The sequence below is a fragment of the Pogona vitticeps genome, chromosome 3 (genome assembly GCF_051106095.1).
Source record: "Pogona vitticeps strain Pit_001003342236 chromosome 3, PviZW2.1, whole genome shotgun sequence".
Taxonomy (NCBI): Eukaryota; Metazoa; Chordata; class Lepidosauria; order Squamata; family Agamidae; genus Pogona; species Pogona vitticeps.
The window spans coordinates 184,175,351-184,319,529 of NC_135785.1; the positions used below are offsets into that span (position 1 = coordinate 184,175,351).

Consider the following 144,179-nt stretch of genomic DNA (forward strand, 5'->3'; position numbering starts at 1 on the left):
TTATAAGAACAATGGGTGTAAATTCATCATATGTAGAGACAGTCCAGAATGGCATGAACATCTTAGGAAATGTCAGCTCTACATGTCCTTATGCTCAGTCAGTTCCAAAGTGCTCCTGGGCCCATCATGAGCATGGATCACAAAAGCAGAGGCAGTTTGGATACTGCTGCCAACCCTTACAATGATGGGTCACTAGATCCTCATAAATGTTAATGCAATGTTTATGGCTAAGACTTCAGTGCCACATGGCCTGCAAGCTGTTTCATGATGACGGCAAGCTCTTCAGGGATGTTAAACCAAGCTGCTTGGGAAATCATGCAGTCCCTTGGTATATTACAGATTTTGCTCTGCCATACTGTAACATTTCTATTACACACAAATCAGATGGATGCTTGAGTCCTTCCATGATCTTGGGATGCAAGAAGAAATTATAAGAATGTTTGTCTAGAGTTGCAACCAGGAAGCCTCATCATCTGCGTATCTACTCACAAATAAACCCACCAAGTTCAAAGAATTTATTTCCAAGCCAGCACCCATAGAACTACAGAATTGTCCATACTTAACTGTTGCCAGGTTGTACCCTTTTTTAATATACTACTCTTCCCCTCCCTTTTCTTCCACCCGTCTATGGTAGTATAGTCACAACAGTAGACCACTAGAGATAATTCCTAACTGTATGTTCTGGTGAAATAGATTTCTTCTTTTGCAAATACTCTTCTGGGGGTTTTCTCTGCTACATTTATGCTTATACAGCAATTATGCAATATTCTTGGAATTGATGTGTCTGTTGCATGGGCTTTTCCACATCTTTCCTCATAGTGCTTCTACTTGGTGGATGCTACTTTGTTATTCAGCTCTCAAAAACCTCCTTCTTCCCTCCCTCCCTCCCTCCCTGTTGTAGTTTGGGCAATGTACAACAGAGAAAAGAAACATATATTAGGAAATTATTCTAAAACATTAGACTATCCCAGAAAGAAACATGCAAACCAAGATGGTGGCAAAATAAAAAATTCCAGGGCATACAATGCAGTATTTCTCTCCTCCTCCCTCCACTGTCCCAATTAATTGGGGAGAACCTCCCTCAAAGCTTTCCTAAACAGCTCTGTTTTTAGAAGCTTTTTCGGGACAGGAAAGGAGGGTGCTTGCTGTAACTCCTGCACGAGAGCATTCCACCAGTGGGGCACCATTGCAGAGAAAACTCAGTTCCTAGTTGACGTTCTCCAGCTTCTTGAGGTGTCAATAACTGCAGACATAAGGTCTCTGAGGCCTGAGTTAGATGGGTAGCAGAACTAGGCAGAAGACGTTCAGACAAGTAATGAGGTCTTAAACTATTTAGGGCTTTATATATTAGAACCAGAATATTGAACCTGGCACAGATTTTTTTTTTCACTAACAAAATCCAAAGCTTCTTTGTGGTGAGGTTATATGAAAGCTGCAAGTACCAATCTTTGGCTTGAGACTGTGAAGTTATTGCGCATTTGTAATGCTCTGATTTTCTCTTTGTATCCCTATGAAAATCTCTTCACATGGCACTTAAGTGCTACAAGGGACTTTGGAAACTAAAATATTTGAATTTCCAAATTTGCGAGCAACTGCCAGGCTATTGAATTGCATCACTATTGCCTAGATACCACTGGTTTTAATGACTTATTTGTACAATTTGGTTCTCTTTCAGCTGGAACAGTTGGTCAAGAAACTTTGCTGTTTATGGTAAAGAGCGCAACGGAGACTTAGTGGGTCATAGCATTTCATTTATGAGAGCTTGGATGTGTTTGGCATGGATGTGAAAAATCTATATATAAACTGTGCCAGAGAGGCGCATTGCTCTGCTATCTTATGTGCTTTTATGCCTGCTAATGAAAATGTTTTCTGCTTACCAACGTTATTTTGTTTTTTAAAAAATCATGACAGTCATTATTCCCTTGTGTTTTGCCATTGTAACATTTAATTTTCATTGTCAGTTTTAATGATGCTGCCCTAAGTATCTTTACTTGGAATGGCAACAGACGATTGCTGGGGAAAGTACTATTTTAGGACTACATGCTCAACTGTGAAGGTCACTGAGGGCCTTGGGTAAGTCAACATCTAGTTCAACCATTTCACAGGATTGCTTAGAAAGAGGGCAATGTGCTGCTCTGAGCTCACCATGGCACAGGCAGCTGGATGGCCGGTGATCAAAGGTAGTACTCCACTATTCATCTCTGGACAGCTCTCCCTACTAGCTACTGTGCTGCTTCCTCTACTTTGTCAGGATATTGTAATTTGTGTAGGCCTGAACCTGGATTAAATATGATATTAATCAGCTTCCATAATGAACAGATGTGTGACTGCTGAGTCACTGTGACAGAGAAGAGGATGATGCAATGTCTGAAGAAGAGATGACACCCAGGTGGAGAAGATGATGTAATGTGTCCAGTAATTGGACAGAAGAAGCTCTGTAAATGTATATAAGAGAACAGTGTGTACATAATGTATTCTTCTCCTTCTGTCACTTGCTGCTATCCTCTATGCCAGTTTGTCTGATGATTGCCTGCTACGCCGAAGTGCTGCCGGTCTGTATATTTGTATATTTTGTATAGTACACGTGTCTTGCTATAGAAGAAGAACGTGTCTGTGTCTTCAATCAATTAACTCTGCATATTTTCGCGGTGCGAAACAGACATACTTCCTGCACTGAGCACCATTCTTAAAATGTATGTTAATTTAGAAGGGACCATTCTGATCATTACCAGGGGAAAGATATGCTCAGAAAGGTCTTTACTCCAGATTTACTCATCACCACTTTGTTATGCAGGCTTTTCCCCTGCTGCTGACTGAGTGCCTTCTTACCTGGGAAATACTACCTCTTGCTTCATTTGGGATTATTTCATCACTCCAGAGTGTTCAAAATCTAATGTTCAGAAGCAGTTTACTATTGCCTTCTTCCATGCAGTACCATGAAGAATTAGTTACAGTGCCACTGATGTTGTCTATGAAAGACCCCTTGCCAGTGTTATTTTCCACTACTGCTACTGTTGCTCAGTAGGTGACCTATAATTTCTCCACCACCCCTTTAGAACTATCAGTCCTCTTCTGCTGATGCAGTTATTAATTCCTGAACAGGGTGGATGCTTCTTAATTTTGTCTCCCAACTAGAGATGGGGGTATTCCAGCCCTTGTTAAGTCCAGCTGCACAGGAGATATTCATATATCCCCCTGGGACCAGACACTCGTTAGTTTCAGCTGCAGTGGGATATTTGTATTTGTATACAAATATGAATACCCCCGTCTCTAGTCTCCATTATTCTATCAAGAGACTCTGCTAGACATCTAAACTTGCAATAGTGCCTAGCCTCCCAAAGGGACTGCTTTCAGCTTCTCTGACACACGCAAGGTCCATCAACAAGTTGTATACAATATGCAATGAAATTTTAAACATTTCAAATTCACTTGTTAGTCTCTCTATTCCTTTTTTTGGGGGGACGGATTACTTAATCTGCAGTCATTGCATCTTTTTTCACACAGAAGCATCTAGATTCCCATATTCCTAGCAAGACAAGGAGGAAAGGAGAAGGAATGAAAACCATCCAAACACATTTAAGGAAATCTGTCTAACGATTAGTCCCCATGGAAACACATTCACGTACTTTGGTCAGCTGTTGCTTCAGGGCATGTTACAGTGATCACTCAATTCACAGAAACTTGGCAGGAAATCCGTAGCAGTATTATAAACCAATAAAAAATTATTCAGTTCCAGCTCCCTGAAAATCAGAGCCAACATGGCGTAGTGGATGGTGCAACAAGGACTCAGGAGACCTGGGTTCAAATCCCCACTCATGGGTAGGGGTTGGTGGTAATGATAAAAATGCACTCCTTAGATATCTCACCTACCTTGAAAACTCTATTAAGCTCACCATAAATTAGATGTGATTTGACAGACCATAACGTACAAACAAAATCTTAGCAAATTATTTCTTTTATGCTGTCTAAGGAATTGTGTGTGTGTCATAACATCTTAGTGTCAGAAAAATGGGGGTGTCTGTTCAAGTGCATCAATATCATGACAAACAAGGATGAAGATGGATTTCTGCAGTATAGAAAAAAGCTGTTTAAATGTCAATTGCTTGGGAAGAAGTCAGATATAAATGTGTCTTAGTGAGAATGAAGTGACCTGAAGCCATGGCAATCTGTTCCTAGCAATTCTCTATGCTCAGCAGTTAAATGGAGAACTACAGAGGAGCAGATCTTCACTAAATTCAGGCACATCGTTTTTCATTTTGGATTCCCAGTTAGATACAATGCAAATGCGGAATGCTTGTTTGCTTATCATCGTCTCACCATTGCTTGTGCCAGTGTCAATTATCGCTTCCTGAGAATGCTGATATGTGCTTTGGAAGTTAAGTCTACTGTCTGCGCACTTGGCCTTTGCCTATCTTGGCCTTTAAATTCAAGCTGCAGGGAAGTGGTCAGCTAGCTAAGTCTAGGAGACAAGTTACTGCGTCCTTGCAAGAGACAGGATGATCCAAGCCAGTGGTTCTTAACCTTGGGTTACTCAGGTGTTTTTGAACTGCAACTCCCAGAAGCCTTCACCACCAGCTGTGCTGGCTGGGGTTTCTGGGAGTTGCAGTTCAAAAACACCTGAATAACCCAAGGTTAAGAACCACTGATCCAAGCCACTCTGAAGGCCTCATTTGAAGAAGCCTTCATCGCACCTTGCAGATGTTTGTTTACTGGTTTGGTCATTAAAACATACCCTATGTACAAATTCATACCTGGTCATGAAGCTCATGATGGCCACTCACACTATCAGTGTGATCTATGCCACAGGTTAGTTGTGAGGACAAAGGAGAAAAGCCATGTACAGTATACCTCCTTGATTTTGTTGGAGGAAAAGTGGGATATATATATATAACAATTCATCATAAATTATGTTTACTCAAATGAAAGTCCCGCTGTGTTTAGTAGGCCTTATTCCTCAGTGTATCCATGGGACTGTAATCTATTCAAAACAGTGGTATCTCTGTACTGATCATGTTTCCTTAATATTGTGGATTTTTTTAAATTCATTTGCATCTGTGTTTTAGCCAGTTTGGGAAATGAAACCATTTCAACATTCCTGTTTGAGTACCTTCTCAAACTGTTCTGGCTCTCCTTTACTGTTGGTTTTTTGGGTGGCTGGGTGGCTAACTGAATTACATGATTTCTCAATTTATTCATTTATATCCTGGCTTTCTCCCAAAAGAGGACCCTGCAGCTTTAAAATGACTGAAAAACAAATAGAATAAGTTATAATATTAAAATGCAATCATATACATAATAAAGTTAAGAGACTGCTAGGTTTGAAATAATTTAAAACATTTTAAGCACAAATTAGAATTTTTTTTTTAAAGGGTGGCATCCTCTATTGAAAGCTCCTTTCTCTGTAACCTGTTCAGTTGGCAAAATATTAGAAAGGTCTTTGTCTGCTGGCGGAAGGTCTAGTGCCTGAGATCAGTCACTGAAAAGACCTCTATCGTGTGCTCACCAGCCAAAGTCTGTGGTGACAGCGGGAACTCTAGGTTGTATTTTTGCATCTTAAAAATATGATTAATTGACTGTATTTACACACTGTTTTTCAAAACAATGCATTATAAAAGGTAGGCTATTTGAGGACTCATGGTACCCCATCTGTAAGATATCTGCTGTCTTCATGACTCTGTTTTTATGAGCGGGCACAAATATTTAAATATATACTGTATTTACACCACAAGGCAATTGTAACAACAACAGAAACTACATAAAATACAATTAAAAGCAGATCATACATATAAACATTTTATTTAGAATCCCTATGGTATATGAAAATTTTAGTCAGGACAGCAATTCCTCAACAGAAACAAAAGAGTAAAATTCTTTTCAAAGTCAATGAGTATATGGCTGATATGATTAAGTTTTCTTGCTGATTTTCTAAAAACAAACATATCGGAGATTGTCTAAAGTTAGAACCAAGACCCCAACAGAGATCAGACCAATGTCTGACACATAGCAATGTCTATTGAGTGAAGTTAGTAAGATCTGATCTCCATGAAAACAAAAGCATTCCACTCTGATTTGTGTCTCTCCTTCAGTTCTGCATATAGTCAAATTTGAATTGCACAGCAATGTATAATGCCTAGCAAGACTTTCTGTCTGGTTGCATAGAGCATAGTCTCAAGTGTTGTACAAGGTCCACAGGCTGAATATTTCTGAGTGAATGGACCTGAGTATAGTATTCTCAAACGTTTTAGAAAACGTGGGTCAAACAAATGACAACAGTATGTACGCCAGACTCTGTGTAATAGGGGCAAAAAATGGGCAAAAATGCTGCATTTTATTCCATGTAGCTTTTCTACATCATTTCCTCTTTTGTCACAATAATGCATGTGTAATTTTGTGGCTTGATGTCATGTTTTGCTTTCAGAAATATCAAGGATATGAATGATTTCCTCTCTTCCCATCCTTGCCTGCACCTCAAAAAAAATTGGAACACACAGTTCTCAGCTGCTGTTCTTCCAGTGCTTTAGGAAACAGAAGTCCTTATTTAGAGCAGACGTCACTCATCTCTCATTACTGTCAAAGTTTAGTCTAAACCATGCAGTTCCCCCCCCCCCCCCGCTTTGCATTTTGATGCTTCTGGTAAATTCTTCATTCTGTTACTGAATGAGAATACATACACATGTAATACCTAATGAGCCCTAATCCAGGGAATGGTAAATTCAGCAACCGGTTACTTTCAAAAATGATAGCAGAGCAAGCAGCAGCTGACTGAGGATTTTGGAATGTGCTGACACCAGTATGTACACCACACATAGCTCTATTTCTCCTTTTTATCCAGTAGTAATTGTTAAGGTCTTTAAGAGGGACCTAGAGGCAATAAAGGGCTGGATGAGCAGGAAAAGAACTGAAACTTAAAGATGGAGGGAATTCACATCAGGAGAGACAATCTCTGAGAAAGTATTGAAACTTAGTTGGATAGCGCAATATGCCTCACCCCAAAGCCTGGTTCATGGCTAAGGGATTCCCCTGGCTTGTTTGTTTTTGCATTTACATGATTATGTGACAGTTATGGGCAAGAATGCCTTTGCTCAGCTAAAGGTGATATGCTAGAGGTACCCATTTATGACATCAGACCTGGGCATGGGACTTCCTTGTATCTTGGACATCACCTCAGAATTCACTAGAAATTCTCCAAGCCAGAGTTCTGGTAGTTTTTTGAGAGATTGTAGAGAGGCTAAACCGCAGAAGCCTCTGTGCTGCAAGGTCAGAAGACCAGCAGTTGTAAAATTGAATCCACGCGACGGAGTGAGCTCCTGTCGCTTGTCCCAGCTCCTGCCAGCCTAGCAGTTCGAAAGCATGTAAATGCTAGTAGATAAATAGGTACAGTGGTGCCTTGCTTTACGATTGCCCCACATTACGACAAAACCGCACTACGACGATCTTTTTGCGATCGCAATTGCGATCGCGAAACGATGGTCTAAATGGGGTTTTTCCGCTTTGCGATGATCAGTTCCCTGCTTCGGGAACCGATTCTTCGCAAAACGATGATTTTAAAACAGCTGATTGGCAGTTTCAAAATGGCCGTCGGGTAAACAAAATAGTTCCCCGCTGTTTTCTGGGACGGATTCCTCGAAAGACAGGCAGCGAAAACAGCTGCCCTATGGAGGATCTTCGCTGGACGGTGAGTTTTGACCCCATTGGAACACATTGAAGGGGTTTCAATGGGTTTTTTCCGCTTTACGATGTTTTTAGCTTAACTGTGATTTTCCTGGAACAGATTATCGTTGTTGAGCGAAGCACCACTGTACCACCACAGTGGGAAAGTAATGGTGTTTCGTGTCTAGTCACATTGGCCATGTGACCATGGAAACTGTCTACGGACAAACGCTGGCTCTATGGCTCGGAGGCGGGGATGAGCACCGCACCCTAGAGTCGGATACAACTGGACTAAATGTCAAGGGGAACCTTTATCATTTTACAGAGGCTAATGTGCGGAGAGACTATCAATCCTCTAATCCCTTACAGCTCCCATGGAATTTAGCCACTCCCACCCATTTCATGTGTTTCATTCACAGGAACAAAATGGCTAAAGAAGGCTTTCTTCCCCACCTGTGTATAATTGAAAACTCCTGTGGGAGATTTAATTTCTTGGCTAAAATACCTAGAATTCTCACTGAGGGAGTTCTTGGTGAAATCTGGGGGCTGGAGTCAAAGAAATATGAATGTCCTATGCCTAGTCAGACTTGGTCTCAGCAACACATAATGCTTATATTCAGGTTTGTTTGTTTGTTTTTGCAATGTTTGGAGGGTTTACATAATCCAGTCTACACCTTCAAGCATGTTACTGGCCAAATTCCCTTTGGATTATATTACAGCCATTTAGCAACAACCAAACTCTTTTCCAGTTTGTTCCAGGCACAGTTCAAATTGGTGCTGATTATCTTCAAGGCCTAAATGGCTTAAGTCCAGGATACATTAATAATACTGTAATTGTGTTTCATTAAGTCAATTCCAACTTATGACAACCGTTTCCAGAATTTTTTTAGGTAGTGAATACGCAGAAGTAGAGATAGGCATAAACCAAACTACAAACTAGGCTGGTTTATTATTCCCTTCATGCATTCTGTTTTGCTGAAATGAAAAGAAACACAAAACTTTTTTTTCCCATCTGGCACTTTGTTCCGGCAAAACAGATGGCCCGGCCCCCTTTCCACTGCCCCGTCACCTCTCTACCTGATCCTGTTGGTGCCTCCTCTTCCACAGCCTTCTTCAGACAGTGGCCTGGCTTCCCTGCTGGATCTGCCATCCCTGCACATGCACCAGCTTATCAATCAGCACAGTGGCTGTGGCGGCGCAGCGGTTGTACAACCGGAGAAGTTAAACCCCCCCCCAACGATAAACTCAAAACTGAACCGATTCACCATTTGGTTTTCTGGCTGGTTCGTGGCCAACCATGAACCTTCACAAACCACCACAAAAAACCATTTTTCAGGTTTATACCCATCTCTCCTCAGAAGTGGTTTACCATTCCCTTCTTCTAGGGCATCCTGGGACCGTGCAGCTTGTCCATGGCTACATAGGCTGGCCCTTCTCTCATAAAGCACAGTGGGGAACTGAATTCCCAACCTCTGGCCCCAGTCAGCTCCTAAGTAACTGAGTTATCCAGCCAGCATCTGTTTATTCCAGTACTAGGGTGGGGGTGGAGCCAGCACTGTTAAAAAGACACCTTAAACACCTCACATATCTCAGATATCCTACAAGGGTCACCATAACTGGAATCCACTTGATGGCATGCTACAACTCACACAAGTGAACAATGCTGCTGTCAGAAGACTACCATGCTCTTTACAGACCACTAATTTTTTGGCTAGATTTCTTCACATTAATCAAGCCTACATCCTAAACAGCTTGAGTCTGCCTGCTTGACAGAGGAAATGCCACAAGCATGCTCGGAATAAGAACCAATTTGTTTTATGAAAAACAAACAAACAAAAACCATTCTGTTCCAAGGCACTGCCTGATGGAGATCAGTTAGTCCCCAGTGATCTGAATGCTAGAAACTTAAAACAAAAACTTTTATACAATCAGTGAAATGAGATGGTAAAACAGATTGTACCATTTCACTGTGGGTGGGTGAACTGCATTTTTAATACTCCTGCATGGGGGGGGGGAGGGTAAAAATAAAAAAAACACAATACTTTAACCAACCAACCCCCCCAACACATTACAGACCAGAATCTACTCCTTGTGATTTCTTTCCATTTTCAGTGTTGCCAGCCTGCAGCACAAATTGGTACAATCTATTTTATTATTTCTGCCTACCCAAGAGGAAATTAAAATCCTTGCTATGCTTCCAGAACAAGATTAAGTGGCAGCAAACTTCACAAACTAGCACTTTTCTCTTTTCTGTTTTTTGTTCACAGGAAACTACTTTAAAATAAATACTGTACTAACATATCCATTAGGCTTGTCGCTGTAGTACTAGAGTTTGAGAGTTCTATCACCCCACTGTGTCTCCTGAGAAAAGAGCCAGCCTGTGTGGCCTTGGGCAAGCTGCACATTCAAAGGTCAGCCCCAGAAGAAGGGAAGGGTAAACCACTTCTAAATACAGTGGTGCCTCGCTTAGCGAGGTTAATCCGTTCCGGATTAACCCTTGCCCAGCGAAACATCGCTAAGTGAACTTAAAAAGCCCATAGGAACGTATTAAAACTGATTTAATACATTCCTATGGGCTTAAAACTCACCGTTCTGTGAGGTTCCTCCATTGCGGCGGCATTTTGAATCCCTTGTTAGCGAGGCAAAACAGCGGTAGCCATTTTGTTTTAGCGGCGGCCATTTTGGAACCGCCGATCAGCTGTTCGCTATGCTTTGATTGCGTCCGCGCGATCATCGCATAGCGAAAAAAGCCCATAGGGGCCATTGCTGAGCGGACGCTCCGGCGATGGCCCTCAACCCCTCGCTGTGCGGTTTCACCGCATAGCGAGGCACTCGCTATGCAAAGCACCACTGTATTATATCCCCAAGAAACTCTGGAAAGGGTGGTCATAAATTGGAATTGACTTGACAGCACATAATTATTACAATTTTTGTCTCTATTCATTTAGCACCAACTTATATTACATACACTAATAGCTTTCTTGGTATGCCTAATGTGACAGAGTGATGGACTAGGACTCAGGAGGCCTGGGTTCAAATCTCTGCTCAGCTGTGGAAGTTCACTGTGGTTGTGGAACTGGCAAAACCACTCCATAAATATCTCACTTACCTTGTGAGCCCTATTATGGTCGCTGTAAGTAAATTCCAACTTGACAGCACACAATAACAATAGCTTTATTATTTTCTCTCTATGGGTCCATCAGCAATCTTAAGGGGAAAATATCTCCAATGCAGCATGATAATTAAGCATCTTATGTGGCCGAAGACCACTGGATGACTTGTTTTGCAAGTTGGCGGGGGGGGGGAAATGGACGCCCTGAGGTAGGAGGCATGAAGCATTCTGGAAGTGGGAATGGCTGGGTAGTGGGAACCCTAGAAAGAAGCACTTCACACTGCAAGGTTTTCTGGCAGATCCTACCTATAGTTTTTAATAAACATAAACATGTCACCAAATGGTTAAAGGTATTTGTTCCAGATGTAACCTGGAAACACTTTACACACATGCTTAGTTTTTTTTTAGCAATAATGATGTAAGCTGCCTTGGGTCCTTTTTAAGGAGAAAGGCAGGATAAAAATATTTTAAATACATAATAAATAAAAATAATTGATATTCAATAATTGAATAAATAGCAATAATTGATGAGATGACAACTCTCTTAATAACTGTGTGGAATCAGTTTAAGTTTTATGCAAATACATGGAATAAGGAACAACATAGTCTGAACACTGACAGTTGCCAAGGAACTCCAGTGATCAAGTCTCAGAAATACAGAAATGAGTACACCCCCTCACATTTCATAAATATTTTAGTATATCTTTTCATGTGACAACACTAATGACACTTGGCTACAATGTAAAGCAGTGAGTATACAGCTTGTATAACAGTGTAAATGTGCTGTCCCCTCAAAATAATGCAACACACAGCCATTAACATCTAAACCACTGGCAACAAAAGATATACTAAAATGTTTATGAAATGTGAGGGGGTGTACTCACTTCTGTGATATACTGTACATATAGTAAATGTATATTATATCATATGTTTCCCAAATAAAACCAGCAACATCACAGGAATAATGGGTTAGGAACAGCAAACACTCTTTTCGACCCACAGCACCGAGACAAAAGTTACATAATGGAAAAGTGCTGAATGAAGTTGTTGCAAAGAGTCAACACAGGGGGAAAAACATCAAACAGCAAATGCTGGGTTTGCATATTTGAAATGTGAGATGATCTTTGCCAAAGGATTAACTAACAGATTCATTTAGGATCCCGTGGCCTTCTTTATAGAGAAAATATTAAGGAAGGTTTAACATGTTTAGCAGAAATAACTAACCAAAGGATCTGCTAGGAATTTTTGGCCATGACACAAAAGTATTAAAACAAATTAACAGAAAGATGATGAACCTGTTGAGGCAGTTTTAAAAGAACAGAAATACTTCTGGCTAATTCAGTTTCAGTTAACTACTCTGGCTCAGCGCTACAGCTAAGAGCACTTAAACCCCTCTCCATTTTCACCATGCTGACCTCTTCACAATGATCATCCTCGGCTTTGATCCACTTTGGAGTTTTTGATAAGCTTTTAAGAATGTAAGAAACCTATTTCAATCTACAGGCCAATCTACACAAGCACTTTCTTCTTTGTATTTGTAGCATTTCAACAAGCATGGTGCTTTACAGAGTGCATTTATCCACAGAACATCATTATGAGCTAAGTGTAGCTAAAGGACATAGACTTATCTAACTCTACCCTCGCTTTGTGGTTGCTGGGTAATGCCACTTCTGAGTCATGATTAAAAGGACAAGGCACAATTTCTAGGCAATTTTTGGAGACATAATAGAGGAGGAAAATAAAATTCACACAAACTAATTTTAGGTAAAAAAAAGAATTAAATTTACATGGATCATATTGATAAGTAAGGGACATATTTATTATAGTTTTTAAGCAACACATGAACAGATGTGAAAACACAACTGTTAATGTTAATTAACAAATGTTAAGTTTTAATAAATATTTTAAAAACAGAAAACAAAAAGCATGAAACCAGTCATTTACAGTTCTTACAATAAATAAAAAAACAGCTACATGTCACATGATAATAAAAAAGTGTTATTCAACCATTCAGCAGTTTAAAACTATGGGCCATCCCACTCACACAATTCTTGCATAATCCCAGCAACCCCGTTTAGCATAAAATATTCAGTTCCACCTTCACAATGAAACTTTGCAGAAAAGTTTCACCAGGACTGGGTGTCTCCATTGCTTAAGGTAAGTAAGCCTGTATTAACAAATTGGAAGAATGGCTTATATTAAGCAGCCAATCTCATCAAACAAAAAATTAAACACACAAAGAGTGGTTGTCCTACAAATTAAACTACATAACACACTGGGCAAAATCTTATTACTCCTACATAAGTGTGCCAGCTGTTGTGCCCAAGAAGAAGGAATGGCACTATTCAATTGCACAATCAGTCACATATCCCTGGCAATACCATTTGTACCAGCTGGCAGAAGCACCTCATGGATAGCACTTCTGTCTCAGCATTATTACAGCTACTGACTTGGACATGCACAGTTACACAGCAGGATTTTGGCCCTGAAATATGTATTGTTTATGATCCTTTTATTTTATTTTCTACTTTAGTAGGTCCATATACCTCCAATCTAGACTCGAACTAGCACACACAGGTGGGGGACATTTTCCCCCCATTCCTGGGGGGTTTGATCTTACAACTGGGGTGCGGGAAGACATGGGTTAAAAACCCCACACACCTCCATTCATGACAATAGAAGCCCCCTTACCTTTTCATCCCTAAACAGAACAGAGACACTGAAATAATCAGCTTTGGGATGGGTACGGCCATTGAATCAATGGAACTTACATGGGTGTTGATTCAGCAAATCACCACTGATTCAATGGGTCAACTCTACTGGATTTTAACCTGTGTATACCAACAACCCTTTAGATTATCTTGTACTATGATACATAGTAGTGACTCTAACACGGCAACTGCTACAAAGATTTTTCTAGAGGCAATGCAGCCTTAGAAAAATCTGTCTTGGGTAGAAGAAACAGCAGCCTGCGATACTTCAAATACAATACTGTCTGATTCTTGAAAATGGCACAGAATCAGAGAGTTCAGAGTGTAATCCAATGTGCTGTCAGGAAAACTCATTTCCTTTACAGGGGCTGCCTTTTATGCTGTTTTAGGTGGAGATTTACTAGCATGGGTATGAATATAGGGTTATGACAGATGGCAGAGATATTGATGAGTATACTTCTGCACAGGCAAAGCAGTTATTCCTCCACAGCTATTTGAAAAACTGCAACATAATTTTCAATTACTTTCAAAATCACAATGACCAAACAGAAGCTTCCTTCATCCTAAAGAGGAATTAATTGCAACTATCATGTGACAGCTTCTGAGGAAAAAAATAATTCACGATGACATTAGAAGAATGAGCAGCACTGCCCTGAAATCATGTCAGACCTCAGCTGTAATTCAAGTACATTTAAAACAAGTCCTCTGTATAAGGCAATACTCATTGTTTGATTCATACAGAGTTTACTTTGCTTTTGTTCCTCTTCAAAAGTTTCTCTGAAGCGCTGAACTGCTGTGATACTGTTTGTTTCTTTGCTCTCACCATAATCCAGAGATATGTTTTCAGCCTGAAGACCTGAAGAGAAGGGATTTTGAAGAGTGGCCATTTCCTTTACCAAAGTTTGTGCAAGCTGTTCAGCAAATTCTTTCTTGCTGCCCCACCTTAGGAGTTTTATTTTGCAAGTGGGTGGCAACAATCCAATGAGGTTGTGTAGAAACTGGAGCAAGATAGTTTGATGTCTGTGAAGCAGATTTATGATAGGATTGGTAAAAATGGTGTCTTAACATTCCTGAGCAGACAGATTTAAATGCCGAAGAAAACACTGCTCATGACAAGGTAAAGGTATTGTAAGCTTTAAACTGAGGCAGAAAAGAAATAACAGTTTCTCTCTGGAAAAAAAAATTAAGGTGAAGAAATGCAAAAAAAGAAAAGAATGCTAAAAAGGCATCAGTACTGCTTCAGACTGCAGTAGTATCTTGCACTGTCAATAGCCTTGCCTAAGGAAGACTATATGAAGTTACAATTAAAATTTAAAGCAAAGCAAAGCGTGCTGCTTATATACCGCCTCATAGTGCTTCATGTACTCTCTGGGCGGTTTACAAGTTATGCAGAGTATATATTGCCCCCCCCCCCAGTGAGCTGGGTCCTCATTTTACCAACCTCGGAAGGATAGAAGGCTGAGTAAACCTCAAGCCGGCTACCTGGGATTGAACCCCAGGTCGTGAGCAGTTTTGGCTGCAGTACAGTGGTTTAACCACTGCGCCACGAGGAACTAGCCAAATTCTTATTGTCATTTTATGTACGCTTGTGTAACACAAATGGCCTAACTTCAGAGATTAATGCTCAAGCTTAAAAATCTTATTGGGAACTCACTGATTATCAAAAGAAGCAGCTGCAAGTTATGCCATTTGCCTAGAGTGGCCTTTTAGGTCAGATGGGCGGGGTATAAATCAAATAAATAAATCAAATAAATAAATTTGCCTTATACAGGTGTAACTATGTAACAGGATTTTAGCTATTATCTATAATGTAACAAAGGTGCACAACTCTGAATGCAACAATGTCTGCACTGATTGCTTAAATAACATGAATCTTTGACCTCTATATCTAAATACTGTACTCAAAATCAAAATGAATACACAATAAAAAGCCTAATACATTCTGTAGTAATAGAGATATGAAAAGGAAGGTATGTGAATATTCAGTTAACTGAATCCACAGAGCAGAACAGCACTGGTGGATCAGGATATAACAAAAGTGTGTTTCATAACTTGACATTTTCTTGCTTTTAAAAGCTAGTTACATTGACAGTGAACATCTGAATTGAACGATATGCTTTACCCAGACTGGTGAAAAATCTTCTGGAAGAAAACTGGACAAAAATTTAGAGGAAATCAGGTTTGTTATGCCCCCCAATTTTATTTGGTTGCGCCCACTAGTTTGGTGTGCTTTTCACCTGGTTTGCTGGACACATAAACCAGCTCTTCCCTCCCAGTTTCTTGAGAGTATGGGATTACACAACTGGACACTTCCCCACTCAATGTGGAGCACAGTCTGCTTTAAAAGGTAGACAGCAATGTCAGTTCTGAAAATTCTTTAATGTCTTTTATTTCAAGTTTAATATTAACTCCATTTCAAAGTTTGCTTTAAACATCGCTGCAAACCTTTTCTCTGTTCATGGATGAAGATCGGTGAAATGCCTACAAGAGAGAAGACAACTGCCTATTCATCTTACACTGTTCTACTAGCAAGGTATTTGAGAATACTATGCCCACAAGACTCATTTTATAAGCAGGACAAAGAATTCCCAGTCTTTCAACTGCTATTACCTGCAAAACACTGTTAAAATTGCTTCAAAAGGGGTATTTAGATTCCACTTGAAAAGAGTACCATTCAGATCTCCAGACCTACAACATATCATATGGTCAGGAAATTCCTTGATCGGTGCACACTCCATTTGATCCTGTAACCATGTGCTTATGGGATTCAGAGTGCAGTTGGGGGAAGTTATTTGCAGTGACAGCTTATGTGATACTGCACAAAGTGAAACAAGATCCGTCATCGAGCCTGAAGGAAGGATAGAAAATCATTAGGTATAAAAGTATTGCACAAACTATTTAAAGCATTCACACCTCTCTTTTGTCAATTAAGGAAGCCCATAATTAGACACTGTACTTATTTGAGCTTCTCTGTTTTCTGATAAGAGGACACTGGAGGTTTTTTGCTGGTCTTCCCCCCCCCCCAGACTTTTCTGTGCACTGAGAAAACATTTTAAAGCCAACAAACTACTTTGTAAAATTATTCATTACAGAGCATTGCTTGTCCAGAGATAAGATTCCTTTCCACATGCTACATACCATCTTGAGCGTCAGCAAAGAGAAAACACTTGGTGTTCTAAAGGCTGCTCCAGAATTCTGACGTCATTTTCCCTTATCAAAGTCAGAACATTTTTCCACAAACCCTAGACCCCCTTCCAAAAATGCAAAGTGGAGGTTGAGGAGCAGGTGAGAATACTGTTTTACTTCAACTTACTTTGGCTTTGTTCTAATGTAAATAACAGCTATCCAGTTTCTATGTAGCAGGATAAAAATCTAGAGACAGACTTCAAGAATTCTGTTTTACAAACAACACTCATTAATTTGAAGTTAACAATTTCTACTTGTAATGAATACTTCTGATAATATACTCGTAGCAAGGAGCACTACAACTATTAGTTCCTGATAACAGCAATAGTAATGGAAAAGATAGATTAATACAGTACTTGTATCACGTTTCAAATTACCTGTATATTTAAAATCTTTTAGATTTATTGAGTATTTTCCTCTGGAAATCTCTGCCAGACTTAAGAAAATATTACCACATAATAAAGTCAGTTTTTTGTTTTTCAGCAGATTTTCCTCTTTGCAACTTTTTGCATGCAGCAATACTGTACAGTGTACTCGGTGCAATGCTAAGAAACGGGAGAGGTGGGTGACTGCAGTGAAGGTTTTTATTCTCTCTGCGTTCACTTGAGAAGGTCCTCCATCGTGTTCTTTTCCATTATGGCAATCTAACTTGACCCTTTTAGGCAGCGGTTCCACTTGCCAATGTGATGTACATTCTACCAGTGCAGCTTTCGTCAAAGTAACAGCATTACATTTGCATTTAGTTGGAGAAAATGAAGTGCATTTCTGATGCATTATCAGCGATAAAGTGACATCACTGAGTAGCCTGTTTAAAAAATAAAAAGCACAATGCACACACCGAAACAACATTTTGGCACTGCAATATGACTTTGTATTTTATGTACCTATAATTTATCACCTCTTCAAATTAACTTTATACCAAATGCACAAAATATATTATGTACTTCACATTTTTATCATATATCAATAAGAAACCTATGGTCTTGTTTATTTTTAGAATAATTTTTAAATTCTATTCTTCCTTTTAAAAAATACTTAATTCAAACTACTTACAAATCAAGCGCTTCCTTTAGCTGTACTCCAACGACTAAGTTGTCCTCCACTACATGGTACCACAGCTTTTCTACCAGTTGCTCTTCACTGGCACATGGGGTTGATATGTCTTTATCAAACACCGTCTCTGTTTCATCCCAGAGAGAAACAAGGCCTTCCTTACATAAAAATATACATACAAATACAGCTGAAGAGGGGTGTGTTTTTTTTTGAAGAAGAATCCTAAGACTGGGAAAAACACTGTTTGCCGCATAATTTTTGGCTAAATGATGGTTTATACTTACTACATCATGACAAAAGTACAGCACAGGCATGGCAAGCCTAGTTTTGTTTCCTTTAGAAATGAGTTCCATAAACTAAAAGCAGCCAGCAAGAATGTCTTTCAGATCCCCAGCAAATATGACTCTCATCATAACAGGACGGGGGGGGGGGACTGCCTCCTTTTAAGTTTTTTTAAATGCAAAGGCAACCCTGGGCAGAGTATGTTACAGTAGCCCAGACAGGATGTATCTAAGGTATGTGACACCCCACAGCCAGATCCAACAACTTCAGGAATAGGTACAGTTGGTACACAAGACTAAGATGTCAGCAGACATGTCTGTTGAAATCGTGGACAAGTTTTAGAATTTAACCTATAAGTATTCCCAAACCAGAAATGGGTGTTCAAGAGAAAAACCACCTCATCCTCCCCTATTTCCTGGACAAGCAGAGGCCAAAGCCATATCTATTGGACCTTTACTTTAACAGAGAAAGAGAAACGCATCAAATCATTCTTATTGATTAGACCATTGTTTTTAAAAGCAGTTAAAACTATAGTGGAAATAATTTCTTACAATGACTACCACTGATTACCACTAAAGGCCTCTTGTGTACAGCATTGAGGAACTGTGGTGCTACCTGCTATAAAACAATGTGAACAAACTCCTAGAATGCTTGATATCTTTTAACCAAATACAATACCTTAATAAATGTTACCTTCATTGCACTTGGAAGTCTATGTGTCCGACCTTGAGCCATGTCGATTAATGCACTACAACTTTCCATCAGGACCTTTTCTTTGAGTTTTAAATGCTGCTGTAATTCTCGAAGGGAAGCAAAGCCAGCCTGTGCAGTATAGAAGAGAATAGGGAGTCCATGACAACAATAATGTAAGGGTTATAGGAGATTCATCTCTTATGAAAGGTGCTAAAGGCCCAATATGCAATTCTTGCAGATCTTGTTCTGTTAGAAAATTGATGCTTCTTTACTGGAGTTCGCTGGTTGCCATGAAATTGACTTGATCAAATTGACAGTACACAGAGAAAAATCACAATTAGTTTACAGCAGACTATGAAGGCTTTCAAAGGCTTTCAAACTACTGTGGATCTCCCCATCTACCAGTAAGATTGTTTTGCAAGGCTTCAGTGTAACCTTTTGCATGTACACTTGGAAATAAACTGTAATGAGCATGAAGAGGCTTCATTCCAAGTAAATATGCATGTATATCCACTGCAAATCCTCAAGCAACAATCACAAGAAAAATAATAAATGGATGGCAAAAAATTGTGGGGTTTTTTTGTGTTTAATAGCTTTAACAGCGGTTGAAACCTTATTTTAAAAAACTAAGCTGCTGACATTGTCTTAAAGTACTATACTGCTGTTTCTTTTTATGTAAAGGGTAATGCATTACTTTAATTTTTTTAAAGTAAATACAGATGGCCCAAAACTCCCCAGGACCACCATTTGTAATGTGTTATTTTCCAACTTCGAGTGTTAAAACATGCCATGAAAAGAAATGAGAACAGACACTATTAATTCCAAACAACATTCAAATTCCTTTAACTTGATAGCAGGCAATTCCATTCTGTCTTGGTTATAACAGTGGATAGTCAATAATACTTTGTTCTGCTTAAAACATCTATTGCATGAAAAAAGCACAGAATTCATAATACTTGAACATTCATTAAATGCAGAATACATCCTTTGCTGCCTACACATGTCAAGATATAGATACTGGACATAAACCTGCAATCTTGTTTCAAGTGCTTTGATAGTAAGGTAGCGATTCTCTTGTAGCTCTTCTGCAAAAGATGAGTCATCTTCAGAATGCATTTTAGTCTAAAGAAAGGCAACACACATTAATTCAATACCTAAAAGTAAATGATGTACAGTTACAGAGAACTCTAAGACAGAAAGTCACAGGGACATAAATATATAATTATAAACTTTCTATGGGAAAGTTTTGCAAACTGAAGGCTATGGCTTCCTTTAATGCATCAATCATCTAATGATAATTTTTCCTCTTTTCCTATTCCTTCAACTGCTCCTAGCATTATTGTCTTCTACAGCATGTCCTGTTTTCTCCTGATAAGAACGAAGTAAAATCTCCTCAGAATAATTATTTTAGTGTCTATTAAGAATTCAGGCTTGATTTGATCTACAGCCCAGCTATATTTACTGGCATTCTCTGGGTCCCCTATTGGGAGAAAAGCAGCATATAAATACTTTGAATAATTAAAGAATTTTTATGGAATCTGTAAAATTCTCCTTTAACACTGCATCTTGAATGTATCTCTTTTTTCTCTGCCAGCTTTCATTATTGTCCAGTTTTTACATCCATGAACAATTGGATATAACACATATGATCTTGGATGTGGTCTTCAATGACAGATATTTTTACAGTACATTTAAGGATTTCCATAGTTGTTTCATAATGTTCCTTTCAAGTCTCAGAATTCTTCTGATATTGGCTACCTTTTCTATTTGAATTGATGACTGAACCATGGTATAGATAAACTTCAACAATTTTGATTTCTTCTTTGTCAAGTTTAAAGTTAAATACCGTAGTTCTTCTGAAAGCTTTACCTCTCCCTCCTTAATTTTCACAATCCTATTTTTGTGCTTTCTTCTTTCACCATCAGCAGTTGTTTCATGTCACTGTTCTCTTCTGCCAGTAAAATGTCATCGATACATCTTAAATTTCTAATGTTTCTTCCACTAGTTTTCATCCCAACTTTATATGAATTTATTCTACTGTATTCTGTTTATGTTTTGCATGCAAATTGAAAAGCTTTGATATTTTGACTAAACAAGGTTACTAATGCCTCCTGAAGAAATTACATTACCATAGCAATATTAAGGGCACTTGATTTTGCAAGGGCTTGCTATACCTGCCCAGTGTCTGATGATTTGATCTACGTACTCATCAAAGGACCTAGCTAATATATGAACTATTAGCAGAAAAAGCAGAGTTAAGTATAAAATGCATTATTTGCCAAGTATCTTTCTTTCTAATGACGTAGTTCCCCAACATTTCTGTAATACATTTGAAAACCTTACCACATAGTTAACTTTTCCCAAATCTGTTATTTGGAAGTCATTCAAACTTTCTGAAGTACTATCACTTTCTGGAAGGATCAAGATTTGTTCAGTTCCAATGCCAGCAAAATCATCTACCAGAACAGATCTCACATTTGTCCAGCAAGAAGCCACCTGTAACATAATACAAGCATGAAACACGTTTTCATGCATTCATGGTTAAAACTATGCTATGGACCATTATGGAATGGTTGGTGTTGTTTGCAATGAATAAAAATACAGTACTTCATTAACAAATAGTGTGTTAGGTGCTTAAAATATTAGGGTAAATCAGCTGTCATTTTATCTTGGGACAATACTTTATTTATTTATTTATTTATTTAATTTATATGCCGCCCACTCTACCCAGAGGTCTCTTATCATGTTTACCTGCAATAGAGATGACAATGAAAAGCTGAAGCAATCAAAGTGAACAAAGTTGTGTAAATCCACTCTTCAGAGATGGAGTATAGGCATTTTATGAACTATGTACTGACTTAAATAATTTAAATAAATAGAAGATTTACTTCTCTAAGTATGGCTTTAAAAATGCTTGATGCTTTTCCAAAATGGTTAACATGACAGACTTACTTTGATGCAACAAATATTCAAGTATCTCATTTTGCATTTTTGGTCAGGATTTCATTTGTGCTGAGAATAAGCAGAATGCAGGCCCAACATCTATTTTCAGTGGCACCATTCAATTGTCAAAGAAGGAATTATTTCAAAAGTGCCTCTGAACCTGATCAGAAAGCCTCCCCCACTGAGTAACTCACATCAGCTTTGACAGAAATTGGATTAAAAGGAATACTTTTAATCAAGTCAAAAAGAATAATGCCTAGACTCATTTGCACCCCAGCACGATTTATTTAACATGTGCAGCACTGTTCCTAGTATGATTAACCAACACTGCTCTCATCCAAACAACAAATGGCATGGGAAGTTTTCCAACTTCTGCAAATATTATGTGCTTGGAATTGCTCCTAACACTGAAGCAGGAAAATCATGGGTGCATCAGAATTCTCATGCTTTGGACGACAACGCTACTTAATACATTATGGAAAGAACAGTACACAATCAGAGTCAGCACAATTCAAAGCAGAAAAATAGCAGAACATCAGTACCTGAAGATTATGTTTCCATAGAGCACAGACATCTCCTGAAGCAAAGGCCACAACCACCAACTGGCTGCTTCCTTCTACCACAACTATTTGTAGCGAACAAGGCTGCTCATATGGAAGCTGGTGAACATCTTTAGGTAGACCATCTTGGAAGACAACAAGCTGGCTTTTGCACGTGACTGCAATAACTGATGTCCTAAATTTATTCCTTGTGGCCTCAGCTTTGAAAACATGCATACAAGAGATGACACTGCTATAAGCATGAGGCAGAAAACTGGCACTAGTCAGCATTTTCTCTTTCTCTACTGCATAGGAAATAAATTCACTACTCCAGACAAGTGCATCTGATTGGAGAACACTTTGTCCATTCCTTTGATCTGGCAAACCAACAGCTCTTGTTCCAAAAACTACAATACCTTCGCCTTCAATCTCACCTGCCCATTTGATGGAAGAAAATTTAACAGGGGCACATAAAATAGTACCCGTTCGGGGAGAAATATAAAAAATGTTTTTTTCACAACTCCATAAAACTGTTGGACCAGCAAGTATTTTTATTGGTTCTCTGAGTTCATAATCCAGTGTAAAGTGAAGAACCACCTCAAATTGGTTAAAGTTGTAAAGGAAGAGTAAAATATATTTAATGTTCTTTCTTTTTCTCTTTTTCAATAGAATAGCGGGATAAAGAATTCCAGTCCTGAAGCAAGATGCACAGCTGCAATGAATAATTTCAATACCTTCCCCAGACATACTAAATGATGCAGTGGATATTTCAACAAACAATTTTCTATCAGTGTTAAAATTCATTCGTCTGACGTGTAATTTGTTCATTTCAGTATCATCACCCTGTGAGGATTTTCCTTTTGACATCCAGAAAATGAGAAGTTCCCCATTATAAGATAAAAATCTATCTTGTTTATCGCTTAACATGTTTTTCCTCAAAACATTTCCATCACACGAAGACTTGGCCTTTTTTTCCATTCAGAAGATTCGTCTGTTCAATTTAGCATTTGAATCAAAATGTATTTTCTCAATCTAAAAACAAAATGGTAATATTACAATATATTACTAATCATCTTCCTTCCAGCTCTCAAGTTAATAATGATAATGATGGCAATTAAGTAATTCCATAAAAAAGATCAGAGGCATATTGAGTTAAACTGATAATTCAGTTTAATAAGTACATTTTAAATCCTGAAGCCTTTTTCAGCATAATCCTAAACAGGTTTGTCCAAATGTAAGTAGCACACTTCTATAAATTTGCTAAAGACTGCAATCTTTTAGCCAGAGAATGAAACCTAAGTTCACCAACAAGGGATCAGAACCTAACCTGTCAAGGGCATTTCCAAAATCTTGGCCTACATTGAAGACAAAGAGGAGCTACAGCTATGTCCAGCCATTGATGAGAGATAAGAGGTGCTCCTTATCCCATCATCAGTCAATGCTTCCAAGAGCTGGGCAATTCTGGGCTCAGCTAGCTTGTTTGAACTGGCAAATATTACACAGCCTTCCCTCTCTTTACTTGCACGGTCAGGGAGGGAGACAGGATAGGGTGAAATGAAGTGCTCAGCTGCTCCCTAAAGTGCCAGCTAGGACTATTTTGCTCTTTGACTCCCCTCCCCATAAGAGAGAAAGATGGAAGTTGCTTGCCAGCAGAAGTGCTGGGTGAAAAAGGTCCAGATGGTGCTTCAGGCTTGGAACTTTATGATGCCAAGAAGCCTCAGGTATGGCCCAGCCCTCTGATGTATTCCACCAGTGAAGGGCTTGGAGCAGCAGAATCCAGCCCTCCAGTACAGTTCCCCACCCATGTTCTGCTCGAATGAAAAGAGCATTTAAGAACAAAATGTGTTGTATTTCATAGGCAAATTCTACGCAGCTCTACTAACTCCAGTACGGATTAATGCACAGTAGTAAAAAGAAAGTATTTGGAAGGAGAGTGGTAGCAAGGAGCCATAGTAATAAAATCTGTTTCATTGACTAAATATCAGCAGAATCACACATGCACAGATTTACAAACAGAGTAAAGAGGCGGAGCACTCATCCTTCTTCATTCTTCTGCTAATAAATAGCTTAGGGCTAAATCCAACTGTTAGTCCAAACTTGAACTGACTCAATGACTCAGTGGGACTTATGTAACAGTTGACTTAACAAGTCTTGCTCATTCATTTACTTTGCTTGATATTGACCATCATAGTTTAGTCAGATAAATGGAACTACTAAAGCAGAAAATCTTATCATCAATTACTGAATAAGAATGTGTTGCAAGTTATTATCTCCTATGAGAACTTGGCCAATATGTAGGGGAAAACATCCAATTTTAAAGCACGTATCAGTGTCCCTAGGACAAATCATCAAATGAAAAGAAGTGAAGCAGAAGGGAAGGAAACAGTAAAAGATGCTGGCCTTCTTTGTGGTGCTATTACCACTCAATTTCAGCAGCATCACCAATCTTACTAGTGGCCAATGATGGTTGTGGTAATTGAAGAAACAGCGTGCCAAAGGGTCTAGCAGTAGACTAGGTACTATACTTCCTGAGGTAACTTTAACTCTAGTTAGTGAGAAGAACATACTTCGACAATGGTTTGCCAAGTTGCATAAAAAGGTTCATTAGTCAAAACTCCTTTTAAGTGTATCAAACAAAAAAAAAATCCTTTCATCCTTGGTATTTGTATCAGTCTGAAAGTGCTACAGTACTATGTCTGAGCCAGCATTTTAGCTGTTTGTGTTCTGTGTACATGTTTTCAAGGATAGGCAGATGTTTAAATGATGTAGTCTTTGAATACTGGTTTGATCACATATGTGATCATATTTATTCACCATTAAAGAAAAGGAATTTTATTGCATCACTTTGATCCAAGCCCTAGTTTAGACTCGCAATCTAATTTAAACTCCTCTTTACAGCACCAGGATTGCCAACTATAACTAGCTTGTATAGCTTACAGTTCCATATACATTTTCACAAATGGTGAGTTCAGTCTAAATTCCAAGTCTGAGAAAACTAGATAAACCACAGGCAACATTACCACAATCAAACCTGAGCCATCTGGTGTGGCTTTTGACTTCCTTCGTTCATGCCAGAATCACCATAATACAATTAATAAATATATCAGGCAATTTTTGCCCAATGATGGGCAACCCTGAGATTTTCTGGCAGGTAACATCTTCCACGGCATGTCTTGAGGGGCACAGACTACACAGGCGTAGGTGCAAGGCTGCCTGCTCCTCTTTGTCTTCTCCTGAAGGGCTGTGTTGGTGTGAAAGCCCGATTTCCTTGAGTCCATTCTTGGCAAGCCACTACGTCCCAAAAATCCCACCTCATCTAAACCAGACCTCACTTTCCGCCTCCGATTCCCAAATTCCTCAAGAACCGTGATAGCTGCCAGAGCATCATTTGAAGTGTACAGTACTTACTTCGAAGCAAGTCTCATTTACAGAAATCACCACGTTAGCCTAACAACAGGACTTCTTCCTTATCCCCGAAAACTCCATTAAGAGAAACCCACAGCGGCGGCATTTCCTATCTCAAAACCTCCCGCCACGCAAGGGCTTCTGGGAACCCAAATGCCGACGGGCAAATGAGGGAGGTTCGGCTACGTTATGCAGCGAGCCGAACATCATTGGGCGATGGCAAGAGCAATAGGGCGGGACTAACTGAAGGGGGCGGGTATGAGGAGAGGATAGAAGTCCGTCGGGAAACAGGTGGGCGTGGCTTCGAGAGACAAGGAAGTGGAAGGTTGTGATTTGGGGCGGGCGCATGCGCGGCGGCAGCGGGCTGGGGGGAGAAGGAAACTGAGATAAGGGACGGGCGAGGCTGTTTGTTAAGGGGAACGAAGAGGATTGGTTCGCGGCAGCAATTGTGGTTAGGAGGGCTACTCCCTCTTCCCTGCGCGCGCGGCGCCCACTGGTGCCGGTCGGGGCTTACCTCAGCGAGCGTCACGCGCTCCCTCCCTTCTTCCTCTTTCGCTCTCTTCTTCTCATTCGTTGTTTCTCGCTCGCTCGCGCTGCCTCAAGTGTGTTAGTGCGGCGGGCAGGACCATGGCGGATGTGAGTAGCCGCGCGCCAGTCTGGGCTGTTAAAACGGTTGGGAGGGGAGCACCAAGGGGAGGGGGGAACCTCCCCTCCTTTTTTTGTCTCCATAGTAATTCTCTCTCTTCCCCCCCCCCGCCCACCTCCAGGGCTTGCTTAGGTTTGGGAAGAGAACGTGAGGTGCCGGCGAGGGACATTGTAGGGTGGGCAGGCGGCCCAAGGATAATTACCGAAGAGATGTTGACAGAAACACGTCTCTTACTGTGGGTTGGTGGGAGAGAAGTGGGGGATAGGCGCCATGGATCGTCTGGTTTATAGGCCAACTCATTGACCTGAGTCAGGATCTCCCCCTTCGGTGTTTGAAAAGTTGCGCCCTGTTGCCCATTTTGTGAAGCGTGTCAGGCCACAGGTGTCCCCCGCTTTCAAAGTAGTCGATATTCTTGGGAGTCCAAGGCCGATGGTTTTCAAGCGGCTGTTCAGCATTTTCCGTGAGGCGGAGAGAACCGAATTTCAACATCTAGGCCAGGACTTTTCATAAGAGTAAAAATAAAATTAAAAAATGTATTTCTGCTTCCCATCTTGCTTTTGGTATAAACGACAAAACTTCTTGTCTCTAAACTACTATTTAGGAAAGGGGATTTTCAAATTCTCTGTAGTTAAAAGTCTTGTATTGTTTCAGAAGTGGGTGTGTTTAAGATGTAAGTGAACATTGCTTTTGCATTAGAGAAAAACCGAAGTCATTCCACAATGTTCAGGATGATTGTAATGGTAACATCTGATAATGATAATAGTACTGATTTATGATATTCAGCATGTCTTTGTTACTTCTCTAAGACGGAAAATGAAGTTGCCACAAAGAGCAGGAGGGATGACTTGGCCTGGTAATTAATGCATGAGCTGGGTTCTTGTCTTTGATGGTAGCAAATTTTCCCTTGAAATTGTGTGTTGTTTAAAAGTATGTTTTAGAGAGCCTTCTGTGTCTGCTAAATAGGCCAAGGAGCCCTTTTGTTAACGTTTGGGAAAATTTGGCTAATCCCAGAAAGTGTCATCTAACAATAGTATAGCAAAATATGTGAAAAGACTTCCAAGTTCAGATTAGTTCTCATATTGATCTGAAAATAAGTTATTGGGCTCAGAATGTTTTCAAAGTGACCCTCTTGTTTTTCTGGTCTGGCTCTAAGTTGGTGTTCTAATGAAAGTGAAATAGATCTGCTAAATCTGAAGTCTGTCCCCACTTGAGAATAGGAAAAGTGATGGAAGTGGCATTTTTTGATGTTTGTCATGTCATACTGTTCTTTCAACAGGGCAACAGGGCTGCATTAATAAGTGAAACCAGACGACGTTTTGAGTCAGAATATGTATCAGGTGGGTAATGTTAAAAGGTTTTTATTTCTTTATATTCTGTAATTGTGTTGTGCACCCTTGGTACTATAGCATTCTCAGGATAGCAGATAATCTGGACGTCAAAGCTATGGGAAACTTTACACCAGTTTTCTCCTTACCATGAATCAGCTTATTGAAAGACTTTCTGCTTGCTTTGATTGTTTGGATGCAGAAGAACAGATAACTTAATTATGTGAACTACTATATTTTTATGTACCCTTACAACTTTCTTTTATCCTTTATCCTGCTATTTTGCTTATTGTCAGGATAGCTTTTAACCTAAAATTGTTCAGTAACCTACCATTTTGATGAGTTTGTAAAAGGAGTTTCCTTGATTGCTTTAACTTTTTCACCCTGTATATTTCTTCAGCCGATTTAAAAATAATTGTATGGGATTCTGAGACAGTTCCACCAACAGTTTTGATCAGACTTAGGCCTGTTTAGGCCATCAATGTACTTTTTAGATCTTGCTCAGGAGATAATGATGTGTTTTAGCTTCAGAAAGGATTGGAATTTTGCTGCCTAATGTTAATGTATGTATTGGAAGTTTTGGATTTGTACGCATTAGATAATGCCTCATGTTTCTTTGGATTTGATAGTTAATTTTGTCCATGTATCCTCCTTATTGCATTGTGTGGCTTCTGTATGAGCAATAGTTTAGACACAATTTAAAATATCAGTACAGTAGTGGAATAAAACTGCAGAAGCCTCTCTGCTGCAAGGTCAGAAGACCTGCAGTCATAAGATCGAATCCACGTGATGGAGTGAGCCTCCGTCGCTTCTCCCAGCTCCCGCCAACCTAGCGGTTCAAAAGCATGCAAAATGCAAGTAGATAAATAGGTACCACCACAGTGGGAAGGAAATGGCGATCCGTGTCTAGTCACGCTGGCCACGTGACCACGGAAGATTGTCTTCAGACAAAAGCTACCTCTGTGGGTTGGAACGGAGATGAGCACCGCCCCCTAGATTCGGACATGACTGGACAAATTGTCAAGGGGAACCTTTACCTTTATCTTACTGGGTGTCTGAGAAATGAAAATGTGTTTTGTAAGAAAGATATTAGTAAAATTCCTTTTAATTTTTTTGAAAAATCCTTTTTATTTTAAGTGTTTTAAATAAATAGCTAAATAAGTAGATAATATTCAGAATCCAATTTCATATTTATGATGGTGCAACTTTCAGAGGTGAATTCGAACAAGTTAAGAAGTCAGTGTGGGCACTTCAGTAGGAAATGCTGGTTTTCAGTAGGGAATAAAGATATTGACTTCTTGTGAAAACTTGTTGCTGAAAGTTGTATTGATGGAGTTAAGCATACAGGCATAACAAGATTCTGAGTAGCATATTCTTTTATATGCCATTGAAACTCCCTTGTTTACACTAATTAAATAGTTGATCTAAGAAACCAGTTATTTTCTGCAAGCTGGTGACATCTGTTTACTAGTTGTCAGCTATTTAGCTGTCACATTCCTCCATATGCTTAGTCCAGTTTACTGACTGCAGTGGCCTTCCTATTTCATCACTATTGCTGCCTGAACCAGCCCTGACTGCTCACAAGTTCTTAAGTTACTGATTTGTAGTCTAAAGAAAAGCCAGCTTAATAGCATGGATAGCATTAAGTCCAGACTGTGTATGTTTGTACTGTTACAATCAGATTGTCATACTTGGTTTCCAAAATGACTTTTAGTGTACACTTTGAGACAAGTGGCTATCTGCAAGGTTTTATGAACTTCTGACATTGTATACATTGATCAGGTATATAAAGAATGAGACCAGAAGATTTGTTAAAACTGAGGAACATGTTTCTTTCATTTCCATCCATTTCTTCCCTTTTCTCATGTGTAGAATTTTTTTAAAAAAAACAAGTAAACAGATACACACTGTCATACCTGAGCAATATAATTGAAACTTATTGAGCAATATAAATGAAACTTCAAGAATCTGCCTCCACCTTGGAAGTATTTTGCTCATCCAGTTATAACTTTGCACATTATGACTTCCTGTGTCTAGTTTGGTCACTTCCTCTACTAGGGCCGTTCTTACACTATCCCATCACCAAATGTTCTGTGGCATAAATATATATACCATAATCAGTGTAGTCTTGATTGGTTCATTTGGTAAGTTCACTTGAGGTTTGTGGAGTTTACTTTCCTGTGAGTGTGCTAAAATTACACTATAAATTTTTAGTCTTTAATGTAAAGTGAGAATCTGTTTGTCCTTATTGTTCACTTTCTGTGTGTTGTATAAATAATAATGAGCATAAATGTGAATCAGTTTACTTTTTTGTGGAAAGAAATGCAAAATTGTACCATTCATTGACCGGATTAGTAAACTGCATGTATTGGAAGTTTCAGATGAGTTTAGAAGGCTAGTACATTTCCTCACACATAGCTCATTTGCAAAATAGCATCTTCAGTGTCAGTTTTGCCATTGTTAATAAAATAAATAGGTGTTGAAAAACTGCATACTAAAAAGTACAGAGGTAAGGTGGAGATTGGTTTTCTACAGTTATAATTAATATTAAAGGTAAATGTCCTTACTCATATCAGATTATGCTTTGAAAACAAGTTTTTCCGTGTGTTGAGAAAATGTGTTTCTCAAGACACTGGTGTGTTTCTTGCTTAGTACATGCTGAAGTATTAAAAAAAGTTCTTTAGAAGTCTTAGAGAACTGGGTATAAGGTAGCTAAATGTCCTCTGATAAAGTAACCTAAAGGAGTGTGAATTGGGAAAATGACATCCTTAGAAGTACTGCATTTTTCTGAAATTCCTTCAAGTTTTAGTTTTCAGCTCTTACAATGGCAGCAGAAAGTAACAAAGAGTCCTGTGGAAACTTGAGAATTAAGTAATGTAACTTTCATGGACTATAGCCCACTTTTTCAGATTCATCTGAAGAAGTGAAGAGTATCTTAATTATTGTTGATGGTTTCATTAGTCTGATATGCTTTTCACAAAAACACTGTTTGGTTTGGAGATTTTACAAATTAAATACTAAGTTTTTACAAACTCTCCTCTTAGACTCACTTTCAAAGCTTGTTGCGTTACATCCAGTATAAGACACTGATAGTCTTGTACTTTGGGTGTCAGTGGTTTACATTTGTAGGAAGCCTGAATTAAAATCTGTTCCTCTTACTGTTACACTTTACAAATATGTTTGCACTTAGTTTGGAAATAAGATCTTTATGTATACAGTGGTGCCTCGCTAGACAGTTACCCCGCATGACAGTTTTTTCGCTAGACATTGACTTTTTCTGATCGCTATAGTGAATGGCAAAACAATGATTCCTATGGGGGAATTTCGCTAGACAATGTTTGGTCCCTGCTTCGCAAACTAATTTTCTCTAGATGACGATTTTGACAGCTCCCTCCCTGCTCGCAAAACAGGTGTTTTCGGGACCTAAGCTTCGCAAGACAGTGATTTAAACAGCTGATTGGCGGTTCACAGAGCACCTTTCCTATGGCCAATCTTCGCTAGACAGTGACGATTCTTCCCCATTGGAACACATTAAACAGGTTTCAATGCATTCCAATGGGGAAATGCTTTTCGCTAGACAATGATTTCGCTAAACACTGATTTCAGTGGAATGGATTATCATCGTCTAGCGAGGCACCACTGTAAATGTATGTGCCATTAAGCTCCCATTTTTTACTTGTGGCTCTGTATCTATACACTTGGCAATGTGAGAAAAGATGGACATCAGAAAGGTTACAGTGTGTTTTGTGTGCTTGAGTGTTCAAGACAAATTTTCAAATAATTATGAATCACTATAAAGTTGAAAAGGCTTTTCTACAATATTTCGTGAACGTTCTGGTAAAATTAAATTGTTGCTTTGACTGGTAGAAACATTGCCTTATGTCCCAGCTTCTAAATGATTTGATAATACTATTTTTATTTTGTGGCTCAGCAAAGACAGATAAATACGATTCCAGAGATTTAGAGAGACTACAGCAAGATGACACCTGGGTGGATAATTTCCTAATTTGGCGACACGATGTTATGGATGATACACTGAAGATGATTGATGAAAGTTTTCAGTGGAGGAAGGAATATGCTGTTCATGGTAAGATGTTCAATGTCCAATTGAAAAACTGTCATCTTTTAATATCTGAGTTCCATTATAAACAATATTGTGACAAACCTCTAAAACCAATTCTTGTCTGAACAAATTACATTGTAATGTTAAAGAGGATTAAATAAAAAACAGATAGTTGTTGTGGGTTTTTTGGGCTCTTTGGCCGTGTTCTTAAGGTTGTTCTTCCTGACGTTTCGCCAGTCTCTGTGGCCGCCATCTTCAGAAGAAAGCACTCTGAAGATGCCGGCCACAGAGACTGGCGAAACGTCAGGAAGAACAACCTTAAGAACACGGCCAAAGAGTCGGAAAAACCCACAACAAACATTAGATCCTGGCCGTGAAAGCCTTCGCGAAAACAAAAGGCAGATAGTTAATAGTCATTTGAGCAGGTACATGAGTAAACACCAGATTATGAGAAAGATAGTACTATAAATATTTGGGGCTGCTTCTAATCTATAGACTAAAATTCTCTGACTGAAATTAATTCTTATATCCACATTTCTTTCAATCTTCAGTGAAATCATCTTTATGTGTGTGTCTGTTTGGATCATACTGACTCCTTTATTGTTCAAGGCAGTTTTCATTATAATGTGTTAATTTCTTGAAAAGTAACTTTGTTAGTCTGTTTCAGAATGTTGGCAAAATTAAAGGGGGGAAAAAGAGAAAAGGTGAAATACTGTGGCAGTTTAACAGATTTATTTCAGTGTGAGCTTTCATGAATCAAAATCTACTTTTTCAGATACAAAGACTACAATGACATGTATTTGCATCCCCTCTGTGTGAAGAAGTGGGTTTTGATTCACAGAAACTCGTGCTGAAATAAATCCGACAATCTTTCAAGTGCTGTAATATTTTGGCTTTTTCTGTCTCTGTTGTCTGCTTTTTCCTTTAATTTTGCCAACATAATATTTGTGTTATTATTACCAATAGTGACTTTGTATTTTGGAGTTTTATTTTAGTATGATGTGTGTTTATTAATATAAATATCACACCAATGCCTTTTTTGCAGACTTGACTGAATCTTCTCTTCCCAAGTGGGTATTTGAAACAGGTGTCCTTTATCTACATGGCTATGATAAAGAAGGCTATAAACTGTGTAAGTCAGATCTACCATTATACTTCATTATCAAAAGGCAAATATAATCATGCTTTAGAAGAAAAAACAAACCTTCAAAGTATACAGAGAGTAACCAATTATTAGTAGGATTCTGACTTAGTCATATTTGCAATATGTCTCTTGGAATCAGTGAAATTAAATGTGAGTGTTTCTGTTTCTTGCTATCTGTATTGATATGACCTTAATAGTGAAGCAAGAAGAAACAATACAAGGACAACAAATCATAATGACTTATATAAGTTCCATTCATTTCAGTAGTTCTCTTACATATTACTAAGTACAAATCCAGCCCTTTGATATCTATGGACATTATCTTTTTGTGCTACATTATATTTTACGGGCAATGGTGCAAGTAATGTGACTTGTTTCCTGGACTGCCCATTATGCATCTGGTCTTAAGCAGATTGCTCAGTTGATTATGCATCTAATTATATGATTGATCAGGCAGGCTGAGAAATGGAAAAATGTTGCCCTTATGTGTACCATGGCATAAGGTCTTGGTATATATTTGTACAAAGATAATTTAAAAACCACTATGATACACAATGAATAGTACCTGGTAGTATGTAATATGAAGATTGGAAGGCCTTGCCTTTATTTCATTGAGAGAGCATGTTATAAACAGCTGATGTTTCTCCTGCTTTTAATTTTTTATTACTTTTAAATTTTTATTTTTATTGTTTTGATGTATTGTTCTTTTACTGTTCAGTTTTTAGTCTGTAAACCACCCTGAACAGTGCATTTCATTAATGAGGCAGTATAAAAATTAAATGGTGGCTCACATCACGACGTTAATTTGTTCCAGCAAAATCGCTGTAGAACGAAAACGTGATGCGATTTTAAAAAGCCCATAGAAATGCATTAAAGCCAGATTAATGCATTCCTAGGGGTTTCAAACTCACCGTCCAGCGAAGATCCTCCATAGCGTGGCCATTTTCACTGCCTGTGCAGCTAGGAATCCATGCGAAAACACAGTGGGCGGCCATTTTTTTTTACCCAGCAGCCATTTTGAAACCGCCGATCAGCTGTTAAAAAATCAGCGCTTTGCAATGATCGGTTCCCGAAGCAGGGAACCGATCATCGCAAAGCGAAATTCCCCCATAGGGAACATCGTTCTGCAATCGCTTTTGCGATCGCAAAAAGTTCGTCGTGATGCGCTTTCATCGTCAAACGGAGCACCCCTCTTGCGGGGCACCACTGTAGATAAATACTCTAATTTTTTTAAGATCAGGTATTTTTAGCATAATCTGAAACTTAACCACATCATATTAGAAAACATTTGGGGTGTGAGTTTTGTTCCTTTTTTCCTTGAGACTTGATTCTAATACAGTGATTACTGATTCTTCCATCCTTTGTATGTTCCTCTGTCTGCTAGTTCCAATCTTCCTGTTCAGTTTTTCATCACAGTAGTCATTATTCCTTAGGAAGGATGTTTGGTGTGATCCGGTTTTGTTAAAATAAATACATATATTCTGATTAATTTTGATGAGATTGATGCCTTAAATGTGCAGTCTTACTGGGTTTACTTGAGGAATTCATGGGGTTGGCATTTCAAAGTGACCTCACGTAACTGACAGCAATTCTGTTGATTATGGATGAGAATGTAGTCTACTCTGGAATCCATACTTGGAATTCATACTCTAGTTGACGTGAAATCAGCACAGATCATATTGTGTATAATCCATCTGTTCTTGAATCCTGTGTCTGGTTATCAGGGATTAAACCAGATTGGATGAGTAAGAATTACTTCTGAGTAGATTTGTACATACATGTGTTGTAGATTGCCTCTGACTCTCTAGGAAAGTGTTTGGCTGTTTTCTGCTAAAAAGAATAACTTGTTCATTGTGAAGAATTCATTCTACTTCAGCAGTATTTAAGTCTTGGGTCCATATTTCAGAAAATTAGGAACAGTTATATTTATAGTTCCATAATTTTTATATCAGATAATGTTTCACTTGTCATTTTTTACCCAAAAGTTTCAGGGAACAGAGGCATAGAGAATTGTCTTATATAACATGTACTAATTAAAAAAAAACGTTAAAAATGTTTCATCTCCAATTTGTTTAGCTGAATTTTGGATTTTTTTGGCATAAACATATATATGTTTGTTTTCTTAGTTTGGTTCAGGGTGAAACTTCATACGAAAGATCATAAAACTCAATTTGAAAGAAAGAAACTAGCAGCCTTTTGGTTAGAACGCTATGCGAAAAGGGAAAATGGGAAGCCTTTGACAGTGGTGTTTGACATGGCTGAAACTGGACTGAGTAACATCGTAAGCCTGCTTTTCTTTATTTTATTTTGATGATATTCCTTGAATGTTGCTTTTTTGTTATAAACAGCCTTATCTACAAATGCTTTAAATTAGCATACTTAGATTTAAATTAGTTCTTTAGCCTTTCGCAGAAATCTAAATATTCTAGATTAAGTAGTTCATAAATCACAACCCAAATTAGTATAGATGTAATATGTGCATAGTTTATAGTAGAAACTGATGCAGTTGTTCATGCTCTTTTGGAACAATGTTCCATTGAAATTAATGGGATTTAGCATTGTTCTCACAACTGATTCTATAATAATTTAGAAAAATAATACAGCTCTCTATATCTTTCATCTCTGCTAGTATTGTCACTAGGTTGGGCTATCAGCTAGCTGACAACAATTTACAGGACAAAAAGGACTTTATTGGTCAATATCTTCTTGAAGAATTCTACTAGGTCTGGAAGAGGATTCTGACCACCGTTTCACTAGAAATGATCTCTCAACCATCCTTGTCAAGCCTATTTGTACAGAATAACCTTATGAAGTGATTTTAATGTGTTGTTTTCATCTAATAGAATTATTTAAGAATCATGAGAGTTTAGAATTTTTTCAGATAAAAAGACATGTTTTTAAAATACAATAATAATGTTGCCCTTGATACACATAAAAAAACCTTGAAGCACTTATTGTTTTGTTGTTCAGCAATTCTTTTCCATATACCATCCTAATCTACTTCTTATACTTCAGAGGCAATTGGAGAAGCTAGAAGCTAGAACTTTCCTTTGAGGCAAAAGCTGTTGTATATAGGGTTCAGTATTATTGTTCATTGGTAATATGCTTTATTTTAGGACCTGGACTTCGTTCGATATATCATTAGCTGTTTTAAAGTGTATTATCCCAATTACCTCAGTAAGTATGATTGTATTATTTGTATTATACAGTGGTGCCTCGCTTAACGATTGCCTCGTTTAGCGATGAATTCGCATAACGATGTGTTTTTTAAGAAAATAATATGCACCGTATAACGATGTTTCCTATGGGCGATTTTCGCTTAGCGAAGTTTGGGACCATGCTTCGCATAACGAATGCGATTTTAGGTCCCCTGCTTCACTTAACGATGTTTCTTTTTTCAATTAAAAAAAGTGTCTTAGAAGGGTAAAAAACGGTTCTAAATGCTTGGATTCGTTAGAGGACCCCTTAAGTCATGTGCAAACCTGATTTGGCTTTGATCTGACTTTTCGTTAATTTTTTGTGAATTCTTTTTTTTTTTTTTTTTTGGCCCATAGGAACCAATGGACCTGTCAAAATCTGACAGCTCCATGCTTTCCTATGGGGGAGAAAACAATTCACCATAAATTAACGAAAGTTCAGATCAAAGCCAAATCAGGTTTGCACACGACCTAGGGGGTCCTCTAACGAACCCAAGCATTTAGAACAGTTGCTGAGTCTTCGTTAATTTTTTGTGAATTTTTTCTTCCCCCATAGGAAATAATGGAGCTGTCAGATTTTGACAGCTGTCAAAGTTGGGGGGAAAAAATTCAGAAAAAATTAACGAAAAGTCAGATCAAAGCCAAATTAACTTTTGCATCGGTTTTAGAGGGTGCAGAAGCTAATCCAAGCATTTAAAACCATTTTTGACCCTTTTATGGCACACTTAATTTTGCAAAAATTGACTTCGCAAAGCCGTTGAAATGTATTGAGTCAGCTTCAATACATTCCAATGGAGGAAACATTGTTTCGCTTAGCGATGTTTCCTATGGGTTTTTTCGCTTAACAACGGCAATCCGTTCCAATTGGAACGGATTAACCGGTTTCCAATGCATTCCTATGGGAAATGGTGTTTCGCATAGCGATGGTTTCACATAGCGATGGTTTTTTGGAACCAATTAACATCGCTATGCGAGGCACCACTGTATATCAGCTCAGCTGTAGAAAAGTCCAATGGACTGGTGATCTAGTGGTTATCAAATACAGTTTCTGAGAAGGGAAGCTTTGAAATAGCATAGTAGCAGTGTGAAGAATAATTATTAGCACTGGGTGTTTCTAAGAAGCAGATTAATGACATAAACTTTCAAGCTATCCATTCGCTTACCCCCCATAAATATTTTGTCTGTAAAGTGGAGGTGCACACTCACTGCAGTCAACATAAAAAGACCGAAAATTGTACTTTTTTTCCTTTTGCAGTAGAAATAATTATTCGCAGCAAGTATGCCCACACCGTAGTCTTTAAAGGTTATACCACAACTAGGAAGCTTCATCATTCAACCATTTAGATGGTTAATAAGCTATAGTTCTGTTCTGATTGAAGCTAACAAGTGGGCTTACCCCCCAGTATTTAAGTTCATGTGAAAGGTTGGGCAGTGAATTTGTTAAGGAGGAATACAGAAACTTGTTTAACTGTCGGATAGGCACTCTATAAATAAATAGAACCAGCAATCTGTATTTCACTTTGACTTTAGATAATTATATCTCAACTTACTAGTCAAAATGTAAATGAGCCTTTTTGCATAATTAACCCAGAAATCTTTTACTACATTTTCCTGTCTTGCCCAAACTGGAAAACATTGTGTCCTCCCAACTAGAAAACTAGTACAGTGGTACCTCAATTTACAAACTTAATCTGTTCCAGAAGATGGGCATAATGCAAAATAGTCATAAGTCGAAGCACCATTTCCCATTGAAATGCATTCAAATGCAATTAATCCGTTCTGGCTGAAGGAAAAAAAATCACCAAAAAAAATCACTGCAAGACCCATTGGAAACAGGATTAATCCATTCCAGCCGAAGGGGGGGGGGAAGCAAGCAGAGCATGCAAGACACATCAGAAATTGACACATCAGGAAAGCAAAGCAGAAAGCAAGTAAAGCATGCAAGACACATTGGAAAGGGGGGGAAAGCAAAGCAAAATGCAAGCGAAGCATGCAAGACACATCGGAAAGGGGGGAAAGCAAAGCAAAAAGCAAGCGAAGCATGCAAGACACATCGGAAATGGGAGGAAACCAAAGCACCAACCCCCCCCAAGACTCCTCAGAAATGGGGGGGGTTCCAAAAAAGCAAACAAACCCCCAAGGCCCATCAGAATTGGTGGGGGGAAACTCCAGAAAGCAAGCAGTCTCCCCAGAATCAGAAATGGGGCGGGAACCCAAAAACAAACAAACCTCCCAGGACCCATCAGCACAGAAACATAACCCCCCTAGCCCAAAGCCACACTGCAAAACCCACCTAGAACAGTTTTTAAAAAGCAGAAAGCAGCACCTTACCTTACCAACGCATACTCCCTAACTGCTGGAACAAAAGAGCTACAAAGAAGCAGTCACTTTGCCTACCAGAAGTTAGCAGTTTGAATTTCCCACCTTTTCCCCCCTGCCTTTTTCTTGTAACTCGAGGCTCTGGCCGCAAGTCGAAGCAAAACTTAGTGTCTGGAGCTGGTCGTAACTCGAAATGGTCGTAAGTCGGGACGTTCATAAGTTGAGGCACCATTGTATTATGAGCTTTGGAAGAAGCCAAGATCTTTAGCAAACCTTCAGAAGATAGTTTAAGATCCCAGATTGTTCCAAAGGTTGTTGCTGTAGTTTCCCAGCTCAGATAACACATATGGCTCCTTTCTGCTTTGCTTCAGTAGAAAAGTCAAGGAATTTCTTCAGTAGAAAAGTCAAGGAATGTGATGCTGGTGAGAAATGTCTCCCATATTTGAAGTGAATAGGAAAAAATTTTTGTGTAGAGCTGCTTGATTGGGGTAAGACTAGACTGGTTCCAGTTTAGTTATAGACACCTGAGTGTCATTCGAATGGAAGCTAAAAGCCTGTTCAGCTCACAGAAGTGTGGCTTTCTTTTGAGTACATGCATTACACATACACACCCTTTAGTAATTCATTTTGTCTTGTTAGTCCTTACGGTGTTAGTGCTTGTTTGGATGTTTCACATTAACACAAAAAATGGAGGAAAACATGCCATTTCTTTAAAACAAATGTGTTTGAAATGAGCTTCAGTTCAGCAGTCACTGAACACTAATAATTCAAAATGGCAATATTTAATAAGTTTTTTGTAACAAAACATTCTATATTTGCAGCAAAAATTGTGATCTTTGAACTACCCTGGATAATGAATGGTAAGTTACAGTTTTAAGCTATATTTAAGTTACAGAGTCTGAAAAGGTTGTTAGTGGGAGCTATACTTCAGATATCTTAGATTATTATATGGTGGCTTTCAGGGCAAGAGGTTTTGATGTTATCTTCCCTGTAGAGGTGAATGATTAATAATTTCTTTTCTTTTTGGTAACCACATAAGGTATGTGGTGACTTTTTTTTTAAAGGTTCCCCTTGACAATTTTTTGTCCAGTCGTGTTCGACTCTAGGGGGCGGTGCTCATCCCCCTTTCCAAGCCATAGAGCCAGCATTTTGTCCTAAGACAATCTTCCATGGTCACGACTTAGACACGGAACGCTGTTACCTTCCCACCGAGGTGGTCCCTATTTATCTACTTGCATTTGCATGCTTTCGAACCGCTAGGTTGGCGGGAGCTGGGACAAGCGATGGGCGCTCACTCCGTCATGTGGATTCGATCTTACGACTGCTGGTCTTCTGACCCTGCAGCACAGGCTTCTGCGGTTTAGCCCGCAATGCCACCACGTCCCATGTGGTGACTTATTACCATGAGGCAATTTGTCACCTTTACACTTGTAAGTGTATCTGACATATTTTTAATCAGTGTCACTAGAATGTATGGTATCATAAGAAACTCGTTTTTACTTTTAATGTGAACTAAATTTTCTTAAGTTTTTGTGTTCATTTTAAATTATAAATTGTTTTTGGTTAATTTTTATTTATTTATTTATTTATTAGATTTCTATCCCGCCCCCTAGACAAAGTCTACTCAGGGCAAGTTCCATTAAACATTATACACTAAAACAATTAAAACAATTCAAAACTATAATGTTAGTAATGCTCAAGATGGGAAAACAAAATTATAATAAGAATAAAGTCAAGTATTGACAGGAGGGAAGGCCTGCCTGAAGAGCCAAGTTTTTAACTGGCTCTTAAAAACACATTATATTTAATTGGTTAAAACACAGGTGAATGATGACAAACAGGTGAAGAAGTCTATGGGTTTCTTAATAATCGGAGAAGGGGCAATGAGACAAAATATCTGGGAAATAAATAAAACAAAGGGTTTGATAGCATTGACATCTACAGATGGCAAATTTAGCATTATAATCCTATCCATAGTTGCATAATCTTTACTAGTCTGATCCATATTTGGAGGAAAACAAGCCATGTTACGTGGGTTCAGTTCTGCATAAGCAGTTCTGCCTCTTTAGGGAATCAGAAAGTGAAGCTTTCTGCTTACATTGTCTTGGAATGGAAGATAAAGTACAAAAAAGATGTATCATTATGCATATACTTAGAGTGCATAGAGTTGATCAATGGTCTATGCTCGCTTTCGGAAGAGCTGTAGCTTCAACCATAACATTTTTATTTTAGACCAAAGAGTATTTCCTCTTTTGATGTTCTAACATATTTGTATTTTTATGCTTGATCTTAAGTTTTATTTTGTGTAGTCTCAAAAAAAGACAGGAAGCGTAAAATCCCCTTACTTGTTTGTTTCTACCCACCAGTTTTTAAGCCTGGTTGCATCTGTTTTAGATCATTCAAAACATAATCTAAATGTTTCACTCTAGATTTGATAGAGATATGAACAATATTCTTGACCAGGCTATTCTAGGACATTGGCACTGTAACTAGTGGATCTCTTCTAAAGGATCTTGTGCATTACTGTCTGCATGAATAAAAATAGACTTCTTTCAAATTTCTTTTAAACCTAGCTGCTTTTAAACTTGTGAAAAGTTGGCTGGGCCCAGAAGCAGTAACTCTGTTGAAGCTAACCAATAAGAATGAAATCCAGCAGTATATCAGTGCTGAGTATCTGCCACCTTATATGGGTGGTACTGTAAGTATATTAGTATATCATAAATGTGCTAGTACAATTGATACTAATGTTCTGTTTGGTATGAGAAGGGGAAGACAATATTTAATCATAATAGTATATAGATTTATTTCCTCTGCTGTTTTGTTTCAGGGTAGTTGGTTTAAAAGCAATTGTGGGCCACATGTGACTCATACACAATGTGACAAAGTCATATGTATCCCAGCATCACCAAAGGAAGCCTTTAGTGAACATCCATTTGTTACTGCTGATAACATCACCATTGCGCACATGGAGCTGTGCATCATGATTTCAGCTATTGTCTTACAAAGCAATTCACCCATTTGAAAAGAAAAAAAATCACATTCTTCAGGGTTTCCTGTTTTTCCAGTGGAAGAATTGAACATTTGTGTTGCAAGGAAAGTCTGAAGACTGAGGGTTTTTTTTAATTCTAATGCTTCCATTTCTAATGACTCCCCGTTCCACAAACGTCTCCCACACTCATCTCATACTGAATGATTTTCCCATTCACAATTTTCCATGGTGTAATATCTGTGACCAAAGCAGTAATACTGGTGAATTTTGAAAATGTGTCAAAAAGTATTTGCACATGTCTGTATTTTAACTCAGTGGTTCTTAACCTTTGTTACTCAGTTGTTTTTGAACTGCAACTCCCAGAAACCCCAGCCAGCAGAGCTGATGGTGAAGGCTTCTGGGAGTTGCAGTCCAAAAACATCTGAGTAACAAAGGTTAAGAACCAGTGTTTTAACTGATAAAGCATTGTAATAACTGTGTAAATAAATGCAGGAACTATGTTAAATGGTAGCCTGATAATAATTGGGCACTACATCTTGGCTGAAATCCTGTTGAGTAACTATGCATGTCTGAAGGCTAATGACATCAGCCATAGACATTAATTTTTAACATAAAGTTTCCTTCCCCTGCCCTTGATTCCAGAGCTCTATAGAGATCCCTTTCAAACTGGGGAAGTCTCTGAGAGCCTTGGGAAGAAGAAGCAGGGTGAGTCTTTAATGTTGTCAGTCCTGCTCTTTTGGTATGTATTGTTAGATGATGATTCTATGCTACTTCTTCCCCACACCTGTAATATACTAAATTCCTTATGTTACAGGATACCTTCAAGTACAGCTATCCTCCATTAGTTGATGATGATTTTCAAACTCCACTATGTGAAAATGGACCCATTACTTGTGAAGATGAAACTGAAAGCAAAGAAGAAATAGATACAGATAACAAAGAGAGTCCAGATCCTAATGAAGAGCAACCAACTAATTCAAAAAAGGTATCCCTGGACTGAAGTGCCCATAGGGAAAAAAATAACAGCAACAATTGTGTAGCAGATTTCAAAGTACTTACTGTTTATTAAAAACACCAAATAAAGCATGAGGGTTACTGGTTGGTTGTTATATCCTGCTTTTAAAATCATGAACTGAGGCCTAGACATGGATCTGTCCTTCTTTTGTAGTTCTGGGTCTTTGAAGCTGTTGCTGAACTGCTAGCACTTAGACACATTTTATCTTTGGTTTTAAAATGTGGACTTTTGCCTGAGAAGCGATACAGTTGAGATACCAAGAGGATACCTGCTCATATGTGGTTTTGTTATCTCATTTTCTTCCTTTCTGTGTGGTCTTGTGTTTTTTTTTCCCTTTGGCCGTTACTGAAACTGGCTTCCTTTTGTGAAGTATAACCAACAGAAGTTAAGTGTTTTGGGATCTTGTGTGGTTAGCTTTAGAACTCATTTATAAACAATATAATAAATACAAGCCCTTCCACCCTGTGCTTTGTCCGACTCAGATCTGAATCCAGCATCAGAGTTCACATCTGCACTTGAGGTCTGAAGGCTTGAATAGAGAACATCAGTGGTTACCTGTGTTTCTCCCACATTCCTACAAGCCAGTTTATATCCATAATTCTTCTAATTCCTCAATTCCTAGCTACTTACACAGACGTCATGTTTAATCCTCACATTTGGCAGCCAAAATGGTCTATATGTGTTATATGTAGCATATATCAAGCATTGTGATTGCTTTCACTTCTTTGTTTCAATTATTTGTCACTTCCATTCTCATGACTGTACATGTAGCATGTTGGTTCATGGATTACTGTCAGGGTTCCTTTTAATTTTTATCCGTGCTGCACAGGAGCTTTGCCTTTCTGTGCAGAAGTAAACAGGCATTGGCACTGGCTACCACTGCACAGCAATAGTGGAGCTGTATGCGTGTGCGGGCACACATACACACTCACAAACACACACCCCTCTCTTAGAGGGAACGTTGATTACTGTGGAAAATGACATATATTTGTTCTTGGATTCCCCCCCCCCCCATGGCACTTTTTGCTTTCCCTTTAGCATGTTTATATTTTACGTATTACAGTTTCCTGCATGATGTTCAGAAACATACTTAGAATGTATGGTGACTGCCTCTGTTTCAGAATTCAGTAGGCCAGAATAAGATAGCAATAATCCTGTTCAAAGCTCACTAGTGATATCACATGACTTTTTGAAAATTTTACTACAGTGTCATTTTAATAAAAAATAATGGCTGAAATCCTATTGCACAGTTACGCAAAAGGTGTAACTTCTAGTGGCAAATGGCTGCCAAGGTAAGAAATGCCTATAGGCATTATCTGTTGCATTCTGAGTTGTGCTGCCTACAGAGATTAATTTGTGGCACTTCACTAAAGGTTATACTTTTCATGTAAATATGACATAATTTCGGCCAAAATTTTATATCAATAATAAAATTGAATTTGGAGGAGAAACATTGAATTTAGGCACAACATTCCACTGGGTAGCAGTATTTTTCTATCGTTCATCATATTGGGTTGCTCAGCCTCTATAGACAATGTTTTTTCTTTTTACCTTTTATTGTATAATGTTCACTGACTATTTAATTTAATGTAGTGACTGAGGTAACCAAACATTAAGATTAATTGTCATTACTCGCAACTTGTAATTCTGACTTCCACTGTCTGTATGCTTCTGCCGGTGATGAAGAGCACAAAAATATGTCAGGAATTGTGAAAGTTTAGAAATATTCAACTGCAATAATTTTGTTTCTTTAATATCTGAAAAAGGTTTGTGGTATTTTGTGCCACCATATAGCAAGTTTGGAAGGCAGCTGACACAATTTTATTTATTTATTTAATTTATATGCCGCCCACGCTACCCAAAGGTCTCTGGGCAGCTTACAACAAGCTTATATAACAAGAAGATAAATAATGACCTCAAATTGAAAGTTCTTGGAAAATTCTAAGACATAATGATAAAGATTGCTCTGGAGAGGTAACAAAATAGGTGCCAAACATAAACCAGGAGAGTTGGGCGTTTCATAAGTGCAGTAGTACAACTGACAAGGTACTTGCAGCAACTTGCTGAATGTTACTTGGCATTCGTGGCCAATGGATGAATTCAAAAGATGTTTTAGGTTCCAAGCAGCCACATATGAGATAAAACATTCATCTTAGGTACTCTGTTCTCAAGTCATTTAGGTGGTTTAAAGTCAACATAATACTTTGAATTAAACCCTGGAAAGTACTGAGTGCCAATAAGCTTGGTGATGCTGTGGTTAAACTGCAGTACTGCAGTTAAGCCTCTGCTTATAGCCTGAGTTTGATCCTGACAGGTTCAGGTAGCCAGGGTTGACTCAGCCTTCCCCTGTCCGAAAGTTGGCAAAATAAGTGCCTGGCTCACTGGGGGGGAGGGAGTATTCTTTGCAGAATTGTAAACTGCCCAGAGAGTGCTCTGGCATAATGAGGTGGCATATAAGCCGAAACAATACATAAACCATTGGTATCACAAGATCATGAAGACCAGTCATTGGTGGGGATTTTTAAAATCTGTTACGGATCAACTGAAGTTTCCAAACCGTTTTCAGAGCCAATCCCACATACAGTACAGTGAACTAATCCATCTAGGATGTTACCAGAAGAAGCCAAATTACTGCCAGACTGTTCAGATACGGCTGTGTTTAATATATCAAACTAACCTGACTACTGTATATCACAAGAGTCCTACTGCATCAGACCAAAGATTTACCTAGTTCTGCACTTCAGTTTTCTCACTGGCCAACCTGTGGCCTATGGGAAGCCTATAAACCAAACTGAAGAATATCTTTCTTGCTGTTCCACAAAAAATGTTTTCAGGAGTGTGATGCTTCTGATACTAGGAGTGGTGTATGACTAGTAACTGCTAAGAGATATATTCTCTGTGAATTTTTCAAAGCCCCTGTTTAAACCATCCTACGTTTGTAGTCATTGCAGCATCCCGCAACACATTCTACAGACTAACCATGCACTTGTAATGCCCATTCAATAAGCTTCATGTATAGGAGGAGAAAGGTGCTCTGCCTTATTTCACCACACCATATACAATTTTATATTTATTCTAATTCTTTTTTTTTCTGAACTAAATGACCCCTGTTGTGACCTTGTAGGACAAGCACATAGAATGCAATGTGTGCTTCACAATCAGATCCAAAGTGATTTAGTTTTCAAACGGGAAAAGACCTTTAAAAATTCAGGTGCATTAATGTCTCTTTGATGGGTTTTTTTTTCCTTCCTGTTCTCTGCCCCAAAATTATGTAGAAATCGTTTGGCATCAATTTAAAATGATAAATTAGGTAATGTATGTGTAATTCATAGTATTGAGGATATTATTTGCATTTTAAACATTGATACCTGCTATGAGTGCTCATAATGTACCCGAATTACTATCCTATTGCCTACAGTAAATCTGGAATGGAAGGGAAGTTGTATATGTGTTCCTCCTACTCTGGCAGGCTCCCTATCATGTGCCCATTCTCGTACTGATCACAAGATCAGTCACACAACTGATCTCACAATAGAGAGCCTGCCAGAGCAAAGAGTATACTTATGCAATTTCCGTTCCGCTCTGTTTAGCCAGCAGGATGCTAGTCTTAGATATAAATCAGTCATTCTAGCAAATATTGGGATTTCCTTGGCAGAAGCAGTTTCTATCCACCTCTATAGCTGACAATTACTGTTCCTTTTTATTAGAGCAGAACAAGGAAACAGAAAACAAAATTGTCAGTATATTAATGGCTTTATATGACTCTGTAGTGCAACTACACTTTGAAGTATTGCATACAGTTGGTGTTACTGAACTTAAAAAGAGATGTAGAACTGGCACAGTTCCAGAAAATGACATTTAAAATGATTAGGCAACTGAAACCATTTTTAATTTTTTTATTGTAAAGTGACATAATTAAGTCAGTGAACGAAGTATAATCCATGACAAGTAATTTCATTGTACTTGATTACAAAATAGCATTGCCTTTTGTATATATATAATTAGTATTCCTTGTTTCTGTTTACCTAGGCCAGTTCTGCAGAACAAACTCCTAAATCGGAAGAGTGTGACAAACTAGATTCCAAAACAAAAAATGCAAAAAAAGCACTTACAACCTTTAAAGGACCTTTATTGCATATCAGGTAAGATCAGAATAAGTGCATTTATTCGGCAAAGCATTTCATATTTTAAAGTTGTGGCTCTGGCATTTACCTTTTTTTCTGTGTATACAATTTATTCTATTTATATCCTGCCTATATGGTCGTTGCCCCCCAATGTATAAGATGACCCCCTAATTTTTAGTCTTGGTGGAGGAGCAGTCAATGGGCAACCACTAGGGGCTGCTCCTCCGCCTCTGGTCTTCTGCAGCTGCTACCTCCACCTCCATCGCCTCTTCCAGTACAACTGCTGGGGCTTACTTCCAGCTCACGTCACCACCTTGTCCCGTGCCAAAGGAGATGATCGCTGGAGGAGGTGATTTGATGGCAGCGGCAGCAGTGAGAGGTGGCCAAGCGCGGCTGCTCCTTTGCCTCTGCCTCCTGCTGCTGCTGAGCCCGTGAGTGGCGCTGGCAGCAGCAGCAGGAGGAGGAGGCAGAGACTGAGGCAAAGAAGCAGCCACGCTTGGCCGCCTCTCACTGCTGCCCATTGACTGCTGCCGCTGGCGCCGGATCACCTCCTCCAGTGATCATCTCCTTCAGGCAGGGGACAAGGTGGCGATGTGAGCTGGCATAAGCCCTGGCAGTGGCACTGGAGGGGGTGATAGGTCGGCGGAGGCAGCAGTCAGTGGGCAGCTGCGAGAGGCGGCTGAGCGCAGATGCTCCTCCATCTCCTGCTGCTGCCTTCCCTGTATAAAATGACCCTCAATTTTTCATCTAATTTAGGAAAAAGTGTCATTTTATATACAGAAAAATATGGTAAAAGTTATTGGAACTGGAGGGACAGGATGTTTCACATTGTAAGAACTGCTCAACTGTCATTGATTCTGAAATGTCTGCATCTGGTCTTTTGAAATCTGTGATGTCTCTGTATGGTATGTATAGATGAATAAATAAAAATATTCATGAGCAGGATTTCTAAAGTAAAGTCATAAATAGTACTTCTTATTGTTGAAGGTTGTTCCCCTTTCCTATATTGATTGATATCACTGTTCAAATGTGTATAAGCCCAGTGTTATTTAAATTGGCATCCTGATGAGTTCTACCATTTGTCCTGGGCAACTAGAAGACACAGATAATTTTCTTTTTCCTGTGAATCAAGTTTGTGGACCATAAGTTGTCACCAGAATTAAGCTGCAGTAATCAAGAAAGCTATGGATCAGGAATTCCCTCAAACTGGGTAGCTATAGGCAATCACTGTATCTTTTTTTCCTCAGCCCTTATTTATATTTTTGGGGATAACAATAGCCTAAAGTGTTTCTGTAAGGATTCCTAAAATAGAATGGAGCCCTAAATAACTGCTCACTATTTGTTGTGGTAGTTGCAAAACAGATCCCTGGTACTTCTCATCCTGGATGCTGACCAAAGAGTCTCTTGTGTTGTATTTGATTCATTTTTCCCCCCAAACAATTTTTATTATTGTATTTGGTTCAGTGCAAATATCATGGCTGTTTTCCTCTAGAAGCTCAGAAAGTCAAAAGAGAAAGAGCTATTTTTTTTGTCATTCATTCCTTAATGCAGTGGTTCGCTCCTTTCCCAGTTCCTCTGAAGTAATGACATGTAGCGCTGTTGTGGGAGTAAAATACTGTACATTCAAGGGTAGGAGCAAATGATAGGCTGAGGAAAATGTTCTGTTTTATTTAATTATTGTTTTAATTTTTACTGCACAGAAAATGTCTGTAATATAAACTGTAGCATACATTTGATGAAGTTTCTGAACATTGTTTCAACTTTTCTGATTTAAGTTTTCAGCATTGTCAGAAAATGTTTATAAAAGTGAGCTTTTGAATATCTTTGAAATTGTAACTAATTCATGTTCCAGTGAAACATTTTCTTTGATACTAGATTTGACTAATCTGAACTTTAGCCATAATCACACAGAGCAAAGTCTGTAGCCATTACATTGGGTGTACTGCAGCCCATGATGCCCCTCATCTGGCATACATAATTTCCTCTCTTCATCCCAGTCAGAGATAACAGGCTGTTTAAAGTCCAGTAAGGTTATATGGTGAAATGAGTTCTGGTTTGCATAATGAGGAGAGCTGTGTGAAACAAGAGTTCTGTTCGTGGGCAGTTTTGTGTGCTGGAGGAATTCACTGGCAAATCATAACATTTATACTTGGCCTTCCCCGTGCTTTGGGAAGGAGCCTCCCCAAAGAATGTGAGGCCTATGGACACATTTGGACATTCGCTGCATAACAACAGCACATTGTCAACTAATCCTTCCACTGCTTATAGCTACCATAGCTGGCCAGTTTGACATGAATGAAGAAGAGCTGCTGCTTGAACAGACCTCTAACAATCCTGCCTTTCAAACTGGAGTGTGGCTCCATGGCTGAAAAGTGCTCCTTACCCCTGTTTTACGTTATTGTGATTTAAATTGCATCTAAGATCTATAAAAATGCATGGTTTTTAATATGTAGCGGAAAATATTCTATAGACAGAAAAAAATCTAATACAGTGGTGCCTTGCTTAACAGGCGCTCCGTTTAGCGATGAAACCGCATGGCGACGAGCTTTTTGCGATCACAAAAGCGATTGCATTGCGATGTTTCCTATGCGGTTTTTTCGCTTTGCGACGATCGGTTCCCTGTTTTGCTTACCGATCATCGCAAGGTTTTTTAACAGCTGATCGGCGGGTCCAAAATGGCCACCGGGTTAAAAAATGGCCGCCCGCTGTGTTTTCGCGCCGATTCCTCGCTTTAGAGGCAGCGAAAATGGCCACTGTATGGAGGATCTTCGCTTTAAGGTCAGTTTTTTGCCCATAGGAATGCATTAAGCAGGTTTTAATGAATTTCTATGGGCTTTTTAAAATCGCATAGCGACGAAATCGCTTAGCAGCGATTTTTGCTGCACGGATTAATGTCGCTATGCGAGGCACCACTGTATATACAATAATATCCCGTCAAAATGTAATTCAGGAGTGAGATATTAACATTTTTGTAATTGAACTGTTCATATAAAATGAATGAGTGGCCGGAAGTGTTATTGCTATCACTTGTAAGTTATCCTTGTATTATGTCCTTTCATTATTTCTGGACAGTAAAGTCTTGCAAATCACAGAATGCTTAAGAATTTAGAGGGTGATGTAGTAATTCCAAATAAAGTCAAATATGATGATATTTTTCTGATCTTCCATAAATACCTTTTTTGAACTTCAACTTATTTTGTTTTTAGAGAGGTTGGCACACACACTTCATTGTTATACCTATGTTCAGAATGCAAATAAATAAATAAATAAATAAATAAATAAATAAATAAATAAATCTGACTTGTTCTTTTCACCAGTTTTAAAGTTGTTTTGTGCCCAGCATTTCTCATGCTGCATGCACCTCACCCAAAAATGAATTTACAAAGCAGTGGCTGTAAGCTTATTGCTTAGCTTAAGAAAGCTGTTTCTTAGCATAAGAAAATGGTTAACTTTCAGTCCATTCCTAGAGGTCTTCATCATTCTTGATTCCCAAGAATTGTAGCAGGCACTCATTCTTCGATGGCTAGGAACAGACTGAATGTTATGAATTTTCTCATGCTAAGCAACAGGATTTCAGCCAGCTTGTGATATGGGATCGGAGTCTACGCGAAACAAAAAATAATCTACAATTTTAACATTTCCAAGTCTATGGGTACATGTAAATAAGCTGCTTGGATCTTAGCAATTGATTGTAGTGCACAAATATTACTGTTCTTTTTGCTATAGAATAAAATAAAACAAGCAAACTTCGCTTAGATGTGTGCATGACTTAAATACTGAAATAAATAGCTGATGGAAAATTCCTCTACTCAACTTGTACAGCATTTTATTTTCAATTGTTAAGACCAAGATTCATTCAGTTTCCACCATCTTTTATTAAAAATAAAGTGTAGGGTAGCATGACTTGGAGAACTCCTCCAGTCTGGCTGTTTAAGGTAACTGTGATTTCAAGACCACAGTTCCATATTCTGTAGTGGAAAGATACAACTTGGTCTGTTCCAGTTGTTTTGTACTATTATTATTTTATTATTTATTATTTATTTAATTTATACCCCGCCTATCTGGTCGGTGAGGACCACTCTAGGCGGCTAACAACAACACTAGACCAGTGGTTTCCAACCTTGGGTAGCCCAGGTGTTCTTGGACTACAACCTGGCCAGTATAGCTAGTGGTGAAAGGCTTCTGGGAACTGCAGTCTAAGAACACCTGGTTTACCTAAGGTTGGTAACTGCTGTACTAGACTGTTCATGATCTGTAGCTGTTACAATAGTCAGGAATGTTTTGTCAACCATTGCCCAAAGCATCAGACAGCCTCAGGTTTGCTTTCCTTGCTATATGTTTTTTTAACACAGCCAAAATACAAAGTTTTGTCTAGTTGACTTTTTTCATGGTACTGTATTTAGATTAAATTAATGTGTATTTTTTCCAAATATTGAAACATTTAAAATATGTCTGAAATGCTGGAATATAAATGAAGCATGTTGATTAATATGAAATGACTAAAGTGAAGCTGCTATTTTAAATTTAGACTCTTTAGAACTGGGCTACACACAGGCTGGTATCTAATGCATGGGCTTTATTATTTTTTAAGAAAACATTGGATGTTGTCAAGCTTGAAGCACACATACTTACCATAAAATACTTGCTGTTTTTGTTAGCCCAGCAGAAGAACTACATTTTGGTTCCAAGGAAACTGGAGAGAAGAAATGCTTGATAGTTCTGACAAATGTGACTAAAAACACAGTGGCATTTAAGGTACTGTTTTGTTTATGGAGTAAATATGGTCTGAATAATAATACAGTGGTGCCTCACACAACGATGTTAATTGGTTCCAAAAAAATCAAGGTTGTGTGAAACATCGTTCTGTGAAACACCATTTCCCATAGGAATGCATTGAAAACCGGTTAATCCGTTCCAATTGGAACGGATTGCCGTCCTTGAGCGAAAATCCCCATAGGAAATATCGTTGAGTGAAACAATGTTTCCTCCATTCAAATGTATTGAAGCCGACTCAATGCATTCGAATGGCATTCCGATGTCTCTTTTCCCTCATTTAAAAGTGCCTTAAACTGTTTGAAACCTGTTTTAAATGCTTGGCATCGATAGTCCAGCTTGTGAAACGTATGCAGACTTAATTTGGTGTTGTTCTGAGTCGTCGTTAATTTTTGGTGATTTTTTGTTTTCTCCATTGAAAGCCATTAGACAGACCATTCAATGGCTTTCAATGGAGAAAACAAAAAATCACCAAAAATTAACGAAGACTCAGAACAACACCAAATTAAGTTTGCATAGGTTTCAGGAGGTGGGCTAACAATAGCAAGCATTTAAAACACTTTTCAAACAGTTTAAGGCACTTTTACAGGAGCGAAAAGGCACATCCGAAAGGGCTCTTTGATCTCCGTTTCCCTGCTTTTGAAGCTCTTTCCAATGTGCCTTTTCGCTCCTGTAAAAGTGCCTTAAACTGTTTGAAAAGTGTTTTAAATGCTTGCTATTGTTAGCCCACCTCCTGAACCCTATGCAAACTTAATTTGGTGTTGTTCTGAGTCGTTGTTAATTTTTGGTGATTTTTTTGTTTTCTCTCTCATTGAAATGTATTGGACGGACAGTTTGCAAGCATTTAAAACAGGTTTCAAACAGTTTAAGGTACTTTTAAATGAGGGAAAAGAGACAGCATTGTGTGAAAATCCCCCATAGGAAACATCGTTGTGTGAGGCGGCAAATTTATCAGAAAAAGCCATCACTGCTTGAATTCATCGTTGTGTGAGGCACCCGTTGTGCGAGGCACCACTGTACTTCATTGTTTTCAGTATGAAATGCCAAGCTATAAAGTCTACAATTGTAAAAACTGCTTGTAAAATCCAAGGGAGACAAACAGTCTTAAAAATAGATGTCCTCTAACAAGTTCATTAAAGGTTTCTGTTTTTTCCCTTTTAGAAATAGCAGTTAAATATTAGTAAAAAATACAAGTGAGAAAGAACAAAGATTCATAGGGGCCCTTCCAGCTCTGCAATTCTAAGATGATGATGATTTCTAAAATTAATTGTTTTATGAGAAGAGTAGGTGGGGAGAGGTGTTTCCACATCTCAGTACTAGAACTTGTAGTCATTTAATGAGATTAATAAATATATACAGTGATGCCCCACCTGACGACGATAATGCGTTCCAGCAAAATCGCTTTACAGCGAAATCATTGCCAAGCGGAAAAAAACCATTGGAATGCATTGAAAACCGGTCAGTGCATTCCAATGAGGGAAAATACCTGCTAGTCCAGCGAAGATCCTCCATAGGGCGCCCATTTTGCGATGCCTGTTTAGTGAAAATAGGTCCGGAAAACAGCGGGGGGGGGCATTTTGGGAACCGCCGATCAGCTGTTTTTAATCGTTGTCTAGCGAACAATCAGTTTGTGAAGGAGGGTCCAAATCATCGTGAAGCAAAAAAACCCATTGAAACCATCGTTTTGCAATCGCTATAGTGATCGCAAAAAACTCATATTTAAGCGATTTTGTCATCAGGCGGGGTCATTGTCAAGTGGTGCCCCACTGTAGTAGGTTCTGAGCAAAAAAAGAAACATGCAAGATTAATTCTAACGCCTTTGGGTAGTCACTTCTGCAGATCTTGTAGTCCTCCCCAAGTATGTTGATATCTCCTTCTTATGCAGGGATTGCATTATTTTGGTTATTTTGTATGGAAAATCAAGTTCACTATTTGTGTGTCAGAGCAGTACATATGTTGGGCTGTACTAGTAGATCTTTTAATGAATTGTATTAGATAAGCCTAATTTCACATGCTAAATTAAGAGAACGGGAAGTCACCAGTAACGAAATCCAGGTAAGCTTAGCTTAGTGTGGGTAGCACTGGAAATATATCCCAAAGCCTGCTGTTTCCACACTTTGCAGCTCCCTATTGAAAAGGGGCTAGGCTGGCTTCCTCTCTAGGCTTGCTTTTTATGGCAAGCAAATATGTTTTCTTCCAAACTGGCAATTAAGCTGGGTTGCAACTTGAGAGGTTTTAGTGGTTGGATGGTAATACTGCTTTTATTCATGTGGTGTTATTGTGTATTTAAAGTGTTCCTGTGTCTTAATTGGATTTCTGTTTATACTTCAGTGCAACTGGCAATCTGTATACTACTTCTGGGAGAAAAGTGGGGGGGAAGTATAATAGATAAATATGCTCAGAATGTAATGAGACCATTTGATCCTTGAACACAAAATATGCATCTCTTGTGATTCCGATTGGTAGAGTAGATCTAGACAAATAACAAAATGGCTCTGACGAGCCTAAGGCCATACCTCTGAAACAGTATGCTGGTTTTTCATGTACAGTATTACACTTTGATTAAGACTGGAATTCCTGTGTTCTTATGATGGTTGACATTTATTGTAGGGCAGTGTACTTGTATTTGAAGTGGTGAATATACTGATTCCAGACAGATTTACTTCGAAATAAAGCAGTTTACTTCCATGTATTCTTACTAATACATTCCTAACCCTGATGTTAGGAAAGTGTGAAGGCAAGAGGAGAAGGGGACAGCAGAGGATGAGATGGTTGGACAGTATCATTGAAGCAACAAACATGAATTTGATACAACTCTGGGAGGCAGTGGAAGATAGGAGGGCCTGACGTGCACTGGTCCATGGGGTCATGAAGAGTCGGACATGACTAAATGACTAAACAACAAGAAGAATTCTTAGGATGTCTGAGCTGCTTCATAAATAGGAAAAGGATGGTGAAATTGGAAGCAAAATGGGATTGCACTAATTTCTATGCTGCTTGTGCAGCAGTGGCATGTGAGGTTATTATGTAGGTGTTGCAACATTAAAACTGGAGAAATGATAGGTTTTCACATAATTACACTAGGTGAGAACAACTGCTCCTGACAAATACAGAGTGAAGCCAAGTAACAGCAGCTGTGAACCAGGCACATCGCTAGATATAGTAGTGTCTCTTCATGGTGGTAAGTAAAAACTTGCATATATGTTTATTAATGTAGTAAATTACTGGGATGTCAGTATGTTGAATCTTTATATCATTGACTCACAAACCCTGTTTAGTCAGAAACATTCTAGTTGAGTACTTTACTTCTCTCCGCTGCAGTAAGGGAGTCTGCCTCCTTTGAGTCCAGTTTCTAGTCTTTCTCAGGTAGTTTATTAGAATGTAAAATGACTGAACCACACTGAGAGGAAATTGACTTGCTCGGTCCCCTTAGAAAACCTGTAGAGTTATTGGCCATATTGTTTTGTTTGGGGCAAATAAGATAAACTTCCCAGTGTTTTAAGATCTTGCATTTAAATGGCTAGCCTCTGATTTTCAAACAAAAGTTGACTCTCATGTTTCATACCCTGGTATTCATGTGTGTTATTTAAATGACTAGTTGCAGCTAGTTTTTACTGTGAATAAAGAGCTTTGCAATTTAGAGGAAACTTACAAATATAAAGCATGTTTACAGTATACTTTAAAGACATTTAATTTTTATTTATTTTCTTGAGAGCTTTGATTGACATCATAATGAAAATAATTTAAATTTAATTTTTAAATACTAAAGTGCTTAACTTAAAGTGCTTAACGTCATCATTTTTGGGCTTCAGAAAATGAAATTTTCATTGAGCTATAGAGGATTTAACATATGAGATGGTAACTGTGATGATGGTGGTGGTGGTGATTAGGGAAATACATTGGGAAAACTTTCAGGTTTGATTTGTTTTGGGTGCTTGCAGGCAGTGCCTCATTTATTTTCCACTGTTTTAAACACAAAAGAGACTGGCTCCTTTGGCTGCTTATATTTTATTTCTCCCCACTTGTGTTTATCTGGCACTTGTCTAGAAGCCCTTAAAAATACTTAAAATATTACAGAAAAGCAGAGGTAAGTTAGACAACAGTTCATATCCCCAGAACCTTTAAAACAATTTTTAAAAAGCAGGGGCAAGAGGGCAATCCACACTAAATTAAGTAAAATTATTTTCAAGAAATAAGCCTAACATGGAAAACTCCACCCAGAAACACACACGGGAGGCAACAACCCTAAAACTCATTGCCTTCTCTCCAAAAACTAAGAAAAACAAGAAAGCCAATAAGAACAATGATACAGTCAAAGCAACATTAATCTAAAATGACTAGAATAAGAAGAGGTTTTTCTTTCAATTTCAATTATTTTCCTTGCTTGCATCTACTACCAACACAAATCAGCAGGCAGCACAAATAATCCTGGAAAGGAAAGGGGGCAAAAATCCCCAAGAAATCAACAGGGGAGAAATCATCAAAATAATCCCAGAGAGTCATGGTGGCACCATAGAAAGGCTGCCTGGTGATAGCAGCAACCATAATCTGAAGAAACCTGACGGGGGCGGGGGCGGGAAAAGAGCCAAAAAGGATCCACTGGCTCAGAACAGATAGCACTATCAAGATGGAGGGCACCAAAGAGTTCAACAGCACACAAATCCCACCCACAAGGAAAGAGAAAAATAAAAATAAAACATTCATCCCTGGTTTCTAACCAATCCATGTCTGTTTACAACTTTGCATTCCTCTCTGCACCTACTGAACATTCTGATTTGCTGCTGATAGCAGCCCTCACTACACTATTTGATCAGGTCTTTCCCTGTCAATTTGACAGACAAGATGTGAGGGAAAGGGCAAACAAAAGAGAGAAACACAAAAGAAACCACCACTTTCTTCATCCTGTCTTTTGTTAGAATGAAGCATTTAGATTTTCGAGGCTCCCTTTCGGAAATCAGCAAAAGAATAATAAAAAAGCCCTTTTTTAATGTTTTTCCCATTTGTGTTCACCTGAAATTCCCATTCCTATTGATGATCATCCTTATGATATTACCATTATCATCATCATCATGGCAAATATTTTATATCACCTTCTATCACAGTATATAGAAATATAATGAATATCTAGTATACTATAATAAAAACTATAAAATATGAAAATACTGCTCATGCTGTTAACATTTAAACCTTGTTATTTTTAATTTACCCTGAAATTTTGCTACATATTTAATGTTGGACGGATAAGTAAAAGGTAGTGTAAAATTGCTTTTATATATATCTAAATATGTGGAGATGTATTATAGTAGTGGGCAGCTTGGACATCTGCAGGTGGACTACTCAATCCAGTGCAAGTGAGCAGAGGGGTTGTTTTCTCCTTCCCACTCTAGCCCTCCTTTACAGGTGTGTTGGAGTGGTGAAAAAACATCCTGGCTACTTTTTCTCTGACGCTGAGTGCTGTATTGGGAGTGGGAACTGAAGAAATGTACTAATGTTTAGAGTAGGATATTCTAGAACAACTGCAGCACAGTCATACTCTTTTTTAGAAAACCATCCCAAGGTGTTGAATTTATCCAAGAAATCAAGGTAAAATGACTGAGATTGCTGCCTCCCATCTGAAGTCATCCACTGGGGGTGGGCAATCTCAGTCATTTTTCTTGGATCCATTCACTGAATAAATAAAGCACCAAACAGGATGTACACCATTTTTAGACTTCCTACCATTCTTCTTTCTAACTTCGTGAATTTGTAGATTGTAGTTGGTGCTTCTAGTTACTATACATCTTCAGTAGCAAAGCAAGATGTTTCTAAAGCCTGTGAGGTTTTTCACATCCTTCCTCATAGGACCAACAGCTTTTGTTGCTTGACCAGGTTGTACAGTCTCCCTGCAAGACCGTTTTCTGATTATGGCAGCAGAAATGGACCAGTGCTCTGCTGTAGGGACACAAGAATTGACTCAGTTTTGGAAAGAAGTCCCCAGAAGCAAAGTGTTGGAGCATAGGTAAGTAATTCATGTTTTAAAAGGGTTACTTGATTAGTTTTTGCAACCTAAAATAAACGTGAACTGCCACACATGTAATTGTTTTGTATCTTTCGTGTCTTAGCAGAAACTAGTGAAATGTAAAGTTGATGCAGTTGGTACATGTGTCAGTTGTAAAAAGAAAAGGTGGTATTTTTAATTACACACACACAGAGAGAGAGAGAGAGAGAGAGAGAGAGAGAGAGAGAGAGAGGCTAAAACATTATTTATGATGCTATGGCTATATGGTACAGTAATATGTAGAACACTACTGATATTGTTACTCATCACAAAAGTGGTCGTAGTCTTATAAATGTAATCTGATAGTAATGGAAGCAGTTAAGTGCTTATCTTTCAGTGTCTCACCCCAAGCTCAGGCTGTTGGAGACACTTGAAATTTTCCATGCATGCTCTGTGTTTGGCTGTATACTCTGCAGTTTTACTTCCCCCCTCCCAATACCTTTTATTAATGCTACATTAGATTACCGACTCTGTACTGCAGAAAGAAGTTAGATAAGATTAGCTGCCAGCAACTTCTTTTGCAATATGCCTCACAACCCACATAATATCATATACATTTAGAGACAGGGATACATATTCTGACCCTATTTGATGCCGTAGTCTACTCACATTTCTTGAGGCAGTAGCATTCAAATTTTATGTTTGTATCCTAAATTGATCTCTGTATTCTGCCATAAGAGCCTGGTTAGGTCTTGTGATGGATGCTCATACTCTCTTTGGTCACTATATAGTGGCAAGGGGAACTGAAAAAAAAAGTTGAGTTATTAAACATGTCAAAAAAGTGCAAGCTTCTTAACAGAAATCATGAAACAGGAGGAGAGAAATAAAAATACAATTGTGTCATCATATAATTTTACTAATTGGTAAAATGTATTTTCCTAGGTTAAGATGTCATGTAATTGAAAGCAGCAAGCCTTCTACTTTAACATTAAATGAAAATGCCTTTAGCGTTCCTGCAAAAAGCAATGAAGATTTACACTTACAGGTAACACTTGGGAATGCTAATATGTCGTTTATTAGGGTATTCTGCCATAAGAGACTGGATTTAAAGGACTGAGCAATTCATGGTTCCACTTCTGCCTTCAGCCTCTCATAAAAACCAAGCCAAACTGTCTTGCTCTATAGTTCAAGGAGTAGCTGACACGTGCCTCTCTGTATATGTAGTGATACACTCTTCATATACAAGCGGGCACCTTTCAGTCCTTTTCTTACCTACCTTGGATAGATTTTAATCTGAGCTGGAGTGAGCTTGAGGGTTTCTAATGCCTTTTCTCTTTTAGCAAGCATTTCTGAATTCTAAAACTCCTTTCCAAGGCTGAGATCACTCAACTTTCTTAATATCCTTTTTTGAAAACTAAGCTTTCTGTATATCCAAAGCAGAAAGTAGTTACACCAGTTCTTGAAATGCTGCTCTTTAGCATATGCTGGAAGAATGAATTAATCCTTTGTTGCTTCTCCACTTTCTTTAAACGTATGGCACCTCTGTTTTAAAAATATCTAATGTGAGAAATGAGCTTCTGGTGTGATGTAGGACATAGAATGTTGGAGTAGGACTCAGGAGACCTGAATTCAAATTCCTCGTTGGCATTGGAAACTCACTGGAGTGTGGTACTAGTAAAACCATCCTTTAAATGTCTCATATATCTTGAAACCCTGTTATACTAGTGGTCACAAATGCTACTACAGTGGTGCCTCGCACAACGATGTTAATTGGTTCCAAAAAATTCATCGTTGTGTGAATCATCGTTCTGCGAAACACCATTTCCCATAGGAATGCATTGAAAACCGGTTAATCCGTTCCAATTGGAACGGATTGCCGTCCTTAAGCGAAAATCCCCATAGGAAACATCGTTGTGTGAAACAATGTTTCCTCCATTCAAATGCATTGCAGCCTTTCCAATGCATTTTAACGGTTTAGCGAAGTCAATGTTTGCAAATTTAAGTGTGTCATTAAAGGGTCAAAAACGGTTTTAAATGCTTGGATTAGCTTCTGCACCCTCTAAAACGGATGCAAAAGTTAATTTGGCTTTGATCTGACTTTTTGTTAATTAATGGTGAATTTCCCCCCCCCCAACTTTTGACAGCTGTCAAAATCTGACAGCTCCATTGTTTCCTATGGGGGAAGAAAAAATTCACAAAAAATTAACGAAAAGTCAGATCAATGCCAAATTAAGTATGCACCCATTTTAGAAGGTGCACTAACGATTCCAAGCATTTAAAACTGTTAACAGCCACCTTTCCTGCTCTTTTTTGCAAACATCGTTCAGTGAAACAGGGGACCCAAAACGCAATCGTTGTGTGAAGCATGGTCCCAAAATCGTTGTGCGAAAATTCCCCATAGGAAACATCGTTGTGTGAGGCGGCAAATTTTTCAGAAAAAGCCATCGTTGTGTGAGGCATTCGTTGTGCGAGGCACCACTGTATTAGCTTTTCACATTTGCTGTGCTGTGCTGAATATTAGTCCTAGGTGGTGCTGTTGTTTAGTCGTTAAGTCGTGTCCGACTCTTCGTGACCCCATGGACCAGAGCACGCCAGGCCCTTCTGTCTTTCACTGCCTCCCGGAGTTTGGTCAAATTCATGTTGGTAGCTTTGATGACACTGTCCAGTCATCTCATCCTCTGTCGTCCCCTTCTCCTCTTACCCTCACACTTGCCCTACATCAGTGTCTTTTCCAGGGATTCTTCTCTTCAAAGTGTTGTAGCCTCTGTCCTTCCAGTGAGCACTCAAGGTTGATTTCCTTCAGAATTGATAGGTTTGTTCTCCTTGCCGTCCAGGGGATTCTCAAGAGTCTCCTCCAGCACCACAATTCAAAAGCATCTACTGTATTCTTTGGCGGTCAGTCCTCTTTATGGTCCAACTCTCACTTTCATATATCACTACCGGAAAAACCATAGCTTTGACTATGCGGACCTTTGTCAGCATGGTGATGTCTCTGCTTTTTAAGATGCTGTCTAGCTTTGCCATTGCTTTCCTCCCAAGCAGCACTAATTTTGTCGCTGCTGTCACCATCTGCAGTGATCGTGGAGCCCAAGGAGGTAAAATCTGTCACTACCTCCATATCTTCCCCTTCTATTTGCCAGGAGGTGATAGGGCCAGTGGCAATGATCTTAGGTTTTTTTATGTTAAGCTTCAGACCATTTTTTGCACTCTCCTCTTTCATTCTCATTAAGAGGTTCTTCCTCCTCACTTTCTGCCATCAGAGTGGTATCATCTGCATATCGGAGGTTGTTGATATTTCTTTTGTCAATCTTAATTCCAGTTTGGGATTCATCCAGGCCTGCCTTTCACATGATGTATTCTGCATATAAGTTAAATAAGCAGGGTCCCTACCATTTTTGTCCTTTATCACGTCCATCTTTGCACAAAATGTTCCTTTAATATCTCCAGTTTTCTTGATTTCTGGTTTTTCCCTTTCTATTATTTTCCTTTATTTCTTTGCACTCTTCGTTTAAGAAGGCCCTCTTGTCTCTCCTTGCTAGTCTTTGGAAGTCTGAATTCATTTTTCTGTAACTTTCCCTATCTCCCTTGCATTTTGTTTCCCTTCTGTCCTCCGCTATTTCTAAGGCCTCGTTGGACAGCCACTTTGCTTTCTTGCATTTCCTTTTCTTTGGGATGGTTTTCTTTGCTGCCTCCTGTACAATGTTACGAGCCTCCATCCATAGTTCTTCAGGCACTCTGTCCACCAAATCTGGTTCCTTAAATCTGTTCTTCACTTCCACTGTGTATTCATAAGGGATCTGGTTTAGATTATACTTGAGTAGTCCAGTGTTTTTTCCTGCTTTCTTCAGTTTAAGCTTGAATTTTGTTAAAAGAATGATCAGAACCACAGTCAGCTCCAGATCTTTTTTATTTATTTATTTTATTTTATTTTTTGGCTGACTGTATAGAGCAGTGGTAGTGAAACTTTTTGGGCTTGCATGTCCAATTGGGGGAAAAAACACAAAAAACAATAGCACCAAGGGCGGACGGTTTGCCTCCGGAACTATTCAAAGAGAATATTGACTGGTGGGCTCCTTTCCTTGCAGCATTATTTATATATATCGACTCTACGGGCCTCTTTCCTGTGGAATGGAATACTGCAATAATAGTACCTCTATTCAAAAAAGGACTAAGAGATGAGCCGGCAAATTTGTGGTAAATGATATGCTAGGCATCTTCAGGATAAACTTGAGACCTGGTTGGTTGAAGAAAATAGGACAGTTGTAGAGCAAGCTGGTTTTAGAGAGTGTAGATCCACTATGGACCATTGTCTCATTATCCAACACCTTATAGAGATATATGCGTCAAAGGGTCAAACCTCATTATATGCCGCATTTGTCGATCTGAAAGCGGCCTTCAATTCGACCTCAAGACAACAACTATGGGGCAATTCAGAAGCCAACTTAATAGATAAATGATTATTTCTATGGTTGCGTGTGCTACATGACAATATAGTGGGACATCGCAAGACGACGACCTCGCAAAATGATAAATCCGCATGATGACAAAGTTTTGCGACCGCCATTGCGCTTCGCAAAACAGTGTTTCCTATAGGGGAATTTCGCTATACGACGTTTCGGTCCGGCCACATTGGTTGCCCCCCTTTTCGTTGTTGTGAGCGGCATAGAGAGGGGCTGCTGCTCCCTACCCGGGCACTGAGGCCACGTGGAAGGCTGCGGCAGGACGAGGACAGCCGGCGCAGGGACTGAAGGCATCGGAGAAGATTGGTGGCTTTGGGGGGACAGCACCAGCTTCCTCCCCAGCAGAGACAGCACGCAAACAGCTCCCTTTCCCCCTCTGGGTTCCCCTACCAGGATTCCAGGCCTTTTTTCCCCGGAGTAGGAGAGCGCGCCCAGTTCCCCTCCTTCTCTTGGTTTCCCTCCCCTTCCACACCAAACGACGCTTACTGTAGGGGGCGACTGGGGAGTTGGGGGGATCGCAAGCGGCTTCGTGGATGAACAGGGTTTCCCGGCACAGTGAGGAAAGCCCAGGATTTCCCCATGCCTCCTTACACGAGCGGGACAGTGTGTGCCGGTTCCCCTCCGCCCCTTTTGCTTCCCTACCTGCCCACAACAAGCAAGTTTAGGATTTCTTGGTCGCTTGGTTTTCCTCCCAACTCGTCACCCAAGTGGGAAGCGAGTGCCGGCTCCCTGCCTCCTCTTGGCTTCCCTCCCCTCCCACACCAAGCGGCGCTTACCGGAGGTGCATCTGGGGAGTGGGGGGGAGGTCGCGAGCAGCTTCAGGGACAACTAGGGCTACTTGGGTAGCTAGCAACAGCGAGGTTTTCCCAGCCTGATAGCGGAAGGAATTCCCTCCCTGGGCGCCTTTAGCCTTAGTTTTTGCCCTTTCGGTGGGGTGGGGAAAGCCCCTGGGGATTTCCCCATCTCTGTGCAGAAGGATGTTCCCTTCACCATCGGGGCAGGGGCTGCCGGGACATGGAGGGGGAGGTCCCCTTTGTTCTTTCTGGCCATGTGCTCACTCAGGAGCTCCCTTTCAGCATTGAGCAGAAGTTTCCCAGCCTGGGGCTTGATAGGGGGAGGTTCCCTCGTTGCTAAACGGGCCGCGTCTAGCAACTCTCTTTGTTTTTGCCAGCCACATGGGCACTCAGGAGCTTCCTTCCAGCACCGAGCAAGGGTTCCCCTGCCTGGGGGACGAGAGGGGGAGGTTGCTTTTGTTTTGCCAGCCACGTGGGTACTCAGGCTCCCTTTCACCACGGCGCGGGAGTCCCCCGGACGGAGTTGAGAGGGGAGGTCCCTTGGGCATTAACTGGGGCCAGGTGGGCACGGAGGAGCTCCCTTCCACCAGGGGCTATCAGCAACAGGGGGCTTGCGGCAGCAGCCAGCCATTGTTCAGTTTAATTCAACAGCTGATCGGCGGCTCTGCAAAATGGCTTCCCTAGGGTGTTTTCGGCACTGATGCTTTGGAAGACAACGATTTAAAATGGCTTCCCTGTGGGCGATCTTTGCGCAACGATGACTATTTTCCCCATTGGAATGCATTAAACAGTTTTCAATCCATTCCAATGGGGAAACGCTTTTCACAAGATGATGATTTTGCTAAACAGCAATTTCAATGGAACGCATTATCATCATTTTGCGGGGCACCACTGTACCAACCCCCAGGTTAGGCTCTAGGAAAGGAAATTTAACAATTTCACCTATAGAGGAGTAAAACAGAGCTGCTTACTGGGCTCAGACCAAAATCCTTAGAGCAATTCTTGAAGTTCCAAGATGCGTACCAAATGCACAAATTCATTTAGAGACATGCTCACTAATAATGGTAGCCAAAATTGTACTAGCCTCCCTTCAGTACTAGTTTAAAATAAATTATCAGTTACAGGGATTAACCCATCTACTTCTAGAGGACAATTTTCAATCAAAGTGGTTGAAAGCGGTCCTAAACAAATTGCAAGTTACGGGCTTCTCTCCACAAGCAATAGTGAGTATGCACTGGGATGAAGCAAAATCAGCTCTTAAACAGAGAATAATGGACATGGAAAGACAGGTAGATCTCAGTAGATGCCCCAACTTCAGAGTGATAGACACGCACAAATATCGCTTGCTCCCCATGGCCTATTTATCACAGATTGAGACATATAAGTTTAGGAAAGCCTTTACTTTGGCCAGATGTGAGCCTTTCCCTTAGCGGTGTTGGAAGGCAGGTTTAAGAAGATCCTGACGGAACAGAGACTCTGCCCTTGTGGATCTGGTGAGATAGAATCCATTGAGCATACACATGCCATAGGTTCGCCATCGCTGGTATAGAGCTTCTCTATCTGACTGCAGAGAACATAATAAATCTGATTTCGGTATTGCCCATCTGGTGATGTCCATGTGTAGAGTCATGTCTTGTGTTGCTGCAAAAGAGTGTTTCTGATTACCAGTTTGTTCTCTTGACAAAACTTTGCCCTGTTTCATTTTAAACTCCAAGGCCAAACATGCCTGTTGTTCCTTTTTTCTCTTGACTCCCTACTTTAACATTCCAGTCCCCTATAATGAGAAGAACATCTTTCTTTGGTGTCAATTCTAGAAGGTGTTGTAATTCTTCATAGAATTGGTCGATTTCAGCCTCTTTAGTGGTTGGTGCATAAACCTGGATTACTGTGATGTTGAAAGGTCTGCCTTGGATTTGTATTGAAATCATTCTATCATTTTTGAGATTCTATCCCACTACAGCTTTGCCCACTCTTTTGTTGACTATGAGGGCTACTCCATTTTTTTCTATAGGATTCTTGCCCACAATAGTAGATACGATAATCATCTGAATTGAATTCACCCATTCCTGTCCATTTTAGTTCACTGATGCCCAAGATGTCAATGTTTATTCTTGCCATCTCATATTTGACCACATCCAACTTACCAAGGTTCATAGATCTTACATTCCAGGTTCCTATGCAGTATTTTTCTTTGCAGCATTGGACTTTCCTTTCACTTCCAGGCGCGTCTGCAGCTGAGCGTCCTTTTGGCTTTATCTCATCTGCTTCATTAGGTCTAGAGCATAGGTCGGGGAACAGAGGTAAATTACCCCAAATGGGGTAAAAGTGAAAATCCTGGGGGTAATGAGCAGAGTGCTACACCCCTCTGTCCCACCCCCACCCTCTGCAGCCAAATCTCAAATTGTTAAGCCACCTCTCCCTGTTACTTCCTGGTTGCAGCAGGCACTTGTAAATCCTTCGTTAGTTGAAAGATCGGTAGATAAGCTCCTTGATTGGTTGCAGCTGTGGATTAGCCCCAGGCAATTAATCAATCTGGAACTTCTGAATGACTGCTTCCTCCGGAAATGATTGCAAACAAGCAGCAGGAGGGAAAGGAGCAAGCAAGGTAAGGAGGGAAGAAAGGTGCGAGAGACCGAGGACTTCATTAAGCTTATTTAAATGTACAGTATGTAATTGTAGAATATAAAGGGAGGGAGGAAATGGAGGGTGTGTGTGTGTGTGTGAGAGAGAGAGAGAGAGAGAGACTCAAAACTATGAAAAAGAACTAACAGTTAGCAATTTGGTCTCTAGTTCCTCTGCCCCTTCAAAGTCCAGCTTGTACTTTTGGGAGTTCTTGGTCCACATACTGCTGAAGCCTGCCTTGGAGGATTTTGAGCATAACCTTGCTAGCATGTGAAATGAGTGCAGTTGTATGGTAGTTGGAGCATTCTTTGGCACTGCCCTTCTTTGGCATTGGTCTGTAGACTGATCTTTTTCAATCCTCTGGCCATTGATGATGATAAAAAAATGGTGCACTGGTCCTTTGATATTGGGCTGTGGCACCAAGGTGTGTGACATAATATTTAGCCTGGTTTGTTCCTTTTTCCACACCACACATAGAATGATTAAAGTGGTAGGGAAAGCCGCCTCTCCAATTCTGCGTTGGCTGTCTCTAGCAAGCATGTCATTGCTAGCACCACTCTGGCAGCCACTGATGATAATTAAATCCTCTGCGAGCTAGCAAAAATTTAATGCAGCTTGCTAGGCACGCTGGACACCTTACTACTCCCTATACCACACCATGGCTGGAGTGCATTGTGTTCCAGCCAAAATAGTGCACATCTTTATCAAATTTGGCGCGTCCTGCTAGTTCGGTACACAGCCTGTGTAGATTCAATAATATTTTTAATTCAAATAATGTATGATTTCCTTCCTTTTGAATCAAGGGGGTAATGTTGGCGTATATGTACAGTGGTGCCCCACCTAGCAACAATAATCCGTTCCGAAAAAATCATCGCTATGTGGATTTGTCGCTATGCGGGGCAAAAAAGGCCATAGGAACGCATTAAAACACGTTTAATGCATTCCTATGGGCAAAAAACTCACAGTTCTGCGGAAATCCTCCAGGCGGCTGCCATTTTCGCTGCCCAGTAAGCGGGGAAAGGGTGTGAAAACACAGCGGGCGGCCATTTTCTTCACCTGGCGGCCATTTTGGAACCGCCGATCAGCGAAACACTTACCAATCACCACAAAGTGATGTTTTACCATCTAAAACATCGCAATGTGATCGCTTTTGCGATCGCAAAAAACATATTGCTATGCGGATTCGTCAAACGAATCGCTCGTTATGCGGGGCACCACTGTATATATTTGGGGGGGGGAGGTAAAAAAGTTCCCTGACTCCTGGTCTAGAGCTACTTGTCCTCCACTCTTCCTCAGTAGCATGTTGGATGCCTTCCATCCTGAGGGGCTCATCTTCCAGCATCATATCTTTTAGCCTTTTGTTTCTGTCCATGGAGTTTTCTTGGCAGGGATACCAGAGTGGCTTGCCAGTTCCTGTTCCAGGTGGACCACATTTAGTCCTAAATAGACTGACATAAGTGTTAGTTTAATGAGTACGTGCATTCAGTGGGTTTGCTCTAGTTGGAACCAACACTTCGATACAAGCCAATATGATCACAGCTATTGCATATAATATTTTCAAATAGTTATGTTGTATAATAAAACAGCAACTCTCACTTACTATAATAGATATAAGAAAAAAACCAAATTCATACAATGTTGAAAATCCTTCTACACTTTCTTTTCCTCCTTTTTTACAGCTAACACAGCTTTTGCAAGCTAACAGAAGACTTCAAGAAAAGATAGACCGCTGTGTCTGGTTCCAGCAATTGACTCTTTTGTTAGTATTTCTATTAGTTGCCATTAGTACTTTTTGTTTCTACCTGTTGTATAGTCCAAGCAACTAAAGAGTAATGCCTATAAAATCTGCCCTGTGGATATAATTCAGTTGGGAAAAGGCAAAGAACCAGTAACATTCTGCAGAGTGATGTGAACTGCCAAAATGAGACTGTGTTGTTCGTCAAAACCTAAAAATTATAGGGCTAAGAGTTATGCCTTCAATCAGCATGTACAGTGACTTTGTTAATATTTATTACTATATAAGAAGAAACACAGAATATTAAAGAAGTCATATTCACTGGATAATGTAATAACTGTTACAGAGCTAAAGATGCTTATAACTTTCTTTGTTTCTGTCACACAGAAGGATACAAGTTGTATAAAAATAATATATTTTGTACATAAAATGTAACATTTCCTTTGAAATGTAAGTGTAAAATAAGTAATAGACTTTCCTATATTGTTTATACATAAATTGTGTGTACACAGTATCTGATCATGCAGTTTGAAATGGAAAAGCTGCATCCTAATAGCAGTGGTCTCTTTTGTTCATGTTTTCCAGAAGTATTACAGCTATTTTATACCAAACTGTTTTCATCTAATATGTATCTTGTAACTGTATTTCCCTGAAATTCCTGCTATAGTTCCAAAGATTCAGGAGCTTCTTTTTACTATACCGTGTCATAGTTTGTTACATGAGAGAAGGCACTGTACATCATGATAAAAAGAAAAGAACTATAGTTTTTCAGGAACTCAACCCCCTGTTCTTCATTGGGACATGGTCTACAAAACTGAAGTAGCTAGATAGAATTGAACCACAGTATTCCATTAGGTTCTGTTGTTTTTGTGTTCTGTGTTGTTACGGAAGTTATTTTCCTGTATTTTAGCACAAAACGTGCAACACCAACAACCATGGTGTGTAGGAGTTCAGAGTTATTGCTGTAATCATATCTCCCCTCCCCTGAAATACATACTGCAAATCACGTGAGATTTTGAAGAAACAAATTAGGAAATCGCAAGCATAGGAAAGGAATTTGAATAGAATCATAGTAACTACTACTTTGAAGTATGTTACAGCTAGCAACATAGAAGGACAATACAAAGTTGTCTCGGTTAAATAGTGTCAGTACTTAAATGTTCTCAATTTAAAAACAAAATACTCCCAACACTGACTCTTTTTTTTTTAATTTGTCAAAGTGAGAAAATACATAATGCAGTAATCTCCAAGGTCAGTTTTGAGTGCTTCTTTAATTGTGGAGTAATAGTAGAAAACTCTGAACAGTTATGGTTAAACAATGGGCTATCCACTAGTATAGCATGTTTAGAGACATACGTATTTGTTTTGTGTATGAGAAGGTGAAATTTTGAATATTCAGAGGCATTTACAATGCACTCTTCAAGGTTATAGCAGAATCCCTAAGTACCCAAAGTGCACCCGGTGCAGTGACTTTTGTAGACACTCATTCATGACTTCAGTAGACCTAAGCACTCAGAACGGAGCACAAAACCTACCATTCCAAAGTTCTACATTTATCATGGATCCTTAGTTTGACAGTTCTGTTAAATTTTCTGGTTTTGTAAAAGTTGATTAGTAATTAATGTTTGTGAGTTTGGCTGCACTTACCCCAGAGTTATTTAAAACTATTGATTTAAAGAATTAATTAATTAAGCACATTTATCTCTTCTGGACTGTAGCCTTAATATATAGCAGTATTTGTTTTGCTTTTCTGGCACTAGGGTTCAAATTAGACACAATAGTAACAGGAACTGCTTTTAAAGCATGCAAGTCTGTTACCTTTCTGTCTTGTTTTATTCCTAACCCCCAAACAACAATAATAATCTATTCTGTATTGAAGAGAGAGGTACCTGTAGCCTGCCAGACATTTGTGGACTGTAGTTTGCTATAGTAGTCCGCTGTAGTCAGTCCAAAAATACCAGCAGGGGCCATGGTTTCCAACTCAAGCTGCATTGGCTTGTGAGTTACAGTTGATTTCAATTTTATCAGTTGTTCTGAGTTTCATTCATCTTTTCTATTTAAAAAACATTGCGGACAAGCCAAAACTCTTTTGAATAACTTGTTTCTCATATCAGATTTTAGAAGTCTGGCTTTCGATAATGTTACCACTGAAAAATTCTGGTTCCTTGGCCAAGTCATCTGTAATACAAAATCATATCGAATAATTCTAATCTCAGAATCTGCATCACTATATTGGATTGGATTTAATTGCACTTTACTAGGCGTGTTCCATATATGTTAATAAAATCTATGCCAATAAATACTCTTAATGTTCTGGTGCTTAAATATTTTCAGTATTTTATTATTGTATTCATATTTTCTATGTAAAATTAATCAGATAATGTTTTCTATTTTAATATGTTGAATATAGATATATAACTGCATTTATGAAATAAATAAAAATAACCTGAAATGTTCATTGGCATTCTTAAAAAATATCCACATCTTAGGTTAGGTGATTTTCAAATATATGATCGCACCAAACATGTAAATTCCTGCTTCTGATCCTGCTGTCCTGTTGTGAATTACTGTATCTGTATCCTCTTTGAATTGCTTTGTGTGACTACAGACAGAAACTCCTCACCACCTTGCTGAGAAGATCTCTTTCCTTGTTTGCTCTTCTTTATTGTAGTTTATGTTTCAAATGAATTACTACACTGCACTCAGATCTTGGTGCTTGATCTCTTCCTTCACTCAATGATGATGCTATCTGTTTTGTAAGCAATCTGTTTTGGAAAGTATAAAGCTTATGGAGTCAAGTCAACTGATTTGTGTCAAAATTCCATTTATGCTGTCACTGGAGTACTGGTTGCCATTAATACAGCACTACTCATATGATGGTTATAGCTTAGCCTTAGTGCTGAAGTAGTAATTTGAGCCTTCACTCAGTACATTGGTACAAAATCTGCCTAATTGCATGTCTTTTTAAGAGTTCTGTAGGAGTGGCCATGAAGCAAATCAACACTTGCTGTGTCAAAAATGTTTTGAATCCAGCAAAGACCTGCATATGCTGGATATGAGTGCTTTATTCACGTAGAGCTTTTTTGATTGTGTGAGTCACATCTAGTAATTCAGTTCTTTCCAACCACTATCCTAGTTTACAGAGCACACTGACCTCAGGTATTTTGCCTACTAGTCAGTGTCCAACGTGAAAAATCTCTTAATCCTGTGTTCCTGAATTGATTGGACCAGACTGTTCTTTTTGTTTGATTCAAGATGTGGATTCCAGCACAGCAAATTTAAGGGGGAACTCCTTCGTCTGCTAGTATGACAGTCACATGAGTAGCTGCATGACATTGCGACCTTTGTTTCCATTTTGCACACAATGTCTTACGACAAATGGGAACTAAACTCACTTTTGTTCTCCATTGTGCGGCCCAAAGAAATATAACATTTTTACATGTATTCAGTAATGAGCAATCAATCCCTCAAACTGTTTTTAAAATCATTGTTTATCATACCTATGGATCTTTTAAAAACAATACTTCTCTGACACTACATATAATCTCTGTGCATTGTTGCATCTTAAGAGAACTATACCAATCTCTGACAAAGGAGATATGTTTTGTTCCTTTAATTCTATATGATTTCAACTTTTATTATTATGGATAGCGATTTTGATTGCAACTATGAGGGATGGGTAAATTCATACCATTCCACCTCATGATTTTGATTCAGCAAAAACTACTGTCCCTCTCCCCTCCCTTTTTTTCACCCATACTAAGGGGAATGCTGCAAGCTCAGCATCACTGGAGAAATTGCAGCCCGCCTAACATTACCAATTCAGCTGAATTTTTTAATCTGGTAATGGGGCGGAGGGTGTGAAACAGCCATCAGGATGGCACATGCCTCATCCCTATTTTTTGATGTCAGCTGGTGCAGAAGATTTAAGCGGGGTGGGCAAAGTGTTTCTCAATGGTCACATGCAGGCATCCAAGGTCATTCATGGACCCCCAGATGCAAAAATGGTGTGTGTGTGTGTGTGTGTTATGGTTTACTCTTAGAAGCCTTCGGGAACTGGTTTCACAATAGATTGGGATACAGAAGCTTTCCAATCCACAAAAGTGAAAATGGATGACATCCAGGAATCATTTTTCATCATTTTTGCTCATTTGGAGGACTGGTATTCTCCCCAGTGCTTCCTGAGAACAAAAAATTGGGCATGTATGGAAGGGTTCCACTATTCTTCACTAGCTATATTGGCTAGGGCTAATTCTAAGGAAGTATGAAAATCACTTTAATTTTTTCCGATGTCCCAATATCTTTAAACTCTAATGTGCACATTTGGAAAAGTTACTATCAATGAAAAGGTAAATTCTCATCCATCACCAACTGGTGTGGTTTGTAACTGAGCAACATCTGGATGGCTACAGGTCCCCCAGTCTTGGCTAAAATGTTCTCATCCCTGCAGGCTGAAATGCAGGAGCTGAGGATGCCCACCCTGGCTTAGATAAAGGGTATTTTAGGCATTTTTAATATATTGTTTATTATATATACATATAACCCTTCAAGGTTTAAGATTAAAAATTATTTAAACAAGTTCTTACAGTATAACATAGTGTAATCTTCACCAATCCTTAAGATAATAAGGCCTTGACAGTCACTATAATATTCTTTGAGGTATATATATACCTCAAAGAATATTATATATACACAGCCTAAACTGTTCAGAGTCAAAGCAAAAATCTATGAGAATTGGAACATACAGGTTGACTTTTCATATATATTATGTGGTCAGATAAGGCAGCTTCTGCATGAAATAACGGGCTATGTCATCATGTTAATGTCATAAATGTCTGTTTCTCACTGAGTGACATTAAAGTAGTCACCATTTCTAGCTCTTTTCATAGTGTTCTTCTGAATATAAAAATGGGAAGGCAAGCTTGAGCTCCCTGGATGAAAGGTGGGATATAGATTTAACCGCATTTATCGCAATGCCCTGCCAATTACATCTCTGAAGCAAATACTAGTAATGCCATCTGGAATTACTGTGGTGTGAAGAATGAAGAAGGGGTGCAACATATCAAAAGGTGGGCAGAGAGAAATCTAGAGGAGGAACACCAGCAGCTTAAAAATGTTCAAAAAAAGATTATTAAATTCCTGACTGATTGATATAAGAAATATTAAATAATACAGAAATAATGCTTGTGACGCCATAATACAAATTCTCAACTTTGGGGGGGGGGAGTTGTGACAGCTTGAAGTACATGGAGTACCTGCCCTAGAAGCCCTGGGGAGGAAAGGGGGATTTAGGGAGCCTCACTTCAAGAGAGACAGACAGCAGGAGTGCTGAGAGAGAGCACAAACAGAACGCCAGACTTTCCGTTCCTCTTGCTAAGCGCACAGCAGAACTGACAAATTGCTCAAAGGAGAAGCAGATCGATCACAAGCCACTTTGTTTTGTACAACTTACCAGAACACGAAGAAGATGACATGTGAGGACAGGAGGATCTTCTTTCCTGAGCCATCAGTTCTACTTCTTTTTGACTGGACAAGGCAGAGTCTGATAGCTATGATGGAGTTCAAAGGAGAAACTGCAGTCACCTCCCCTGCATACTCTGCTTTCACATGCAACAAGCAATGTGACTGATGCTTCCTCAAACTGATACCATGAACCACACTTCAGTCAAAGAGGAAGAGCTGGATTCTCAACCTAATTACTAGGCTAAGTGCTTCCATCCAACCACCTGCAGCTGTCTTACAGTGTGCACAGTGCTGTCAAGCTTAAACTAGGATGCTCTGTTTTACTTGACAGGAATCTGGATACCGGAACCTGTCTTACTGGTGGGAGCAGGGAATGTGTCCCTCCATATGTTGTTGCACTCCCAACTCCTATCAGCCACAGCCAGCAGGTCCAGTAATGAAAGATGGTAGGAGTTGTAATCCAGCTACATTTCAAACTAATGGCAACCTAATTGGGGGGAAGACAGTTGCACAAGAGGTTTTCCAACTCCTGGAACATAGGAAAAATACTCCCTCTTAGCACATCTATTGCTTGGCCAACAATTGTCCTTCCTTCAGAAGTGTAACACTGAACTGTAATGCTTGAGACCATTCGGGCAATTTTTCCAAAGTAGAAAACTACATATACCTTCTAATTTTTCCTGTCCATTCCATGCATTTTCATTTCTGTTTACACTCATATAATCACTGGCACACTTTCATGTATAGAATCAAATATATGGGAGACAACTAAAACAGTGTCACTTAGTTCCTGCTCTTTTCCTACTTTGCTACATCACTGATGCACTGGTGTTACACAAGCAGTGGTCCCCATGATAAACCCATTCCTGCTTGTGCAGTGACAAGATTTGTACAAGTGACAGGGTTGTGTGCTATTCCATTGGCAGGCCTTCAATAGCTGAAATCCTGTTGCTCCATGTAGTAAGTCACTCTAGAATATGCCCACTGAATCAGTGAGGATTTGGTGAGTCAACTTCTCTCTAAGTACAGTAGTTAAGTCGCAACTAGAGTAGGCTCCTTTGAATCAGTGGTACTTACAGAGCAGTTAACTCACCAAATCCCCACTGATTCATCCTACTCTAGTGTGACTTACTACACTAAGCAATAGGATTTCAGTCAAGAGACTCTTAATAGGATACTGGCCTTACATTTTCCCATGAAGAGCATGAAATAGAAGTGAACAAGCTGTTCTGTAATCAAACTGTTCCTGAACAGTAGCTGAATGTTTGCTTTCAAATGGGAAACTTGCTTATATGAAAAGTTCATCATTCATTCTAATTGATAATAATTGATAATTCTAATACACTACTGTCAAACAAGATATCACTTATTCTGTATTTATGCCTTTGAGTTTCTTTACCTAAGTACAATACAACATGTCTATCCCTGTTGAAACTCACTGGATTCATTTTGGCCTGTTCAGGCCTGTACTGCCTTCTGAAATATTAGCTCACCACCCCCACTAAGACATCATCTGCACATTTGATGTGTATCCCCTCCACATCAGTACCCAAGTTATTTATAAAGATGCTAACCAACACTGGACCCAGAAGAACCTTGTTGCCTGCCGCTTGTCATTTCTCTCCAGGATAACAGTGGGTGAACGCTGTTTTGCGCATGACCCATCAATCGGCTACAGATCCACCCAACAGTCACATTGCCAAGCTCCTATTTCACCAGCTAATGGGTAGATGCTACGACCATTTTCACAAGTACCACTTTCTCACCCAGTTTCCTTTCATGAGTTACAGTTTTTAATCAGGGTAATTCACATATCGGTCTGAAAGTTGCTTAGTTGCGTGTTGTAAAAGTACATTTGCATGTAAGTGTACACAGCCCCAGTTACGTTTTTGGTGAGTAATTTCTTTTTTCTGTTACCAGCTTGTTTTGAAAAAGACTATTCTATCTCAAATGGCTAATAATAATAGAGCAGTGCTGCTTTAAAGAAATACTGGTAACAGTTTAGCTGCAAAAAATATATCCAAGAAAGCCGTGTATGAGAAAACAGATCCCATTTCCTACAAGCAGGCATGTGAAATTGCCTTTTTCTCTATCATACAGAAATTGGTTAGTATTTATTTTTCCCCTAGCTCTCCACACCGAACAGCCAATACAAAAATTTCCCCTCCAAGACTATCAGCACAACCTATTTTTATCAAGCAGGATTATATTTTCATTATTTCTGCTTTCCCCAGATATAAAGCAAAACCTTTCAAAATTTGCCTCTCCTGTGAATATTTAAGGGATTGTACACATTGGTTGATAGTGGATACGGAAACAGCTGTTATCTCGGGAGTTACCAAAACCCAACCCTGTATTGTTTTTATTTTACAAGAAGGTGCCAGCTGCAGATCATGTGTGATGTGTGCTCACAGAATTTTGGGGGAAGGGTTGACAGCATGGCCCCACTTTTGGAATTTGTCCTTGTCTGGAAAAAAAATAGGGAAGGATAAACTTAGGGACCTTTGCACAAAGCCGTAAATTGCCTTTTTAATGCTTTAAATTAAATGCAGAAGCTACAGATCTCTGATGCTCATCCTGACACATGAATTTGCTACTTTCAGGTATTCAGGCTAAGAAGTTAGTTGGCAAGGTGACCCTCCACAATACCGTCTCTGACTCGGGAGCAATTTTCTGTGCTCATTTTCTCAGCAGGCGCAGAAAGCTGTCTTACAGCATAAAAGGGAGAGACCGAAACTGGGGCAGGGCCCCAATGAGCTTCTTAGGCTCAGCCAAGCAGCTTGTGCACGTATAGTGGAAGTTTTTACTGTTTTGTATTAATCAGGTAACAGTTACAACAGCATCCTGGAACATCAGTCTAAGAATCTCCCGGAGTTCATGTAGCCCTTAGCATCATTGACCTATACAAGTTTCCAGGGTCAAAATCCTTCTTTCCCTTCAGCATGAATTAACTTGCATTAATTAAGTCAGAGATCCATGTTGCTTTGCATACCATAAATAAAGCTTCATCCTCTGGTTGAAGCATCTAGTAGCTCCACAGCCCAGTTCCATATTGGATGTGGCAATTCCTTAAAGGTATCTCCATGCACCTGTCCATATATGTGTGAAATAAAGGATACACAGAAATACTTTCTCTAGTTCCAAATGCAGAATAAAAATATCATGCTGGGTTGTTGTTTTTCCCCCTTCCCACCTTCCAATTTTTATACTGTTTCTTTTAAATTGTAAGCCATTGTGGGCTTCTTAAGGAGAAATTTGGGGTGTGAATGCTTTAAATAAATAAATAAATAAATAAATAAATAAATAAATAAATAAATAAATAAATAAATAAATAAATACATACATACATACATACATACATACATACATACATACATACATACATACATACATACATACATACATGAATGAATGAATGAATGAATGAATGAATGAATGAATGAATGAATGAATGAATGAATGAATAAATAAATAAATAAATAAATAAATAAAGTAAGTTAAGGTAGCTTTCTGCAACAAAGCAGCCATAGCATTAAGCTTAAGTGTGCTTAAACAAAATATAATTATTGCCATTATTTTCATTATCCTTATCATGTACTATTCTAGTTCATCACCCTACTTTCAGACACACTTATTACTGAATCACAGAAGTTGTGTTAATATTCACAGGCCCCTCCTTTCTCCTCCACCTTGTTGTTTCAAAGCAGGTGGTTCTGATCTGCCCACTAGAACTAGTTCCTCCCATTGGGTTGCAGCAGTTTTACTACAGACTTTGGAACATTCATGTGTATTTCATATTTATGAATATATAAACTGGGTGTGGTGGGTGGGAACTATTCTAAAAATTTCAAAGATGCATATGTGTCATATAACACAAATGACACCCAGGCCAAATTTAATGATGAGGCCCAGATTAAATTAGCATCTGCTGAGTGCTTGAGGAGGTGATTCATATACACTGGGATGGATCTAGATTTAATCATAATTCAAGTAGACCCACTTAAAGCTGTGGGGCTCAAGTTAGTTACAAGCAATTTAAGCCCCATTATCTTTATATCCTTAGAACAACCCTGCAAGCAAGGTAATAGTAAAAAATCCCATGTGCATGTGTATATATACACACACACACATATGTTATTGTGTGTGCGTCTGTATGATTGATTATGTATGTATGTATGTATGTATGGATGGATGGATGGATGGATGGATGGATGGATGGATGGATGGATGGATGGATGTAGATGTAGATGTAGATGTAGATGTAGATGTAGATGTAGATGTAGATGTAGACGTAGATGTAATGTAGATGTTTACAGGTTAGAGAGAGAGAGAGAGAAGGGAAATTAAAAATGATTGAGATGCTGATCCTTTTCCCCTTTCGGGCTCTTCCAAATCACAAGGTTTGGCCAAAGTCTCCCGAGTTTCAGCCTTCTCCTTGGAGTTGGCAGACAAAGATGTAGCCATGGACAGAAGTCTACTCTTGCTCTGGCCATCAAACCCTGGATAGCCCTCACCAATTAATGAGGGCTGTTCAAAGACAGGGAGACTTCCCTACAAGGTTGTGTCACACATAGTGTCACAGTTCCTTGGAGGGCACTGATCAATGGTTGGAGCAATTTCTCTTCCACAAAGCCTATCAACAGCCTTCTACTCTGTTCCAAACTTTAAAAAGTGAAACTCATACCTCATTAGACCAACAATACTGATACCAACATAATACTCTGTCATAGATTATTGCAGCTATGCTTTGTTCAAGAGCAAGCATGCTCTCCTGAGACCTAAGCTGGGAAATTTATGGCTGTCAATAATGATCCTGTATCTTAACAATACTCTGCTTGTAATTAAACAGTAAGGGCTAAATTCTAGTGCTAGTCCTAACTTGAATGAAGTGGACTTTTAAAGTCAATGATTATGTAAACTCTCTGCAGTCGATGTTTGTGTAAGCTCCTTTAACAACATGGTCCTATTCGTGTGAGGACTAACGGTTTGATTTAGGCTTCAATTTACACTGGCCTTCAGGCCAATTTAAACCATGCCATTTCTATAGTTTGTGGAAAGTGGACTTCTCAACTTCCTCCACTATTTTAATCAAAGGTATTAGGTGTTGTTCAGCAGAGAAAGACATAATGAGTCCTTGTTTATTACAAGGGGTCAAGGAGGATAAATGTAACTTTGAGCCAAATGTCTGAAGAATTAGATGTAACCAGAGAAGCTCAAACTGAAATACAACAGTCTTGAAGATGCTACAACATTTTCACTTTCTATTTTGATCGTATTTATTTTCAATTTTGTCTAGATTAGAGATGGGTACAAAATGAACCACGAAGCAATAAAATAAAATAAAATAAAATAAAATAATCAGGCCGTCTTGTGGAACTTTGAGGAAATGTTCCTGCCCAGAATGAAACAAAACACTGAACTGTTGTCAGCAATTTGTATGCTTTATCATTTGTGTGATTTGGGACTTCCAGGAGTGGTAGAATGGTCCCTGTGCAAGTCAGAGATGCCAAACTCAGAGCAAGTTTCAGATGACTCTTCTTCCCACCCCCTCCAAGTCTGGCAAAGATTGGATTTGGGACATCTGATTTATAACCCCCCGGCCCAAATCAGATCCCCCAGGAAAGCGCTCTAGCCAGCTGCGAGCCACGAAGCATCATGAACCACAACTTTCCCGGTTCGTGCCCATCTTGAGCCAAGCATATAGTACTTCAGGATTTTCACCTGTCCTGTAGGACTTGAAAGAAAACTTATAGCAATGCTAGCTCTCCCAGCTGAAATCCCTAAGTGCTTTCCGGTGTAGCCTTGCCCTACAAAAAGTGCTTCAGCTCACTCAGTTGGAGGCACCCAGTTTTCAGATCACCGTCCTAAACTGCAAGCCTTCCACTACCCTGCCCCCAAAGGGCTGGATCTGTGCGTTGAAACACCCTCCTAAACACCCTCCTAAAGGGGCTCCAGCAAGGTCCTAGAATAGAGTTTGGAAATGTTTCTCTTTTGAACTACAATTCCCAGAATTCCCCACCTAGCAACATTTCCAGCTCTCCCAAATGCTGTCTGCTCTCCATTTTCTTTAGGCATAAATGGGTCAGAGGTACGTGAAAACAAGCAGAAGGGGTTGTTTTCAGCTTGTTTTGTTTGAATTTGACTAATACAGTGGAATTTTGTCACTTGCCTGCAGTCTCCATCAGGGCAAATCATTCCCAGAATACCAAACAGTTATGTAATGGAGTGTGACAGGATTCAATTCTCTAAAGATATTTGAGTGCCCTCCTGCTGTTTGCAAGGCTTTTATTTTTGATGGAAAGGGAGCATTTGCTGAGCAAAGAGAAGGCCTCCAAGTGTCTGCAGAGGAAAAGAGAGAGACATTTGCTGTTTATAATGCCTAAAGGACCGAATATGCAAGAAATGACACACAATTAAACAAACCCTGTTTTAATGTTTTATGACGTATTTTACTTATGAATGAACTGAGCAAAACTTTTCAACTTGAACTACATTTTTCAAGCAATATAGCAGACAAAAATGATTCATTTTGGACCTCCAGTCTCCATTTCTCCATTGAGGACCCAAAATTAGCCAGGGAAGGTAGTTATGCAGGGTGGAGGATACTCCCCCCATTTTTTTTTAACCCACTCCACTTTCTTAACTACTGTTCTAAGGAGACTACAGGGGTGGTGATGGTCTGCCGTCACCAAAACAGGAAGAAGAGAGGGGTAAATCTTGTGGAGTTCCTTAAGGACCATTCTTCTTTCCCCAAAAAATTCAGGTCCAAGGGAAATAAGTGTTTGTTTGCTTGCTTGCTTGTTTTTGGAAAACTGTTTTTGTTAAAGTACAATTCTGTGTCCTGTTGAAAAGGGCAATGTCCTCTGTGGCTAAGTTGCACTTATAAGCCTCATGACGCGTTTCACCCTTTAAACAAGAGCCACATAAAACTGAATTTCATGATTTTGCAACTGGCCTTTTCAGGAAGTTTTAAAGTTGCACAAGTCCAGAGATGTGGCTGTTTCATCAGCACCTTTGCTTATGTACTTCAACAGCTGATTTAGCATTGAAACACACCCTTCCTGCCTCTAAGCTCGGAGGGATAATAGAAATAGTTTCATAAGAGGCTTATGTTTCAGGGGCATTTGGGGAGAGCCAAACATTTATGCCTTGTTAGTTTTCAGCCAACTCAAACAGAACTAAGGAATGGGAATTATCTTGTTTTCAGTGGTGTAAATTAAAGGAACCTCGTGTTCTTTAAATATTTTGTAGGGTTTTTTGGCTGCTCAAGAGTTTTTCATGAGCTTCTAAGGCTTCTAATAGCTTCTGCAAAACTAGCTCCTTCAATCAAATAGTCTTCCCTTAGCTTGCATCTAGTTGTTAAGAAAACTTTAAAAAAGCTCTTTGCCACACTAAATTCCCTCCCTCTATTATTATGTACTTTTTGAAAGAAAGAAAGAAAGAAAGAAAGAAAGAAAGAAAGAAAGAAAGAAAGAAAGAAAGAAAGAAAGAAAGAAAGAAAGAAAGAAAGAAAGAAAGAAAGGAAGGAAGGAAGGAAGGAAGGAAGGAAACTGTAGATGGCAATTCTATGGTGTTTGAAGACAAACGTTTGCGTAAAACATTTTTCGAACATTATTTTATTAGCTTACAAGCTGAATGTTCAAGAAGAAAACATTTGCAAAGATGTGCTGGCTTCACTGCAAGTGTTCAGACCAAAAATGGATGACATACGGCTTCACTAGTGGCAAAACCAACCAACTGTACAAATGCTCTTCTGTGTGGGAGATCCTATTTTGAAAGGAAAGTGAGTGTTTCATTAGTCATCTTTCGAATTTTATGTGATTATCGCTTTGGGCCATAAACAGTTTTAGTTTATGCTCTGGTCCTAATAGAAGGGTGGTCAGCTGTAACCCTCCAGATGTTTTTGGACAGCGGCTCTCATCATACTTCAGTTCTGGCTATGCTTGCTAGGGCTGGGAGTTGTAGGCTAAAAAACAGCCAGAGAGCTACAGTTGGTCTTTCCAGTTCTTCTCCTACTTCTACTGATTAAACAAGTGACAAAAACAATCCTGCACATGTTTACTCAGGCATATACGTACCCCACTGAATTTTATAGAACTTGGTTCTCCAATCCAAGTAAGTATTGCAGCCCAAGCAGAGTTGCATGGGTGGAATCTGTCACTATATCTAATGCAGGCAGACTGCTGCTGGGCCTAGAAAGATAATCCAGTTCAGGAAATTCAGGATTTGTTTCTGACAGTTGCTCTCAGAAGCAGCAGAATGGGAGTATTTTATTTACTTTTTAGATAGCCAAAATCACGTCATCATCACTATTACTATTACTATTACTATTACTAGTACTACTACAGTGGAACCTCTACTTACAAACGTCCCTACCTACAAATATTTCAACTTACGAACAGCTCCGCTTGCAAAATTTTGCTTCTACTTGTGAACGGAGCTTCTACTTACGAACAGAAAAAAACGCGGGGAAGGCTGGAAATTTGAACTTTCAGTTAGCCGTTGGCCATCAAAGAGGATGCTTGTCTGCTACCTTGTTTGCCCCAGCGGTTAGAGAGTGTGGATATGGAAATAGACTTCAGACTGCCTGGTACTGCCTGGTATCGCCTGGTACTGTACTGTACAGATAGATATTTTTGGCTTTTATAAATTTTTGATTTTTTGATTTTTGACTTTCTTTTTTAAAGCAGAGAAACTGCCTGTTCTGGGAGAGTACATTGTATTTACTGTACTTTACAGGGTTTTTGGGATATGGTCTTGCTGAAGGGACAGAGCAGAGCAGCACATTATCAGACAGCTACAGTGGGGTCTTGACTTGAGAACTTAATCCGTATTGGAAGGCGGTTCTCAAGTCAAAAAGTTCGCAGGTCAAATCTGCATTTCCCATAGGAATGCATTGGAAACCATTTGATCCGTATCTGCTCTTTTCCGTCCATAGAAACTAATGGGAAGCTGCTATTCCGCCTTCAACCACTAGAGGGGGATATTCTGTTTCTTTTTTTCTTAGGTCAAGAAAGGTTCAGGGCAGGCAGGGAAAATACAGTCCAGGCAGTACAGTACCAGGCAGTCCGAAGACTGTCTCCCAATCCACTCTCTAAACGCTGGGAGGAGTGAGGAAGCAGACAGGCACCCTTTTCACTGGCCAACAGTTAACTGAAAGTTCAAATTTTGCACTTTCCCTGCCTCCCACGTGGGTTTTTTTCAGTTCTTAACTCAAATCTAAGTACTTAAGTCAAGTCAATATTTTCCTATGAGAACAGTTCTTAAGTCAAAATGTTCTTAACTCAAGCCGTTCTTAAGTCAAGACCCCACTGTATGCCTAGTGTTTTTCCATATAGTTTATGTATGCATATAGGCATGTATAAGGAAAGCCCTGTAGAATGTTGTCATAGGATAAGAAATGCTGTAGTATAGGATATGAAATGCCACGGTGTGTATGTGGTAGGCTACATTTTGCTGCAGTAGGCGTTTTTAAGGAGGTATGCACTGACATGGTGCTGGGGTACAGACGATTCACCCCAGCATGCAGCAGAGCTAAAAGAAAAGCTTCTGTGTCCTTAGTTTTTCCTTTACAGCACCACTAAAATATCGAGCAGCTTTCTCATTAAATTTCCCCTTACTCATTGATTGTGTTCTCGAAACATGCAAGCATCAAATTTCCTCTTAGAAACGAAGTGATCAAAGCACCCTAAAACCAAAATTTAGAAGAATGCAATAGAAAGCAGCAAAACCTAATAGGACTGAATATTGACAAAACCAGTCCTAAATTAGGCACAGACAACCAATGCTTTTTGAGAAGAAGGAAATGAGGCAGAGGCAAATGGGAGCTTTCAGCAAATGGCAGCAATTATAAAGCAGAGATACTAACTGGATCTTTAAGAGTCATTCTCAACCCGGTGCACATTTAGATATTTTACAATTTTCTTCATGGAATTTCCTGTAGGTAAGCACAGCTGTAGTGGTCTAGCACATATGGAGGATACCATGTTGGGAGAGAAGCTGAGTCAGCCTGGTCCTACTGTGTATGAGAATGAAACAGCCTGTTTCAGACAGTATTATGAAGAGAGGAGTGATGAAGGCAGGAAATAACAGACCAGCAAGAATGGTTTGGTCTGAGCAGATCTTAGGCCCTCACACACCTCTAGTTCACCTGTGCACATGAGCATGATCAGCACAGTAGCTTTGCCAGGTCTCTAGTGCTCTGCTTGACATGGCTAACAAGAGAAAGCAACATGATCAAGAACATCTCGTTTTTCAACTACTGTGGTACTTTAGTGGTGCATAAATTTTGCCTACCAGTCATCCAGCAACACAATAATGGAATCTTGAAAGGTTCCAAAAGTACTACCTTTAGCCATAGCAACCCTGGAATATAATGTTTTCTTTTTCATTTTCCTTTTTAACAAAACATTCTTCACAGTAGAACTACAATTGATCTGCTCATAAATATACAGTAAATCTACGAGTTGGTTGTAGGTTGTGTACCCAACAAAACTGAAAAATGTATGCATGTTAGGCGCACACCCTAAGAAGCTAAGGACTTTTGGAGAGAGGCATATTTTGTCCCTTAGTTGTCAGACCTGAGATTCATGAAGCACACAGTGTGTGTGTTACGTCAAGTCAGAACTAAGCTAGAGCAACCTTAATAGGGCTTTCTATTGAGATATTTAAGGAGATATTGAGGTATTTAAGGAGTGATTTTGCCAGTGCTCCTGACCATCAGTGTATCCACTGTGTGACACTATGTGACAGCGGGTAACACAATAGTATATTAACATGTGTAGAAGTCATTTGTTAACTTCCAGTGAATACACAGAAGTTAGGGCAATGCAGGTGGTCACTATTTCCACTAAGGCGTACACATGTTCAGTGTATAAAGGTATCCAGGAATATAAATCTTCACCTATCCGCCCCCAGTTCAAATGAAAATTTTCAAAAAAAATATTCCCCAACAGGTATGATTATGCCTTTTTTAAAACTAGCACTGTTTTTTAAAAACATTTTTTCACAGAAGTGTTTTCCGCAGAAAAAGCTTGTGGTTTTTCTCCAAACCTTGAATTTTGCTAATGCCAAAGTTTTCTTTTCTCCTGTTTGGCAATGCCACTGCTAAATCCCAAACAGGTGTTATTTATTTTTGCTCTTCTGCAGGTATGCAAAATCTTACAGCAGAGGTCTCAATGGGTCAGGACACTTTTTTTTCATTACAAACAAGAATGTCTGCAAGTACAACTTTATTCTGGAAACTCTGAAATGGAACAAACAGATCATTCATGCTTTCTTTGTCTATTCACTGTCGACACTATCACCAGTTGCTGTCATTTTTCTCAGTGAGAAAGGGTCCCAGTTTTGGAAGGGATGGAAATGAGAACTGAACACACACACACACAATGCAGTGGGTCAGATTTCCCCTTCCCTGCCTTTTCACCTGTGGTTTCTGATTTAGCAAGCTGAATGTGGGCATAAACCTGCTTTTGCACTCAGATTTTCTCCATTGGATCAGGATGGAAAAGTCTGAGCCTTCCAGATGATTTTTTATCTTTCCATACCCATTCTCACTTGTAAAGTGTACTTGTAAAATGGTTGCTCATATTTTGCTACCTTTATTTCACAAACAGCCCTCTGAGTCACAATGGCCACAATATATGTGGTGGCTAGTATGTAAACACAATTATTACTGTGGCTATTTGTTATCCATATGTATACTACATGCTGCTTGAATGAAGAGTGTATCTCTGTACTTCACATCTGTACAGATAATTTTGTATTTAAAAATTAGTTTCCAAGGGGGTTAACATAATACTGGGTTGAATTCCTTGTTACCTAAGTAGGCAGGCTTAGATAAAGTACATTAATCATACGGTCTGATTAGGTTGCCATAATCTTCTTAAATTCAGAAAAGATTTATATGAAACATTGCATGCCTGTGCTTAGCATCTGGAAGTGAGAACACACACTTAAGTTTTGTTGTGATCTTTTTATTCCAGGGCTAACTTGCGTCGTCAAGACAGAATTCAGAGCTGCTTTTTCTTGTCATTGTTCTTGCTTATTTTTTAATTTATTTTTAAGTAGATGTCTTTCAAACAGGAATAATGAAGAGCAATAATAAGGAGCAGTATTTTACCGTGTCTGCATTGTACTCTTTCTCCTTAGGCTAGACCTATAGCTACATATTGTTTCTGCACATGTTGCTGTATTGTCATGTTTTCCAGAATACATCGGCAATCTGCTTCTTGCAGTTGTAACCTTCTCTAAGACCTGCTCTTCATCATATGCTTCGTGTTGCTGTATCTCTTTTGAGGACAATGCCTCCTTTCTCCTCATCCCTACCGGGCATCCCTCGGAACAAATGCGGATACTTAAGGGACACACCAGTAGTGTTGTTGCATGTTATAAAACATTTTGGAAACTAATCTTTTCCAGCATGTAGAAACTATTACCCTCACCTTTTGGTGAGCAGAAGAAGCAAGAAGGGTGCACTAACAGGCAGGCACCACTGTGTATAAAAAGGGGGGAAATCAGTTTAGCAGCTAAAATCCTGTTGCCAAATATTACATCGCTGATGATGTCATCCACCTTACACAGCTTAAGTCACCCAACTGGATTTCAGCCACTGTGATTTTCCACCATTAAAAATGGAATCTAAACGGACTGTATAAATTTGAGTTTCGAGTCTCTTCTTTCTTGAATCCAGATCAACTATAGCCATCATTAGAAAACTATTTCTTTCTTTTCTCAGAATCAAGTGCATCATATCTTCCAACAAGGTCGCAGCATATTAGCCTCAAGTGTAGTAAAGATTTCTGTCAGTCAAGGTATTTAATCTTTTTAGTAAGTGTAAATCTATGAAGGAGTTGTTAAATAAGAGGTTTCTTTTTTTAAAAAAAGCCCAGAAATGGGAGGGTCTTTTTTGGGGGGGGGTTGTTTTTTGTTTTGCTTCCACTCTGGCAGGAAATCTGTGTGACAGACCCATACAATATATTCTGTATGGCTTCCTTGTTCTCTGCTTTCCTCTTTTTTTCCTAAATTTTCCCCACAACAGAGGTTCTTTCAATAATGCTTTCAGAACCTTCTCAGAAGTGGTAGGTCTTGGGATTTTAGATACTTTAATTAGGTTTCTTGAAGAGTTCATGCCATGTACAAGATTACTTAAAGATGGTTAAAGTGGCAGTACAACACTTCCTAAGTACTTTGGGTTAATCTTCCATCCAAAGCATTTATTGTTTGCCTGAAATTCCAAGAGCTTTGTAAGAAGTAAGCTGGCACATTCAAAGAAACTCTTATTAATTATTTCCTACGTAAAGCTCTGTACACATTTTTACAAAAATCTACAAGAGATTTTATCCACATACCTAACCTGCAATCTGATTCTACTGTTGCTGTTATGTGCTGTCAAGTCACCCCCGACTTATGATGACCCTCTGAATGAACGATCCGCAAAATGCCCTGTTTTCAGCTGCCTTGCTCAGTTTCTGTGAACTCTAGCTTTTGGCTTCCTTTAGAGCAGGGGTCTCAAACTCAATTTACCTGGGGGCTGCTGGAGGCAGCGTCTGGGTGAGGCTGGGCCGCATTAGATTTTCCGCCAAGCAGAGCAAGAGCCCAAGGAAGCTGCCCAGGAGTTTCCTTAGCCCAGCTGGGGCTCCGAGGAGGAGGAGGAGAGGTGTGTGAACCCACGTCGCTGGCCATGGCCCCCTCCGGCTCCTTCTTCACTACCATAACCACCACCACCACCACCACCAGGACAAAGAAGCGGAGAAGGGAGGGAGTGCAGGTGACCACCTAGCTGGGGGGGGGGGGGAGGGCACGATATTAAAAAAAAAAATTTAAAACCGTCACAGAATTCACCTTGCCAAAGGAGAAAAGCCACCACCGGTACCTGCAAAATTAAACAGAATGGGGTTCCCCCCTACAGCTCTGTGTGTGTGCACATGTGCTCTCTCTCACACACATACATACACGCACACATGCATGCACGCACGCATGGAGGTCTGGCAACCTTCCTCTAAGGGCCCCCTCAAAAAAAAAAGGTGCACTCAGCAGCAGCAGCTACCACCACCATGACAGATGAGCAAACTTTGCGAGGTGAGCCCAGGCAGCCACCAGAGCTGAGGCGGCTAAAGCAGGATGAAGAGGAGGAGGAGGAAGCACCACTGGGTGCTGAGGTGGCCGTTGGCCGGGCTGGTGCTGGGGGTGCTGAGAGAGAAAGAGAGCCAGAGAGCCACTTCCCTGGAAGATCCGGCAGCGGCAGCTGCTGTTGGCGGGTTGGAGACACTCTTCAAGGATGGGCCAGGACCAAGCTCCACTCTCAGGCATCGTGCAGCGGCGGCTCGGGCACTCAGGGAAAAGGGCCGGCAGTGTTACTCGCTTGACGGCTCTCCCCCAAGACAGCGCCTCTTGCACCCCCCCCAGCTGGAACTGCAGCCTGCCAGCCGGCAGACAAGTGGACGGGCTGGCAGGCTGCAGTTCCAGATGGAGAGTGCAAGAGGAGCTGTCATGGGAGAGAGCTGACGAGTGAGGAGAGGCTTTTTTTTACTCTTGACAGCAGAGGATGCGTGGGTGCTTCAGGGAAGGCAGGCAAGGCATGGGCCACAAACTATCATCCAGCAGGCCGCAAATGGCTCACAGGCTGCATGTTTGAGACCCCTGCTTTAGAGAGTCAATCCATCTCATATTTGGTCTTTCTCTTTTCCTGCTGTTTTGAACCTTTCCCAGTATTATCTGAACCTACATGATGTTTATTCAAAAACGAGGTTACCATGTCTTTTCATTTTTTAATACAGTGGTCCCCCGCATTACGACGACCCAGCAGAACATCAAAATCGTATGAGAATGACTTTTTTGCGAATGCAATAGCAGGGTTTTTTCACTGGATGTCGATTAGGTCCTTGCTTCGTGAACCGTTTGTTTGCAAAACGACGATTTTTTCGGCTCCACAAAATGGCTGCCCTGTCTTTTCTGGACCCATGCTTTGCAGGGCAGCCATTTTAACAGCTGATCGGCGCTCGGAAAATGGCTTCCCCTATGGGCGATCTTCGCTGGACGACGAGGTAATTTCCCCATTGGAATGCATTAAATGGGTTTCAATGCATTCCAAAGGGGAATTCTTTTTTGCATGATGACGATTTTGCTTAACAGCGATTTTCCTGGAACGGATTATCATCGTCATGCACGGCACCACTGTACAATCAAATACTTTTCACTTGCAGTTGAATCACATGTAGTGAATACTCAGAGATTGTTTTTGTCCTCTACATCTGATGCAGAACTATCTAGCGATGCACTGACATTGCCGGAACAGGAAAAGAAAGACTTAATAGCAGCATTAGCATCTCTCTCTGTCTCCGATCCCCACCCCCATAATCACAAATGACTTGTGAATTCTTTCTTGTCAAAGGCATACAGTCTTGGCAGTAGGCACTTATAGAATAACCTTGCTGTAAGAGATCTGTGCCTGTGGGTTCCCTTCCTTGCAACCTTTAGTTATTGTTTAATTTATTTGCCCTTAGGGACAAAGCTTCATGTTCACTCCAATAGTTTAAAACATACTTATGTAACCACAGCACTTACTGTTAACCACTTAAACAACCCCCTGTGTAGCACAACTGGGTTTGAGAGGATGAGGGGAAAAAAATTGACCTCCCAGCAATTCTGTGGGCAGGGATTTTGGAGGGTGAATGGGAAGTGGGAGAAGCTCCATAGTGGTATATTAGGATAATTTGCATGTATGTTGTATGCCAGGACAACAGAGTACTGTATGTCTGTCTTTATCGTATATGTTACAATAATAAATAGGGCAAATAGACAATCTTATATTATCTGGCTGGATGGTTTTGTGGTTTAGTTATCTGGCTGCAGAGCCAGAGGTTGGGAGTTTGATTCCCCACTGTGACCCTTTCATGTAGAACCAGCTGGGATGTCCCTAGAAGAGGGGAATGGTAAGCCACTTCTGCTTACTCTGTACCTAGAAAGCCTTGGAAAGGGTCACCGTGAGTCAGAACTGACTTGACAGTACCAGGCATGGGGACTTGTGACTTGCAAGCCCTTGTTGAGTCCGACTTAAGTCTTGACTTGGACTCAGCTTGGTTTCTTTTTTTAAAAAGACTTGGACTTGATTCATGACTTGGACCCATTTTTCTGAGTTGCATTTTTGAGTCCCCGTTATTTTAATGGAGACCTTCAGGTAACCATTAAAATAATAGGGACTCAAAAATGGGAGTCTGAGTCTTTTTTAAAAAAAGGAGGAGGTCTTGATGGGGAGGGAAGCCTTCACTAACCCTCAAAGAGGCAGCCATCATCCAGGTGAGCCAAAGGGGTGGGTGGAGTTTTTATTCAAGCCCCCATCCCTCCACTGGTGCATCCCTCCACTGGCCTGCCCCTTCCTCCTCCTCTTCCTTGGGCCCCTTGGGATAAGGAGGAGAAGGAGAAGATGATGCAGCCTCTGCCGAGGACACAGCAATCCTGGCACATGTAAGGGGGGGTACATTGTGGGAGGTGCCAGCAGGGGCATGATGGGGTGGGGGTATGTGGGGTTGTGGCAGTGCATGGCAGCCGTGGGGGGGGTATGGAGGCACAATGGTGCAACGGTGTACCAAGGCAGGGGTGTTGTGTTGCATGCAGCACATGGCGGTGGCAGTGGGCAGCGGGCAGCAGCAAGGGGACATGGTGGCAGCCGCACATGAACAGTCTGAGTCTTTGGGTCCGAGTCCCAAGCCTCAGGGGGCGGGGCCAAAGACTTGGGGACTTGGACTTGGGGCTTGAGACTCTGTACTTGGTCCTGAAGACTTGCACTCGGACTTGGGACTCCCTCCTGAAAACTTGGAGTCGGACTTGGGCCTGATGACTTGCCAACATCCCTTGGCAGCACATGTTGATGATTATGATGATGGTGAAGATCTCATAGGTCTAGCAGCCTCCGGATGTATCACAGGAGGGTTCTAGCCTGTACACTAGGAAAGAGGCAGCAACTAGGATGAGCATCCAAAAATAATATTCAGCAGGTGGCTGTTTAACTCGTAAGTTAATTAAGATTTGCCTCATAAGGTAGATTTCAAGGCAAAATGAACTCAGCAGAATGGTTTCAGCTCATAGTAAGCAATATTTTACTTTATTTTCTGTTCCTAACAGCAGGAAAAAGAAAACGGCTCTTTCCATCTCCTACTCCTTTTTCTCTCTTCAGCTGTGTGACTCCATGCCTTAACAGTTATTAAGAGTTGTGCTGAGCCCAGCCACACTCTTACAGGGTACATACGCTGATTACACAAAGAGACAAGTCACCCCACCCTACCTTGTCCTGGAACTTATTCCAGGAGTTACAGTAAAACATCATAACTCTGTGCAATATGCAAATAAGCATGGCATGTGGTTTCAAACACTAAGTTCTCCTTCCACTTTCTACTCCCACTTGTGGGGGTGTATCTTTTTCTCCACAGCTTTGCACTAGGAAGCAAGCAATGAAGGAAAGAGGAAGGGAAGGTAGGAGATGGAGAGGCGGTTCAGGAATAAACTGAGGTGCAGGGATTGGGAAGGAAGATAAGGTAGCAATAGGGGAATTGGGGAGGAGCACCATTTGCAGATCCTCTCTATCCGAAGCAACTGGCTTTGTCTAATGATAGGGCTGGCTCTTGTCGGGAGCAGGTTCTACACAAACAAGGATAGTATGCTATATATGGTAGGGATCCTACAGGATAATTCATCTTTCCTCTGCCGGACTGTGTGCTGAAAGGAGTGAGGGACCTTGCTGCTGATCCCATCTTGGACATGGCACAGCTTTCCTCTCTGCTCTGCTTATTTGGTGTAAAGCACACAAAGGAAGCATATAAAAGACACACAAAGAAAAACTGGGATCATTATTGAGCCCTGTGGAACACCAGCAGTGAGGGGGAAAGACTGAGAGGTTTTGGTACCCATAGAAACTGGAAAGGAATGATTTAACAAATAAGAAAAACATGACCTGGCGTTTACAGAGACACTCAGAGAAGCCAGTCTTACCCAAAGACTCTAGTGGTCAAAGGTACTGAATGTCACTGACAAGTCAAGCAGCACCAACAATTGATGAATAATGCTGAGCTTTGGCCACCGGTATACCATTTTTGCTTCCTTTAAACAAGACACATCCAGAGTGATCATTTCTCATTTTTCCAAGCAAGAGGGTGAGATTGGGCAGATCTCGCCATGTTTTTATTGTACTTAGCAGAGAATATCCACATTCCAAATCCCTTCAGCACTTTCTGGAAACCTGTAGACTGGCGTTCCAGAATGGATTGGAATTTGCATCCATAGAGTCTACTCAAGCCGGACATCTATGCCTCTGCATGCAGAGAAACTGCACAATGTTGACAGCAGGGCCAGTGACATGACAACAGGAACAGGGGTGGAGTGGGGGAGGAAAGAATCATGGTATGTCATCATCATAATGCAGCCCCGCTGCTCCTTTCAATACACCAGTCCTTGTATAACAGTAGAGTATGAATAGGGCTTCTGCTGCATGCATAAAATGGACCTTCAAGGGAATTGTACAACTCTACTGTACAATTGGTAGTTTATCCCTTGTATTTCTAATTGCCCCTCATACACCCACCTCCAGCTTCTCAGGGAATTCTTTCCATAAACAATGGAGTCTAGCAACGGTGTGATCTTATCTAGTTTTCCCTTCCTATCTCTGGAAGAGCCTCCAGAGTTCCCAATAGTCAGCAGTTGACCACTACATAGCTATTTCATTACCACACCATGAAGTAACACAAAGCCAGGATATCAATAATGGAAAGATGCATTGGGAGCACTGACTAGAAAGCCATTCTTGTTTGCTAGTTCTGTTGTGGTCTACCTGAAAAATAGCTCCTACAAGAATGTTAACAATTGTTGTTAGAGAACACAGAGAGAGATCCCACAGGGAACAGTCACAGAAAAGTCATTAGGTCCATTTAAGATAAGTCAGTCTGACAGTGTCAGAAGTGACTGTCAGCCACTCTCTGATAGGAAGAAAGTGCAGGGACGTCTCTTAGGAGAAAAGAAAAGAAGAAGAAATATACAATTGAACGCCATCTGATGCCACAGGACAGCTATCACCAACACTAAGGGCATGTCAGCTTGAATAAAGGCTGCTGCGTAACCAGGCTCAGAAAAGTGCTGAAACCTTTTCCCAGACAGTAGGTCAGAGTCTGGTTGGCAGAACCAAAAGAGATGGAAGCGAGCACTTGGAACATACGCTTTTATTTTTATTTCAGATATTGGCTTACTTTATTCCTGCTAAAGCAAGTGCTGCTACATTGGAAGCCTGGCTATGTTTATCTGTGTTTCCAGTTGGCTGAGAGGAGATAATAGTAAGACTAGTAGACATGAATCTGAGGAATACATTACACTTTCCCCACCACCACCACCTCCAGCCACCATTTGCCCATCCTTACAGTCTATTCCAGTTTCCTTGTGTTCTCACATGTCAGCTATTCATAACTTTGCAAACCTCATTTTGTTCTTGCCAAAGCACCTTAAACAATGTTTTTAAAGGAATTGTGAAAACTTACTTTCCAAAGGTGGCATGTTAAGATGGATTTAGACAACCTTTGGAACTGGCAAAAATGTACAATCTATGTGGAGCATCAGTTCTTTTTCTTGCCTGATCTTGTTATGTTCCCCTTTGGCATCAGCCTTGGAGGGGTGGGGAGCATCTCTGTCATCCATTTTGCCAGTTGTGCAGTTAAGAAACTTTCCAGCAAGAGAACAGTAGCAAAACCATAAATTTTTACATGATAATTAGAAAAGATTAAAGCAGGTATTGTTTGGTACTATTCTCCAGCTGGCAGATTTCTTAACTCATAATTAAGCCGGCTGGCTAGCTCTGTGGCTTAGGTATCTGGCTGTGGAGTTAGAGGCTGGGAGTTTGATTACCCGCTGTGTCTCCTGGGAGAACAGCTTATCTGTGAAGTCATGGATGAGCTGCACCATAGTTCCAGGGCACTCCCAGAAGAAGGGAATGGTAAACCACTTCTGTATATTGTCTACCTAGAAACCCTCCCCCACCTGCCCCAAAAAGGTGGCCATGAATCAGAATTGACTTGATGGCATGCAATTATTTTTATTTATATAATAAATAATTTGCTCCGATACTCAAAGAAATCTGTGGAGGTCATATCAAAATGTATACCATTTCTTTTAAAAACATGGTCTCAATGGAGCAAAACCTCTAGCCTCACACGAGGGCACATTATCTGGGCACATCTGAATAATTTCTGTCTTTATTAAATCCCCTTGCTCCAGTTAAACACAGTTTGTTTATGGTTTTAGGAATTTAACATGCGAGAGGAAGAGGAGGAGGAGGAGGAGACTTGCCTGAAAGCAGGTGGACAGTTGATTCAACAGAGTTTTTGCAGGAATAAAAAGGAATTTTTTGTGACAGAGCTTGAATCTGTCTGTGAATTATCTGTGTTCTCTCAGCAGTGAGTTCAATGGGACTTACTCTCAAATAAGCATGCTAACAATTCCAGTCTTTCTTTCAAAGGAATGAAAAACAACAATTTGTTGCAAAGCCTTGTAGGCCTTTTCAAGATATCAGTACAATATCTTTATTATTAAATGTCAGACCTGCCACCAGTGGAGTGAAATGTCTTCAGTTTTGGTTACGGAATATATTGATTTGGTGAAATATAGTGGTAAAATGTTTAACATTTACAATACAAGAGGAGTCCTACTCAGGAATTCAGGATAGCATGTGAGGAGACAAAGCAGGCTATACTCCTTCCTTATAACTTTGCATGTGTTTCAAGGAGAAGATTGTGTGTGGGGGGGGGGAACCATTCCACTAGGCATGAAGGCTCTTGATACAATCTACCAGGAGCTGTGAAAAGACATCGCTTCCAACTGCACAGCAACCTGCAGAAGATGTTGTCCCCTTTGGACTGTAGCCTCATGTCAGTGTTACCTTCACAGGTGGACGTGCTTGACTTTGAAGGGGGACCTCTTATATCCACTCCCCACCATCTCTTTCTACTTGCTCTACCTATAGGTAGGCTTTCCTTGTGAAGACAAACTCTGGAAAATCAAGGTTCTTCCTTTCATGGGAAGCCTCTGCACAAGCAGGAACCTCTCATCTGTTGATGGCATTGCTTTCCACAGGTAGAAAGTGAGGGTGGGGAGAGGAGAAGGGCTCCATTCTAAGCCTGACAAATCTGTCTATGAAGATAACACTTGAACAGGGATTCTTGGACTCAACATCTGTTTAAGAGACAAAGGAGGAAGTGTGGCTGACTGATCCTCTTCTTTTCATGTGTTCAGGCTAAATAACAACATGAAAACAGCATGAGAGTTTTTTTAAAAAAATCACAGACGATCAGCTGATCAAGAGAGCTAAAATGTACTTTTCAAAAAAAAAAACCACTTGTTTTGTATTTGTATTATTACTGGTATGAGTTTGTCTGCTTAACTAGCTGCCTCACTAATCAGGAGGAGAAATATCCTTCGTCAATTAAAAGTTTTATGCCAGTAATCTAACCAATTAAAATGTTACAGATGATTGTAATGAGAATGATCCACATATTTATTAGACACGATGGACTTTTAAATGATTTCTCTTTCTTGACTAAATCTGCTTGAACAACTTCCGTCTTTAGGTGAAAGCAGTCATGTAGCACTTCATGCGGATGTGTGCTTCAATGAAAAAGATAGCTGTGAATCTGAGAAAAACATGGAGTAGATCCTAAAACATATCTGAACAACATGATCCAAAGCCTTATGGCTTCCTGCACTGAACTCTCCGATCCCACCAGTTATTTCCAACAGTTAGTTGGTGCCATGAAAGACAACTTCAAGCAGCTGCAGTGATGTGCTCCCAGCTTCTGACATGGACTTTTTTTTTGCTTTCACAAAGACACATGTGACGCACTTATTGGCACTGCTTTCTCCCTGCTGTGTGCATTTTGATTTAAATATATCATACAATTTATATGCGTCACACAGTCAGATACGGAGATTGCCTCCCCACGAATGTTTCTCATGCCTTCTGTGGAACATCTCCTCTTTTACAAGCAATGTGGATGCAGTAAGAAAGAGGCCATGAATCATTAGTCACTGAATTGGGTCAGCAGCGGTCTTGACACTATGTTTACGTCCACATGCAGTGATTGTTTGTATCATTCCATTTTCCTTCCCTCGTACAAGATAATCTTGGCAGAAAGATGGGCCTCAGGTGGGCTGCTCAGATGAACACTGATTAGCTGGAAGAGAGAAAAAGATTTATACATCCCATGTAATGAAACCTGTACACTCCTGTATAACTTTTTTGCTGCGAATCATTCCCCAACTGTGCTTTGGCAGTGAATGCTTAGCCCAGTGCAGCTCAATATGCAGTACTGTGTATTTCTATGGTAATTAACCTTGACAAGTTGGAGTGCATCGCTTCTGCCTGGTATCGTGCTCATCCCTACCCTCTGTTGCTAAAATAAAATTATGTCTTTGCTCATCCATTCATTTTACATGTAGCAAGACAGATGGTTGCTCTGGATCATTCCGTGGCACAACAGATGCCATAACTGAGGACTGGAAAACTCTGCCAAATTAATTAGATACTCTTACCAATCTGGAGGGAAAGAACTGTGTATTGCCATTCTGCTATAGTGCTTCTGACACATTGGGGTTATCCTTGTTGAATTACAGGTTTCCTCGGGAGCTCTTTCATTGTTCAGGCTGGGCTAGATATGTTTGAATCACCTGGGGAATTGCCAGATGCTGAATAGTGTAGAAGCAAGTGCAGCAAAAGGGGGCAAAGCTCTATGGAGCAAATACAGGACCCTGGAAGCATCCACATTGTCAAGGATTGGTAAGGCAGGGAACAGAGGCATCGGGATCTTATTTTGCTTTTCTTGAAACCGTCATGACCAAAAAGAACACTGCATTCAAAATGTGTATAGAAGATTCAGGGCTTCTCCATTCTTAAAAAAAGACTGATGTTCTATTAATTAGCAATACATTCTTCATTAAGATGGGCAGAGAGGAAGTGAAGACCTCTACATGGCAAACTGGATGCAGCCTTGTTAGTCTGTTGCAGGCAAAACAACAGTTAGTCTTGTGACACATTGAAAACGAAAACATTTATTATGCATAAACTATCATGGACTCTAGCCCAGATGCAAGATGTATTATACATGTTGGAAAGATCTGCACCACTGCACATTTATGCATAGGATCCTTTTCAGTGCCCACATAGATGATGATACATTTGTTGGGGTTTTGTTGGTTGGTTTGTTTTGTTTTTAAATAAAACACAATTGAAGGCATGCTTAATGCAGATCAAGATCAGGACATGGTGGAAGGAGGAGTCTTTCTCTTTCCTTCCACTGTTATCTCACTAGCAATGATCTCCCAGAGCTGCTCTCTTTATAGGGTGGCAAGCCTTGATAGTCACTAGAGACGGGCTTGAACCACCAAAATGGAAGTCCATGAACCACAAACCATGAATTTATGATTTTTTTCTGAACAAACCACAAATTAATTGTTGGTTCATTTGGGATTTGTTTTTTAGACAGTCCAATAGCTGTCTAAGAAAACCCCAACAACTTGGCTGCCTCCATGCCCCACCCCCTGCCCCCACCCCCTTCCCAATGCCCCCATTGCCCCTCCACCTTTTCCTGCCGCTGCCGCCTCCTCCACTGTGGCCACCACTGTAATCTTGAGAGGCTGCCACTCCCTCAGGTTGGCTGATCTCTGCGCATGTGCCCGCCTCTCAGCAGGTAGGCAGGGATGAGTGCCGATAGACTCCGGACAGCTGACAGGTCGGCTAACTAAAAAATAAATAATAATAATATATTTTTTTAAAAAGATAGGTGGCCTGTCAGCTGGCAGGGCGGTCTTTCTGTACGTCCCCGCCTCTCAGCTTGTAGACAGGGACATTCACAGATGGCCTTGGCTGGCTGACAGGCCAGCTAACTGGGGGAAAAAAAAGATTTTTAATATTTTAATATGTTTTAGTTAGCTGGCCGGGGCTATCTGCACATGTCCCCATCTACCAGCTGAGAGGCGAGAACATGTGCAAAGGCAACCGTCCTGCTGCAGGATTCTCAAGATGGCAGTGGCAGCAGCAGGAAAAGGTAGGGAGGCCATGGGGGCATTGGGAAAGGGGTGGGGCAGGCTGTGGGTGGGAACGAACCAGGAGGTTCATAAATTGGAAAAAAAATGTTGGTTTGGTCAAGTTTCGGTTTTCCGATTTGGAGAAACCTGAACTGATCTGAATCAGTTTGACAAATTTCCTGGTTTGTTTTTAGCTTCATGCCCGTATCTAATAGTCACTAATGGGAGTTTCCCTCCTACTGGAAGTACAGCTACAGGAAAAGAATTGGTATTGGCATTCAAGGGCTGACAAAGAGTTAAAGGCCTTCTCCCTCCACGGCATGGCCTTCAGTGGTCATGGCCCATGGTCCAAGCAGGATGGTGCCTCACAGAATGCGATGCCTCTCCTGTTCAGATCACAGGTCACCAGTAATGGCTACACAATACAGTTTAGACCTCAGAGAGAGAGAGAGAGAGAGAGAGAGAGAGAGAGAGAGAGAGAGAGAGAGAGAGATCATGTGATTACCACCTGTGTGAATGCTATGTCTAGTCTGGACCTGAGTAAATGTTGCCCCTTTCTCTTTTCAGTGGAACGGAGAATAGATTTTTCACACATCACAATTATTTCTCAAGTGTAGCATTTTGCTTTGGTTCAGAGGAGGTAATGATAGGCACACACTTGCATCCATAGGTCTAATGCAGTGTTTCATTAGCTGTCTTCCAAAACATCCAGATCATTTTTGGGAACGTTTACTCTTGATTCTGGGCCCTTCCCCATGCAGGTCGGAGTGATGAATTTCTTGCCCAATGTGTGTCATCTTACATTTGCTTGCCCTGAACTTCATTTGCCAATTTGATGGCCTTTTCTTGAAGCAGTGGGAGTGGATCTGTTCAATTCAATGGGTCTGTTCTAGTTTGGATTAGCTGTTGGATTTAGGCCTCAATCTGGTGAAGTATTCTGGAGCTTTCATTACTCCTTTTCAAAATATCACAAATTACCTCACCATTCATCCCTGACTCCAAACCAAGTTTGAACAAGTTCAAAAGTATTGGTTTCAGTAAAGATATGAAGGTCTTTACTATGTACTGTGTAAACCTCTAAGATGGGTTTTAAAATGGGATGGCATGTATTTTGTTCTTTCTAAATCTGTTTTAAAGCTTTTGCCTAACATGTTTAAGACACTGGTGCCTCGCAAGAAGAAAAATAATTCATTCCACGAGACCTGCCATCTTGCAAAATTTTCATCTTGCGAGGTGAGTTTTCCCATAGGAAAGCATTGAAATTTAATTAATGCGTTCCTATGGGAATTTTTTTTAAAAAAGTCACTTACCAGGTAGGAAGCTGGGGAAGCACCATCGGAGGACTGGTGGGGGTCCCCCACAACTACACTCGCCGCTTTCAGAGGTCCCCCGGCAGTGCTCCGATGGAGCTGGGCAAGCATCTGAAGCCTTCCCCAGCACCATTTTTGAACTTCCTGCCCTTTTCTCCTGCCTTTCTCCTTTCAGAGGCTTGCCTTTGATGGTGCTGGGCAAGCCTCAGAATGGAAAAAGGCAGGGGAAAAGGGCGGGAAGTTCAAAAATGGTGCTGGGGAAGGCTTGCCCAGCACCACTGGAGCACTGCCAGGGGACCTCTGAAAGCGGCGAGTGCGGTTGCGGGGGACCCCTGCCAGTCCTCTGATGGTACTTCCCCATCTTCCTACCTGGTAAGTGACTTTTAAAAAAAAATTCCCATAGGAACACATTAATGAAATTTAAATGCATTCCTATGGGAAAATGTACCTCGCAAGATGAAAATATCTTTGTCTTGCGGGGCACCAAAAACCTCGCAAGACACTTTCATCTTGTGAGTTTTTCGCTGCCTGAGTGACAGGTTTGGGATAAACCTGGTGGAATTGTTAAATACAGTTTTGTACTATGCAATAAGTATTTGTAAGGATCATTGCTAAAGAAAGAAGCAAAGCAAGAATTTATACAGCTGAGGTAATTGTAACAGCTGTGAGAGCAATCCCAGGATTGGCTAACCTTGGGATAAAGCTAGTAGACCTAGCACAAACACTCTGTGGGTTGCTGTCATTGTGGATTGCCGTTGTCGTGTTGCTGTGCTTGAGTATCCTGGAAGAAGCTGTGTCTTTGTGTTGTATATTGTAAGAGGAACTCTGGCTACTGGACTGAACATATGGTATTTGACTGCTGAACTAATTTACAAGGACTTTGACTCTGATTTATGCATTGAACTATGTGAAAACTGCTGTGTATGACTCTGGGACTGGAAACAAGGACTAAGCTGTACATGTATGTATATATCCTGTAAATAATACAACTATTCTGCTATCAACACTGCTTATTGCTTGGTGTCTTCATCTCTCAGGGAAGTTCTTTTGGTTAGTGCCAGCTGGTGCATCCTGGTAATACCACAACTCTGTCACTGAGGCAGAATAATTTGAATAATTTACTACAGTATTTGAATAATTTTATTTATTTATTTATTGCATTTATAACCCCCCCCCCATCTAGTCGAACGACCACTCTAGGCAGCTAAATAAAGAGCAACGTTCCTGTCCATAACAGAACATATTTTCTTATGCCATAACTGGTACATTTATTTAAAAATTATCACTGGGGTGAAATCAATCCCACAAGTGATCAAATCTGATTCTGCTCTATATCATGTAAAAGGAAGTAATTCTTGAAATATTTTCTACTACATATGCCTTTTCTACAACTGTTGCCACATAAACCAATTAGTATTATTCCCTTTAACTTCCACAAATATGGTTTAGACTCAGAAAAATGTAGGTTTACTCTTAGGGGGAAAATGCTTCTTTTGCAACTATAATTCATTATGGCCAGTAATGTCATTTTAGCATGTTATTCCTTCTTCAGTAATATGTTCCCAGTACAGTATATCACTATATTATCTTCCTCTTTTTTTTTACAGTGCTGCATTAGAAGTCAGTCATTGCTACTTAATGAGCAAGAGCGAGAGAGCTTCAAGCAATATGTACTATATCCTCATGGCTTTTTTTTGAAAAAGAAGAAGAAGAAGAAGAAGAAGGGTGAGGGAAGGGAGAATGAAAGATAACATTTTGCACACTGGATTGGCCTGTCATTTTTAGTAGTATTATTACAATTATCATTTTCTTAAAGAAAATCCAGTATTGGGAAAAGGTCTGATGATTCATCATGATGTATAGTATTCTTTGGCAAACCAACCTTTTCTAAGTAATACACACGAGACAGCATTATGACCTCTGCTTTATAAGCATTTCCAAACTCCTCAACAATGAAGAAATTCAAGCTGCAGCAACCCATCAAATGATTGTGCCAAGCTGACTTCGGCCCGTTTTCCAAGAAACAAATATCCCTGCGGTCAACTGTTACCCTTGTACAAGATTATTCTTCTGCCAAAGTGCTAGTTGGAGGAAATGGTTCAAAAGTTAAAGGTAAGAGATTATGCTTAAGGATAGCTGGGGTGTTCTGAATGTTGGAACAAGGTGACCCGAGAGCTTAGGTTAGAGAACAAAATGCACATGATGCAGGAAATCCAGTGGCAGACCTTTGTCAGATGCAGCCAAGGGACAAGGATTGATTGCGGGGTCAAAGGATGGGCAATTAACCTTTCTGTCTGATATACATGCATACATACACCCACACCCTTATTTTTGTGAGTTGCTACAGGCTACAAACAGGCACAACAAATAACAAATCATCCATATGACACATCTGCTTTGAAAAAAAGAAAAAGACACTGGAAATGTTTAGTAATAGATGTAAGACTTTCTGATAAACAGAGTATAGTGCCTTTAAAGTCCTCTCAGCTACAGCCGAAATCCAAATGAACCCATCTATGGCCTAAATCTAGCTTAGCATTTGTGGAGGAAAATAAAATTGTTGTTAGATAATCTAGTAGAATAGAGTTCTACTGGATTATTCAACAACACACACAGTAGCACATACAGGCATTAGCAGAGCACTTACCACTAGCACAATTGAATAAGATAGTGTGTCTTAGTCATGCTGCCCCTGCCCAGGTCTTCTTCATAGGATGGGCTGCCACATCAGGGGCAGACCGTGGTTGAAGAAGATCTTGAGGTCTAAGCTGGCAGCCCTCTTCTAGAAGCACAGGTGGTCCAGAGCACAAGGGGAATCTAGGTATAGAAAAGATAAAATAGAGGGCTTTTACACAGAACAAACGATATTCAATAAACTTCTGCTGGGCTCAAATGATAAAGTAATTAAGATAATATATGATTATTTGCTTGAAATTAAAATGCAAGATGAGATGGTAAAAGAATGTATGATTAGGTGGGCACAAAATATAAGACATGATATTGATCAATAGTTGCAAATACAGAAAAATAACACAAAGCTCACAAAATCGGCAAATTTCAAGGAGAACATATATAAGATGTTTTATAGGTGGCCTATGACTCAGAAAAAATGTGAAAGATTTATAGAGAGGTGTCAAATGTTTGTTGGAAGTGTGAAGCACAAGAGGGAAGCTTTTATAATGTGTGGTTGTAGAGACTTGTAGAGTAGCGAAACAGTATTGGGCAGCAGTACATACTGTTACAAAAAATACTGCTTTGCAATGTTCCACTAACCCCAGAATTGTTTTTACTGAGCATTATACCAGATAATATAGATAAGACAAATTACTACCTGGTTATATATATAGTCACTGCAGCCATAATTCTTTATGCTAAGAACTGGAAGATATCAGAGATACTAAAACAAGAGGAACTCATTGAGAAGTTATGGGAAGTGGCAGAAATGGGTGTTCTATCCGAAGTGTTGAAAGACTGTCCATTACAAAAGGCAACTGAACGATGGGATTTATTATATACAGTAAATGGCTTGATCACCAGATGGTGCTTGAATAACATAGAATTAAACTAAGATCTAATTGTAAGTTGAAACCAGGAGGGCAATCAAATTGTAGTAAGGCGGAAAGTCACCTTGATATCGCAACATGAACAGATTGGATGACAGTACATTTTGTGTTCTCCTTTCTCCCCCCCATATCCCCCTCTACCTTTTGTTCTCCTTACCTTATCCCTAATTTTAAAAATAAAAAATAAATTTTAATTAAAAAAAAAAAACCAGAAAAGCTCTAGCAGGTTGCCCACTTCTTTACCACAGACCTCTGACTAAAAGGTACCCACGACTCCAGAAAATTCACTTTCAAACTTTGGCTTCACTGGATTACTTTGTATCCTGCCGCTATACACCAATTGTGATATGCCCCTTTGCGTGTCCCTGGATCATTTCACTAATCTAAGGCCCACACCACGTTCTTATTTACGCTGCCACCAGTTGATCTCTGTCAACATTACTTACTTGGAAAGACTGAGGTCCATACTGCATATAACATTTAACAAAACCAGGTTTATTGGATACAGTTCAAATCTTGAGTTTCACTTAAGTAGATTCCTAAAAGACATTAAAGCTTTCAGTAGTTTCATAATAACTTATTCCACACGTAACTCTCTCCAAGTGCCACACTCTTAACTGCTTGTCAACTCCCCACTGACTATCTGCTCGTTCTCTCTGTTTCACCCCTCCCTTTATGTTCCACTGGTTTTGCCTCCCAACAGCTCTTATTGGTGAATGCCGATACACTCATACATATGCATAGGCAGGGTGATCACTACATTGGCACGCTAGTTTTAGTTGTGGTAATGCACTCCTGGCCACCACTAAAACCTGGGCATCCAGGCTCAGAGATGAATCTAGGAACACCCACAATTTGTGCACTTGTGTTTTTTTTCCCAATGGAAATGTAATCCCATAAAATACCAGCTGCATCCCTATTCCTTGATCTGCCTTTCGACTGACCAGGAGCACCTCTGTCTTGTCTAGATTCACTTTCAATTTATTCACCCTCATGCAGTCCATTACTGATACCAGACACTGATCTAGAGCTGAAGTAGCTTCCTTGAAGTTAGGTGGCAAGGAGATAGAGTTGGGTGGCATCTGTGTACTGGTGTCACCGAACCCAAAAACTCTGGATAATCTCTTCCAGTGGTTTCATGTAACCGTTAAAGAACATAGGAGACAAAACAGACCTGTCAGACGTATGAAGTACTGTACAATTTTGAGCCACAGTTTTATACATAGTATAATATGCTATTGTCATTCTGTTGGAACCCAAATGTACCAATATATATGAAACTGTGGCTTAGATTTCTTCTCCACATGTCTGAAGCACTTGATTGTATCTTTGAAAGCTCACAAATACAAATTGTTAGTTTCAAAACTGAGATCTTTATGTTTATGTTTTAATGTTTTTTATGTTTTTTATTTTTTTGCTGTTAATCAAGTAAGTGTTGTTTTCTCAGAACATGAAAACAAAGAATACAAGAACTACTTATATTTTCAGGACTATAGGCCAATTGAAGTCATAGACGCTTTGCCTTACAAAAATAAACAAATGTTTCTTTTGCTCTCTGGAAAAGCTTAGTGCTTTCACATTTAGTTGCAGAACTAATTCCCACCACTGTTTTCTCACCTATCTTGTGGAGAAAATAAAATTTTCTGACAGAAAGAAGACAGACTCAGGTTTAGGATAGCTAGAAATGCTTGATTGGGGAGAGTAAAATGGGAAGAGGTGTGTTGAGAGAGTGTAAAACTTCATTAAAATGAGTGGGATCAACTGTATGTGAAACATGTTCTAAATACAGTGGTGCCCCGCATGATGACGATAATCTGTTCCAGGAAAATTGCTGTTAAGTGAAATCGTCATCATGCGAAAAGCCTTTCGCTATTGGAATGCAATGAAACCCGTTTAATGCGTTCCAGTGGGGAAAATACCTCGTTGTCCAGTGAAGATCGCCCATAGGGAAGCCATTTTGCGAGCGCCAATCAGCTGTTAAAATGGCTACCCTGTGAAGCATGAGTCAGGAAGACACAGGGCAGCCATTTTAGGAAGCCGACAATTGTTGGGAAAAATAGTCGTCTTGCGAATAAACGGTCTGCAAAGCACGGACCTAATCGACGTCCAGCGGAATTCCCCCATAGGAATTACTGTTTTGCGAATCGCTATAGCGATCGCAAAAAGTCACCATCATGCGGTTTCATCGTACAGCAGGATTGTCATCTAGCGAGGTACCACTGTAACCTGTAGTGTACCTGATTTTGAGTTAAATAATACAAACTTCACTGTGATTTTAACTCCCAATGGTTACAACCATAATGACATATCTCCCAATCAAGTCAATTAAATTTTGTGTGGATCATGCTTTAAAATTTTTATTTGCCATCTACTTTGTCAAAGACTAGGTGGGTTAAGAAATTGTAACCACCTCAGAGTTAGGGATAGAAAGAAATGTTCAGCATTGCTTCCCTTCTTCATATTTGAATTTCTGAAACCTCGTGATTTCCCCAACTTTGCCTATGAGGAAATTTGCAGTTGTTCACATATTCCTCAAAAAGCTCCCTCCCACATCTGTACCAGCCAAATTCAATTGTAACTCTTCACAACATAGGGGAGATTATTCTGTGTCTAGATGGCATATAAGTAGTAAAGATGAGGAGCTCTTCAAGAAAAAAATAAAGAGGGATCAGTTCCTGTTAACTGTACAACAATTATTGAATAAACAAAGATTTAAACCCAGAACCTTTAAAACATAGACATTTATCATTGGCAGTTTCAGTTTTTCCCCACATTCAGATGTTGTAAATTCTGTCTTTCCATACAAACTACAAAGACATTTGTGAATTTTGGTAAATTCTCACCCTACTCCTTATTTAGAAATGGTGTCTTGGGAAGAGGATATGTATATCTTAGGTAGAGAAAAATTTTAAAAGCTAGTTGCAAAAAAGCAAGGCCACAAACCAAGTTATAAAGGTGATAAAGGGATGGCAGAAACATGAAATACAATCCAGTCACTAGAATATGGCTGTACTCTATAAACCAGCACTTACAGAAATACAAATTGGAAACAACTTCTTGTTGCATTAAATCATTGACACTGTTCATATAAACATCAGTTTCAAGTTACAGGTGAAGGCAAGAGCTGAACAAAATTCACCGAAGCTATATCTTACTTTATAATACAATTTACCACCTTCTCAGTCCACTCAATATATCAGTTATATTTCATAGCTCCCAGCAAATATACTGCATTCATGATGTTTTTCTGTTCTTTTTTATAACCCATTGACAGAACACACTCTGGACACACTTCATATAGATAGATAAAACCACTTAAAATCAAATAAATACTGCCACTGCTAGAGAACAAAGCAATACCCTTTGCTACGAGGTGTCTACAAAAGAAACTGGTTGTTAAGACTTACAGGAAACAAGTCAGTAAGGAGTAGAGCTAACACTCTTGTCTTGTGAGTTTCAAAAAAACAACCTTGGGAATCAAGAATCAAATGTTATCATGTTATGTTCTTCACATGTAGATTAATCTCAGGTTATACATAGGGAGTCACTGATCTGAAAAGAGGTCAGTGCGAAAAACATTTCGTGTAATAAATTGTATTTGGAGTAATTGTTCTGCAATAACACTTTTAAATGAATCTATTTTGAAGATCCACAAGTTCACTTATGGCCTTATTTTATGAGACTCTTGACTATGTGCTGAATCCTGTATAGAAGATGTATATATATGTATATATGTATGTGTGTATATATATAGGGGAGCAAGGCAGTGAACAAGCAGATTGTGGCTGGGATTCATGTGACATGCAGACACTATGTAGACAAACACCTCCCACCATGGATGCATTTCTTTTCCCTTGAATTGCCAGGAGCCCTCCTGCTTTTTTTTAATAATAAAGGATTAAAATGTACACCTAGATGCCTCTAGGGGGTGCAATTCTTATCTAAAACAAGATGCACCACTTTTATTTTGTTTAGCTAAAATAATACAGGTATTTATAAGACGAGAAATGATTGTCTTATCATTTTGTTTTCGATGGGAGAGGTTGATACAGCAGCTGCAGCTTCATGGAGTAATGGGCAATATACGTAACTCGCGTTCACCCCAGAAATAGAGGGAGCCCTTTAATAATGCAATGTGTGTTCTGTAATGTTTTTCAAAATGTATTCATATAACTAGCCTGTAAACTATAGCTGATATAAATAGGACAATTAGGGTTTGACAACACAGGAAGAGAAATGTGAATTCACTCACATTCATTTGCTGTGAAGTCACAATGGGGAATTCAGGTTTCCATGGGTCTCTTCACATGAAGTGGCTACATAGGGAGAGCAAGGGAAAGCCTTGTTTGCAGTTTGTTTGCAGCTGAACTGAAGCCCTTTAGGAAGCATGGTTAAATGGGGTTTAAAATGAACTGCCAAATAAGCTGTAAGCAAGGGCTTCCTCCTCTCATTAGCTTTGCTGTAAGATGTTATAATAAAGAGAGGCTTTGCATACCCTTAGCTGATTTAACAACAGAAAAAAATGAAAGAAAGAAAAAGAAGTCTTGTCACCAGACATTGCTCGCCATCCATCAAGCTTGGTGACTTTTCTGCATCAGTTCAAGTGATCACATGACTGAACTGATGTGAAGTGATCCATTTTCTTTTTTAAAAAAGGAGAGCCCCAGCAGTGGAGGGGGGAAACTATGGATTGTAGAGGGGATGTGTACTCTGGGCTAATTTGCATTTCCTTTTGCATCATGTGGTCAATTTTAAAAAGTGTGAATCAGCTTGCCCTAAACCCATAGTACTTCCTGCAATCTTTCTCAGCGTAGAAGTATTCTCAGCACTGGAATGCAATTAAAAGGGGGCTGGAATAACTGCAGTATTTGTGAAGTGAAGGATAGTATGAAAAAACATTACACCATGCCTATGGTGAGGGGGAAGGGATGCAAATAAATAAAGGTTAAAAGATCAAGAAAAACTGGGGGGGGGGGGGGCGGCCTGGAGTGATTCCCCAGCAGACAGAAGGGTCACTTTGAAGGAGATGGCTCCCATTAAAGCAACCCTTTCCAGTCTGATCTTAGGCACACTTTTATAGCCATCTGATTGCAACTTTTTTCCCTGTTCCAAACTTCCACTACTCTCTCTGTGCTCTCTTTCAAAACCTTTGCTTTTTCTCAGTTTCAAACACGTCTCCTCTATTTCTTTTCTTGTTTGTCATTTTGCTTCTCTCTGTTATTTTTTTTTAAAAAAAATCTTTTGGCCCTGCCTTCTTCTCAACTCCTCTACACACTCTCCGACATCTGATCAAGAAGGCCTGCACTGCCCTTTGGCATTCTGTACGCATCAATTGTGCCCTGCTAGTTCAGACTGGCACCTATTCACCCTAATTGTTGGCGACCTCTTACATAATTCAGCCTTCTTCTTGTTGCGCCTGTTTTGCAGCTGGAAATGTTTCGACTCTCTTATAGTGCATTATGCATGATTGCTTAAGAGACCTCAGTAAAATGTGTTTCTGAATAAACATGCACCCAGCCAGGTTTTAACTTCTACTTTTTGAAAGTCTGCCCTTTTTGATTCCATGTTTCTACCATGTTTTCTGTCACTTGCGCTTCTGAGATCTCTAATGTCACATTCTAAGGCCACCCCTCCTGAATGGAGACCTTTGCTGTTGTTTTAAAAATTTCGGAACTCCCCCCCCCCCATTGCATTTTTAAAATCAATTCATATTTCCCTCCTCCCTCCACTGGATCACAATAAAAGTATTCCTCAATCTAGGATTTTCTTTCCACTCAGGGATTACACAGCTACCCTTTCCTGTTCATTTCAAGTTCAGTTTCTCTTTGGCATTTCACTACAAATTACATTCCTTGTCTTTGTTTCAAAATAACAAACTTTGAATTAAATGTATGTTTACAGGTGCAACTGTGCACTTCTGCTCACTCCCCCTACACCCATTTTTATCACCTGTTTATTCTTCTTTTCGACTTCCTTAAAATGAACTGTTAACATAATATCAAGGGAAACCGAATGGGTTTCTTTACCATACTCCTGAATGTCCTATAGAGAGGAAACATGCTGCAAGCAATTTCTAATTGATGCACATCTTACACTGGGATAACATCTTTGTTCTCCAAGTGGGATAAATCTCCATTTCTGGTCTTGGTGTTCTAGCCAATCAATCAGGAATTGCAGTCAATTTGCTGATATCCTGAAGTGGCTTATTGGGACGTGGTGGCGCTGCGGGCTAAACCGCAGAAGCCTATGCTGCAGGGTCAGAAGACCAAGCAGTTGTAAGATCGAATCCACGCGACGGAGTGAGCTCCCGTCGCTTGTCCCAGCTCCCGCCAACCTAGCGGTTTGAAAGCATGCAAATGCGAGTAGATAAATAGGGACCACCTCGGTGGGAAGGTAACAGTGTTCCGTGTCTAAGTCGCACTGGCCATGTGACCACGTAAGATTGTCTTCGGACAAACGCTGGCTCTATGGCTTGGAAACGGGGATGAGCACCACCCCCTAGAGTCGAACACGACTGGACAAAAATTGTCAAGGGGAACTTTTACCTTTACCTTTTGAAATGGCTTGCTTATTAAGCCATGTCATAGTACTGGAAATGGACAGTTGAAGGAGCTGGGTTAAATAGGGCCACTTGAGGTCTGTATACCATCTATATGTAAGGATTGTACCAAATGGCATTTTGCACCTCCACCAGTTCTTTTTCCTTCATGGTCAGTTCTTCCACTCTCTGTTCCAAGGTCATCATTTGTTGCTTTGTCATTCTCTTTACTGGGGTGGACGACACATCTCCTGGGGTCCCCTCCTCAGTGTCTTCTGCATCACACCAGGATGCCTGCCAAAGTTAATATTATTATAAAAGCTGTTAAAAAAATTAATACATTAGAACATGTGGGTTTGAAAAACCAACATGAAAGCAACTGAAAGAAAGAACACTGAACATGGAACACCGTACATGCAGTTCACATAGAAAAAAAGCTCATATTAAGATTCAAAATGAAGTGTGAAATCTTGAAAAAAAAGTGTTTTTCCCTCCATTCAGGTAAGATTAGGAATTTACCAATAACTGCACTGACTTCTACTGAACTCGTTGAACAATCATCAGTGCGTGTGTATGTGTGTGTAAGTGTGATTCATAAGAACTATGAGAATTAAATATGGGAAGTAGGAGAGAAGGAAGTAGTGAACAGTAATGAAGGTGTACTTTATTGATCAAACACAAGATACTGTATTTGATCAGCACCTAAATGACCAGTGCTTTGCAGGAAGTAAAAAGAAAAAAGAGAAGAAATGCAGAACAGTTGAATAATCAATGCGGCTGAAATTGACAAGCAGCACAGCTCTGTAATAATGTGTGATCCTCAGGAGGACAATGTTCATATGAGTTTCCTGAATCTCATCATAATTTATGTATTTTCAAGATATAAAAATGGATGGAATGCATTTATTTAAATCCCTGGAAAGGAATAATGGGTAATACTGAAAATGAATTCCAGCAGGCAAATTTACCCCCAGGGATAATAAAATGATTCAGGTTCAAAGCATTTGAAACATCATTCCCATGGAGCAGCTCTGTTTCCTTATATGAGATAAAAGGTGTGTGGGTGTGGGTGGGTATGCATGCACGCACATTGCCTGATTAATTCAGTGGGGTGAAAAAGTTATTTCCATCATTCTTTAGAGTTTTGAATCAGAGCATTGGCAGCAAAATGTTGGAAACAAGTAGGTAAAGAACCACATGGCTATGCATTGAGAATGTATGCCATAGGATTATGTAGTGTGCATGGTCATATGCATGTATTGACTATGTGACTAGATGCATTTATTGTACTGGAAGCAGCTATGATTAACTACATAGTGATATCAGTGCTCTGCAAAAAGAAAGGGGTGATCTTTGACTCCTTTATGAATTTAAAAATAAGAAACATTTAAAAAAAACAGTTTTTTTTCCACAGGGGATCCATTTGCAGTATGATTGCTTGAATCAGTACAGAAAAGTGTGGTTCTATGCAGACTTTGCTCTCCAATAGTCTCCTCTGGGCAGAATAATGTCCTTTCGTAATTTTTATAAGCTCAGTGCCAGTGCTCTTGAGCTAGGGCAGGAAGGAAGGAAGGAAGGAAGGAAGGAAGGAAGGAAGGAAGGAAGGAAGGAAGGAAGGAAGGAAGGAAGGAAGGAAGGAAGGAAGGAAGGAAGGAAGGAAGGAAGGAAGGAAGGAAGGAAGGAAGGAAGGAAGGAAGGAAGGAAGGAAGGAAGGAAGGAAGGAAGGAAGGAAGGAAGGATGGAAATTGCCACTTAGCCCTTGTTTGCAGCTTAGTATTCAAATGCTCACGTTTCTTCCAATTCTTCTTTCTTTCCTCTTCAGACAGGTTTGAAGAGGACTGAAAGGATCCAGATTCATAAAAGTCCCAGATTTTCTCCTCATGACTCTGATTCCCTTCAAATCTTACTCTTTATTGAGCCAAAATTAATCTGCTGTTTTCTGTGACTTCTTGCCAAACATCTTCAAGCCCAGCCAGCCCTCAGGTGAGACACCTGTCTCCATAGGTTGATCTTCCAGGTTCTCCCTCTTTATGCTGAAACAACAATAGACTAGGAACAGGGTTCAAATTCATATGCTCCTCCTAAGTCCTCTCCAGCCATCCCACCCCACCCATACACTGCTACAGTTGCCACAGAGAAGGCAATTTCTTCCCTTTTCCCAGAAAGGAGGTTGTCATTATATATACTATGGACAGGATAGGTATGTAAGCTGTCACAGCTAGTTGATACTGGGGAAAGTGGCACTACAGAAAAGGAAGGGCGCAGCAAATGAGGAGAGAAGACAAAACTACTTTTGGGAATTTTTGTTGTTGGAAAAAAAGGGAGTTCTAGGTATTTCGTTATTCTTTTAGTTAGCAAAATATAAAGCAGAAAAAATACAGAAACATGACGAGATCAGCCCAGAGCATTTAAAATATGAAAGGTATATTTGCTTACAGTAACTATCTGTAGTTACAGTCAGAGGAAAAGAGGGGATGGAGTCTCCAGCATGCAAAAGCTGGAGGATGGGCAGAGGAAGAAGAGAAAACTATCAGCAAAACAATGAGAGCAAAAACAAACAGGAAGAGGTACAGAGGCCTGCCTCAAATGCCAGAGGTGGGAAGAGAACTTTGCCAATCAAGTTAGTAGTAAAGAACAATTACGAAAGGCTGTAGAGCCCCCTCAGATACATGCCTTAGTTTCTTCTCAGTTGCATTACTGTAATGAGCGCTACGTGTGTCTGCCTTTGGAAAGTGTTCAGAAACTCTAGCAGGTCCAAAATGCTGCAGCCAGATTGTTAGCTGGCTACAGAGAATGTACAGTATAACTGTTAACAGCTGCTTCACTGGCTACCATCTGTTCCTGAGCAGAATTCAAAGTGGTAGTTTTAACTGATAAAGCCCTAAATGGTTTGGGTCCAAACTATCTGAAATACCGCATCTCCCTTTATGAGCATACCTGGGTATTAGGATCATCAGGAGAGGCATTTTTGGTGGGGACACAGGAGAGGGTTTTGCTCCCAGACTCTTAAACTCCCTTCCATGTCTGGCTCCATCTTTGCTGTCCTTCTGCAAGGAGATGAAGACCTTTTTCTTCAGGCAGGCTTTCCTTTAAATGACTGGTTGATCAATGGGATTTTTATTAAAGGAATCATCTTATTCTGTATCTTGTATTTTTAATCTTGCTCATTTGAGTTTTAATATGATATTTATTTAATGATTTTTAATATTGTAATAATTTATTATTTGGTTTTTAACTCTGTTTATTTTCATGCTGTAAGCCATTTTGGATCCTCTAAGACAGGGATCCCCAACCCCCGGTCTGTGGCCTGGTGCCGGTCTGTGGGCTTCCTGGAACTGGGCCACGGAGACAGAGCTCCACACACTGCATGGCAGGTGTGTTGCGCTCATGCAGAGTGTGTTGCGCTTGTGCAGGGGGCATGTTGCGTTCATGCAGGGTGTGCCACACTTGTGTAGGCGGCGTTTTGCGCTCACACAGGGAGTGTGTTGCACTCTTACGCATGCGTGCAAGAGCGACACCCCCATGAGCATGGGGATGCCCCTGACCCCCACGCATGGAGCACCCCTCCAACCTGTCCATGTTCCCAAAAAGGTTGGGGACTGCTGCTCTAAGAGAAAGGTGGCATATTGATATTTTAAATAAATAAAATAAAAAGCAGTGCATGCAAGATTGCTATTATTCCAACAGCTACAGCTCTCCATTTTTATAAAAGGAAGGAATATAGGTATCATCAGGTATAAAGGTAGGATCAAACTTCAGAAGATGTCCAGCTTCACATTTACACATGGAACTCCGCCAAGTCCCAAGGTCCTTTCTTGTTATCGGAGCCAGCTTTTCTCAAATCCACATTTTGCAAATTTATTTTGCTTTCTTTTGTGATTGGCCATCAGGGGAGAAAAGCAAGCTTCATTTGCAAACCTGATTGCCCAGACATGCAGCTCTGAGAGAATAGTGTTGCTTGAGGACCAGCATGCTTGCAAAGTCAGCACAATCTAAAGTTGTGCAATTTGACCCTAATTTCTATAGTACAGACCGTATGTAAGAGTCTGTAATGTGGAAAATCTTTTTATGTCAATGGCAGCAAGTACCATTATCTGAGCAGCTGTGGCATAAAAGCTTTTCACACATTTCATAGAATCAGTGGATAGTCCCCATCATACAGAACTATTCCAGAGTTTCTCATCGCATGGGGGACAGTCTTATGTTCTTTCTTTATATTCTCTGTCTTTGCGTATACATGGTATATAGCCACATACGCTGTCTATATCAGATCAATGAGTAATGACATTGCTTTAGGACAGAGATGGATAAGCTAAATGAGCCTACCAGCAGCACCCATGTGTGCCTTTGGTAAGCCATCTACCACAGGTTCTGTAACACACACACACACAGAGAAAGAGAGAGAGAGAGAGAGAGAGAGAGAGAGAGAGAGAGCTCTTTTTTTGGTTTGTTTTTTGTTTTGGCTGCCTAGGAAAGACTTCAAAATGAAACCCTCTCTAGCCCCTGGCAAAGTACCCTTGGCGAATCACACAGTACATGGCTACTAGGCTGCATTTCATTTGATAGGCCTGCCCTCTAGCATCAGTGTCAACAGCTTAGGCTGCCTACCTCTCCAATTCAATATGCATTATCTCATTGCAGCCCATGAGGTGAGGCACTGTGCCAAGATGACGGCAGCCCATTAGCTTTCTTTGCTTAATTTAAGCCATTCCGTTTTCCTTTCTTTCAGAGGAGACACTTTACCACCATTTCCCACTCCCTTCGCCCTTTGGATCTCGGATTCATAATAGCATTGCATCTCAGATGAAATTCAGAAAGGTTAAAGGGATTGATTAAGGAGATGATTATGCATTTAGGTTTCAGGAAGGGGACTCAGATGGCACAATCCTGAGGGTACATTAACCTTTGAGGTCTTCAAACTATTGTATGGCTGGCAATACCAAATCCTCTCATGAAAATGTCAGCAAAACATATGGCCTCGTTTGGCTGTTCATTTGCTTGATAGAAATGTGGTAATGAACAAAGGCTGGCCATAAAAAAGGAAGAGCCTGAAATCAATCTCTCTGTTTAGATTAAGGTCCTGTCAGCAATTCCTCCCATGCAAGCAGATGGCCAAAAGGCACACTTGGTTGAAAAATGAAAGGAGACATGGATTAACCCTCAGCTATCTGGATGTTCAAATTTTAAGCTAGAGAATGCCAAGAGAGGGCTGAAGAGCTGAGGGAAGATGAAGGCCATGTTTAAGATCGGTGGTAGAGCAGATATGGTTGAAGAGCCACATCTCAGTAGACGTATTCCAAAGCCTCCTCAGTCTATGCTTCTGCTGTTGTATTTTTCTCATGCTACTAAGCACCAGTGAACATATCAATGCCACAGTAGGCACATTTCCCTTTCACTATCAAGGCCCCAAAGTCAACATGTATCATGTGTCCCTCATTCTGGCTCTGCATTTGAAGTGTTTCCAGCACTTCAGCCTTACCACTTACCCCAAGAGTCTGGAGAGATCTTGCTGCCTAGACTTATGAGATATACGTACTTCAGTTCTCTGGTTGTCGTCTTTTAACTTGAGCCTCACGACCCCTCCTGCTGGAGCCTAGTGAAAAAGACACCCTCCTAGAATTAAAGCATTTTGAGTTCAGTTAGTTACTGAGCCAGAGGTGTGGAGTTTGATTCCCCACTGTGCCTTGTAGGAGAAAAGCCTTGGGCAAGCTATGGGGACACAGAAGGACTCCAAAGGAAAGGAACGAGGAGAAGGACAGCCATGGCAGCCATCTAACACCTGGGTGAGATCTATCAATTTTGCCCTAAGGGGCCACTGCCCTCTCTGAGTTATGAACTTTTCAGAATTTCAAAGGTAGCCTTCAAGGTGCAGAGGGTCGGATGAGATCTGCATTTCTCTTTTCTCATCCTCAAAATAATCGCCACCATAATCCCAATAATTCTATATATAAGGAGTCAGCACATAGCTAGGTAACCTGCATTGGCTAGTCTGTTGTCCACTATCCTCCTTTGCAAAGCCTAGTACACTTAATAACTGAGTGGACTTAGGAATTGTGTCCCATTTTGCTTCAAAAGGTAACACTTGGTCCTGTGCTGGGATAAAAATCCTCAGAACTTTCAGAACTGTATTTTACTTTCTCTCACTGTCTTCTGTGTCTCTCTCATACAGTCAACTTACAATTCACCCCCACACACATGTGAGCACACACAGAGAGGTACATACAATTAAGGCAACATATATGATGTTTCCTCTGCCTCTTCACTGTATCCTGTCCTCACAAGAACCCTGTCAGGCTGAGCTACAGTGACCAGCATAGTATCACCTGGGAAACAGAAATGTGTTACACTGTGGTCACACAAGCAAAATGTCTCCCTATTTTCTCATGTCTTTTACTCCCTGAGCTGTTGTACTTCGCGGTCACATGGCATATATGTGCATTCTGATGTGTTTTTGAATTACAACATTTCCTTAAATTTGACGTGATATGACCAGCTACACTTCAGTACTGAAATATTTCCCTCTGCTTTGTTTATGTCTCTCGAGCCCTTCTCTTTTCTTTTTCCTTATTCTTTTTTTAAATACATTTCATTACATCAATGTTTTGGCAACATTTCCTTGATGGGTACAAGTTTCCCTGCTACATTTGTGCCTCTTGCAGCAGAGAAACTCGTAGTCAGGCCTTGTTTTCATTGCAGCTCTACCATGAAGTCCCCAAAAGGAAAACATGAAAGGGGTCAGAGGAAGCAGCACCACCACAAAAAAAAGTAAAGCACAGAGGCCAATAACATACATTTTCCAACCCACCAACACTCCTCCCACTGAAAAATTTTTTAAAAAGAAAGGGTCATGCAGGCAACTGACATCACTGGCAGAAACAATATATGGCACATCTGCTAGAAAAAGTATCCATACCGCTGTTCAGACAGGACACCATTGTAATTGTTGAACAATGAATCCTGCGACAAAAAAAGTCAATGCCTCGTGGCGGGCGGGATTTGATGCTGTTGAAATAGCACCAAGGGGAAACAAAAGAACTGAAAATGGCCATATGTCACCTGAACTGAAAAAAAGGGTTGAAATTTATGAGGAGAAACTCAGAAAAAAAATGTTCTGGTGTGACCACAGCCTTAATTTTTATAAAATCTTTCCATTTTTATTTCTGAAGAAATATTGGCAAGGAACAGAGGGTAAAATATTGGGTTGTTTGAGGTGAAGAGTTTTCAAAATTTGAAAACTGCTAATCTTCAATTTAGGATTTAGTTACATGTTTGCATGCCTTGTGGAAGTCCCCACTCCAGTGTGATGCTGTTTTCTGCCTGAGATTTGCAAAAAATGCCTGTCTACCATGAAAACTGGATATTGCATTTTTACATATTCTGGGATGTGTGTGTGTTTATGTTGCTGCTGTTTTTGCGATCCAGTTACTTGTTACTGGCTCTGCTGAATTATTTTCACTTTTCTCCCATCCTATGCAGTAATATCAGTTGACTGCGATTAGAATTAGTTTAAATGAGGGCAGAGCCAGTTACCAAACACAGCTGCTGCAGGGAACAGCAAAGTTACCGTAGCCAGCTGCTAAATACTTCAGCAGGCTATGCCAACAGAAGCAAGTGGGCACTTTATGGAGCACATTTTCATTCTGTCCTAATGAATGAAAATAACTAGTAATAAAATCCAGATGTTACAATCTCATGACTTTAGTATGCTCCTCAAGCAAGTTCTCTGCTCCTATCAGAATTGGTCCTCTCAGCAGAGATGGCCACAGATATTTTGCCAGCTGAAGCAAAGGGCAAAATGGTGCTTCCACCCCAGAGTTGGAAAGTTAGTAAAACAGAGCTAACACTTTAGCTAACTCACAATGAACTCCAAACTCTCTTTCAGTTAAGTTGAAGTTGGAGGGGCAATTTTTAAAATGTTTAAAATAAGTATTTAAATATTTAAAATATTTAAAATAGTTGGTCTTAAATTGATATTTACTTCTAGGTTAGATGACTACAACAAAGGTTTACCACATAAATGTATGTAACTCCCACCCATAATTTTGCTCTTCTCCCCTCACTTGTTTTGACTCACAAGTAAACAATACAAAGCAATATAGTACAATAAAACACAACATAGCTCACTAAAAACAATACAAACCAGATTTAAAATACAGGTGATCAAAAGAAGGACATTAACAAAAGGCAGCTTTATGTAGTTCTGTTTTTAGGAGTTTTAAAAAAAACTAGGAGGGTTGACGCCTGGCGAATCTCAAGTGGCAATTTGTTCCCTAAGTGAGGGGTTATTTCTCAGGGCTTATTTAATTTATTTATTTATTGGATTTCTATCCCGCCCATCTGGACCAAGGTCTACTCTGGGCAGTTTACAAATTTAAAAACAATAAAACCAAAAACATATATTATAGGTCCAAGGTGGCGAAAGTATAAGAATTTAAGATATGGCAGGAGGGTAAGCCTGCCCAACTAGCCAGGTTTTAAGTTTTACCTTTGGGGTAAGCTTCCCCTCAGCAAAATTCAATGTCTCTCCACTGAAGAGATTGAGTTCTTTCAATGTGACATCTTCCTCATTTAATGTTGAAAAACTGAGGAATTGTAAAATAACACAAACAATGATAACCCCCCAAAAAATGTAAATTGTACATTAGAAAGCCTGATACAATAAGGCTGTACAGAGTGATCATTTGCCACCACTCTGCTGTTCCAGGACATCCAGGACAGAGATATTTTGCCCCTTTTGGCCTCCCTCAGGAGGTCATCAAACAGGGCAACCAATGCCATTTCCGTGCCGTGGAACGGCCTGAAACCCAACTGGAACAGATCCAGGGCAAACTCATGCAGATTTGCTAAGTATGTCCACTCTGTTTTTATTATTATTATTTATTATTTATTTGATTTATACCCCGCCCATCTGGTATATTCTACCACTCTGGGCGGCTATTATACATGTATTTATTAGCTTTATATACCGTCTTTTCTCTAAACATTTATGTTTCTATAAACATACATATTTTTCAGTAAAATATATTTTATGGAGAAAAGGGAGGCTGTAACTTAATTACGACCCTACATCCATGCTCCTGAAAGAAAAGCCTATGAGATACAGAGGGATGTACTTTTGCATAAGATATGCCCATGATTGCACCATTAAACTTCTTTTAACTGTAGAAATTGAGTCTGTTATATGAACTACTGCATTCCGCTGCACATTATTTTATTTATTTCTTCTGTTCTATTTGTATTTTGTTTGAAGACAAACATAGTACAGATGTGACATGTTCAAGTTAGTCTTTACAATGTTTTCTGTTTAGCCCTTAAGCACATCTCCTTTGTTAAGGAAGTCTCAAATAAAACCATGTTCATTTAGAGCAAGCCTGAGCCCCTACCTGCTCATTCCTTCACGGAAGTAAATTTTGTCTCCCTCAGAGGCCATTGTTTCAATGACAGATTTCAGATCTTGGAAGAGACTTTCAGTTAGTACCATATGAAGAGAGACCAAAGAAAAAAATCCTGAAGTTGTACAGAGTTCCTTCTCCCTCTCTCACTAATGGATTTTTTTTAAATAAAAAAGATAATAGCAAATGATGTAACAGAGAAGGTGCCACCCCTTTACTATGCCACCCAAAAGTTGTTTACTTAAAGCAGGGCTGACTCTTACAACTCAAAATATTTTGGATTACAGTTTCATGTTGACCATAACACTTGGCAATTTCTAGTTATGGAAATCAGCTTCCTTTTTCTTCATTACTGTCACATCCAGTTCTTATGCATACTCATCCACCACTGTAGATACACTACCTGTGATAGGTTAGCATGTCTTAGTTGCCTTATGACTATCTTCAGAATTGAGAGTTAACTTCTAAAACAGAACTGCCATTTCTTCTTCTGCTTCACATACCCTCTTCACTGGTATGATGAAATTTAGTTTTCTAACACTAAGGGGCACTTGTGATCATTGTGTGTTGTTATTGTTATTGTTTGTATGCCATAGCAGAAAATCTTGGTAATGAGGATATCTATTCATGTGTATTATAACTCTCCCACCTTTGTTCAATACTCGTTATTAATAAGCCTGCAGTGCTGTATTATTTTTATCGGGGCATCAGCCCTATTAAATTTATTGAAATTTAGTTCTGGGTTGGCTTATAAAGGATTTTGCTGCAAACGACTTTAAGCCTCATTTCACCCATAGGTTTGGAAGATCCTGATCTCTTTTTCCCAGAATCTTCCAAATCTATTCATCTCCACAGGCCATGGAACCAAGTCTGGAAGATCAGGAGAACGGAATGTAGAAAGAGATTTGCTGGACAAGGAGATGACAGATGCCTTTTGCATGGGAAGGGACATAGTTGAATTAGTGCTCAATGTAAGTTCAAATGGGGAATCCACAAGCAACTTAGACACGTTTCTTTGGGTCTTATCTCCACAGTACGGATTGTCCAGAGCCTTCAACGTGTAATGAAAAATGGGCAAAAAAAAAAATCATAACAGTGCGGGAAGAAATCATAACATGGGATGGGAAGACCAAGTGGAAGCAAACATTTGAATTTCTTTCTGTCATTCTGATTGCCCTTTTGTCACTGGGATTGCCAGAAAGAATCAACCAGATGCATTCTATATGCAGAACATATAATGTGGAAAGCCACACAAGATTCAACATTTAGTGACATTGAGGCAAACATGACAAAACTGAGGCTTTCATACTTTGGGCACATCATGAGAAAGCAAGATTCTCTGGAAATGACAATAATGAAGGAAAAGGTGGAAGGCAGCAGTAAAAGAGGAAGACTAAATGCAAGACAGGTTGATTCCCTTGAAGAAAGTCATAGGTTTGAGTTTACAAGAACTGAACAGGGCTATTGAAAGCCACTCAGTCATAGGATGGCCATAGCAAAAACCAGGCCAGGCTCGGAGCATATGCTACTCTCTCCACCTCCTCTGAGAGACAAACAGCTTAGAAGGGAGGTGGGAAGAAGTCTTCTCATGCTGTGCTGTCTTCAGTAGAAGGATGAGATGAGGTGGGGTGCACAGCTAGTAAAGAATGCAGCCCAGGGAGTTAGATAGCCATCAGTGCTACTTCTCAGGTCTCTCTTCAGTGTGTTAAGGTAAAATGAACCATCTTAAGTTCTAACTTATTTCTAGAAGGTGATAAACATTCTTTACATTCACTGCTATTCAGTTTCAAGATCTGGTAGGGCTGTTCATTTTTTTCTTAAGAAGTTGCATCCCTGTATTCGAACATATACTACCTAAATTATGGAGACTAAGAGATTTTAAAAAGTTCTTCTCTTGCTCTTACCTGGGGAGCTTAAATGGATGAGGATGAAGAATTTAGTGAGTACTTTTCAGATTCTTACTTGAAACTTAAGTAGAGTTGGTAGATGGGAAGGTGATGCCACTATCAATACTTGATAATCATCTTTGTCTATGTGCTGTCAAGCCTGATTTATGGCCATGAAGCAATGGATTAGTGACCTCAAAAAGATCCTGTCATCAATAGCCCTGCTCAGCAGCCGCAAATGCAAGGCTGTTGCTTTCTTTATTAAGTCAATCCGTCTCTTATTTGGCCATTCTCTTTTCCTGCTGCCTTCAAGTTTTCACAGCAGTACCGTCTTCTCCAGTGAGTCTTGTTGTCTTCTTATGATGTGCCCAAACTAGGACAGCCTCAGTTTAGTTATTTTTGTTTCTAGGAAGAGTTCAGGATTGATTTGGTAAAGAATACACTTATCTGCATTTCAGTATCTGCAAAGCTCTCCTCCAACATCATATTTCAAATGAATCTTTGTGGGGGTTTTTTATGTCAGCTGTTTACACCATTCAGCTTTCACTTCCATAGCTAGTAATTGGGAGCACCACAGTGTACATGATATTCACTTTGGCTTTCAGTGACCCATCCTTGCACTTGAGGATCTTTTTTAGTTCCTTCATAGCTTCTCTTCCTAGTCTTCTGAAGAATGCGCTCTCCATCTGGATTGATGTTTGAATCAAGATAAAGAAAATCTTTAGTCATTTTTCATTGTTGACAATTAAAGTTATATAATTGTCCTGTGGACATTATTTTTGTCTTCTTAATTTTCAGCTGCAGACCTGCTTTGGCGTTTTCTTCATTCATCATCAGGAGTCATATCAAGTCATTGCAACTTTCTGCCAGTAATATGGTGTTAACTGTGTATCACAGATTATTAAAATAACTTCCACCAATTTTCACTTCTTCATCAGAATCTAATCTAGCTTTCTATATGATATATTCAGCATGCAGACCGAACAGACAGGAAAATAAAATATACCCTTTTGTCACACCTTTGCTTATGGAGAACCATTCTGTTCCTCCATATTCTGTTCCAACAGTAACTTTTTCACCAGAGTATCATTATGTATCAGGACACCAAGCTACAATAAATTCACAATCAGGAATCTTTTAGCAACTTGTCTGTGATGTTGGGTCCCTCTCTTTCTTCAAACTGAATGCTTGCATCTGAAGCTATGTGAAGTAATCTGAGAAGTAATTTCTAAATGATGGACTACATAATTCGAAAGCAAATTGTAGACATCATGTGTGGCAAATATGGTTACCAAATTGTTGATCTTCAGAAATATCTATGTGCTGGGACTAGAAGGTATTTGCCATAAAATTGTTATACCTGACTAGGTAGATATGAAATACATCAGAAAAAAAGCCAAGCTGCTCCGTGTCATATTGTTTAAGGAGTCCTAAAAGGGAAGAAGCCCCAAACGATATTGTTCTGCAGCCCCAAACAATATTGTCTTGGATGGTTACAGCCCGATAATAAAGGCCATCTAGTTAAAGAAATGCCTGCTGATCAGCTATATGAGCTTAACCAATTTATTGGGTTGCTTTTGGGAAAATAATTCTGAGGGGTGAAATTGACCTTATTTTTATATGACACACACATGTGCCAAAGCAGCATCATTTCAGAACTATTGCCTCTTATGTGAGAGAACGGGGAGATGTGTTTCTCTGGAGACTGTGCTTTCCCTCTGAGGATTTTAAAGTATTTTAATTAAATATCTGTTTTTCAAAGAAAGCTGCTCCCTGATTAATTGGCACCACTTTTTAGTCAGTTAAATCTTTTAAAATTAATTAAATATTACAGCTCTAATTTTCATTTAGTAGCTGAAGTACCTGATACGCTGTTGTCATTAATCTAACTAGAAGAGAACAAGAACATTATGAAACCTCTGTGAGCTAGCACCACCCTGTGTAGGATGAAATGTTTAAATGGGCCAAGTTAAATGGACTATAAATGTCAGAAGCTGTTGTGGCATTAGGCATGCTTGGGACATTTATAAATCTGCTGAAGTAAATGTCACAATTTACCCGTGGATTGTAGACGCTGAGATAAAATTTGGTCTTTACCAAAGTACACTTCATTTTGTTTAAAAGAGTTCTCCTTTACCTTCCCAACTCCACCCAAAAATACACAACAGTTTGAAACAATATAAAACAATACACAAGACAAGAAATAGCCTACAAGCTATTGACCAGTAAATGTCAACATTCTTCAGCTTAGGGACATGTCTAAATTAGATGTCCATGATTTAGATGCCCCCAAATCAGGTTAGCCAGACTGGCCAGCCTGTGACATATAAATGCCAAGCACTGACAAGTGCGGCCATGCCCACGGCACATGAATGCCCACCGAACACTCAAAAACACAAACAAAAACTTACTTGTGTTTTTTTTTAGCTACCCATCTAGGAACTGGAAAACCACGGATGGGGTTGCAAAGTAAATGGCTGCGATATTGAGCTTCGAAAATCATAGGTCCTACAAGTGTCCCTCTCTTCCCACCCCTCCACATATCATTATGTGGTACGTTAACAAACGTTCACATTTTGAAATATTTTAGATATACTGGTATGTAAAACAAACGAACAATTGGTCGGTCATGGAACTGTAGTGCTTGGAGGCACCCCAGGGATCTAGTTCCACCCTTGTCACAGCAGGAAATCATCTTGCCATTGCTTTTGATTCCACTCTAATTGGAGACAACTGTTTCATTTTAATCAGTACTTCATCAGTCGCTTACAATGTTAAATCATTATTGCATAATTCAGACTAGACTTAAACCAACCTGCCCTCCAGTGAAAACATTAGTTTTAATTTTAATTTGCAGATGTGAACATTGAAGATAAGAAGCCTTAAAGAATTTCTTGGCAGCAGTGACAGAAATTTAATTCTGCGTGTTAACTAAAAGCCCTGCTCTGTAATTTCAAAATGGCTTCCGTATTTCAGCAGTGCTGGTTTCCCTCAGTGCGAAGATCCTTAGTGTTTCAAGCATTATTTCACCTTGGCATTCTTCCCTGCAACAAGGTGTACAAGTAAGAAAGGCACAATAAGTAATGAAGTGGCAATCTGCCTCAGCTAGAGATGAAAGTAAATATTAGGTTTAAAATCCTTTTCTAACCAATGTGAGAAGAAGGAACGAACACTTTTGTCAACAAACCCAACCTCATTAGAATAAGAATACCTCTCAATTTGTTTTGTCTTACCGCTAATGAGGTACACTTATCAGAGCTTTGCACCCAAAAGCCTATAAATCCACTTCACCGTAATAGGGAAATAACAGAATGAAGGCATTTGCTCTTCCCAGAAAAATAGACAGATTTGAAATAAAAATGCCATATACCTGTCATATGCAAGGCACCGTGGGAGAATGATGTCACAAATGACACCTCGCTTCATGCCAAAGTGACTTCTGTATCTAATTTTTCCTCATGAGATACTTTGTAAAGCAGGGCTGAAAATAGGAAGCTGTCAGAGAGAGAGGTATATTATATTGTTCCTCTGCCAACACTGAAGAATTTGGCACTGTAGATTAAATCATCAGCTTCATTCTTCTGGTTAAAAATAAACTTTATGTGTAAAGAAGGTACTGCAAATTGGCTTCCTGTTACTGTTTCATAATATACATTTTAGAGTAGTCGTAGGCAGAATTTGCATATTCAGCATGAAGCACATATAAATGTTTCAATCATTGTCTTACGGTAAAGCTGGTGCAATATTATTTCAGGAAAGCACGCTAGTGAGATTAATACAAATATAAAAGGGTGCTTTATATCCAACAGTCAAGCAGAAGATTCTCACAATTGCAGGCACCATGCCTTCTTCATTTTTCCCCCTCTCACATCACTGGCAGATTATGAATTTTGAGTTCCCAGGACCCAAATTCTTCCATGAGCAGAGTCACCATTTTTGTACATCAGACAAACAAATGGTATGATCAGTTTCAGTCCTGTCAGTAATGGTCCCTTCATATTTTTTTTCCAGGTGTTTTTCTATCTCCCTCACATTTATTTCCACACTCCTCAATTTACAGATGGGTAGACAGGGTGACTTGACAACATTGACATTAAGGATTCTACTGCTGAACTCCAAGACCACTTTTCCAAGACCTCTGTTTCCGGGATTATGCTGCTTGTCCAAGTAATTTTAAAGACCAGTCCTCCTATCTCTCTTCCTCTGTGTGTATGTTTTGTTTTGTTTTGTTGAGATAATGGGAGCACATGTTATAAAGTAAAAGTAGGTATTTTTAAAGAATGCCCAATGGGAGATATAGTGTAATCACATGTTCAAACAGTAATATCACCAATATAGAAGTAATTCATAGCTATCAGCTGTAACTAGAGAGTGTTATAGATAATGAGTTACAATAGGACCCTGCATATGCGGGATAAGTATCCACGTTTTCACTTACCTCTTGTCTGAGAATATGAAAAAAAAAATAGAAATAGGTATTTCCACAATGTAATTATGAGAACTGGACACTGGAGGGAACCAGAGACATAGATTGCTTTTATCTGTGGTTTTCAACATCTGTAGGAGGGCTTCAAACTGATCCTCCATGGATACTGTGGTCCTACTATATAGGTCATTAATTCCTTTCCCTAGTAACAAATGTAAAACTAGATTACACTATAATTGTGACTGAAGAGTTAATTTTGCTCCTTTTGGAATGTAACTATAACTGTTATTTTTATAGTTGCAAGGCTACAGTCACACTGAATGTTAGAGTATGAACATCACAGGTCTCAAATGCTGGCTCATGCTGCTGGCTCATATTCTGTTATAGATGTTGAGGGAACAACAATGTGGATGTGTCTTTTGTACCCCAGACAAGCATTTTCTGATATTTAGATGTGTGAATGAACAGTAACCATAAGGTATCTATTTTAATCACTTTTGAGAAATGAAGAAAGAATAAGTCACTTAAAAATATAACTCATGGTAACTAATTCCTGGGTGAGGGGCTTGGTGCCATAACAATAACCAATTGCTTTCAAAAGGTAATGGCCAGAAACCTATTCCTGTTGTTCACTTGAGGTTTGTGTAACTTGTTGGAACTAATTGTGATTAACTGACAAGGTGCCAGGCTGCATCTTTATAGCACAAACCAGTGCTTGACCAGGCTTGTGAGCAAAAGATGAGCTAGCACCTTGTCAATTAGTGGAGTTAACCATGGCAAGTTACACAGATCCTATCTGCTCATTCCAGCTAGTCCTCCCAGGACTCACTTTTATGGGTGGCCACACCGAGAGAGGCAAAGAAAGTCTCCACCAGGAATCGAACCTTCTTGATTGTGGCCCCATCTTTTATGCAGATGCTGAAGACCAAACTCTTCAAGGAAGCATTTAAAGACACCCTTCCCCCAGGGTAGCTGTGGGATCCAAATTCAACTTATACTGCCATCATCTGGTTTTGGATTGTTTGTTTGGTCTTAATACTTCATTTTTGTTTATTATGGGGTTTCTGTGTGTCCCCCTATTTTGAGAGAGGAGGTTTGGGGGTAGGTTATATTTACCGTTTAACCACAAAGAGTAGTGCATATCTTGAAGTCAGGCAGTATAAAAATGTCTAAGTAAATAAATATTTTCTAGGTAGCTTGGCAATTTGTGAGATATTTACATTTTCACAGATCAGTAACCTTCCTAACCATTCTGTGTGATACACCTCTAATCAATGCTAATTCTGCGTTACACTCTGAATTTCCTCTCCTACTTGTATAGATTTGTAATTACACAGGCAAAATAATTTACTGACATGCATTACAGGGCTTTCAGTTTGATGAAATTTAGACAGAGATGTTTGACTGTCAATGTCCTATTTGTTTCACATTGGGTTGTGTAACTCAGTGTGCAACACATAATGCCAATGCAGCAATTTACCCACCAAAAGTTTGTGTTATGCTTGTGGAGATAACCAATAGGATTTTGGCTAATGATATAAATGTTGACTATCAAGCCTCATTCATTTAAATAGGTCTGCCCTAGCTACAACTAACAAAGGATGTAGTCCAATGTGTTTCTTGAGGGAATTATTTAAAAGTAACATGAACCAACTTGACAGCAGGCCAAGTGAGTACAACATTGTATTAAACCTGCACAAATAAATGTTCAAATAATGTAAGAATTACAATAATGCTTTGTAAACTCATGTTGACTCAGTGACATCATAGCCTCAAGCACAGACGCACAGGCCGTTTGTTGACTGAAGAAAGTGTTACAACTATATTTTAAGCTTGCTCTTTAATGGTGATTCATCATTGAAACCAGTCTGAGCATGCAAAACAACACTCAGTAACTGAGGCTGATGGAAATAATGTGTGGGGCAGGATTCCTGTACAATATTCTAGCATGTCAAAGGTTCCCTCAGATGGCAGGATACCTGCTGCTCTTTCCATGCTCCATGCTGTTTCCACATGTGACCATAGCCAAGCACCCACAACACCTTATTATGAGGATGTGAAGAAACACTGAGAAATTGGGGGAACCTGGGAACCCGTTTGAATGGAATAGGTCTGAGAGTGTAATTTCTAGCTGTTCCTCTGGCAATGCTCCTACAACTGCCCAAGACCAACGCCCCTCCTCCTTTATTTCTTGAGAAGAAAGCTTCTAAGCCTGCTTTGCCCAGCTTGTCCTGGTACCATCCTAATTCAGGAGGAGTGATTTTACCTGAGTTGGGATGGAGGCTGAAAAGAGCAGCCGTTTTCAGGAAGATTCTAGAGAGAAGGGGGACATTATTGTCAGATGTTCAGACACTATCTAGAAAGGGAACATTTAGAATTTAAAATAGGTTCAAGTGATTTTGTCCTTATTGACGACAGGAAGATTTGCTCCATTGTTGCCCTTCCTTGCTGAATAGAAATGAATTCTGCTTATGCACAAAAATGATAAAGTCCTCAAATATTATTAAGTATTAGAGAGTTGTTGTTTAGTTATTAAATCGTATCCGACTCTTCTCCATGGACCAGAGCATGCCAGGCCCTCCTGTCTTCCACTGCCTTCCAGAGTTTGGTCAAATTCATGTTGGTCACTTCGATGACACTGTCCAACCATCTCGTCCTCTGTCGTCCCCTTCTCCTCTTGCCTTCACACTTTCCCAACAGCAGAGTCTTTTCCAAGGAGGGAGTCTTCTCTTCTCATGAGATGGCCAAAGTATTGGAGCCTCAGCTTCAAGATCTGTCCTTCCAGTGAGCACACAGAGTTGATTTCCTTCAGAATGGATAGGTTTGTTCTCTTTGCAGTCCAGGGGACTCACAAGAGTTTCCTCCAGCACCACAATTCAAATGCATCAATTCTTTGGTGGTCAGCCTTCTTTATGGTCCAGTTCTCACTTCCATACATTGCTGCTGGAAAAACCATTGCTTTGACTATGCGGACCTTTGTTGGGAAGGTGATGTCTCTGCTTTTTAAGATGCTGTCTAAGTTTGTCATCACTTTTCTCCCAAGAAGCAGGTGCCTTTTAATTTCGTGGCTGCTGTCTCCATCTGCAGCGATCATGGAGCCCAAGAAGGTAAAATCTGTCATTGCCTCCATATCTTCCCCTTCTGTTTGCCAGGATGTGATGGGAGCAGTGGCCATGATCTTAGTTTTTTTGATTTGCACTTCAGACAATTTTTTGCACTCTCCTCTTTCACCTTCAGTGAAGAGGTTCTTTAATTCCTCCTCACTTTCTGCCATCAGAGTGGTATCATCTGCATATCTGAGGTAGTTGATATTTCTTCTGGCAATCTTAATTCTGGCTTGGGACTCCTCCAGTCCAGCCTTTCGCATGATATATTCTGCATATAAGTTAAATAAGCAGAGGGACAATATACAGCCTTGTAGTACTCCTTTCCCAATTTTGAACCAATCAGTTGTTCCATATCCAGTTCTAACTGTTGTTTCCTATCCCATGTATAGCTTTCTCAGGAGGTAGATAATGTGGCCAGGCACTCCCATTTCTTTAAGGACTTGCCATAGTTTGCTGTGGTCCACACAGTCAAAGGCTTTTGCATAGTCAATGAAGCAGATGTTTTTCTGGAACTCTCTGGGTTTCTCCATAATCCAGCACATTTTAGCAATTTGGTCTCTACCTGTAGTTCCTCTGCCCCTTCAAAATCCATCTTGTACTTCTGGGAGTTCTTGGTCCACATACTGCTCAAGCCTACCTCATAGGATTTTGAGCATAACCTTGCTAGCATGTGAAATGAGTGCAATTGTACGATAGTTGGAGCATTCTTTGGCACTACCCTTCCTTGGGATTGGGATGTAGACTGATATTTTCCAATCCTCTGTGCAGTCCCTACCATTTTTGTCCTTTATCATGTCCATCTTTGGACAAAAGTTTCCTTTAATATCTCCAATTTTCTTGAATAGATCTCTGGTTTTTCCTTTTCTATTATTTTCCTCTATATCGTTGCACTGTTCATTTAAGAAGGCCCTTTTGTTGCTCCTTTCTATTCTTTGGAAGTCAGCATTCAATTTTCTGTAACTTTCCCTATCTCCCTTGCATTTTGTTTCCCTTCTCTTCTCTGCTATTTGTAAGGCCTCGTTGGACAGCCCCTTTGCTTTCTTGCATTTCTTTTTCTTTGGGAAGGTTTTTTGTTGCTGCCTCCTGTACAATGTTACGAGCCTCCATCCATAGTTCTTTAGGCACTCTCTATCCATCAAATCTAGTTCCTTAAATCTGTACTTCACTTCCACTGTGTATTCATAAGGGATTCAGTTTAAATTATACCTGACTAACCCAGTGGTTTTTCTTTCTTTCTTCAGTTTAAGCTTGAATTTTGCAATAAGAATCTGATTATCAGAGCCACAATTAGCTCTAGGTCTTGTTTTTGTTGACTGTATAGAGCGCCCATCTTTGGCTGTTGTTCCTTTAATCTCTTGACTCCCTACTTTAGCATTCCAATCCCCTATAATGAGAAGAACATCTTTCTTTGGTGTCAGTTCTAGAAAGTGTTGTAAATCTTCATAGAATTGGTCAGTTTCAGCCTCTTCAGCATTGGTGGTTGGTGCATAAACCTGAATTACTGTTATGCTGAAAGCTCTGCCTTGGATTCGTATTGAAATCATTCTATCATTTTTGAGACTGTTTTCCAGTACAGCTTTTCCCACTCTTTTGTTGACTATCAGGGCTACTCCATTTCTTCTATGGGATTCCCTGCATGGCATAGCCCATAGCTTCTCTGAATTACTCAAGCCCCTTGGCCACGGCAAGGCAGCAATCCATGAAGGGGATCAGAGAGTTAGATTAGTGTTATTGTTTTGTTGTATGTCCTCTTATTTTCTGTAAAATTGTCTTGCCATTAATGTTACCTTTTGTATTCATTTCTGCTCTTTTTGTTGGTTTCAATGAAATGTAATTTTTCCTCCACATTAAGGCCTGGTTATTGAGTGGGATTGAGTGGGGATTTGGTACAAAATCCTGCCTTAACCTCCATCCTACCCATCATCTGCCGGGAGTTCTTTGTGTGTGTGGGGGGCAGCTTACTTCATTCTTGGGCTAGTAGTCTTATGGGTCTTGGAATGGAGGTTTCCCTAAGGTTTCATAGCTAGAGCCTGTCTCCCTGAGTCTCACATATGCCTAGGAAGTGAAAGGTAGCATGGCAGAGTGGTACCATCATGGAAGACATTTGACCTCCAGTGTGCTCTGGGAAGCTATGGGCAGCAGCCCACTTTGATGCTGTGGGGAAAAAGTGGCTGGTGCATCAATGTTCCACTTCCTAGATCTGGGCCAGCTACCTCTTAGTTTTTTTTCCAGCTTTGCTAGGAGATGGTGGATACTGAAACTGGTTTGTTGTGCATGTGCCATATGACTAAGCTGTAACACCTCCCTAAATCTGAGTCACATGCAATCAGAACAGTCCTATGCTTACTTTCTTATAAGAAAGCCCTGCTTTGTTCTGTGGAGGTTATTCTCAGAGGCAGACATAGGTAAAATTGAACTTTAAGGCCTTTAGCCTCCTAAATTCTATCTTTCTCTCCCTCGTGGCACAATGGATTTAAACTTTCTTCATGGCAGAATGCCCAGCCTGCGCTGCTAAAGTCTTTAAAAGCATTGAAATGGCATCGCTGTTGACTGAGGACGTGCACTGAGCTATTGAGATGGTCTCCTCTTCATTCTGCTAAACACAGAAACACAGCTAGATCCTTAATGGGGGACTCCTTTTTTATATAACTAACAAATATTTCCCTTTCTCACAGTAGGTAAAAATAACAAGGGAATAAAACCAGCTAGATTTTACTAACTCTGCACTTTTGTTTCTTTAAATGAACCAAAATGAAACAGAGTGACTCAAAATTAAGTCTAAAGAACCTAAAGGCATGTCTTTTGATGGCTGTGTGTTCTTTCTGTGTCTTTTAATTCTTTAATTCACTTCCCTGTAGTTTCATTCCCAGCAGGTAATAAATCAAGCTGGCTCCAGAGGTTTTATTGATACAATTCCTGGTTTGAAAAACAACTCAGATCAAAGAAATTCAAACACAGCATGGACCAGCCTTATTCTGCCTCGGCAACTTCTCAGTGTCTCCTCTCCACATAAACTTTTATTTTTGTCCTTGGTGTTTAATTGTAATTAAAGTAAGTCTTCCTACCTCTCATCGTGTAAGGGAAATTTGAAGCAGAGAGAGGAGAGTTGTCGAAACCCCGTGCTATCTGGTGAGGCTTTTCCTGGAGTCTTTTCTCTGAAACACTAAAACATAATGGAGTTGAGTTGCTTTCATTAACTGTACATTCCTGGAGCTTGAAATGCCTCTGGAGAATTCTCGAAGCCTTTGCGCCAGTATTAAGTATATATCAACTTGGTGCTAGCAGAGGAAAATTAAGTTTTTTTTTTCTGACCTACCCCAAAGGCCTTGAAGTGAATGGGAAAAAAGGAATCCCTCTAAGGCATTTCTTTTTGAGATTTTGCTACAACTCTGCACTGTCAGTTTGGTTCACATCTCTGCTCTTTTTAATCTGGTAAAACTGCAGCATCATTACCGCCAGAAGGTCAAGAACTGCCAGGATGGTGCTGGCCTTCCCAGATACGGATTAGCGCTACTTAACACAAATTGTCCTGCTAGTCAAGATGGCCGTTTGTCAAATGTGAGGACAACAGGTGCCTTCTGTAAGCCCACAGAGTCATGAAGCTGAAAAAGAATGACTCTGTTTCTATGGTGATGCCTACTCGTTGTCTGCTGTGCACATGCAAAAATGATTAGGCTCTCTCTTGTCTGCGGTTTTTACTGCACAGAAGAAAATGTGACTTAGCATTTAAGATCCATTTTTTAAAAAGATTATTGAAGAGAATAATCCTGGGCACATCTACTCAGAAGAAGGTCTTGTTGATCTCAGTGGGATTTACCGTAAAGTAAATCTCATATGGAGTTGCTGCGGTTTAATAGTGCAACCTGGAAGTAAATCTGCCTGTACAGGAGTGACTAGCCACTATATTCTGATACAGCTCAACAGTGCCCCCTAGAGCCTTGGTACATTAGCAGTCTGCCGGGCAACCCAACTATGCTTCTGAATATCATTTTTCCCCTCCTCAATACACATCTGAAACATAAATCCTTTTGTGTCTGGCTCTTCTGTGATTGGTTGCCTTTTTTCGAAATGTGAGTTTTGGAGTTTTACTGTGGGTACAGACAGTGAGTAAATTTCCAGATGTGCTGACTGAAACACTGGCATTGGAATGGTAGGTGCAAGACAAAACAGCAGTCAGTCACTATAAAGGATGTAAAATTTTACAGAAGTCCTATTTCTAATAAAATTGTACAGTGGAGCCAGGAATTGCAAGGCTGAAAGAGCAATAATGATGTCATTGATTAGCTCCTTTGCACTTGTCCTTTTCCTATTTCTGCAGAAGTCAGCTGCAGTTCTCACAGCAAATGGGGGGGGGGGAGAGATGGATTCTGCCCTGCCACTCATTTTCACAGATGTAACTTCCTTTCCCAACCCCTTGGCCAATATGGCAGGCAATGCAGGTGCTACTTTGCCTGACTTCATGAAGTCAAATCAACTTGGCTAGAGAGAAAATAGATGTACCCTTAAAACAGCAGATGCAGAAAACCTGTCCCAAATAAGGGATCAGTGCTGGACATAATGGGTTTGCCTCGCCAATAATTTTTGAAATGGAAGCCTTTTATTTCCCTGCTTTGGCAGCTGATCCAAGGCAACCTCTCAGAGCAATCCTTCCAGGTTGTGACAACAGTAGGTCTTATCAATTCATTCAATGGGGAGAAATGTCACAAAACCAGAACAAGATTATTCCTTGGGTTGGAAGCAAAGTGGGTCTTGCTCAAAACATGTTAAAGAGTAATGGACTCCTTTCTGAAACACCTAAGCAGATGCTAACGTTGGTTTTTCTTTCCTTCCATCTGCATTCCTTGCAGTTACCCTAGTACAATTAATGGTACTAATTCTTCTGCACGAAGCTGTAGTGTCATGTCGTGTGGCTCTGGATTTGTTGAACTACTTTTGGGAATAGAGTTAAACATTTTTGACATCTGAAGTAATACACAATGTGGGCATCATGTGGTGTGGGGTTCCCCTACGGGCATTTTGTGTGCCCCAACTTAAAAATGGCAACAGCTCCAGTTTTCGTCTTGGGGATGATCCTGAGGTTCTCCTATCTAAAATGAAAAGCAAATGCAGAAGAGTCCATCAGGCAATTCACATTTACTTAAAAAAGAAAGAAAGCCCCCAAGAAACCATTTCCAGGCCTGGCGTGCTGAGCATAGGTGCTAGAGGTGACCAGACGATGGTGAAATCTCTGATCCATAGGGGAAAAGATGGATGTTTAGCTGTGGGGTGTTTTTGTGTGTGTGTGTGTGTTAATTATCTCTTAGATTGTTAATGTTTTAAAGTTTGTATGTTTAGATATGAGTAAAATGTTTTTTTTTAAAGTGATGGGGTTTTTTTAGGTTCTAGAGACAACTGTCTGGCCTTCAAGCCCCTTGAGATTGCTCACCCTTGTGTTAGCAAGAAATATTTTTTACATGTATTTTTTTAGGGTAAAGCACCTGTAATGCTGTACTTTGGGGGGAGTAATGGTGACATAATCGCTACCTTCCAAATTGAAAGTTGTTTTGCAAATAATGGGCCTGGTCTCAGATGAAATAAACCAGGGGAGGGATTGTTGCTTTTGAATTTCCTGTAAAATCATGTGACACTCATGAACCTTTCGGTGACCTTACCACTGCCGCCATCACTGCCGCCGCCACCACTATCACTGCATCCAAACAAGGTTGGTCACTGGATCAGGGCTTCAGGAAGCAGACTGTGTTGTTTTAATTTTTTAAAAAAATATATAATTGCTATCTGGTATAGTGCTGTATCTGGTATAGTGCTGGAGGAGGCTCTTGAGAGTCCCCTGGACTGCAAGGAGAACAAACCTATCCATTCTGAAGGAAATCAACCCTGAGTGCTCACTGGAAGGACAGATCCTGAAGCTGAGGCTCCAATACTTTGGCCATCTCATGAAAAGAGAAGACTCCCTGGAAAATACCCTGATGTTGGGAAAGCGTGAGGGCAAGAGGAGAAGGGGACGACAGAGGATGAGATGGTTGGACACTGTCATCAAAGCAACCAACATGAATTTGACACCACTCCGGGAGGCAGTGGAAGATAGGAGGGCCTGGCGTGCTCTGGTCCATGGGGCCGCGAAGAGTCGGACTACGACTAAACGACGACAACGACGATAGTGCTGTATCAGAATATATATATTTTTAAAGCAGATTAAGAAGCATTCACACATCTGGAACCGATTTCAGTGAACTGATTCCACATCCACCTTAAAATAAATGGACCTCTGATGGAGGAATAGAAAAACTTGTTCCTCTGTCAGGTTGCTCCGTATGTGCATGTACCTCATGTAAAACCCCACATTTAAATCAATGTAAAACATGCTAAACTTGATTTAAATGGGGGGGGGTTAGTTGTGGAATCGGCCTCAATGTAAGTAACACTGAGTAACTTCAGTATTTTTTCATGGGAAAAGTGAAACTTGCTCCTTAATTATTTGGGACTGGCATCATGGGAGATTTCCCCTCCTTTCCTCCCCAAAATGAATCATTTTCTTACCTTTTAAAAAAAAGGTGTAAAAGAAGAGTGAGTACCCCAAGTAATACAACAAATAATGGAATGTTTATGAAGGAAAGGATGCTGCTATCAGCCACAGTTGGGGTGGTGTTGGCATGACAAGTTTCATTTGAAAAGCAACCTTCCAAGGTCAAGCATAAAAGCCACTGTAAGTTCATAATCATCTCATAAAGCATAGAGACCATAATTGTAAGGGATGCTTGAGGAAATCTGTTCACTTTAATTTCCACTGTGGACTGATCTGATCTATACATTTGAGGGCTCTTCCAAATACAGAATACTGGCCTTGGCATTTTCCTTGCTCAGTTATTGAGACACAGAGACCTGGTTTATGAAAAATAAGTCCCAGTGAGTTTTGTGGGACTTACTTTCAGCTAGTTGAGTAAGAGGTTCCAGCTTGAATTACCTGAGGAATACTCCAAGCCATATCTACCCTCATTGGTGAGGATTGCTACCTCCTGACCCTGGCTACCCATAAAGGTCTTGGGGGTAGAGTGTGTGAAGAATTTAGTATGGCTTAACATATTAAAATAAACTTCCTCCAATTCCCTTTGAAATCTCGGCCTAATAGTTTGAATCTACTTCTGCGCCTGGATGTCCAGGGGCTGGCACCGTCCCTGGTGACCTCTCATTTTGTGTTGCGCAGTGTGCTACCTTTAAAACTTGTGTTTTCTACTTACTCTTGGCAAGCAGTGATGGAATCAACAAGTAAGCAACACCATGTTGAATCTCTTCTGGGACACTGGGATAAGCTGTGATGGAAGAGCTCATCATCTTGAAGCTTATCCAAAGAGAAAACCTCAACTTCTGGAGGTTCATCCAGCACCAATAGCATGCAGCGGACTAGATTATTTGCAGGCAACTAGTTCATTACTCACATCACAGCAACTCCTGCTGCATTTGCACTGACTTAAAGTGAAAATGTGCTGTCACATTTGTCACAGTATAAATATCTGACCTTTCCATATGGAAAGAAAAAACACCAGCTGTATGTGACAGTCTGATACTCCTTGGCACAAGCTCACCAGGAACTATCACACCCATTTTGCAACATATTTCTTCTGTGTTAAATCCTTAAACAAAATGGGGTTTTAAAGGAGATGCGCTGAAAAGATTTCAGTGCCAGCACAAGAATTAAAAGCCAGCCTGTACATAGCACAATTCTTGAAGAAGTCTAGCAACTCCTGTAGCACGCGAAAGGCTGAAAACTATCTGCAGAACTTTAGCAAAAGATAACTTGATGGTGTGTGTATATGTGCTGCTAAGTTGTACCCAGCTCATAGTGACCCTATATTTAAGAAGTGGTTTTATCAATGCCACCTCAGTGAGATGTTCCGGCTGAGTGGGTTTCCAAGCCCAGGTCTGTCACTCTCTCAATTATACCACACTGGGCATCACGTGATCCAGTCGTTATCCCATGGGTGCAAAGGATGTCGCCAAGAACCAGTTCTGGGCTTGCCACAAAGGGCAGGGTTCTTGGGCCACCAGTGAATTTTATTTTTAGCCCACATGGGGCAAGGGCACCACTGCCACACTTCCACTGTATGCAGGTCATGCATCAGAGATGATGGCACTGTCCATAGCAGCCCACATATGCCAACAGAAAAACAAGAGGGGCAGCAGCAGCAGCAGTTACTGACCCCAAAGGGCCTCTATTTCCCCCATTTTGCTCCACATTGCCTGGTTGTGGAATGAGGGGACAGTAGTATCTGGCATGTGACAACCACTTCACTACCCCCCCCCCCCCCAAAGTCATGCTCCACCATCCAAGATGACTGCCTCCGTTTGCCCAATGACAGGACCAGCCCTGACAAGGAGGGGGGCAGATTCAGCAGCTTCTAGTTATAAAAACAGTTTGTATGATAAGCTGCAGAACAACTGGCACAATCATTTTATTGTTATGTGCCGTCAAGTCAGAACTGCTCTTTGGCAACCCTAATAAGCCCTTCAAGGTACAGTAAGTGAGACATTTAAGGAGTGGTTTTACCAGTTTCATGTTCCTGGTGAGTTTCTGTGGCTGAGCAGAAAGTCATCCTGAGCCATCCTGAGTCCTTGTTCATCACTCTTTCCAGTACACCACACTGGGTATGATGAGAACTGTGTGGCCCTATGTTTATGTAACCTTGTTCTTCTGTAAGAGAAACTTATTTACATTTATGACTCACTCATTGTGTTGCTGAACACAATCCCTTCCCAATGCCTTGCAAAGACTAATTACAAATACAGTTTGGTGTGTTCTATGATGTCAAGTTGGAACCGACTTACAGTGACACAAGTAGGGCTTTCAAGGCAAGTGAGATATTTAAGGAGTGGTTTACCCAGTTTCATTGCCCAGTGAGTTTCCATGGCTAAGCAGGGATTTGTTCTCCAGAGTCCTAGTCTGTTGCTCTATCCGCTACACCAGTGGTCCCCAACCTTGGGCCTCCAGATGTTCTTGGACTTCAACTCCGAGAAGCCTTTGCCACCACCTCTGCTGGGCAGGATTTCTGGGAGTTGAAGTCCAAGAACATCTGGAGGCCCAAGGTTGGGGATGACTGCGCTACACCACACTGGGAATCCTACAAATACAGTTAATTAATCCTTTTGTCAGTAACTGAGATTCTGCTACATTACATTTGTGATCTTAATTTAACAAGGGAGGATTCACTCTTTTTGTAGCGTTACCTCATAAGCTCACAGTCTGATTATTTTCCAACACTATGAAATCTTCCTCAGATTTTTTTCATTATTTTATATGCCTTCAAGTTCCTTCTAACTTACACCAACCCTGACAGAATTTTTGAGGTATGCAAGATGTCCAAGGAGTCTTTTACCCTTGCCATCTTCCACTGAGTTTCCACATCCAAGCAGGGATTTGGACCCCAGCTTCCTGAGTCCTGGTATGATATTCTAGTCATTTTACCACACTAGCCCTCAGTTTGATTTTCATATGCAGAGAGGGATGTATTGATGTGCCAATTTGACCACTAATGGCTGCGAACCTTGGAGAGACAGTATGTTAAGGATTAAACAAGGTTTAAACTTGAACACCTCCCCAAATATCTAACTTGCATTACTTGCTGAAGGCCATTGGCTCTTGCCTGATGGTTGCTCTCAGGGACTTGGTTGTCACTGTTGAATTACATGTGCACATGAAAAGTAGCCCTTGTATTCCAAAGATATCTCCTAGCACTTCCTAAAGAGTCTCCCCCTTCTTCTTCTGAGAGAGAAACTGTCTAATGTAATTTGATGTTGATTACTGTATTAGCTAAAGAATAGCACTGTCCTGAAGCAGTTGTCTTCATGACAAAAAAACAACAACAAACAAACCTTAGATCATGGCCCAGAGTGATTGTGGAGAAGTAGCAGAACATGCCTAAGATCACGTCAATCGTTTGTGGGCAAACTTCCAAATAAGTACTTCTTACCATAGCTCATATCAAACTTCAGGTGTCCCCATTTCCTATTTATCACAACATAAACCAACTTGACAGCACAGAACAACGACCAGCATTTCAAATACTGTTGTCAAATGCTATGTACTTATGCAACACATCACCCTTGGATGTACAACGAGCAATATTTCTCACATGCTCAGTAAACACAGTAACACCAGCAAAAGCCAACTCTCTTATTTAGTAGGACTTCGATGGATTTATGATCTGATTTTTTAAAAAAAAGCCAGATAGCAAAGGGCATCCTTAAATTCTTCTGTGAGTACTTGGGAAGAATGTAGAAGGCATGTTTCTGTTTTTCTGACAGAAGGCCGAGCAAACCTCAACATGCCACCCCTTTCTGGGAAGGATATTGTAAAGCCAGGCTGTTGCTTTCAGGTCATGTAGGACTTTCAAAGTCGACTCAAACCTGGGCCTAGAAGGAACTCCACAATCACTGCATGATACAGAATGGGCTCAATATGGAAATTTCTCTCAAATCTTGACAGGAAATAAGAAAATGATCTTATTCTCATCCTGTGTGATCAATATGCCATTGCTTAAGCATTCTATTAAAAAAGAGATATGTAACAAAGTTTAGGCAATAATCACACAGAATCTGATTTTCAGTCTTAAACTGACATCAATGAACATCATTGGGAAATCTTGTAACAAAGATCTTCTCTTTACGGCCTTTGGAGGAGTTACACAGTGTAGTTAACAACAGTTGGATCTCAGTTTTAATTGTTATGTGTGGCAGCATCCTACAAAAGCCTTGGACTTTGATGAGGTACTTAGAATTCTCTACAAGAGAGATCTGGCATTGTACAGTAGGACCCTGAATCCATAGGGGATCAGTTCCAAGCCCCCCCACAGATGCTGAAAATCACAGATTACAGTGAACACTAGAGCAACATTTTACATAGCATGATAATTGGCTCCCTCTAGTGACGATTTCCAGTAACTTCATCTTTAAAGGTAAAAGCTAAAGGTTCCCCTTAACATTTTTAGTCCAGTGGTGTCCAGCTCTAGGGGGTGGGGCTCATCCTGTTTTCAAGCCGTAGAGCCGGCGCTTGTCCCAAGACAGTTTTCGTTATCACGTGGCCAGCATGACTAGGGAGCACCGTTTTACCTTCCCACCGAGGTGGTCCCTATTGATCTACTTGCATTTGCATGCTTTCAGGCTTCTAGGTTGGCAAGGAGCTGGGACAAGGGATGGGCACTCACTCCGTCGCGTGGATTCGATCTTACGACTGCTGGTCTTCTGACCCTGCAGCACAGGCTTCTGTGGTTTAGCCCACAGCGCCACCACGTCTCAATAACTTCATCTTTAGAAATATTTATTTCTAGGATTCTTCTTCTAATATTGTAATATTTTCATACCGTGGAAATGCGAATCAGCAGATACTGATCCTGTAGATAAGGGAGGGTATTAGTGTAGTTTCAGTGAGTGTGCTAGAACCCTTTAGTAGAGAATGCTCTGTATCTTATCATACTACAAATATAAAGATTTGATAGTATGGTGCCATGGCAGCTACGGTGGTATGAAACTTCTTGGTGCGCATTATGGATATACTTCTCATAAAGTTATGCTAATTAGTTTAGAAACTAGTTTAATTTATTTTCTTTGTCAACAAGCATGCTTCTGATATCCGGCTTCCGATGTGACAAATACTGAAAGTTATGTTAGGAGAACGGGTGTTGACTATTACCTTGATAACTGAATTTTATTGTTTATATTTCTTTCAACAAATTTCATTGACTTCTTCCCTAATTCCAAGGAAGCTCTTGCATTATATTTTCCCAATGAAGAAATATAAAAGCAAAAGAAAACCTAATTTACATAATGTCCACATTTTGAATGGGTGGGGCAGATCAAAGTGGTCCAAGTGACTGCAACAAGACATTGGGTTTTACCCTATTTGTACAGATCAACAACGTTTCTCTCTCTCTCTCTCTCTCTCTCTCTCTCTCTCTCTCTCTCTCTCTCTCCCTCCCTCCTATCATGGAAAGCAAATGGCATGTATAGAGCACCAGACCTGGACCTGCTTAAGTTCAGTAAGTTGTATCATCTATTTTCAGATGGAATGCATATCAGCAAAGAATCAAGCAATAATCAATAGATGATTAATCTTTCAAGGGTTCCAGTCCAAAGTTTAACCAAGAGCTTGGCATGACTTTATGCTCTGGACTGGAGGCAAAGAAGAAATACCACTTCCCCATTATCACCACCAGCACAGCACTCAGATTCTGTGTCTGCCTTGCACCAGCTTGTTTAAGTTATCTACTGACACGCTTCGAGATGGCTACCCACTCATTAGTGCAAATAGGTTTAGACAGAATACTGCGAAGAAATTGCTATTGCCTCCATCAAAACCAGACTACAAGATTATCATTGAAGATAGACTGAATACGTAGTTGTGCATGCTTAAAATGAATATGTGCAAGGTATTCTTTTACGCATGGCTGCCTGTATTATTCTAGTCTTTTTCTAGTCTGCTGCAGAGCTGCGGCAGGAGGCATCTGGCAGTGGTTTAAGTATCTAACTGCGGAGCCTGAGTTTGGGAATTTGACTCTCCACTGTGCCTCCTTGACAATGGCAGGACTTGTTGACCCATAGCCTCTCTTCCAGCTCTACAATTCTAAGAGTTCTCTCATATTGCTTAACACAACTAATTGCTTTCTCAATGGCAGCGATGATAACCTGTCTTTTGGAAAACAATTATTTATTTATTTATTTATTTATTCATCCATCCATCCATCCATCCATCCATCCATCCATCCATCCATCCATCCATTTATTTATTTATTTATTTATTTATTTATTTATTTATTTATTTATTTATTTATTTATTTATTTATTTATTTTTATAACACGCCATCAAGTGACCTTGCCGCTACTCTGGGTGGTTTCCAGCAATAAAAGAAACATAAAGAAAACAACCAAATCCCACCAAATCCACGAATATAAAATAGAGAAATATAATATAAAAGGACAATAATACACCTAGCTCCTGTTTTTTCAACACTGCTGTCTTTTTGCTCTTATAACCCTTCTTTTAACAGACTGCAGTGCTTTAAAACTGTTCATATTTTGCTATATTTCCATCCCCACTGTTAGCCACTTACTTTCGGGAAAGAAAACTAGAATACAGCCCAAATACTAAAGTAAGCTGGGAACTGGTGGTATTGCTTCCTACAAAATAGGACATTAAATATGACATGGATAAAACCACATCTGTCAGAACATTTCTGGCCATAGTGCTTCCTTTCAAGACACAGACGTAACATCTCTTGAAACAGATTCCTACCTTGCAATTACTACATGCTTCTCTAATGTATTGGTTCCAGTTCTTTCATCCTTTGATTTTGCCCTTTCATTCACATCCTGCCTCATCTATTCTTATTAAAATTAGCTCCTTAGCGAAATATAACACAGATAGCTCTGTGTGTAATGAAAGGTAGCAATGAGATCTGGGGTGTCCAAAACCTAGCGAAATTCACTCAAGAGTCTGAACAATCAAGTCTGTTCAGTAATATAATACATCAAGCTGATTTTAAAAGGCTCCGGGGACAACTGCCATATAATTTGGCACTTACAGCAGTTCAGGATAAAGTTAGCTTGCCAATCCAAGGTAATGTGGATGACATGGAGAAATGTGTGCCTCCAGCTGAAATACTCTAGAAGCAGATCTGATATGAAATGATTACCTGCTCCCTAAGTGTGAATTTCCCATTTCTGGCAGAGGTTAGGAAAGAGGACAGAAAAGCCACCTGATGTATCACAATTTTTCTCATGCTAGTTTCCTGTATTTCAGTTTCTTGGTAGCATGGTAAATATTTTGAACTGAGTAACAATAGAACAACTCCTAAACAAGCTACCGTAATAAATGTATGTCCTTTCTAATGGCAGGTAAATTATTGTATAGTGGTTTCTCTGTCATAAACATACACTGAGCACTTAAATGACTAGTGGATTAAGAGTTACTCTGGATAGAACACAAGTTGGTATGTATGTATGTATGTATGTATGTATGTATGTATGTATGTATGTATGTATGTATGTATGTATGTATGTATGTATGTATGTATGTATGTATGTATGTATGTATGTATGTATGTATGTATGTATGTATGTGCATCTCATTTTTGGTATAATTTTTGCATCTCATTTCTGTTTCATGAAAAATCAGTGCTTAGAAGTATAGACAGTGGATGTACGTATTACCCAAACACTCAATTTTTCTTTAATATCTGAAACCATCTCAAGGTCTCTTTGGCCAAAATAAGAAGATGATCAAATAGAATTCTGATCTCGTCACTGATCTATAGTCCCTTGTGAAAACATTAGGGGAACCAAGCATGATTTTTATTATGCTCCCAAACGGCATATAGAGATAGAAAACACCCAGTGCTATTTTACTGTCTAAACAAGGCACACCTTTTATCGGCATAATATTCATTAGATATCAAGAGGAGGAATGTTTTTTTCAATTGGGGGAGGGGAGTGCTGAGATCCATAGTTAAAGAGGGATAGGCAATGAATGGGTTATTTGTCTTACAATGTAGCAAAATAGCTGTGGGTGCTGGACCGGTCAGGATTGGGAGGGGCATATTCCTCCATGGATTTCTGCCTTCCTTTTGCATTTGTATTTCTGATTAGGGGAAGGGGAAGCGCTGCTCTACTTGGAGCCCAATTGCAAAATGATAATTAGGAAATATGACAATAAAGAACTCAGAGTGACTACAGTGCAATAAGGAGCATGTCTGGATTCTTCCACTGTTGTTTTAAAATCATTTTGTGATTGACTGTCTTAGAATCGTAGAATAATTGAGTTGGAAGGGGCATATAAGGCCATCGAGTCCAAACCCCTGCTCAATGCAGGAATACAAATCAAAGAAGACCTGACAAATGGGTGTCTAACTTTCTGTTTAATGCCTCCAACACTGGAGCACTCACCATCTTCTGAGGTAATTGGTTCCCTTGCCATACTGTTCTAACAATTAGGAAAAAAATTTCCTGATATTCAGCCTAAATCTGGCTTCTGTAACTTGAACCCATTATTATGAGCCCTGCACTCTGGGATGGTTGAGAACAGATCCTGCTCCCTCTCTTTATGATAATCTTTGAAGTATTTCAAAAGTGTTATCATATCTCCCCTTCTTTTCTCATGGCTAAACATGCCCAGTTCTCTCAGTCTTTCCCCATAGGGCTTGGTTTCCAATCCCCTGCTCGTACAGTACTCCTCTGAACTTGTTCCAGTTTGTTGGCATTCTTCTTAAAGTGCTGTGTCCAGTCTTGTTCAGGGGCTGGACAGCTAAGTGAGTTAGAGCCAGAGGTTGGGATCTCAATTCCCTTTTGTGCCTCCTTGGAGAACAGCCAGCCTGTGTAGCCTTGAGCAAGCTACGCAGCCCTAGGACACCTCCAGAAGGAAAAGAATGATAAACCACCTCAGATGTTTTATACCTAGAACACCAGGAAAGGGTTGCCACAATTTGACTTGAGGACATGTAATTATCAATGGTGGAAGCCAAAGTCTTGGAACTTTCTGAATAGCAGGGACACAAAGTTCTCAACAAAAACACACATAGATAGGGAGGGAGGGATGCATCAACACAGCTGCTTGCCATTTTGGATATTCCTTCCAGACATGGCTCTGAAGACTGACATATACCTACAGTTCAAAATTTACAATTACACCACTGGTGTTTTCCCACACTATATAAGTATTATCTCTACTATTCAATTGCCTATATTGTTTCACTGTGTTTTCTACAGTTACAGTTGAGCACCATGTCATATGACTCAGGAACACAATAGATCACAAGGCACTACAATCCCCACATCAGTGAGTTTTTAAAAACAGCTTTCAAGGCTCCTTATGTTTCCACAGCAAAGACACTTGAGTTCTCAGCTTAGGTGTTAACACTACTGCAGGATAACATTTCCATGTTAAACGTTAACATGTGAACTGACAACTGAAATAATCATGTAGAAATAAGGTCTCTATATAATAAAATTTATGTTTAATTGTTCTGAACTACATTTCCAGTGAATCTGATGTGATTTAAAAGCTTATTCGCTCCCCTTGTTATCATTCGTCCATATTATCGTTCATATCATTCTCTGCTTTAAATTGAAGCAACTGGAAGAATTATTGTAAAACTTCTTTCAGAAAACAATTCTATGGAATGATGTCTAATATGACTAGCATTATTTTCCCCCCTAGCACCGTAAATCCCTTTTCAAAAACTAGTTTTAAACACTTGGAACATAAAAACCTCATTGGGTACAAGGAAATCTAATGCTTGTCAACAATAAATATAATCTTAAATTATGAATGCTTCAAATATTGAGAGTTGATCATGACATTAGACAATCATAAGTTCTCTCTTGAGATGCCTTGGTGCTCTTATGAAACCTCATTCCTCAGAGTTGGCAGGATTCCTTTATATATTTATTTGTTCACCCTAATCACCTAGTTATTTCTAAAACTCTGTATATCTGTAGAATACGGGCAATCTTCTATCAGATCATATGAATAATTAACTCAACTTAGATGTTAAAATTACTTCAACCTACCATTTCCATGATGAACGCTGACACATGAACTTGCAACTGAAATAATCATGTAGAAATGGCTAAGATATGGTTGAAAACCATTGGGCAGCACAGCATTTTCCAATTTGAAATGATAGTTATATGAAGCAAATGTCTGAGGAGGTATAGACAGAAAAAAATATTAAACTGTTGCATTAGCAACAGAATTGACAGCTTCCTTATACACTCAGGCAAAGGACACTTCATATAACTACATTTCAAGGAGTGTTCCCTTAAGTGATTAAAAAAAAGATAGACATGTGAAAACACATTAAAAGTAGAACATGTGTCACCAAGATTATTTCTGGAATATGAACAACTGCTTCCTCCACAGATCTAATTCTGGACTCATGCATAACAAAGTAAATCCTATTGGGAATGGTAAGGATTGTAAAAGTGAGAAAAATACACTTGTCTGAACATGAGATTTGGCCTTGATTTGGACCACTGGTGTACTTGGCTCATCTCTGCTATTCTCTGGCAAGTATTAGTCAGACCTAACCTTACTCAGCTTCTAAAGTCAGACAAAAGTGGCATATTCAAGGTAATATAGTACTGAAAAAAGTATACTGATGTAAAGTAAACTCATTTTCTACTGCAGACCCCTGCCAACATTTGAACATTTGTGTTTATAAGGTATTAAAATGATTATGGGTTGGTGATGCAGAAATCTTGCCATGGAAATAAAAGTTATTTTAAAACTGTGGCTTGACCAGCTGTTTACACCTCCCCAAAGAAAAACAACAACTGTGAAATAACCAACATGTTTTCCAACAGTATAGAAACAAGGTCACACTATCCATAAACATTGCAAAGAAATTTCATTCAGACCTGCTAGTTTAACATGTGGAAGTAAACAAAGTTGTGAAAGAAAACGTGAATAAATGAAAAAGAAGTATTTTATAACCTTATAGCGCCATCTTTTGAAAAATGTAGGGCCATGAAATATAGGTTTTAAAATGGTCACATTAGTGCTGGATTACCATAGACAGTAGGTAGATACATCCAAAAGTAGAAAGAAGTAGTCAAAACACGGGTGCTTACCAACATCTTTATTCCTGGCCAGGAATTAGAACAATGCAAAGTCTATAGGATGTTAGAATGTCCTAATGTCCTA

The 144,179-nt window shown here is 39.9% G+C and overlaps 2 protein-coding genes across 6 annotated transcripts; one reads left to right on the top strand and one right to left on the bottom strand.

The window, feature by feature from the left end:
* Window positions 1-12,627: 12,627 nt before the first annotated feature.
* On the bottom strand, window positions 12,628-26,200 carry FANCB (FA complementation group B). 2 transcript variants are annotated; one of them, XM_020786794.3, is made up of 9 exons: window positions 26,089-26,200; window positions 22,173-23,201; window positions 21,031-21,183; window positions 19,717-19,809; window positions 18,688-18,816; window positions 17,713-17,870; window positions 17,037-17,464; window positions 16,084-16,321; window positions 12,628-14,493 (listed from the first exon to the last, which is right to left on the bottom strand). In XM_020786794.3, the coding sequence occupies exons 2-9, from the start codon at window positions 23,145-23,147 to the stop codon at window positions 14,103-14,105; spliced, it is 2,565 nt and encodes an 854-aa protein (XP_020642453.3). In that variant the 5' UTR covers window positions 23,148-23,201; window positions 26,089-26,200; the 3' UTR covers window positions 12,628-14,102. The 2 variants fall into 2 exon arrangements, with proteins under 2 accessions (XP_020642453.3, XP_020642451.3); XM_020786792.3 differs by lacking the exon at window positions 26,089-26,200 and adding an exon at window positions 25,578-25,717.
* Window positions 25,877-69,560, top strand: MOSPD2 (motile sperm domain containing 2). 4 transcript variants are annotated; one of them, XM_072994354.2, is made up of 15 exons: window positions 25,877-25,899; window positions 27,497-27,557; window positions 31,477-31,632; window positions 32,654-32,740; window positions 34,879-35,033; window positions 35,869-35,929; window positions 39,090-39,128; window positions 40,842-40,966; window positions 42,072-42,242; window positions 46,302-46,414; window positions 51,055-51,151; window positions 54,254-54,350; window positions 57,038-57,167; window positions 58,089-58,191; window positions 66,702-69,560. In XM_072994354.2, the coding sequence occupies exons 3-15, from the start codon at window positions 31,569-31,571 to the stop codon at window positions 66,846-66,848; spliced, it is 1,389 nt and encodes a 462-aa protein (XP_072850455.2). In that variant the 5' UTR covers window positions 25,877-25,899; window positions 27,497-27,557; window positions 31,477-31,568; the 3' UTR covers window positions 66,849-69,560. The 4 variants fall into 4 exon arrangements, with proteins under 4 accessions (XP_072850455.2, XP_020642454.3, XP_078246523.1 ...); XM_020786795.3 differs by lacking the exon at window positions 25,877-25,899 and adding an exon at window positions 26,077-26,210; XM_078390397.1 differs by lacking the exon at window positions 25,877-25,899 and adding an exon at window positions 26,225-27,073.
* Window positions 69,561-144,179: the final 74,619 nt, after the last annotated feature.

Coding starts and splice junctions, on each gene's coding strand:
- FANCB (XM_020786794.3), bottom strand. CDS start 23,147: ATGGAAAAAAAGGCCAAGTCTTCGTGTGATGGAAATGTTTTGAGGAAA. Junction 21,184..22,172: donor TATGGAAACATAATCTTCAG/GTACTGATGTTC, acceptor ATTATGTTACAG/GTGGCTTCTTGCTGGACAAA. Junction 14,494..16,083: donor ATTTTAACAGTGTTTTGCAG/GTAATAGCAGTT, acceptor TCTGCTTCACAG/ACATCAAACTATCTTGCTCC.
- MOSPD2 (XM_020786795.3), top strand. Junction 31,633..32,653: donor GAAGGAATATGCTGTTCATG/GTAAGATGTTCA, acceptor CCTTTTTTGCAG/ACTTGACTGAATCTTCTCTT. Junction 54,351..57,037: donor AGTAGTGTCTCTTCATGGTG/GTAAGTAAAAAC, acceptor TTGCTTGACCAG/GTTGTACAGTCTCCCTGCAA.